The following is a 124,223-nucleotide window of genomic DNA, read 5'->3' on the forward strand; positions in this document are numbered from 1 at the left end:
CGTTTGTTGACACTTTTTGTAAAAAGATTTCATGTGTCTCAGAGTCTGTGCTAAAACAGCAAGTGTTTTGGGCTGTGTGCATTACTGTCTGGTATGTGACAGGAGAAACAAGATATAAGTTTAAGACTTTATGTCTGATATTGCATAGTAATACAGTAAGGAAACTGTAAAAATTTGTTGTTATATTTGCAACACTTTGAGCTTAGTAGAAATTGACTTGTTGACATTAGAAATCTCTTAAGAATACAGATCTTCTGCAACATAACAAGCAAACGTTGTTTAGAATTTTTAAATCGTGCAGACAGCTTATGCATTTATAAATTACATCCATTGATGATGTACCTTGCACCATCCCTAATGATTAATACTGTTTGGTTAACATTACCCTTTTAATGTAATATTACAAGATGAAGGTTATCAAACATTCACTTTGCAAGTATGTAGAAGAACATTGCCTGTTGTCAATGGTGTCTTTATATGGACATTTCATGCTAGGTTTGAAATCTAAATGTAAACTTAGTCAAGCACTTCAGGACTAGTTGCTTTTATTTCATACATGAAACATACTCCCTTTCTCCAAGAGAACCATTCAAAACCTTGAGCCTGATACAGACCATGGTGGGTTCTCAATTCCTAACAGATTTCTATTTGTTTCTCCCTATTAGCAATTTAATGCCAGAAGACTTAATATAGACAACAACTATCAAGTCAAGATCATAAGCTTGGATTATATACAGAATTTTAACAGGGATTTTCATACAACATTTGCATTTAGCAGAAATGGAATCCACATTACAATAGATGCTCTTTATGGCAAAGCTTTGTAAAAATACACTTAACATTTCTGTGTTAAGACTTCTTCTCATCACAGGCTCAGGTCCACTGTCTTGGCCCCTTGTCTCCCTTCAAGCTGGAAGCTGATGTTGTCTTGAAATGATGTGCAGAGGATCCCAAGCTGATTTGTGTCTGAAACTAGGCAGACAAATTTAATTTGGTATTTGGAGTTTTAATAAAAAGCCCTTCTATAAACTCACAGAAATTAGTTTTGGTTTAGTATAAAATGGAGTCTGTAAATTAAAAGAAAGGAAGTATAGTAATTATTATATGTGACAAATCAGACATAAGAATAGGAGAAAAACTAATGGAAAGCTATTTTGATAGACACCCTTTCTAATTACTAATTGTTTTTTAAAAGATGCATAAAATTCCATTGCATTCAAGCTAATAAGAGCTTAATTTATCTAATTAAATTTGCCCTTTAACTGTGCTAAACTAATGAGCCTTGGTTCCATTCTTATGTTCCTCTTTTTGACAGTATATGTATATTTTAGAGTCAAGATCCTGTTAATTATCTGTTTACTTAGCTCTTTCTGGGTTTCATATGCCACATACCAGCATGATATCCAAATGCCAGTTAGCTTTTGAGGATATTTGTGAGCATAATGAGTATACGAAGCCAAATTTAGGTCTGCAAGGCATTTGATACCACAGTTCCAAAAAGGCAGGTTTCTTCTCAACAGGACTGCTGGTAGTGGTATGGCTTGCATTTTTCCTCTGGGATGCCTTGAGTTGTAAATGCATTTGTATTATAGTCTTTCTTTAATGTTTTATGATTGTCATCTACTCAGTCTTCACTCTCATCACTCTGAGTGCAATGGCAGTATTGTCAAAACATATGCTCACCCTGTCTTTAAATTAAAACTGCCCTGTAGACAGACACTGAGTCTATTACAAAGAAGGACCATCATATCTTCTAAATTTTTCAGCCTCTTGTGTTATGCTTGTGATGCAGTCTAACACCATGCTTTCAGGTAAACTTTCACTTAGCCCACAGAACTCACTTATCTATCACCTAAGTGTTACAAGATCCAAGGTGACAACATTGACAAGCCTTGACAACACTGACAAGCCTTACAAAAGATGGTCCTCGAAGTACACAGGCTTGGTTTCTCATGGAATACACCTGATTCTTCCCTTAGCCCGCTCCTCCCTATTCTCCAGAAACTATTGCTCACTCTGATCACCTGCACATCTCAAAGCCACAGCTTATGTAATTATCCATTGCGGCATTTACTATGGCTTCATTTATTGCAATGGTTGCAGCTGGCCTGCATGTAGATAACTTCCAGTGGTTATTGCCAGCTTGGGAGATGGACAGACTTAAGAATGCTGCCTGATTTTCACAAATCTGAATTTTGCAGAGCTTAGATTTCTGGAAGGCATGCACTTTAACCCAGTGATTATTGATCAATGACATTAATGAGACATTTTGTATTGAATCATTGAAAAATTCATACTACACATTGAATCTGTAAAAGGTGCCTCCCTTTCCACTCTAAACAAGAAGAGGCATCAACAATGAATCTAAACTTGAAGACTCTCTTTAGCTGGAAAATTAAATATGAAGATTTGGAAATGCCAGTTTCACAAGGGTCCTTGCATCTTTTCTGCACTGTGAAGAAAACATTATGTGGAAAAACACGCAATTAAAAATGTATTGCAGCATACAAACACAACTAACTCAATATGACTATTTCCTATACACTTATACAAGTATAATTCATGTCTTATGAGTTCAAGGCTTACACCTACCTATTGCTATGGAAGGTATAGCACAAACTACCACAGAAGAAAGCAAAATAAGATTGTTAGCCCAGATGGGAAAATGGAATCCTACTGCCATGTCCTTAGGGTAAATGAGGAGAATCCAGCCTCCACCAATTTTTTCTTTTTGGGGGAAGAAGGGAACTTTTGCTCCAACAATTGGACCCCAGAAAGGAGAAGAAGACAAGGTGTTGAGGACATACATGGTAATGTGGCCTGGATCTTCTTGTCACTTGCCCCCGCAAGCTGAGCAGAATGCTTGCTGCTGCTTCTCCTGCTGATGTTGTGGTGTCAGCAGGGGCCCAGCTCATCGGAAAATCTGGGCTCAGCTCTCCTGAGGCACAGGAACAAGTGAAGGGGAGTGGTGACTAATACACATTTTATAAATCAGCTAAACCTGAACAGAATTTCCTGGGACCATAAAGAAAAAAGAAGAAGGTAACTCTCCAATCTGAGGCAATTCTTCCTCAGGGTTAAATGCTGAAGACCTGCTGCAAATAACAGAGATCTGTGACTTTCTAAAAACATTTCAGGAATCTTTTGAAACCTGAATATATGGTCCAGTAACATCTTGGAACATAATAAGCAGTTTTCTGAAAGCGTTTTTTTTCTTAAAATTGTTCATCTTTGTTATGTAATAATGGCAATATAAATGACAACATAATATATGATAATTTTCATAATTTCTGATACAAAGCATTCAAGAGATCTACAGCATGTTAAAGGCTAGAGACTGTGCCATTTATTTCACACCACTGTTGTAGAGGGCAGGGTGGAATAGCACTTATATAAGAAGAAATCTAGAGAAATTGTGGGTTTGGCAGAGCCTGATATCTCCTAGGTTGTACTGTGAAGTCAGTTTGAGTCATACAGTTCATCACTGCAATACTTGACCAGTGAATACCAGTCTGTCAGGTTCCCTGTGTAGCGTCAGCAGATCAGTAGTTAACGCAGGCCAGAATACTGTCTTGAGGACCTTAATTTGTCCATCAAGTTAAGTTATCTGGAAACTTGAGTTCTCCTGGGTTGGGAATCTCATAATGAGGCCCAGTACAGCATGTCAGTCAAAGAGGGTTGTACGGTGTTAAAGTAAAATTGCAAGACGGGCCTGGGCCTATCAGTGACTAGGCCAGGGCCTACACAGTTGCCTAGTCATTTGCCTGCAGCCCCAACAAGTTCCAAATTAACATATTAGCCTGAAAATATGCATATCCTTGTGTGGCAGCACTGTGTAAATAGAGAGTTCTCTGCTATGTAAAGAAGAGCATCTGAAGTGGTAGTCCAGCGTATTAAAGCTGAGACAGAAGAGAGCTCTGGTCTCGCCGACATCCTGGGTGATTCAGCCACTGTGGATGTAACAGAAGACTGGCCAGCAACTACTTACCATTTTCAGAATTGTTGCAGTTTAGAAGCAAATCTGGGCATGAGGACTGGCTCATTTGTGATCCTGTATATCTCTTCTAGGCAACCACAGTTTTTTTACTCTTCTCAGAACATATATTTAGTCTCTTACTAGATGAACACCTTTCAGAAATCAGATATTGGGAAAAGAGATAACTAAAAATGTTTTAAATTCAGGTTTATACAAACATTTAAAAGTTCAGAACCATCAGCAATTCTGAAAATGAAGCTGCTTGTTCTGTTGTTTTCGCTATGCACATAGAATTTTTTTGACTGGTTTTATAAATCTGGGTCTAATAGGAATTTTATGGACATCACAGATAGATGTGAATGACTCCTAATTAGTTGATATTAATAATACTTCTATCAGAGTTTCTTGCTTAAAAAAATTCAGATCATGTTTGTACATGAAGTAAAGTCCAAAATAGTTACCAGAAATATTGATTTTTAATGACAAAGTCCAGTTTTGTTTGGGTTGAGATGATTCAACAAGCTCTATATGAAATTACAGATAGTTTTGTACCTCTTGTCAAAAAACATTTTACTTAAATGGTTTGCTTAAAAACGGTTTTCAAGCTGTGTGGTCGTTTCTTTTGAAGGTAACTTTCTTGCTACCAGTAACACTCCACTAATCATCATAATTTCAGAGTGTGGTCGTTGATCATTTAATATCCAGCTCTTCTAACTCTTGTCTTGACCTAATTTTTTGTCTTTCAACCTTGATTGACCTTGTGTGATGTGAGGAAACTGATGACAGCAATGAAAATGTAACCGCTCGGAGAAAGGCAGCAAGAATAATCACATTTACATGAGATGTTCAGCCTCAAAGATGAAGCAGAGGAGATCTTTTCGAATGGTGATCCATTCAGAAAGATCAGCTGTTGTGTGACAGCCATACTGTCCCTGCTTATTTAAACAGGGTGCATTTCTTAAGTCTTTGCATGAGTGTCACACAACAGCTGATTAACCTCAATAGATTGCTTTTTATGGGAAAAATTGCTTTGCTATCTGTCAAACTGTAGCATTTTTCAAGAACATGACCTTAATGGGTCCCGCTAATGGGATCCTGCCAGGGTAGGCTCTATCTGGTAGCCTTATCAGTTTGTGGCTGCTCTGGAAATCCAGGTATTGGGTCACCATAAAAAATGTCACCATTGTAAAACAAACTGTAATGGGATCGATATTGTTGACTGTTGATTTTCCTCACTCATTCTTCTATTAATCTAGAAGGGAGGCCTTGAAGCTGGCTACATGTTAAGGTGGATAACCAGTCAGATTCTTAGGTATTTGCATGTAGSTGACAATATTTGATCAGGATCATAATAAAATGATTCAGAATTTTTTACAAACATGTATTATCTGATCTTCATTTAACCACACTCCCTGTTAGTAAAGTCATCTCTCTCTACCTGATTCCTGGATCTTCCACTAGTGATTTACTCATCTATCCAAGACCTCTCTTATCCTTAGAATATGACTGAAAAGATTTGAGGATCCTATTTAAGAATTGCATTTTTGAAGGGCTGGTTAGTATATTGTACAGATGAGATCTTAAATAGGAACTATTGCAAGTACAGTTATGTGTATAGATATAGATGTATGTGTGTGTACGTATATACACACATAGAGGCATGAGCCATTCCGAAATGATTGCATAAAACAGTTAAAAATAGTATTCTGGGCTTAATATCATGTAAAACCTTGAATAACTTACTAATTAGATATTATTCACACTGCAGTACCAATTTTCATTGCAGACTTCCTTCCAAAACATGTCTGATAAGGATAATTATTATAGTAATGATAACCAAGCTGTAAACACTGCATGATGAGGTATGAATAATAGAGTGCGCAATATAAAATTATTTGTTGCCGATTAGAGTTTTTCTTTCTGTTTGTAGGACTTACTGAAAAGAATCTTTCAAATGAGATCAGAGCCAGGTTTAGGCTTCTCAGCGTTCAGGTAAAATAGAACTGATGAGAATGAAAAGTAGTTTCTTTCCCTCTTTCCTCTCACCTGTCATTCCCTGGAATATAAGACACCTTCCTCTTGCTGGGATTTATAAGGTTCTCTCACAGTTAGTGCTTTCCAAAGCCGCCACCTTTTTCTCTGTGCGAGCTTTCCCAACCCGCTTCCCATAAAATTACCCCTACTTTTATACTGTCCTGGACTGCCAGCAGAATGGGATGGGGAAAAATGAAAGATTTACCTTTTGTATATCTCAATATACCCTTCAGAAAAGACACTAACATTTACAGAATTCTTCCTTTTCTGTGGGAGGCTAGATATCTTGGCTTCTCAAGAAAAAAATTGTTCATTATGTTTTTCACTTTCCTGTCTCCGCAATGCCAACTCACAGTCTTGCATTCATATTGTTTGGAAAGTCATTGAAATTATTCATTTAAAAGTGCTTCTCTTTCTTTCTTTCTTTCAAACTTTTTAGAACTGACTTGTCAGTCTGTGAGTTTTCTAACCTGGCCTTCACGTCTGGTGATGCTCTTGATTAACTGACTCTCTAGCTAGAAAAATTTTCATTCTTTGCCTTGATAAAACTTTACCGTGATTGACCTTGTACCATATGCTATCTAGTACATTTTGCACTAGAAATTGTTTGAGAACTTTTGAATTAAACATGCAAATCACACTGTTTTCCCAAGCCTGCAGAGTAGCAACAGATCAGGCTTTGGGTCAGACCTGAAGGAATTATTAAATATCCTGAGATTTAAGAACCTTAAGCAGCGATCACCACATGGCCAAAGTGTTCTACAGTTAGTAGGAATTCTTTAGTACATTGGCATTCCTTAARAACACACAAGGCAGGCTGAAGGGTTCCTGATTTATGATATCTAAAAAGGAAAGGGGCATACCTGAACAGAAAAGTTTTAAGGTAGTGAGTTGAGTAAGCTAGTCCGAAGACTAGTTAGTTCAGATCTCATTTTGAAAGCTAAGATTTTAAATAGCTAAATTGGAACGTCATGTCAGCCTGCAATAGGCATAAATGAAAGTGTTTGTTAGAGACCTGAATTTTGACCTTTTGTAGGGACAGATTTTAAAATATAGCCTTGTTTTTGAGGACACCTCTGATCAGGAGGAAGAGAATCTTTCTCCTAAAGCTGAAGTCAACACAGGCATTATGATTTTATTTACACAATAAAAAGGTTTGGTCTCTATGTCTAGAAAAACAAGTTACGCTTTTTTTGTATTTGCCAAATCTTCCTTTGAGAAAGAACGTTCCATTAATGAGATTCACTCCTGCTATCCAAGTCAGATAAGGTGATTAGTACCAGCCTTAGATATGCTCCTTCTGTTTTCTAAGTCACTTTTCCCTTGGATCTTTGGAAGTAGGCTTGGCATCTGCATACAAATCTCCATATTCTCCTGTATGCTTAGGATTTGTCTTACCTTTTTACTCTTGAATACAATAATTACAGCTAACGCATTTTATTTGTAGTTGCGGTTCTTCTGTGTGTATGTGCATGTGAATATAAAACATAACTCTAAATAATAGATTCAGCTTCAAAAAAGTGTTATCTTTTTTGGCCAGAATAAATGTGTCCACTTTTCAAGCCTTTAGGAAGGAGCAAAGTCTATCATGCAAAGGATTTAAAAGTACCTAAGGGAAAATAGTTTCTAGATAAGGAGCTAGTTTTTCTATTTCTAAATATAGCTTCTATAGTTTCTAAAATATATAAGGGAAGTAATTTCTATATAGAACACATCAGACTTTTCCCATTTATTGAGTTCCCTAAGTGAGTAAGTGCTGAAGCTAAAGTACAGAGAAGATGATAGATTAAAACTGATTTAAACTTGACTATAAAAACTTTGGGGCAGCGAGAGCATTTTCCCATTTGTTTCACAGCCACTAGGGCAATGGAGAGCGCTCAGCTGCACACAGCCCAGGATGGCACTGCATATGAATAATGAATAACAGGCATACATTTCAGCCGAAGATCCTCCTTCCAGCTCTTCATCAGAACCAGCTTGCCAAGCTTCCGAGCTCAATGCAAGATTAATTTGTTTCACCTGGCTTTTAACAGGGTGTTTTAAGCAAAGCTTTTCAGTTCATTTTGTTTGCCAGATTCAGATGCAGTATCATACCTTTTGCATTACTGTTCCACCTGGATTTTCTCAGCCTAAATAGCTACTGAATTTATGATATCTGAGGATGTTTAAAAATGGAAAGATACTGCATCAGTTGACACTGCATAAATGAGCAGATACCTTACAAAGAACTTGGGATAGCTTACAAATGATGGAACCAAGATTAAAAGGCATTTTATGACCAATAACTTTGAAATTATTCCATACAGTACATTTTTTATTCTTTTGTACAGTTTTGTTTTAAATTGCCAGCCTGGGGGAAAGTCATCGTCTCCCTTGTGGGACTGGACTGCAGGCAAAGAGATGGCCTTATCAGTACAATTCTCCTCATATTCAGTTCAGTTAATCTCCTCCTTTTCTGTTTAATTTCATTCCATTAGTCTTCCCTGTGGTAGAAGGCTCTCCATGTAAGCAGCTAATGGACACATATCCTGTTGTATTCTTGAAAGCCCCAACCTTGTGATGTGAGAGTAGCATATTAGTATCTCAATGCGAAAAAGCTATGGTGAGAGCTGGGATGTTGACTATCCCATTTCTCCTTCTCGATAGCCAATTATCATGCCTGAATTAGGGATTTAGGAGTACTCCAGGCACTGGGGGCAGGAGCAGGCCTTGATGACATGAGGGAGAACTTGAGGTATTCCAGGTTGGCAAAAGATGTGCTGAGCTACTGTGTGGAAATGAAAATAATGATAGAGGACACAGATCCTAGAAAACCAGGCGTTACTAGTTCTGAGGCAAAAGTTGTTCATAATTACATGTGGACATCCTGTGTTTTTCTGTGGAGCTACAAAACTTCAGCTCATCCCATGACTGTGGTACATGGACTGCTGGTAAAATGCAGATCATCTTGGGGTGAAATGTGGCAGAATCTGGGGATGACTAGGTCCCTCATAGGCAGGCTGAGCTCAGAGCCAGCTCCATGTGCATTATTACTGCTTACCTTGAAGCAGACTGGAAGCTTGTTCTCAGCTTCTGTAAGTACTTGTGGAAAAACAGATCTGGGGACTGACTCTTACCTCTAGTCACTAATATACTTGCAAACAGGTGGGTTGTTTTCAGGTCCTGTTCCCTGCAAATGTCTGCAGTGCCAGACTACCACAGGTGGCATCAGCTCTCCCCATGTTGTGTTGATATTGAGGTGGTCATTAAGCAAGCTACTTTTGCTTAATGCTGTCTGGGGACAAGCATCTTAAGCAAGTTTCCTGATGCTAATGCCTTGGGAATACTAATAGTAGGAGTGCTAGTGGTTGGCAGGCCGTGTGGGTACAAAGAAGTACCTCACCACCACAGACAGCTCTTTCAGACATGTTCTTTACACCTGCTATGAGAGAAGGCAGAGAAGTGAACTATCTGAGGCACAAATTCAATCCGGTCTTAGTGAGATTACGATACTGTTTGCTTTGTTTATACTTTTCTACCACAGGAGCTCTATTTTCCATGCTGCTGTTTTTATCTGATGGAGTTCATCTGAGAATCATGGTGGACTTGTGTGTGAGGTGGAGAAAGAAAGGAACTGCAAAATAGTTGTTCCAAATACGTCCTCTGTTTTACCTAGGATCTAAAGATTTTCAGCAAAAAAGAAGAATGTAGAGAAAGTCTAGGATAAGTTTGATCATGATTTAAAAATCCAGCTTTCTTGTTTCATGGTGATAGGGTTGCTTTTTTACCTATCTGCTGAGAAAGCCAACACTTACTTAGTCATGAACTGGAGAGAGTGCTTATAGTTTTACATTATGCAGCTGCATTAAGACATAACCTACATACTTTGCTTCTGCATAGCATAAATATTCTGGAAAGGGTGCAAATCAGAACCTATCAGAAGTTTGGAGACTTTTAGATACAACGGAAAGCTTAATGTAAGGTTTGAGAAAAGTTCTAAGATCTGAGTGGAGCTGTGTATAGATTCAGTCATGGACCACTCATTATGATTAAAAGTGGTATACTTCTTTTCCTTGTTTTGACTTCCTAGAAGAAGACAATTCACAGGAATTCTGTTTCTGGAATGCTGTTAGAATATGCCTCAATGAGATTCTAGAAAACTTAGCTAAAAATGGTTAGATGCTCAGTTCCTGTTGTGCTTCCTCATATGCATGGATTGCCAGAAAGGAATTTTCTCTCTAGGCATGTTTGGCAGACATATTTGCTTATGTGTATTTGATGAAGTAGAAACTCCTTGGTTTCAAACTGAGCCTTTGCTACTGAAGAGTATCTGTAATGCACACAGTGAAATTAAGGACATAAATTTGAGAAGAAAGGAAAAGAACAAATACTGAAGTCTGTTCTAGAAGAAAATATTTGGAAGTCTTACAGCAAATCTAATACAGTTGTGATTTTTTCTGTTGTATTTGTGAAACTGTATAATGCTGTTTGTGCAGAATTCTTGCTTTCTCCTTTTGGTTGTGAGCATAACAGATCTCAGTTTATTTGAGAAAAGAAAAGATAGCTTAGTCTCAACTGAATGCACTCTCCAAGTGCCTGCAGCACTTTTCTTTGCAGTTTATGGGCAGCTAAAGTAAAACATCTTTTGTAGGAACTACTTGTTACCACCAGCTTCACCAAATGTTTACATGTGCTGTTCTTTAGCATATGAGTAACCTCAACCTTGCTGAGTCAAAGGATCACACACATACTTAGCTCAACATGTGTTAAGCACTAAATGAATTGGGGCCTAAAGTATTAGCAGTATGTTACTGGTATTGTGACACTGCATTACAATTTTTAAGGTCTGTATTAAGTCATTTAAACTAACATAAACTGCGCACGTCAAGAATAAATAACATGGTTTTTCTTTCACACTTTACAGAACGAGGCTCAAAAGGACATCTTGATCTCACAGAGTTAATAGGAGTTCCTCTCCCTCCTTCTGTCTACTTTATCACTGGCTATGGAGGGTTTCCAGCTTACAGCTTTGGTCCAGATGCTAACATCGGCCGATTGACAAGTGCTATAATACCACAGTCTTTCTACAGAGATTTCTCTATTGTAGTTACAGTGAAACCAAACAGTGATTGTGGAGGAGTGCTATTTGCAATAACAGATGCCTTCCAGAAAACTATTTACCTGGGAATGAGACTTTCACCGGTTGATGACACCACCCAGAGAATAATTATGTACTACACAGAGCCTGGTTCCCATATTTCCCGAGAGGCTGCTTCATTTAAAGTGCCAGTGATGACTAACAGGTGGAACAGGTTTACAGTGACTGTTCAGGGAAATGATGTTGCTTTGTTCATGGACTGTGAAGAATATCAGAGGGTTCAGTTTCAGAGATCAGCTCGAGCCTTGGTGTTTGAATCTGGCTCTGGTATATTTGTTGGTAATGCAGGAGCCACAGGACTGGAAAAATTCACAGTAAGTACTGTCTGATATATTTGCATGTCTCAGTGTTGTACATACGTACTCTCTATCCAAGAAATCCTACTTGCAATGCTTAAATCCCAAATTAGGTTACAAATTATATAATTTATATTTTCCATACCAGACTGGTGTTCAGGCAGTGCAGATATATAAAAATTGTGATTTAAAATGCAGATGTTCCTAGGACCTCAGAAGTTTATTAATGGTTTGGCTATAGACCTCAATGCTCAGTCTAAGTAAAGGGAAATTCAAAGTAAATATATCATATAATTTTATATGCCCTTCATCTGGAGGGCTGATTTCAGGGTATCAGTTTGTTTAACTTTTGAGAATAGCACCTTAGTACAAAGTCAATATTTTAAACTCTTATTAGCTAGGTTATTCCACACTGAACATTAGGAAGAGAATGATATTATGAGTTATATGCAAATCAGCCCAAGGAAGTACATCAGAGATAAAGGGAGTTGGAAGATGAAGCTATGTCTATAATTTATATATTACTTGAAGCTTATCAGGTGCTCTAGAAAAATAGAATAGACCTAACCATTACTACAAGGCTCCCAAGCCTTTTGAGCTTGAGTGAAATCATCCTCCTGCTGGATCTAGCCTGGAATTTTCAGCTATTGAGCAAAAGCTGCCAAAGTGCAAGATTTTGGCAAGTTGCCAAACTGAAATGGAAATGTCACACTTTTTCTCTTGTTTTTGCATCTCCTCTGTACTTCAAAACTTGTGCAGTAGTTTGAGAGATTAATATCTCTTCCCTTAAATTAGTAAAGCAGCAGTACAAATCTGAGCAGATCTTTTACTTTAGAAAAAGAGGATGTTCTTTCCAAAGCTCAGGTGTATTGGCAGGTTGTGAGCTCTGGTAAGCAATAAGGATAATGTACTTGCATCTTTTATCTGACTGTTCTAAGCACCAGAGATATATTGATTAGCAGAAAACAAGTTGTGGAAAGAGACAGGTAGAAAAAACTGCCTGCTAGTGCTACCTTTCTTAGACAGATAGGATGAGTGGACTATTGGGAAAGCTTGATTAGTAAGTAGGAATGAGAAATATTCAACAAAATCAGAGCATTTTGGTGCTCCACCTGGAAAATATATGTGTGATAATTATCAGTGGTGATTTCAGCAACCGAATCTGTAAATACGGTGACTGAAATGCACAGTGGATTACAACATAAGCATTTCCACTGAAACAGGCAGTTCTGGGCACTATATGGAGTACATAAATTTGAGCCATTATCCTGTAAATGTTTCAGTACCATTAATTGTGACATGTATTCTAGGTTATTTCTTCTGGCATCATATGTTGCAGTTGCTTCTGGGTAGAAAAACTGAACTGTTGATTCTTCCTCAAGTTCTATCTGTATGACAAGAACTGCTTACTCCGGATGCCCAAAACAGAAACAATTCACAGCAGATTGTGCAAATGACCAGATTATGAATGGATATGAATACTGTGAAAATGAAACATCACTTTCAAAAAACTGAAGTCTCTAATCATTCCTCCTTTCATATGTAATTTGTCAGGGAATCGTTCAATTATTTTGGCATCATTCAATATCTGAACTGCCCATTACTGAGTTTTGAGGGAAATAGGATGGTTCAGATCACTGAGCTGTTATCTCAGATTGTCTGAAAACTCAGGGAACACCGCTGCATGAGTTTCATGGTCTTTGAAGTTACAGAAATTAGAGGATAGTTAGTTGAAAAGAGCATCTCAGATTTTGTTCTCTTCTGAAGTATTCTAGAAGCCACCAGAAATACTGCCTCAAAAATATTCCCTTGCTTATAATTTCCCAATACTTCTAGGGCAGGGAGGGAGGACAGCTGCAGAGAGGAAACAGTGAGCCAGAAAGCCAGGCACAGCAGCATATACAAATGGTAGCTACTCCTATGCTGGAGTTCGCATTTTTTGTGGCATTAAGCAACAGCAACAAAGCACAATACTCTTCTGATCTCATAAGCTGTTACAGTTTTCCTTACCAAGACACAGGGGTTTTTTGTATCTCTCAGGGAGCAAATCTTCTATGTACCTGTGACAGTACTCAGCAGATCGAACACAACCAAACTATCTTTGGACAATGTAAAGGGTTCTAGCTCCTGGGAGAGAAGTCACTGGATTGAGAAGTATTCTGCATCTGTCTAGAGACGCAGACTCAAACCTCATGTAAATCCATCAGTTTCTTCAAGCTCTTCTTTTCAGAAAGTGCAGCAGCAAAAACAAAATATAGAGAGTCATCAAAACAGGAAGATGCAGGTCATATGTGTTAAGTAATATGGCTGTTGATTTGAATACATATCTTTTTGTCCTATGTGTGTATCATGCCTAACCCCAGGGGACCAAGGTTTGTAATTAGGGGCTACATGCAGTTTTATCCATGTAGTAAGTCTACAAATGCTACAAACATCAGAAGAGAGGCTATTTTAGTAGTAGAGACCATAACGGGCAAAGGGACGTCAAGAACAGAAGCATGAAGACAGATCCTAAGGAGCAGAGAGAAAAGGTTTCTGTGGTAATTTTGACCAGCTTCACTGGAAGTTCTGTTCATTTGCTATGAAATGCTTTTATTTTCTCCTGAAATGAAATGGAAAATCTTCAGATTTGTTTTGGAAGGTGAAGATGGCAGTAAAATTCTTATTTTGCTGTAAACAGGAGATCTGAGACTCGGGTAGGCCTTGGAGGAGAGGTTGGGGATAGTTAGGGCAAAAGGAGCTGCAGAGGTGGAGACTGCTTCGACCTTGGGTAGAGCTGAGCTGATGACATGTATGGATGAACAGTGTTGCAGATGACAGTAAGTAGATAGACAGTGAAGAATTGCAAAGATGATAGTATTTTGAGGTCTAGGGTGAGATACATGAAGTGGACAATGTAGAGAAATGGAAAGTACCTAGCGGGGGAGCAAGTCATTTGATACTAGGCCTCTTCCCTGAAAGAAAACTTTTATCAAACAGTCAAGGTAACAGTCACCAATTTGACAGCATATGTGACTAACAGTCACAAAAACCTGATGACATGAGAAGCTAGATGAGTTGCAAAAAACTATTTAGAAGAGCTCTTTAGGGTACACTGCAAAAAAAAGGTGAGTTACGTGATAGGATGAGGGCTAGGCTGTGAGTTGCAGTGTTATATAGTTAGGCTTGAAATTTAACATAAGTAAAACAAATTATCTGAGCTTGATAAGGTCTGATATGCAATCCTTCAAATAGCAGGAGCACAGAAATGAATTGGCTATTTGCTGTGAGGTTTTTATGATATAATTTCAATCATTGATTCTTAAAGTAATGCATATTTACATGCCTAAATAAGTGATAAGTGATACTAAGAAGTGAAGGATGGAAAGTCCTTATTTTTAGAAACCCCATACTCCATAAACTCCAGTTTACTAACACCTGAGGGCTATGTTTCATATCACTATAATCATTTTTACATGTTCATTTAATGCTTGCACAATTCATTGTACACACAGTTTACATATCTCATAAATTCTTTTTTTGAAGAAAAAAATAGAGTATTCATGGCATTGCATAATACAAAGCTAAATTCAAGTTTAAACTCCTAACACATTTTCCATTCCTTGTAAAAAATCAGCAACCATATATTTTTGAGAGAGAATTTTCCATGCTTACCTTCAGGCTGAATGAACCTTGGATATGAACATTTTGAGCAAATGTGTCACTTACTAGTAGTTCCCTCCCATCCTTTGTCTCCATTTTTAGGGGTTTTCATATGCCATCTTTGGAGTTATATTGCACTTCTTAACTAGAAGGACCAGACTGCTTTATAGACTCTAGGACAGAAACCAGCACTAGATCCTTCTGATGGGTCACTATGGATACAGAGGATGTAGCCAATCTCGTTAAGCAGACATTTCCCTTCCCATTCCCATTTCATCCTTTATCATCTGAGAGATTCACAGTACCAAAAGGAAGGATGGGATTGGCAAGCAGACAAAAGGAACGTAGTTATGCTTCCATTAAAAAATGCAGTGTGTCCCTAGGTGAGTTTCCTATACCTTAAATTCAATCTGTACACTCATACAAAAGTATTCTTGCTTCCGTACATCACTGGTGCTCATGAAACTCATTGTAGTATATGGCAGATTTGCCAGTTTCAAAGTTTTCTACATTTTGCAAAACCAAAACATAAAAACATATTTACATTATAAAAATGGGCTTATTGTTATAAAATTTCATGCTTCAGATAATTTCCGAAGCAAGTCAGACCAAAGTTGTTGGTTTTTTCTTCATACATGCTACTTAGAATATTACTTCCTTGACCTGCTTTTGTTGTTTCATGTAGGGCTCTATTCAACATCTGACAATCAAATCTGACCTAAGGGCTACTGAAGACCAATGTGAAGATGATGATCCTTATGTGAGTATTCTCACACACTTCTTTATCTGTTCTCAGTGCCTGTATACCAGAGATTTCAAAACCACTTGCCATAGGACATTTTCAGAAAGGCTAAATGTAGTATTTCTTCCTGAGAATATCCTGCAATACTTTATATGTGGGTGGAAATCTCTTTTTTTTTTCCTTTGACTACACAGTCCCTAAAACTGTGATTTTCAAAGAGCATCTTTTTCTTTTGTCTATAACACCTTTGACTATATGAACTATGACATTCATTTTTCTAAAGAGTCATCTTCGTGAAATGCTTTAGTACTGAAATAAGTTAACATCATGATGAGACTGAGGTGTCACTGACTGAAGAAAAATGATAACTAAGTCCTATCTGCATTAAAGTAGCCAGTTCTTTGGAGAATATACTTTTTTTTTCTCTGGACTTCCGTGAACTTGTTATCATAATTTGTTTTTGCATAGGCTTCAGGAGACATGAGCGGCAATGGCAGCATTCAAGAACATGAARGTATTCCTGAGACACAAGAAGTGCTTGCACATTCTCATCTTCCCATAAGGGTAAATTTATTTGATTTATTCAGCCTTATCCTGGTTTAACAGTAATAACTTTTTAGACAGTGAAATCTGGATTCTGTCATTAGTTTTTCATATGGTAACTTCTGAAGGCACCTATGGGAACGTCATGCACCCATCCAAGGAAGAATTTGACTCCAGAAAATCCAGTTTAAGGCAAGATTGCACAGAGCAGTTCATTGGCATGGTGTTCTAGTGGTAATCCAAATGTGGAGAGTAACTCAATGTCGTGCTTTTTTCCAGATGCTTGAAATCTCCAGGATTCTTATACTTCTACAACAGATGTGGCTAAAATAGTCTGCTGAAGACATTGCTTTTCTAAATAAATGGAGGGTAACAATATTAGAATGATTGACAGTTGTCAGCAGCCAGTGCTGTGGAAAGACTATAAGAACAGGGCAAGAATGCAAACATGATACTTCCCCAGAATATTCTTTAAGTCTGCAGTGATTTCCATCTCAGGAAAGGCCTGATACAGGAGTGTGTTGGTTTGTGTTTAGTGAACCTCAGCTGAGTTTTCCTCCTTGAATTTCTTGGTTTGTTTTTTCGACCCATGGGAATTTTAGCATCCCCATTGTCCTGCCACAGAGCTCTTTAGCTTAATTAATGACATACTTTGTGAAGGACTTGGGCCTTTTGCTTGCCCTCCTGAACCTGCTAATTGCAGCTTTAATTTGGTGGTTCCTCTACTAGAAGACAAAGTGAACAGTTGTTCCTTACTCACTATAACATTTATGATTTTAGAGATTTCAATCATATTTTGTCCCCTTTCCCTTTTTGTGCCAGGTTGAAATGTCCCTGTCTATTCAGTTATTCCTCATAACGAAGCTTCACATGTAGGCTGTATCAAGTATGTCTCTCTTATTCTCACTGATTCCTTTAGAGAAAAGTAGGATGGTTCATGAAAAATGGCTTCTTTTTACAGAAAAACATACTGACATTTCCCCAATATAGCACATACCTCAGCTATTTCATTGTTGAGTTCCTTTACAACTACTGGGCGAATACCATCTGGTCATGATGATTTGTTGCCATTCATTTAGTTTGTTTCCTAACCTGTTCTTACAAAGACTACAGTTTTAGAAATATCCTCAGCTGAGTCTCCCATGAATATCCTTTTGCAGGGCATTCCTTTAGCTCTTCCATCATCAACATGAATGCAAAATTTCATTTATTTTTTCTGCTATGGTTTAATCTTCTCTGAGCACTCCTTTTACAGCTTGATTGTTTGTTGACTTGGCTTCCTTCTCCTGATGTATTTGAGAAGATATTTATTATTTATTTTTATGGCTTTCACAAATAGTTGCTTAAACTCTTTTTTTGGCCTGCCTTATTATCCTTGTCACAGAATCACAGAAACACAAAATAGTTGAGGTTGAAAGGGACCTCTGTCTTGTCCTGAGCAGCTGACCGCTGCTCAAAGCAGGGCCAGCTAGAGCAGGCTGCTCAGGGCCTTGTCAGGGCCAGTCAGGTTTTGAATATCTCCAAGGATGGAGACTCCACAACCTCTCTGGACAACCTGTTCCAATGTTCAATCAACCTCACAATAAAAAACTTTTTTCTGATGTTGAAGTAGAATTTTCTGTATTCCAGTTTGTGCCCATTGCCTCTTCCCTTTCACTGAATACCACTGAGAAAAGTTTGGTTCTTTGTGCTTTACTCCCTCCCACTGTGTTTTTATACACATTGATAAGATCACACAGAGCCTTCTCTTCTCAAGGCTAAACAGTCTCAGTTCTCTCAGCCCCTCTGCATAAGTCAGATGCTTCAATTCCTTAATGATCTTAGTGGCCCTTCACTGGATTTTCTCCACTGCGTCCATGTCTGTCTTGTACTGGGGAGCCCAGAACTGAACAGAAGAGAAGAATCATCTCCATCACCCTGCTGGTAACACTCTTAATGCAGCCCAGGATGCTGTCGGCCTTCTTTGCAGCAAGGACACATTGCTGGCTCATCCTCCAATTGTTGTTCACTGGGTTCCTTTTCTGTAAAGCTGCTTTCCAGCCAGTTGGCTCCCAACATATACTGGTACATGGGGTTATTCCTCCCCAGTGCAGGACTTGCATTTTCCTTTGCTGAACTTCAGGAGACTCTTGTCTGTCCATTTCTGCAGCTTATTGAGGCTCCTCTGAATGGAAGCACAACCATCTGGTGTATCAACCACTCGTATCATCTGTAAAATTTAGTTCTTTAGGCATCACTTTAAGTTTCCTTTTCCATTATTCTGTAATGCTTTGTTTAATTTATTTTAATTTCTCCACAAATTATTCTCCATTCTTACTTGTTTTAATATTGTGGGGGTTTTTTGTTCATATATTTTTAAGATTGTGAGGGAAACTCAACCAGGCTTTAAGTAGACAGATATTTTTCTCTGAAATTCTGCAGCAGTATGTTAATAAAGCAAATATGTATCTCTGGGAGTTTATCACGCTTAAGCAACAAGAAAGAAAGAAAGAAGACTCTCCATAGTTCTTTTTCATTTTACAAACACTCTTTTGTTAGTGGCTTGTCATTTTATTGGCATGTGTACAAACAATGAATAATCTGTGTGCGGTCCTAATTACCATTACAGTGACTCTTTGTATGAGCTAAACACACCATGGTTTATCTTGCATAGGTTTCTGAGCCAAATAATCATAAGCCGGGAAGGTTGATAAATGATCATTTTCTTCAAAATGTAAGAACTTCAAGTGAAAATATTTCCTTGGATGGCACAGCTATTGTTTCTAAAATATCTGAGGACTTCAAAAAGCCATACTAGTGTGTCAATAAATATGTAGGCTTTATGTTTCTTTTAGCAACATGTTTAATGCTTATGCCAAATATGAAATGTCTAAATGACAATGACTCGTAGGATTTGTATGCCTTCCACTGTAACTATCCATGGTGATTTAATGGCCCTATTCTTTAGAAATTTTAAACAAGAGACAGAGAAATGAATGACAACTTAATAATCAATACAGTCATTTACAGATGTTTCTGAGAAAGTTTATATTCACATTCTACTCTGAAAAACTGCTGAACAAACTCTCTAAATCAGCACTTCAAAGCAAACTGTGTTGCTGAGCTGGAATGAAACCAGTCAAAGGTCATACTTGAAAATATAACTTCTGAATAAAGAAGCTTGTCAATGTGAATGGTGTATATTCTGATTTGTATAATTCTGTTAAACTGTGAGGTAGGAATGGTTAGAATTCTTTGGCTTATTTCAGAATATTTCCATTTCATGGACCTTACATAACTTTTATCTCAGTGAATCAGCAAAAAAGACTTTATTTATCACTTGTAGAAGACATGTTTCTTCATGAAGACCTTTTTTTGTGGATTCTCTGCTAACTGGTTATTCAGCCAAAAACTGTCCTTGGCAGGCTTCATTTATAGGGATCTTCAGAAAAAAAATAGCTTGTACCACTCTGGATGTTGGAAAGGCACTAAAAGGCAGTGCCAGAAAAGGAAAGTAAGGAAACAACTGTTTTCATTATTAGTTCATTAGTCTTCAAGGACATTTCATGTTGGAATACTGGGCTCACAGGCTTTCTTCACACAGGACCAATACTATCCACTTTGTTTCTTTAAGCTTACATCTTTATGAACTAATAATCATAGAATAAGATCATAGGATCACAGGATAATTCAGTTTGGAAGGCATCTCAGGAGGTTATCTAGTCAAACTTCCTGCTCTCCCAGAAGCCTTCTCTTCTCCAAACTGAACAAGATCCTGAAGAAACAGGATCCAGACTGAACTATGGCATGTTTCTTTCTATTATCATTTCAAATAAAGTGACTAAGAGCCTAGTGCTTGCTGCATCCAGATTAGAGCTCTCTTCTGTTACAGAGGGCTTTCTGTGAATTTTGAACCTTACTTGAGGGGGCAGAATCCTCAGCATCTAACTCAGGGTATGTCTGGATCCTAAGAGTTGATAAAGAACTCTAGACTACGAGGAGATGAACTAGGTGACCCAGAATTTATTTTCCTTATCACCAGAGGCCAAAAAATCTGCTAGAGAGGAAGCAGTATCTGTGAATTTTCTGGAGTAAAGTTTTGGGATGAGCCAAACAGCAGGAGAGGACTTTGAGTCTGGTTTTATGTACAGAGGCAAGAATAACCTTTGTATAACTCTGCTTTTATGTAGTTCTTCTGGGTTCAGTCCCCTTGCAGGAGCTAGATTGCAACTGGTTGTCCCCTCTGTAGTGTCCTCCTACTCATTAAGATGTACAGATGGGAAAGCAAAAGTGCTTAGTGCTTCTCAGAGCTTTACTGACTCCAGACCAGATGCACATAAACACATTAGCTTGGCAAGGAAGAGTGCCATGGAATTTATGCAGTCCACATGCAGTGAGAAGGTTTAATTTTCTATAGGTCAGGAAATGGCACTGAAATGCATACCTGTAATCTCCTACGCCATTCCCCCATTTCCCTTGTGCACAAGGAGTGCCTGTAAAGAAAGCGAGGATTCACACTCCATCCTTCTTTTACTCAGCACACCCTTCCAACAGCATTTGCTGAGGTTTATCACTAATCTTTCTGTATGGTTATTAGCTGCCACTTCTTTTTTCCACTGATATGTCTTCATGTCTAAATTGACTTGAATTATTTGAATAGATTTCATGTTTCCTTTCAATTGGTTCACTACAATCCATACAATCCATATGTACTTTTCTCATTATCCTAACTCTAATAATTCCATCAGGCAGGCAATCATTATTACCAGGCACATATTCTTATGGGTGTAGTGTGAGTTTTTTGCTTTTTCTACTATTTTTAAGGTGTTTTACAAAGTAAATATATCTATTTTTCTCATTGTTTTCTAGTGCAGAAAGTTAGATTTGTTGATGATAATTATTAATATTATATTTCTTTTCCTATTATATAGCTTCATTTTTACTTCTCAAAAGGAAGAGTTTAAATCTTTGTCCTCCTGTTGCTTTATTTATCTTCCCAGTGTGGTAAAAACAACAGAGTGCTTTATAGACTGTATAACTGAGCACATTCTGAATTCTATGAATTATTTTCTGGTGTTCATTTGAAGTATTGGTTATATTGCATCAGAAGAGGGAAGTCATTAAACATTGTATTTAAAGGGAAAAGTCTGTCCTTTCTCAAAGAAGTGAGACGCAGTCTTATTAAAGTCTTTTTAGACGCAGACCCCCTGTAATACATGACACAATACTGCAAGTTTACTGTAATTCAGACAAACTGGCTGCATAAAAAGCATATTCCTACACAAAATGTCAGGAGCAAGGTATGTAGTTTTAAGGGAACTAAGAGAAGAGGAAACATTCTTTTGTTTCTTTCTCAGAAGGAGTAAATAAACATGCACTCCAGTGAAATTACTTTTGTCTGCTGCAGTTGGAATCAGATCTGGCCCACAGTGGAAAAGATTTCTACTGCTCAGGAAGCTGGATGACAGACTTTTCCTCTCACCATTATTGATTCCTTTATTCAGCATACCACTGGTTCATTTAGAAGCATATGATAATCTTCATTGATTTGAGTGGAACCAAGGCATATGTGTGCCTACTGTCTAGAATTATCTATCCTCAAATTTCCCCTTCAAAGAGACCTAAAGCATATTTTCAATATATTTCTTAATAACAACAGGTACTTGACACTCTTCCTCAATTATAAGGATACAAAACCAGTGGGATAAAGTTATGCCAATGTTACCTTTCTTCCTTTTGCTGATATGTGTAGCCTACTATTTTAAAAAGTCCTGTTATGCCATTTTGCACTTCTTATCCTGGTTCAAGACTGGGATGCTTGGCCCATTAAATCTGCTCCAGGTTACCATGGCATCACAAATCACATCTAAATCTGAAGTAATTGGCAAGTTGAGGTCTGCATGAGGTAATTACCTCACTGCACAAAGCCAGCACCTCTCCAGGCCTCTAGCAGTAGGAAGTAGGCTCGTTACCTTCCTGCATATGGCTGATAACAGGTTTTTGCAATGGCCTCCCTAGGCAACATGCAGCCCACATGAGGAAGGGTGGATGCTAGCCAGCTCCAGGCTCTTAGACCTGCAGTGATACCTTTATGTTCCTTATGCTTTTCTCCCTCTCCATGGGTTTGCCATGTGTCTGGAGCAACTGAGTTTGAAAGCACTATGCTAGCTTTTCACAACAGCTTGCCTTTGACGTTTATGCGTATTTAATATTGACAGAGTATGGGACTCCATGTGACCAAATTAGTGTGACATCTGCTGCTAGGCAGAAACTAGATGTATATTGCTAATAAAGACAAAAAAAAGGAAATAGAAAGTGAAATAAGAGGAACTTAATTAAAAACTTGCAAATGCAAGAGTACATATATATATATATAGGACATTAGTAAATTTCAATTTTATTGCTAGAAGACAGCTAATGTTTCAAAGAGCAACATAAGAGCAACGACAGATACTTGCAAGGTGTTACGTTGGAGAGATCTGGCCTTCTGGTTTACTTCATAAATGTAGTATTTCTGATTACTATGCTTTGAGGAAGGTAAAAAGTCTGTTGATTCATGCTTTAAAACATGTGATAAACCTTTTCTCTAAATAGTTCTCTGGGATTTTACATTTTTTAGCCTGAAGATACTTCAGCTGAGCCAGTGGAAGCCCCCCCAACCATATTCTCTCATTTGGAAGAAAACGATTTCTCAGGACATCACATATCAGAAGAAACCACTGAACCAGCTAAAATTAAAGAACAAGGCACTGCCTCTTTTGGGGGGTGTGGGGGAGTCCTTTTATGTTCTCTAGGTCACGGTCTATAGTTTTCCTGTATATGAGAAGCCCCTGTAATATTCCTGGTGCTGCCAGGAATTGAAAACCCTATTATTTTTGGCATCCTAAGTGTTAGAAGAGAATTGGCATGTCAAACATTTGGTCTTTCAAACTAGTAGATTGTAATCTGTAATTTGTTAATAGCAACAAAGGTAAGTGGTGGAAACTATAGCCACCCTTCAGCTCATCTCTTCCACCTGTCATTTTTTATTCAATAGAGATGTTTATCTCAGCCATTGTTATTTAACATGCAAAGGATAGGTTTATCCTTCCATAGTATGGAAGTTTTAATCATGGAACTGTGGTTTATATTTTAAAACAAGAAAAAAAGGATAAAACAAATAAATTTAAAAGTTCTCCTTTTTGGGAAGTTTTCTTACAGTAATAATGTCATAATAATGCAGACAAGTTTACCTGCCATGCTGCTGCAGTGATACTCTAAAGCACTCCAGAAATATGCGGGTGTTAGGCAAAGGGAAGGAAAGTAGAAAAATTCCTTTTCTTTCTGCTAAAATCAGTGGGAAGCATGGCATTTCTTAGGAAGTACCTCTGTAAATAGGCTACTGGCTCTAAAGCATTATGGCCCCTTTAAAAGGAATTTAACATGGGTATTTAATTTGAATATATGAATATATCACAGTAATGTTCTCTGCAAAGGATTTGAATCTGCCTACTACACATGGGATATTTTGCATACAAGTGTAGGCAACAAAGTGAAAAACTTAGGATATAGCCCATTGAGGAATCCCAGTCCTCCACTGGTAAGATGTTTTTTTTGCACTCTTAGAGAGATAAGACTAAACCTAGTTACCTTAATAAGGTCAAAGAGAGTGTACCTATTTAAGTTTCATATGTATTTCAAATAGTGCCTGCTGTACATATCTGTCATGTATAACATTATGTAGGTGAAATATAGGCAAACAATAGATAAGAGGCTGAGGCAAAGATGATGCAATACAGTCTCTTCATTTTGTCTGTCCTTAAAATAAGTATTTGTTTTGTAATTTTATTCTGTTTTCTTTTTTTTCTTTCCTTTTAAATCTTCAGAGTTATGAAATGACTGATATTAATCCCTAGAATGTTTCTCTCTCTGTATTTTGGTCAAAACTAAGTATTATCTTTCTTTTTTCATACTGCTCGCAGCATTATGCTCTGATAAATATATTTGAATGCATGTTATTTTATTCTGTCTCTCATTAATAAGGGATTTTTTGTTTAGATTCAGCTGTCACAGAAGCTGGACAAGGCAACAGTAAATCTACCTCTGTCACACAGGAAACCTTAAGAGAAAATGTTGACTCTGGTGTTACTGTTTTGCCAGGAGAGAGGAGAGAGAAGGTCTGTACAATGGGTTTATCATTTGCCTTCTCATTTTTTCCCAGGAACAGGAAAATGTATGAACTTTAAAGTGCTTTTCTGAGTTGGTGCCTTTATCTAGTCTAACCTAGCAGCATGCCAGCACAGAAGTTACTTCTTGCGTTCTTGAGATTTCCTCTCATGACATGAGATTGAAACACACACACGCTATGCAGAAGTTTGGATGTACAACCATTTCTGCCACTGAGATTGGCTTGAGATTTTTGAATGGCAAAACGAATTTGTTCTCTGAGTTTTCCACCACTTTTATTTTGCATTAAAGAATACAAGGAGGAAAGAAAATAACCAGCATAAGTTCTCATCACAAAAGCCCACACTTTTTCTTCCCTAAAGCCAGTCATCCTGATGTAACTCCTAGTAATTGCCTTACAGTCCTTAATGTCCTGCTTTATTCTCAATATGCTATTCTTTAGCATATAAACAGATTTAAAATGGCATCTTCTCAAGTGTTCAACCTAGTGCTTCTGTATGAAACAGTAAGTGCTTTTTTGATTGCTTCTTTATCRTGTGAAAACAAACAGAAAAGTGATACCAATATGCACTGAACTCTGGAGGAATCCATGTCTAAAATGTGTATCACTGCGTTGTCTTTTGAATGCCCCCAACTAATCTGAAAATCTGTAGTTCATGCAGATGACCCCCTTATAACACCAGCCTTACCTGAAGGGCCATCCTTGTCAACTTCAGACCCCAAAACAAGAGGTTGATCCTACAGTCCCCGTCTGGGCAAGGCAATGATTGGGTGGGTGGCACAGGGAAATTGTCTGGGACTTCTAGTTATTTCTTTAAGAAGATGGTGTGTGCTAGCTCCTGATAGCTGCGTATCACAGAATCACAGAATCACTGAGGTTGGAAGGGACCTCTGGAGATCATCCAGTCCAACCCCCCTGCTCAGCAGGGTCACCTAGAGCACATTGCACAGGATTGCATCCAGGCGCGTTTTGAATATCTCCAGAGAAGGAGACTCCACCACCTCTCTGGGCAACCTGTTCCAGTGCTCTGTCACCCTCACAGTGAAAAAGTTTTTCCTCATGTTAAGATGGAAGTGTCTGTGTTTCAGTTTGTGCCCATTGCCTCGCGTCCTGTCGCTCAGCACCACTGAAAAGAGTCTGGTCCCATCCTCTCGACACCCTCCCTTCASATACTTGTACACATTGATAAGATCTCCTCTCAGCCTTCTCTTCTCCAAGCTAAACAGGCCAAGCTCTCTCAGCCTTTCCTCATAAGAGAGATGCTCCAGTCCCCTAATCATCTTTGTGGCCCTTCGCTGGACTTGCTCCAGTAGTGCCACATCCCTCTTGTACTGGGGAGCCCAGAACTGGACACAGTACTCCAGATGTGGCCTCACCAGGGCTGAGTAGAGGGGGAGAATCACCTCCCTCTACCTGCTGGCAACACTCTTCCTGATGCACCCCAGGATACCATTGGCCTTCTTGGCCACAAGGGCACATTGCTGCCTCATACTTAACTTGGTGTCCACCAGCACTCCCAGGTCCTTCTCCGCAGAGCTGCTTTCCAGCAGGTCAACCCCCAACCTGTACTGGTGACTGGTATGTTAATACCTGGAGATGAAAAATTCATAGAAAGTAACTGTCAGCTTTCCTGACAGTCAAAGTAAAACAATAGTTTGACTAACAAAATATTAATACTGTACAATCTTTTCACCCCAGTAGGCTTTATAAAGGACCAAATGTGAAGCAAGTCAGTAGAGTCCTTTGGGATCCTTGTATTACTCATGTCCTGATCAGAGCAATCACATGAATGAATGCTGTTTACAGCTGTACCTAGCTTCTTCAGAAGCTGCCAGTACATTTTTTAAAAGTATTCTAGAAGAGGGGATATTGGGAAGGCTTTCAGCTGCCAGAGGTGCCTTGATCTAAGTGTCCAAGTAAAAATGTCTTTCAGGATCCCTCCTGAGAGAAAAAGAGATGCTATAAAGTGTGTGTGCCAGTATCAGTTGGGCTGGACATTATTGAACTGAAGAGACACTAACAAACATGTGCTGTAATTTAACTGGCAATTAAATTCTGCCAGGACCAGAAATAATTATGAATTCCATGCAAAATTGAGAATAATCACACTTTTTCAAAATTATTCTTTGTCAAACCAGATATAAAATCAGATTCTCCTTTTGGTTAGAATCCTTTGGGCCTGGCTCCTAGCAAGACATGGAAATTAAAAATAAATGCAAGGTTCAATACTGTCTCTACTCTGAGGTTCACATGGTGCTAAGAAAAATGGTAGCCTTTTTGAACTCCTAAATAGAGAGACTGCTCCAGCCTACATGACTGCTAGTACCGGAACCCCCAAATTGGGTTTTTCAAACCCCAGTATGGCCATGCCATATGTAACAAAGGTTCTGGTGTGATGCTGAGCTTTGAAAGATACTGTACTTATTGAACTTGTAAAGTAATATGTAACCTGATTTTCCTATGATTCTGCAAGTTAAAATTATATGCCCTTGGCCTGGAGCCCTGTAAGTTGGAAGGGGTACTTCAGGCTCAAGCTACTCAAATGCTTGCCAGACTTCTGTGTTGACATATTACAAAAGAATCATCTAGCATTAACCTTGTTGTTAGTCAACATTCCTGATCCCACATCCACTGCATTTTTTTCTGACCAGAAAATAAATAATGTCCTTTCTTTGTGAGTCTTACCCCCAAGGTCCATTCTTCATATTGTTTGAAATGGCGGTAGGTTACCACTGGTTCTGTCTGCCAGAAAACATACAGCCTCACGAATGATAGAACTGTTACTCTAAAGTTATACATTATGTATTTTATTCCAATGTTTATTATTGCTTCTTATAGTATCTTCCACTGTTTCTGTGTTTATTGTGGCAAATTATAACAAATGATGAAACATTAGATTAAGAATAGGAGCTGAGATACAAGAGGCTTTAGTATTTTCTGAAGGACTTCCTCTAATATTTTCATGTCAGTATTACATTTCTTTAAAGTAGCAGTTTTAATGCTAGGATGCAGTATTTTTCTCACAACCTATTGTTTCAGTTTGGAGCTATTTATCATATATAAAAATCCAGTCTTGATTTAAGTAGTGTGACACAAAGAGTTTCTTAAATCTATTGTGACAGGTAGTTTTGCCAGACGTAGTCGTCTGTACAAGTTGTTCTAGAACTTATTCCAATTTCTTCATCCTTTTCATTACATAGACACTCAAGATGGCTGTACAACATGCTAATGAACAATCTTCTATAAAATTCAAAAAAACCCTGTTTACTGTGATAAAAACTTGCCTCTGTGAGTGCATAGCAGAAGTGGCCCCATCTCCTGGAGTACCAGTTGTACCAGTTCTTCACTCTAACAGTTACACAACTTGTAATCCAATTAATATGGGCCACAGTGATTTGGCACAGCATTTTTTCTGCATTATGTAGAACTCAAAGGCCCCTAAGCAAAAGTCACTAAAGTCAAATCAATAGCGTTGCTCTTATCAACCACATATAACAAAGAAAATTCTGACTTGTTTGTCAGACAAAACCAGTTTTCTAACAAAAATTTGTTGATTTAGCATTCATTGTGTGTTCATTCTTCGGTTTTGTACTGATGACATCCTATATCAACCATCCTGCGATCTCACCCAAGTTATGATCTTACCCACAACTTAGTTAATTAGGTTCTCACCTAACCTTTTTCCTTTTTTATCTCTGGTCTTTGGGAATTTTCCTGGTAACAAAACTCAGCACTGGTGATTCACAAAACTCTTTAAAAAATCAGTTAACAACTTATTTGCTGAAAGCTGTCATCCTGCTAGCTTTAAAGTGTTTGAATAATTACTATATTACATCCCTCCTAGTTACATTAGCTACTGATGGAACAGAGATTATCTCATTGCTGTCAAAAAAGTGAATAAATCCTGGCGCTTTTTTCAAAGTACAGAACAAAAATTGATCAAATGTTATGTCTGTTCACCATTGGAAGAGTTTAGTTTGTTTCTGTGAGATTATTCCTTTTATAGTTCTTACTCTTTGCTGGCCAAATATTGATAAGGGATGCTTAGCAATTTTTTGCTCTTGCTTATTGCCCATTTTTACTCTTTGCTATCAGTTTTCTCATTTTATCTTCTGTCACTTTCCCTTTTAGCCAAATTGGATATGTAACCCTCTCTTTTAACCAAGTTGGATATGTAACCTTCTTTTGCTAGAGTTGTAGCTCTTAGGGGAATCTGATAAAGCATTCTTAAACATCTCTTTTAATCTTCACAGTTTTCTCCCATACAGACTGAGTTTGAGAAATTATTCTTATTCAGATGTAGTTATATCCATTATTGATTGACACTGCATTCTATTTGTACAAATATGAAATTAGATTGTACTCATTTGCATCTAGGTAACTATCTCTCTTTCTTTTCAGCTCGGTGAGCAATTTATTACTTGCCAGAAAGATCTCTAATACAGACTGCCTTTGTTGAATGCAATATATTGTTTGTATGGTGCCTAACAGGGTTGTGAATTTGCTAGAGAATAGGGGTTCCAGGAAAAAAAAAAGAAAAAAGAAAATGAAAAATAGGAAAAGTAATGTAATATATTTTCTATATTTTGCTTACTCAGGACCAGAAAGGTCAGAAAGGAGAGAATGGGCCCACAGGGCCTCCAGGAGGGCCAGGAGTAGAAGAGATGCAGAAAAAAGATCAAGGACCTCCTGGAGCTACAGGAAAACCTGGCCAAGATGGTCAGCCTGTGAGTATTGTCTGATGAGTCAACATTTCAAGTTCTCCAGCCCTTACCACTTGGACAAATAGAGGAACACAGAGTCATAAAATCATGTTATTGGAAGGGAACTCTAGATGTCTCCATTTCAACTTCCCATTCAAAGAAGGACTATCCTCAACACTAGATCAGGTTAGCCATGGTTTTGTCTAACCATTTTGTCCAGTTTTGTCTTGAAAATTTTCTTAAAACAGAAATTCCGCAAACCCTCTGGGCAACCTGTTGCATTGCTGTACCACCCTCCTAGTGGTCACGTTCAAACATGTTCAGAGCTCCCTACCCTTAGTGGCGTCTGGTTGTCCAGAATGTTTTATACTTCCTGTCCTTCTTGATCAAGAATACAAGATATATCCAATTAAACAGAGGTGCAAAACAGACCACATCACTGTAACATAATATTTGTTCCCAGTTCTACTCAATTTGTTCCCAATTTTCTCACAGCTTGATACATCAAGCTACAGTTAATTGCTTTTTTCTCCTGTTTCTTCTTTGTAATAATGTTTTGTTTACATTTCTAACAAAAATGTTTTATTTTAGGGCATTCCTGGCAAAAGTGGGTTACCAGTAAGTACCTTTTATAAATATTTTGGTTAACTGAAGAAAAAAAAAAACAATATCTTTTATCAGAGACTCAGCTAAGTTTAAGCTTAAGCAGTCAAGTGCTTTCTCCAGGTGCTTTCTTGGAAGGTAGCGCTGGTGCTGTAGTTAACAGAGCCCATCTGTTAACTCCCTCAGGCTGCCAAGTGAGGGGCACCCAGAATTATAAGAGAAATTTATGGTCTCCCATTTGCAAAGAAAATAAGAGGCATGACCTATCATAAGCAGCTCTACAATGAGTCCAGCACTGGCGGGGAAGGTGGGGGGTTTTTTGCAAAGAGAAACTGCAAAAAGAAGTCACACTCAGACTTCTTCCAGAGCAAAGAACTGCTTCATTGCCCCTCAATAAGGGCATACTCCCATGTTGCCTGATTCTAACATCAGCCGATATTAACTTTCCACATGATCCTCTCTCTCTCCTCAATTCTTGTGCAGAAACTACCCCATCTGTACATTCCCAATTACCTCTACCCATCTGATTCTTTGTTTCCATACTGGAAAAGCAACCTTTACTTACCTGCTGCTGTCACTTTTTGCATCTTTCCCCCTCCCTAAGACCTTCCCATCCAGAGGCTGTCATCATTAGCAGGTCTGCTCTTCCTTTTGCATACCTCCATGCACCACTGCTGCAAACTTCCTGTCCCTTCCTACTCCCTGCAAGTGAGCCTCAAATGAAACTAGTATGTTTTAAAATATTCAAAAAATAAATCAATGGTCAGGGGATTCATTATTAATTCAGCTCATGCATGAATGCTATCTGCACACACTGATGTACTCAGAGAAATTTAGCTGTTTTTACAAATACTTAGCCTAAACTCCGGGTATGTATCATCATTCAGTCTTAGGACAAGAGATTTACATTTTCTTTATTAAGAGAAGTCTGACTACATGCAAGCAGAACATTTTCAAACCAAACAATGAGAAAATGTCTTATAGAAAATTCTTCAAATGTACGAAGGTGTTCAGGCCAAAACAATTATTTTTTCTGCTAGGAAAATAAAGGAAGGAACAGTACTTCAAAGTAACCTGTGGGTATGTTTGTTTTGTCTCTATAGTTCTTTATAAAGCAAACAATGCTATTTCCTGTCATAGAAATTTTGTCATATCTTGTGAAATCAACTATTGTCCAGCATTTTTTATAGATACTGTTTTGTTGATGAGCAGTTGAGGTCCAGTCTTGCATATACCTGTGCCACTTTACTATCAGATTGATGAGGCTTCACTGAACAATGAAATTAGCACACACTAGGTTTATACTTGGACATGTCTGAAATCACTACTTTGCTATAAACTTGATACCAGTAACTACCCAAGAAAAAAATAATAAGGGGAAAAAAAAGTTTCAAGTATTACAGATGCATTTTTATGCATAATAAGTTTGTATAGCCAATCTTTAAAATGAGCACAATAGTAAGATTTGAGCAGCGGAGTCCATAGTCAGAGCTGTCCTGATTCCCAAAATGCCATTGGATAAAATAAATCTGAGATTCACTTGTCTTCTGAGTCTTTTTCAGTGTTCTAATTCAATTCATAAATAGCACCACTTTATAATAGCACTGACTTTAAAGTTGGTAGCCGTTTTCTAGCCTGTGATCAAGACTGTCTAGGAAGAGTATATGCGTATTATGTATAGATAAGATGAACATATATAGAAAGGTTATTTGGGACTAATTTGACTACTGGAGCTTAGAACAGAAAATGGGACCGAATGTTACATAATACCAAGCATCCCATGTCAAGTGCATGTCCTCAGGAAGCATCCGACTCAGTAGGAACCAAATGTATTCAGGTAGGTCAGGGCAAGAAGAATTTCAGAAGAAGCTGGGAACACGCTAATTTCAGTAGCATGATTTGCTGCACTCGGGGCAGCAGTTTGCAGTAGTATGTTACCAGTATATCTTACTGTTCTCTTCTCTGTTGTCTATCATCACTCCAGTATGAAATTAAAAATAGAGTTCTTCCAAATGTCCATTTTCTCATAGTTTGAAAGTTATTAGGGAAGAGGCAGAATTCTAGCTTGAAATCTTCCTGCTGTTAGCAAATTTAGCAACTGTGGAATAAATGAGGACTTTCTTGCCTCTTAGATATATAAATGGCTAAGAGAGAATTTGAAAAGGGCTTTTCACAGAGAGTTGTCACTGTTTGTTCTAAGGGAATATAGTTTTCAAAATACTTGTCATCAGTGCTGGTGGTCCACCCAGTTGGCATCCTATCAAATCTAAACACAGCCTGCCAAGTGTTTCCATCCACATCCCCCAARCAGGCTTCACTGCTGCTTCGATGTGGGAAGAGTAGATGTGGTCAGAAACACATTTTGTGCACTGCCAGCTGCTTAGAGCTGTAAGCTGCTGCTCTTACTTCCGTGTCTCCTCCCATTGCATCTAAGCAAGTGCTTAAAATCTAGCACCACTACATCCAGCATCTATTACTAAATGCGCGGTCTGTCTGACCTATGAAAAAGATGGTGTCTAATTTAAAAATATATTTTCTTTTAGGGAAAAAAAGGACTTCAGGGGTTGCCAGGGATGAAAGGAAAAGCAGGCCTAAAAGGAGAAAAGGTATGTGTCCTGTTAGTTTCCAATGATCAGTCAGATACCATTTATGCTTGGCCATGCCTTAATTTGGTACACTCAGAGGAAAAAAAAAAAATCAATAAATAATAGGGTATCACAGGAAGAATTTAAACATCCTGCTGTTCACCCATGCATCTGCATAAAGGCCAGTTGTAACAGAACCATAAGGATATTTCAAGAAAATGGAAAACTTAGGCAGTAGAAAAAGCTGGGCTTTCAGAGAAGAGCTGTTAAATATATTTAACACTTAATAAAGAAAAGCCAATAGTTATGTATAATTGTGCAACTTACTTCACTGGCTAAGTGATTTAACAGCAGCCTTACACTCATACTAATCTCATGAAATGAACACAGTTGAAATATGAGGTAAAATGAAATCTGAGATAACAACTTGTATCTATTCCGAGCTAAGTGAGCTATAATAGGTTAATCTATCATTAAAGCATGCGTGCCACAAAAAACTGGCATTCAGCCAGTTAGCTCAAGGGCCAGATTAATCATTTGTTTCAACTGGTTACCAAAGCAATTCATAAATTCACAAAGCATAACCCTTATAAAGCTCATGTACTCAATTCAAAAGAGGCCAGAATCATTTAGAAGGTAAAATTCATCTCCAGTATATGACAGGTCATTGGGCTGCATGAAGAACTACTATAGCCCCTCTGACAGAGGCTTAATTTTCCCTATAGTATTTGTCAATCACACAGTGAAAGAGCAGAAAAAAATGGCCTAAATTTCATTTCACAGTTAGCTTCCCGAATTTATAGGAAATCTGCTTTGGTCACACTTGTAAACTTCAGTCATTTTCAGGACACTTGGTACCAACATTAATAATTCATGCTAGTATGCTCAGCATGAAGCCAGACCGCTTTTAGTTAGAACAAAACAAACATGAGTCAGTTTCAAGATAGGGATGTTTACATTTCTTCTACTTATGAGCAAAGGGCAAAAACAGCAGAAGTGTTGTTTTGCAATTGCYTCAGCTTCAACTATTGTTAGGCAACCATTATGTCCTCCAGAAACAAGTGCTACATCTACACTGACAAATAAAACCAGCCTAGGGACTGACTGGATTGCTGATACTGTTTTCTTGCTAGCATGCTCCCTGACAGCATTTTGGCCCATGTCAGCTAGACCTCTCCCAGACTATGCCTGGGCATGGTTCAGGGATACCATGGGTCAGTGACTGTTCCCAACATGCCGCAAGATGACACTGGGCATAGTTTGTCTCTGTCCATACTATGTGCTCCTCCAATGCTATCCCAGTAGGCTTTTTACTTTCCAACACTGATCATGTTGATGGGCAGCAGTGTGGTTCTCATGTTATTTCATGTTCACTGCACCAAAAGAACCTCACACAAAGTATTAGCTTTGAAAACATAGGGTTGAAAGGAAGTCTAGGGCCAAGTGTTACGTACTGTGAACAAAGCCAGTCTGTTCCAGCTGACCTCAGGACCAAAGAATGGTCCCTAGCCTTGTTTAGCAGAATAGACATAATTAAGGACAATATTTTGGCAGGAGAAGAGGCAGTTTATCCCTAGTGAGCTGACATAGATCTGGGAGCAAAAGATTCCTGTAGTCAATTCCTGATTATATATATGGCTACTTTAGTCAAGGCGTCTTAAACTTTATCTTCCATTTTTTAAACTGGACTAATACTTTCAAGGGATACTTCAAAGTGGTACTGTGAAAATAATTTAGTGAATGTGTGCAAAGCACTGTTTTACAAGTGTTAAAAATCCTAGTGATACGTTGAAAAACACTAAGGAACACTGACAGCTTCATCTGCTGAGCTTTTTCTTGGGTGTATTTTAGCTAGATCCGGTTCCTGCAGCAGAAAGTGGGAAGGAGAAGAAAACACTGCTCTGGTCCTCTTTTACATATGTGGGATAATTTTTTAATTTTAAGTTGTCCGGAAAATCATTTCATGATCCCAATCAGTGTGACTTCCTGAGGTCTGTTATGTTGGCAAGGTGAGCAAAAAATAAATAATTGATCTATACACAAAAAATATTCACACCAGCTATGTTCTCTGAAGACAGCCAGAATGTTTTCAGTATAATAATATTTATAATTTGAGGAATAGTAGCAGGATCCACCTGCCTATTTCTGGCTCTTCTCATTGAGGATGGAAARCTGGGAATGAATATAGTGCCACATCCAGTGGAAGGTGGGGAGCTGGCTATCCTTGGTTGGTTGTCATTTTTTTCACTGTAGTCTTTGTTCAGTGCAAGATACAGCCATGAGATGCTCCTTGGAAATGCATATAATTAGGGCTTTCTAGATATGGCTGTGATCCCAATGTGAAAACTGGGAATTTTTTCTTCCTTATAATACATGCAAAGCAGGAGAAACTGCACAAAAACAATCACAAAACCCTAACAGGAGCTAATGGAACGATCACTGAAGAAAGCAAAGGCTCTATTAAAGCAAATAAACATCACCTGTAAAAGAACATGCTGACAGACAGTGAAAATAACCCCAGATTAATTAAACACACTCCCTGTGAATATGACTGAAGTATCACTATAGGAACCATTTGACAAAGCCACAGGGAACAAAGAAATGAATGAATACATTTATCTAATGAATTCTCAAACACAAAGAGCCCTCTGACCAAGAGGCAGGTGAAATTCTGTGTTTCCTGCTTTGTGACTGAATATATTAATTTAGAGAATGGAATTAAAATGCTCATATGAGTGGAAAGAGATGTAATCCCAGATAACAGATTGGCAGGACTGAGGGTAAAGCATAGATCTCTAGAGGCTGGTAAACAGAGTCAGTAACTTTTCTGTGGCTTCCACCCCCTCAAGAAAGTTCAGTGTCAGCCAGGCTGGTTTCCCTCCTCCTGCTGCGAGCTGGGAGGCAAATCACCTCTTGCAGCTCTGCAGGCTCCAGATGGATAAGCAGAAATGCCTGCTATGTACAAGCAGTGGTGGAGTGAAAGCTGAACTTCCAACTCCTGAAGGCTAAAGAAGCTCCAGTATACGAGCAAAGAGTTACTAGCTCCTCCCTTCTCTATAAACATACATCTGCCCTGAAACCAGGAATGCCATGTAAGCAGACTATCCAAAATTCACACTGAGAAACTCCTCACAGCTGTGAACCGGAGTTATTGAATGCCAAAGTCAAGAAATGTGAGACAGCTAGGGAGGGAGAGGTGGGCGCTATATCTACCTCTCTTGGCATTCCATCTGTCCGAGGTACCATGTAAAAAGCAAGTGGAATCTTTCACTTTTAGATGCATACACAGCATTAAAAAAATGAAATGAAATGAGGGCCAATCATTCAATGAAAACAACATGCACATCCAGCAAGCATGGCATTTTATATTATTCACATTGGTCCTCTAGGTATTTATGATATCATTGGCCTTGTGTTTTGGGGATGCAGAGACACATCCATCTTCCAAAAGGGTCTAAACACAAAGGCCAAGTCTGGCTTAGTGAATTCTCCGGAAAAAAAGACATGGATCGTTGAGAATGAAAAGGTGCATTATAAAAGGCTTTCAACTTAGGACTCCAAATGTTGAGTCACAACCTCAGCTCTTGAGCTGAGTGAGGTAAAGTTGGAGTTGAGCAGAAATTTTGATACAATTCCTAAATATCTTAAGCAGAAGCACTTTGAACAGACCTCAAGGTGAGAGGTACTCTAAGCAATGCCAGAGAAGAAGAGACTGTAGTAATTATGAGAAAAAATGACAATCCTGAATCGGTACTTTTATTGTCTTGGCAGTAGATAAAGGTCAACACATAGAAAAATAATCATTAAATGTTGGTTTTGGAAAAAGTATGACAGGAGCAATAACATGAAGAAAGGTATCTATTAAATACCACTGTGTGACCACTCTTTCCATTTATTTATTTATTTATTTATTTTTGGCATATAATGTATGCTGAAAATGTGTGATACATAGTAAAATGTAGTTCTGGCAAGAAATATGTAATGTCTAATGCTTTTGATGCAGCCTGAATGCTTGTATATTCATTAGAGACGTTAGAAAGGAAAAAGTTCTTTCTTTGACAATGCAGAAGTCATTTTTCTTAGGAGCTTGTCTTAAAAACGAACAGCTTTARCTCTGTTCATAGCATCTAAGCAGACACTTTTGTTGCTTCTTGTGTCTACAGCTCCACAGAGATTGCAGCTAATTCTGAAAAACCCTGCTATGGAGGAACAATAAGCTGACATGATCAAACCCTTGCTGATTCATATTCATTCCTGTTTTAGGGTGATCCTGGTGAGGGATTTCCAGGACTCCCTGGACTACCAGGACCCCCAGGACCATTTGCTCCTTCTGGAGGATTTGTGAGTGTTAGGGGGTCTTTGTCAAAATTTTGGCTTGCCACAAAGGAAGATAAAGCTAAATAAGTTTTGACTGGGAAGGTAGCCTGCTTGCCACAGAGATCACCACATTCTCTAAAACATTCAGGCAGAAACATAAATAAATGTCTAGCTTAAGTGTGTGCATACTCTAATCTGCGTAGATACAAGTATTCACATTTTTAAAAGCAAGTATGTGTGCTTGCTCTCCTGTGCAAAAGCAAGAGTACATGGGAGAACAAGAGAAAAAAAATTCATCAAAAAGACATTATAAAACTGAATTATTCATTTCTTCCCCATTCTGAATATGAAAATGGTTTGACAGTCACTTAGGTTTTCTGTCATTAAATACTTCAACACATACCAATGTGATAAAAGTGTTCATATTTTGCATGCTCAATATTCCGAAAATGTAAAAGAAAATGTTTCAGATGCATCTCTCCTCTGTACATGGTCTTTTCCCACTGTTTCCACAAGGAGACGTATGTATGCAGCCAGAGAAAAAGCTTCATCTAGATTTTCAATTCAAGTTGCTGGAGCTGATTTTACAGATAGATATGGTTTCCACTGACACCAGTGGAAGTCCTGTGGTGGATTTTAAAATAAAACTATTTGTCACACTAAGTGTTCTGAGTATTTCACAACATAGTCTGTAGCATATTCCAGGGAACAAAACTGATGCTATACTGGGGTCTGCTGAATTATTTCTATCTGTTTCTATAGCACAAAATAGAGTAATATTGCTATGAAGAGCTGCTTAAATATACCTCCACTGATAGTGAATTCAAGAGACCAACGAGGCAGCTGCAGATCACCAGGACATGATGCTCCCGCCATACCTCTTTTCACACTCTATGGCCACTTCAGTAAATGCAGTGCTGAGCACCTGGTCCTGCACCACTTTTTTCTTTTTTTATTGTCTGTGATAGTAACCTTCGAAGCCTTTTATTCTGGGGTGAAGTGAAAGAAGTCTCAGTGCAACCAGGAAATGCATTGGTGACTCCTGAGCTTTTGAAACTACAGATGATTCAGATACTAGCTCTCTGTATACTTTGAGCTGTAGTTTATAAAGCATACGCAGCTATGAAACTCATCAGGGATTTGCAATGGGAAGCATCTGTAATTAATTTCCTTTTGTATGAATTGACATTATTTCATTTTAAATGTGGTAGAATTCACACATGTAGAAAAGTAGTATTTCACCTGCCAAGAATTGTTTGTTGGACATCTTGGTTTATTCCTTTTAATTTTTAAATTATGAGTTCTATAACATTTTTATAGCGCTTTTAAGTTCTGCAATTTAAAAAATGGATAGCTGGATTTCATTTCACTTTCCTTTATATTACTCAGACCAATCATGGCAAATTTTCCATGAAAATGATTTTTTTTAGAGTCTTAAAAATACTTTTGCATCATCCATGCTGACTATACTTTACACTATATGTTCCATATGTTTCTGTATATGTTCCATCATACAGAAAGATGGCTTGAATCTAAGCTGAAGAAGTTTGAGTCCATGAAATTGCCTTATAGATGAGTACAGCCAGACTGTGATGCAAAACCAAAAAGTGTTTTTCTAATTAAGTATTTTAGAAAATGCTTTAGTATATTATTTTCCCTTTTTAAAATCTCTCTTCAGATCTCAGCTGTAGGAGTGTCATAATTTGGTTTTTGAACTAGGGAGCACATTGAAGGAAATAATGCGGAATGAAGAAAACAAGTTGTTAGGTACACATTTTAGGACATCCTTAATGGTGATAGGTATCTTTCTAAAGTTAAAATCTGTCTGGAATATTGCTTAGTCTTCAGTCCACTTCCACAGTCACAATGACACCTACATCCTGCAGAATTACTGTCACTGCACTGGTAAAGCATCTGCAGGTAAATATGGAGCTCAGTATCTACACAATAAACTCATGTGAAACTCACCGAAAATCTGACTGAAATGCTTTTGTTGTCTTTGGACCCACAAAACAGTAGTTGAAATTCAAAGGTATAATTTATTTCACTAGCAACATTCTGCTGCAAGGATGCTGACCATAATGTTATTTGCAGTCATTGATGAGAGATGTTTTCATCTGTTGTCTTTGGAAGCAGTATTTTAAAATTAAATTCTCCAAATTTCAGAGTATACTGGAACCTGAAGAATCAGGTTCTGGAGACCTTGATGGAGAGACTGAGATTTTAAGAGTAAGTATATATTGATATTTTTTTCTCATTAGCATAATGAGGAACTTTATTTTACTCATCCAGGTTGTAAAAGGTCCACTTTCATTGACAGTGATATTATTTCACAATGCAAATCATGTCATTTTATTGAACACGCTTAATTCACAGCATTCAGATATTCTTTGCAGGGAACTGTTGGGGTTTCATTCCAAGATCTGAAAAAATGAATTGAGCTATGATATGAAGGAAGACAAAGAAAGCCAAAGAGAAAAGTCCAGTAGAAGTACATCTTTTTCTCCCAGCTCTCTGCCACAACTGCAGTGTATTAGGGAAAGGCCTAAATACATGTAGGGTGTGAGAAAGGAGAGGACAACAAAGAAATAATGCCAAGAGGACTTTTCTAAAGGAGTAGATGCTTTTAACCTGATTCTGAGAAGGCAGTAAAGATGAGAGAGATGGGAATGATAGTATTCATTGCTTATTTTAATTTGGAGAACCTGTTCTTAAAAAAAAATATGCATGCCTATATGAAATACTTCACACTGTACCTTCCACTGTTGATCCATTTTGATGGCCATTTGCACTTTTTTGTATCCTTGCCTTTGTGAAGAAATGTAACATTGTCACATCAAGGCTGGATAGCAGAGAGAAATGCTCTGATTCAGCAAAAGTTATTACAGCTTTGATGCACGTTCCTACGTGAATTACTGTGTATCATCAGACTTCTGATGTCAGGAAGGAGTGTTCATCCCAGGTAAAACCTGAGCCTCAGGCTACTGAGACACTTGGCTACAGGTTAAGCTAGGACAGCCAAAGCAGTTGCTGCCTTGGATGTTTACTTCATCCTTCTCCTGGAGATGGCCACCTCAGCTTCAGAAAGAACTTGTATAGCTTCTGCATCAGCTAAACCACTTAATTTTACAGCCATGGCATTCAGGAAATTCAGCATCAATTTCAGTTCATTTCAGTAGGCCGTGCTGTAAAATGCAGCAGTTAGAGCTGATTCACAAGCTGTTCAACTGTGTTTGGGATCAGCAGGCTCCAGGAACAGGGCAGTAGAAGTAGGAGGATAGGCACTGCTTTAACATTGTAGCTTAATTTGTCACTCTTAGCATTATGTGTCAACATCCTCAAGTAAGCTTTATTTTATGGATTGAAATGGTGCATTGGTCTTGTGCTTCCTTTGCAGAAGGATGGCATATTTTGAGAGCCAGTACTTGGATGAGCAGGGCTCTGGATTAAAAATGGAACATCTGCCTTGTTTTTCTGTTTCTGCTTCTTAGCAGCTGAGGGGCAAAGGAAACATTTGGAGGTGGGAGGGTTCTACTTAGTTTTTGCTGGACTATTTTTTCAGAGGAGAGACTGTATTTCCTTATATGTATCCTGCGCAGAACAATGCAGGATGCCTTTCCTGAGCAAGATGACATCAATTAACTAGAACTTGCTGCCAGATACACTTTGGAATTACTTTGTATATTTTGTCTTGTTTTTGAGCCACTTCAGCCACTTATTATCTGTAGACAACCAACCAGACAAAGCTTTGCCTAGTTCCTATTGAAAATCCAAATAGTAAACTATGAAATATCTGTTTCTGATCATTGTCAAATGAGTTGCAAATAACATGGTTTTCTGTCTAGAGAACCAGTCAGAAATATAATGATGAAGGGAAATATTACAGTTATGGAGAACTGTTAGAAAAATGAGAAGCCAAGTGGCAGAAGATGAAGAAACTTAAATGTGAAGGCTTTTACTGATCCCTCTGGACAGACTGAGAGACAATCTTTCATACAATCTWTGGGACAGAACCTTTCCATGCTTTAATTAGAGCCTGTTTCATCCATAATGAAACTTCCTGAGAAGTGAAATCCCTGAATGCCTCTTTCCTAAACTATGAAGTCCAGAATGCTATATTCGGGAGCCTCCATTCTGCAACACATTTCAGTGATATTCTTCATTCTCCCAAATTGATTTCTGCCTCAAGACTTCTTTCCTGTCTCTTCTTTCTGCCAAAGTGCTGACTACCTTATTCCCAAGGCCCTTCAGAAGGGAATTGTCATGTGTTGAAAGCTAGTTAACTTGCCAAAATTAGGAGACTCTTTAGATGCCCTATATAGTTAAAGGACAGAGGTAGCTAGCATAGGTGCTGGGAGCAGCTGCCTAGAGAAGGCTCTGTTAACGTACTGAAAATCCAAGATGATCAGCTTCCTAGCAGAATCCTGCAGATAAGACTAGGGCAGAATTAGAGAGTTACTTGCCTTGCAGGCCCATGCCCCTAAATTTCAAAATGTCCATGATGTTTGCCTGCCAATACAAGGGATCAGTGTTATGGATGGGCCTGCACTTGAGAGAGGAATTTTGCAAACATACTATTTCTCACAAAATAATGCATTTCATTCATTCTGTTCAATTTAAATAGATCTGCTTATGGCCATACAGACAGATCTTTGGAGCAGAGGCCATTTTTATAGCACCAAGCATAGTCAGGTCCTGACCATGAATACAGCTTCTCAGTGCTACAGCAATAGCATGGAGAAGCCCTTGGAAATCAGTGGGGAAATCTGGAAATCTGTGGTCCCTTGATTTCATTTTGGTTAAATTTATTAACACTATGTGGTCACTGGAATATCTCTACAGTCTTTACTGGATCACAGAAAGCAGACAATTTTTCGATTTTTAACTTCCTTCCATTGTGTGCTATGAGGAGGAGCAATTTAGAGAGCAAGCATAGAGGAGGTCAGCATGACCCTATGTAAGGAGTGTATCTGTGAAACCAGAACTGGTTCTGAATGAAGCAGAAGAGAGATAGTGGCCCAAGCTGAGAGTTTTATGCATCTGAAAATTCTCTGTGAGCTTTATCTGTTCCATGTATGCTAAGCAAATGAACTTGACCAGGAGAGAACTAAAAGGCTTTATAACAGTAACAGCTTTCTAACAATACTATTGATTTATCCAGGGTCTTCCTGGGCCACCAGGCCCTCCAGGATTGCCTGGTCTTCCAGGAAAACCAGCACCTGATTCAAACATAGGACCTCCTGGGTCACCAGGGGAAGATGGAGCTTCTGGAGAACCAGGCCCTGAAGTGAGTATCCACTTGCGCACAAAGATTAATGTTGTTCCAGCAAGAAATGCTAAGGCTTACAGTCTGTATAATTCTTAACAATATTGCAGAATATTGTTAATTGTAGAGTTTGGATTTTATGCTGATTTTTTTGCAGATTTTTCTGGAAAATAAAAAAATTTATGTCTAGTTTTCTCTATCAATAGCACATTACTCCACAGCAAGGTGAAGATTAGGCAGAGAAATACTGGTGAATCTGGACCAGAATGAATAAAAGCTAAGGATGGTTTTACCAACACTGAATAAAGCTAAGGATTTTTTTTCATGTGATGTTTTCAGGAAAATGAAGTTGGCTAAATCACTTTCATAATCTGAAGGCAATTTATAGCACAAATTGAATTTTCCTCCTTCAGCATTGTCTTCCTACCTTGTCTTCAGTTAGGCAGAAACACTTAATCCTGTGGACATACATAGTCCTACTGTAAAAAGTGTTGCTAAAAGTTTGAATTTTTTGTATTTATTGATAAACTCCCAGTCAAGTGCCTCTCAATGAAGAAAAACAGTTTTTCGCACTGATCAGCTCTATGAGCCCTCTCTGGATCTTATAGCAAAAATCATTCTTTCAGCCCCTATCAACCATTTGCCAGTAGCAGACATTCTGAGGACTAGATTTGATCTATATATTCATATTAGCATCAAAGCAGGTCACTCTTGCTGCAGCTGACAAAGTGTAATTAACACATATTAGAGAAGTGTAGTGGTGACACCTATTAAAGAGTAGATCTCACTGCATCTCAGTTGTGTCAAATTTTGGGGGATAACCAAGTGAGAGGATAATACCAAACACAAAAAAGGTGAATACTGTAACTTTAAACTTCTAAGTGTCTGGCCTTCAAGGTGGAACCCAATATCCTTGGGCAGAGAGAAATTAGACACCTGAAAATCTTTAAAATGAGATCCAAGGACCACTTACATGGGAAGCCTGTAAAAAACAAGAGCTGAGGATGTAATTAGCCCTGAATTAGCCAATAAGGAAACACTGAGAGTAGTTTGAGTTGTTTGTATGATATCTCACTTAGAGCTATAGGGAGGTCCTTTCATCCAGTACCTCCAAGCCCTATCCTGACAGCTAGCCCTTTTCTGTAAGAAGATGGGTCTCACAGTCTCAGGCTACAAGGGAGTATGAACATCACTAATTGTTGTTGACCCAGGCTTTAGGCCCTTCCAAGATGAAGTGTCCACTGAATAGGGGCTGGAAATGCAGTTTTGGACTTTGAAGTCTCAAGAGGTATGTTCTGAGAATAAACTGTATCCCTACTAATCTGTCTAAATTAAATCTATGATTGATAGAGTATAGAGGATGTAGCAGTACATGGATTATTATGTTGCTGAACTACACACAGTTTGAATGTTTGCTAAAATGTATGCTCAAATGCTTTGGCTGTGTTTAGAGTATTTGTTCAGTTATTCACTGAAATGCCCTTTTAGTTTACGATTTTACAGGTGATTTAGGAGGCAATTAGTGATTCTGGAATTGTAATGAGATGTTTCACTAAGGTCAAACAAGTTGGTCCTATAAAAGTAGAATCAAAAAGCAATATTTTTGCTCCAAGCTCTTTACAGACATGTTTCAGGAAAGAAGGCCTTCTTTGCTTGCGTAAAGGAACTTTGACACCAGGGTTAACAGTTACGATCCAGATCTTTAGAAATGTGCCATTGACTTAAATTTGAAGAAAAATATCCAACATGTTTTAAATTAGTGTAGTGTAAACACGGTCCCTTCTTTTGTTAACCCTTTGCTTTCTAAAAATTATCAATGAATTTTTAAATTCTTTTATGCAGCTAACTGCAGCAAGATTATGTTTCTGATGGTTTGTTCTGAGTGCTCTTTGCAGAGTTAGCCTCTGATCTAGCAACAAGATCCACCAGGACATATTTGTCCTGCAGTTTCTGTAGCATAGACCAGGTCTTGCAGCCACCAGGTAAGTTTGAAAGTAATCCCTAATGCTTGGGTAGCAGTGTGGAGCTCAATGCCTGCCAGTTGCAAAACCAACAGCAAGGCTGGCCTGCACTGAACCTCATGCTGCCGTGACAATAGTGCTAGCAATACCTGTACAAGCTGTATTAGTACACTCCTGATACCTCCTGCAGGGAAGATCCTTAAGAATGCCTGGAACTCCAGTGGTTTTGATCACATTCACCATGTCTAAACTGTAGGGCCTGGGAACAATTCTGTGGTTTGGATAGGTGACCTTGTCATATCCTGACAGCATAATAGGATAGGACCCAGTTATTTTCCATCTCCTTTCCACCTCCATCCTCCTGTACCCTGGTTTCCTTGGAAGAAAAGCCAGATGCCTGGAAGGGAAGAAATCTCTGGGCTAGAGGTTGTGGGGCACAGGACAAAAGGTTGTACCAAGAGCACACCTGCCCTACTAGTAAGAAAACCACCATTAACAACCTGAGGGCTATGACAGCAGGAAACCATTTTTCTATTCCTTTCTGTTCTTAATTACTTTAATTAAGAAATGAAGGCCTGAAAAGCCTCTGGTATAATTGAAAAGAGCTCCAGAAGGACTGACTAAATGACAGCAGCTCTCCAGTGTTGCTTGGGGTGGCCACACTCCTAGCATGCCCTCCGCAGGCCTTGCTCATCCTGCAGTACACATGGTCTATTAGCCCTTCCCAGATGTTTTCTGCAGTGATTGCAAAGATGAAATGTTTCCCTGCACTAGTCAAGTTTTTGGAGCTCCTTTACTATATGCCAGGCCCTATCTCGCTGGTAGAGAAGGGAGATGAGGAGCTCATCTGTGGTCTGAGCACAGCCTAGGCCAGCACTGGATGGGTTGCTGTCTTCATTACAGAACTTAACTCCAGTCCACAGGTTGCTTGCTTGCTTTATTTATTTGTTTGTTTATTGTCAGGTTATTATTCCCCCGAAATCATAAGCTTGGCTGAGAACCTATGAGACTGAGATCAGGCTAGGTCCTTTTTATTTGTTGTTTAACCTGTGAAATTTATTATCTTCTTCAATCACATTTTCATGTTTGTGGGCTTGTTTGTTTGTTACAGTAACGAAAAGAGTTAGCATCTTGTTATTTCTGTTGAAAGCTGAGATTCTCACCTGACTCTGGGGAGCACACCAGATGTCACTAGATTTCCAAGAATGTTTCAAGATTACAGCATTCTGGGGGAATAGTAAGGAACTTGTTCAAATGCTTTCTTAAGATGCACTACTAATTGCCATAAATATTTCGCACTAACTGCTGTAAATATTTCACACTAAAAGAACAGCAAGTGCTAAAAAACACAGTACTGCAGTGACTTAGATAGATACTTAATTGTGCCAATTGTCTTATTTCAAGCATGAGCAAAAGACCTTACAGAATGTAACTAGGAAAAAGGCACTTTTATACATTAATGCAGTGTCTGGCCTGTCTTTCCTTACTTTAGCTTCCAAAAAATTAATTAAGTTTACATTGTATTTGAATTGATTTAAAGGTAAGCTATTTCTAGCAGAATTTGTCTGACACTGAATGACTGGCTTAACTTAAAAACAGTCAAATCATCTTACAGCTGGAAGAGTATCAAGCATTGTAAAAAATTCTGGAGTGACCTTTCCTGACAGTGCCTCTTTTTGGCCACATTTCTCAGAACCATAGTATGCTCGGAAAATAAGTAAAGGTTTCTGTTCATTTCTCTAATACAGCTCAGTGCTATTTCCTGGTGTTCACATATTTAAAACTGATAATCAATTTTCAATAAAATAAGGTGCTTAGCACCTTAATGCTTACTGTCAGAAACAGTCCGCATATGACCATATGACTAAAATATGCCTATATTTTCCCATAAAAGAGAATATTATTTGTTATTTAGATAAAGATTCTGAGAAATTACAAAGACATGTCTGGAATCAATAACAGGAAAGAAAAAAAGTGAAGATGTGCAAAAAAAGAAAGCAGTAAGCACATTTAGCCAGTCAACTCAGGTCCTGTACATGAGATACAGTGATAAAATTCAACCTCTCTTCTACCTGTTCTCTGTCTATGCAATCATGACAAAATACAGTATGAAAATGGGTTCAGACACACAGAAAATATTTCTTATATTTTAATAACAAAAACAATCAGCTTTTCTATCACGTATGGTGCATCCGAAGGGCAAAAATAGTAAAAAAAGTGAGGACAGCAGTGAAAATGAGGCCTTTGTGACCATTCTGAAAATACCAGAGAAAAAGATTGTTTTACTCTCTCCTTCTACAACCCATTTATTTACCCCTCCAAAACAGACCAATAAATAAATTGATAAATGATTCTCAGAGGCCAGACTGCACATCTGTAAATTTAATTAAAGGCTTAAAAGGCCCAATTTTTAAAATGTAAAGCATGCAAATATGTATGTAACTCTTCCCTTTCTCGCATATCTTGTTACTGTGGGTTGGACTCCAGTAACTGTATTCACTGACTTGTTGACCCTCCAAAGCCAGTTCTTTCCCTGTCTGGCTATTCACTCAACCATGTACTCAGTCATGGGAACAGCAAAGGAAATTAGATGCAGAGCTGAATACACGTTTTTAAAGGAAAAATTAGAGAGAAGCATTAGATGGAAAACTGGGGCCACTTTCTGACTTTGTCAGTACAACTTGTTCTCAGCTCTCTCTCATCTGGCATTGGTGTTGCAAAGGGACGGATGGCTGAGGTGCATGTGGAGTCCAGCCACACACATGTAGTACAGTGTTGTCAAAACCTGCTGCTATTGTTTTATAATAATTTTACTTTAGTATTATATGATAATTTGATATTATTTTATATTTAAATATATTTAAATAATGTTTTGGTACAAAGCCAAACTCTCAGAAAACAAGAAATACTAATGTTAAAATTTAATGGTGTTAGCTGCTATGCATTAGAATACAGTCTTTCATATTGTTATATCATTAGTTGATCCAAAATACTCAGCTGCATGTGCTGGGAGGAGGGCTATTGAACAGCACCTGCTTTAGACTTGCTATCATTCACAGGGTCCTCAAGGTCCTCCTGGTCTTGATGGAATGGTTGGCCCACCAGGACCGAAGGGAGATAAGGTAAGTTAAACATTGATGTTGCTCCAATCCAGTGGGAAATCTTTGTCAGCTCTAGGCTGAAAAAAGCCTGGATAGTTGTCCTTGCAATACAATGTTGGCTGGCTTAGTAATTTTTTTTAATTGAATCCAGTTGCTAATGGCATATTAGAACATACCCCAAAAGGCATATTGAGCAACTCAGAATTCTCTGATGGGTGTAATCTTGTTTTCTGCAGCATGCAATGTTCAAAATGCAGTATGAGCTATTTCAGTATGATTTGCCAATAAAAAGCCAGTCATATTTGGATTCATACAGGTGAGTCTGTAGCAAAAGAGAACTTCATTCTTTGTCCAGACTGGCACAAACTTAGGGGTTATTCTCTACTGAAAACTCTTTCTGTGGTGCATGTGTATAAGGGTTACTGGAATAACTTAAGTTTTGATGTTGTGATCTGTTCCCTGCGTTTCATCCTGACTTATATAAGAGCAGGCCTGCTGACCACTGACACAGCAAGTTTTGTGCACTTAACTGCTGACTGCTGAAGTGCTGCTGCCCCCAGACAAGTTATTCCACCTCCCACACTTGTGGTAGCTCCAGCCTTCATTTCACCCCTTGGTGAGAAGTTCCAGCATGCTAACTTGGCAGCAAAGTAGTTAGTGGGTTAGTTTTCTGTTGACTTGCTGCACTGAATGGCTTCATGGAAGACTGGGTGAGCACCACAGCCACCACAAGGGGAGGAGTGGGAAAATGCAAATTGTATCAGGAGATGACAACATCCAGCAGATAGATTTTCTTATGCTGCCATGGAACCAAAAACTACATATTGGAATATTTGATATTCTTTTTGTATACTCCCAAATTATTGCATCCATTTTTTGGCACCCCACTTCGAGAAAAATGTGGAGAAGAAGGACACAGGCCAGCAGAGAGCTACTGAGATGGTCAGAGGCCTAGACTGCATGACCTGTGAGGAGAGACTGAAGGAGCTGGACCTGTTCAGTCTAGCAAAAAGGAGGCCAAGGGTGCTCTAATAGCTGCCTACAACTCTTTGAAGGGCAATTGCAAAGATGATGAAGGCAAACTGTTCCTGGTAGTGCCAGATGATACAGCAAGGAGCAATTGTCACAAACTGCAGCTTGACAGGTTCTGGCTAGACATCAAGAGAAACTTGTCTGCTAGGACGTTAGTGCAGTGCTGGCGCAGGTTGTCCAGAGAGGTTCTGGACTCTTCATCCTCGGAGGTTTTCAAGACTTGGCTAGACATGCCATGGATGACCTGGCCTGGTGCTGGTGATTGTTCCACTTCTAGGGGTAGGTTGGATTAGATGGCTTCCAAAGGTCCTTACCAATTCTGTTTCTATGATTTTATGCCTTCCAAAGATAACTGACTGCAGGAAAATTTCATTCTCCAGTAAGCTTCTAGACCAAGCTTGATGCGCAAGAACTTGAAAGCGCACTCCCAAGTGCACATCAAAAACTCACATTTTATAAGGCGAATAAAAAATCAACTCCTAGACAGCAGGAATATTGATGTATTTATTTATTTTTAAATCTCAAGATTTTTTTTTAATACTGCCTCTGCAGACTGAAAGATCTGAATCGTGATTTTGAAAGACTGAGGTTGGCAGAGCTGAAGAACACATAGGAATTAGCAGGTATCCAGAAAATGCCAGTATGTAGAGTTGAACAATGTTAAAAAGCAGGCAACTGAAACTTGTGCCCATCATTATCAGTGGTTTGAGTTTTATGTGGAGGAGTCTAAGAAGAACAGAAGTCTAACTGAAGTAATCTGAACTTTAAACTCAGATTATAGGAAGAGATTTTAGTGTGGAAAGGGAAGTAATTGGAATAAAATCTTAATTTTCAAAGAGGGCGCAATCCACCAAAGAAGGACTAAAGCTCAGTTGTCTTTTCTCACTGAGCTTGTTTTTTCTGCATTGCGTATATTTGATAAAATTAATTAAAAGTGAAGCACTATGTATTTGCGCTTGCTCAATACAATCTCCAGCACCTCGGAATTATAGGATTTTTCCATTTCTACTATTCATCTTTCCTGAAAACCTTGTTTTAATGTATATTGCAATATCTAATTTTAATTATTATTCCCAGCTAGCACAGAGAGGACTATAGGAAGAACCTTCAGAATGCACTGAAGAGTGGCACGTAAAATCAATTTGTGCCTTGGAGTGCAATTGTTTGTGGTTTTTTGCCATTGCTTTTGGAAGAAATCACTGTTACTGTTTTACCACTGTTTGGTGCTTATTCATTTTGCTCAGCTTCTATCATAGCCCATGAGGACTTTTTCATATAAGTTCAGAGGCATGAAGATGTGACCCACAACGCTTAATTCTGTGTGCTCCAGACATTTAAAATTTGCAGCAATAATTGAAATATGAGATTACTTCCTGTTTTCATACCACACCAGAGGTATTCATTTGCTGTTATAACTCCTGAATTACAAATTTCTATTTTTTAACTAAGAAGTCTAGTGTTCTATGGATATTTTAATTAAGAAAAAATACTATGACTTTGTTTTTGTTGCCTGACTAATGTTCTTACTGTAAATAATTAGGATTGGTTTTCTTTTACAGGGTGATCAAGGTCTTCCTGGTTCTGTTGGTCCAAAGGTAAAGAAAAAAACAGTGTTTTTATGGGAGAGCAGTATCACTCCAATATAGCGTGTTACTTATAATTTACCATTGGAAAGGGCTGAGAAGTCTAGAAGATTATTATTGTGCAACGTAGTGAAGTCAGCAAACCTGACTTGTCAGTTCACCAAAACACATATCTGCATCTACTTAGGCACGCCCAGTTTAACAATAGACTGACCTTTCTCTTTAGGGAGATATTGGAATCACTGGATCAATAGGCCCCAAAGGAGAAGCAGGTGCTGATGGGCTTCTGGGGAAACCTGGACCACCAGGACCACCTGGACCACCTGGACCTCCTGGACCCCTGGATCCAAGCTACGGTTTGGGATTTGAGGTATTTTTCTATTATGGGGTTTGTTGTAACTATGTATCTACTTCCTTCAGAGAATGGGTAATGTAATTATCTGTGTATCTCATAACTATCACAGATACTGATCACAGACAGATTAATTTGCTCCAGACTGAAATTTGTCTGTGAATAGCCTACAATTCCTTTTCCCATGGGCATTTGGACATATAATTGGCCATGCTTAGACCATGTAAGTGATGGATTTCTTCAAGCAATTTTCATGAAACTATTCAGTAATACCAGTTTTCAGGTGCTATTAGTGATGCTCATATCATTTGCTAAAATCAAATGTTCAAAGCTACTACCGTACTACAAGGAAAAGCTTCTTTGAAACCATTTCATTTTTTCATGTAAATAATTTAGAGCAGAGATCTAAATATACACTGACACCTGCCACTATTCATTAAAATTGAACTGCAGGTTCTGCTTAAGCTACTACTTTCCCATGCTGTCATTTTTGAGGCCATAAGTTTAGTTTAGGCATGTCACTTATGTAAGGTAGAACTACACAGTCAGGTTTTAGATATTTATGACCTCATGGTCTGTTCGATTCAGCAGAAGAAAAATCCATTAAAAAAAAAGAATTCCAGATGCTTCATTTTACTTCTGAAAGTAATACCTTCATCACTTTCAAATATGAGGTCTGGTCACCTCAAGCTGAGTTTTACATGTCATTTGAGAACTGCTCATTTAGATGATCTTTCTGGAGCAGAAAGCAACTGTGCAGTACAGAAAGTCAAAGGGAGCACACTCAGGTTCAACAAGAGCTTCTGCATTTGACATTTTTGTCAAATGATTGCCTGCATGACATTCACATATGACTCTTCCCCTTTTATCTTTTTCCATGCATTTTTGTTTTCTAATTTAGCTGTTTGACTCAGGAGAATCTTTCCAGAGGTTTCTTTTTTTTTTTTTTTTTTTTTTTTTCATAGGATATAATTTAAGTTTGCACAGAAACTAAGGGCAGTTTCATCAGAGGAGTAAGCAATGTTTGATCAAAACTACTGTCCATGTATAGAATTGAAGTGGTAAACTGGTGGTGGTTGAAAAATGCCACTTTACTTGCACATAAGTACACGTGTTTCTCCCAGTATCAACACTACCCCTTTTATATTTCTCTTTGGTTTACTACAGAAACACTTCAAGTACTCCAAGTACAGAGCTGACCACTGATGTTTGTTTGGAGACATACTGCAATATCTGATATCTGACTAAATAGTACTGTACACTACTAATTAATAATCTCACTGACATCAGTGGATTTCAATGGACAAAAAACCTCTCAGGCAGCTCACAAGTTCTTAGTTTCCACCACTGCAATTGTTAGGAAGGAACAGCATCAAATATAAGTGTACAAACAGTCCATTGCATTAACTTACACACGCTGTAAAAGCTGGTACAGAGTCTCCCCCGAATCAGTACCTACTTGGCTCGGAATGGGGTCAGGACTGCTGGGAAGCTTCATCTTCATCCTAGGCCTGATATGAGTTAGACCTGTGATTGTTTCTCTGTCTTATATCCATCTGCTGTGTCCTTTGAGGACCCAGGTATGCATTAGGTGTTACTCCACCCGGCCCCATTCACACTATTTGAGGAGAAGCCACCTTTGCCTCATTGCATTGACAAAGAAATGCCCTGCAATTGGGTGGTTACGGCAAAACTCTGCCATTTCTGATGCCTAAGCCTCAGAGAATGAAGTTATCAGAAGAGGAGGAGATGAAAAAAATGGGAGTCCTCACTTTGATGGACACAAATACAGAAGGATCCCAGCTCTAACTCCAGGAACAACTAGCTTCATCTAAGCTTCATCCTGTCCAAGCAGCATTGGCATGGCTGTCATTTTCTTGAAAGGAATTATACTATTAATAGACTTGCTAGTTCTAGCTGAACTTTTGGATGCCCACCCCTGCCATCTGTTAAGGCAGCACTGTGGTCTGCCAGTTCATTAAGGCTACACTACCTTTTGGTTGCCAGTCTGTTTATTGCTGTAAAGCTGTCTCTGAAAAAAATTCCTGTTAGCACTTGTTAGCATCTGTGATCAGTTATGTGCAAAAACCAAATGGCTTTGGGGAAAGAAAGAGACTGCATTTCCTGGCACTTATGCTTGCCAAAAGAACATTCTGAGTTGCAGAAGGTACCTGGTTTACCTATTAAAAACATGCAGATGTCAAAAATGATGGCATGTTGTATAAAGCAGGCATCAAACACTCTCTTTAAGGGAAAAATGTTGGCAGAGACAGACCAATTAAAGCACAATGGAGGCAAGGGAAGGAAGGACCCAGAAACACAGCTTGCAATTTACCCTAAGGAGTAAGTGTTTAGTTGAACAGGCCAAGCACACAATCTCAACAGATCTTCTGTTGATACTTGACCTGCTGAAAATCAATGGAGGAACTAAATGAAAGGCTGAGTAACAATCACTCTCAGGTGAAATTACACGGAAGGGCTTGATCCAATCTAATGACTAGTTGTTCCCTGCCCCAGCCCCCAAAAGGGAGGTCCTGATCCCAACTCTGCACTGCTGCTTCCCTTTTGCTTGTGATTGTGGGGTTGGTGGAGGAGGGAAAAGAATGATACCTCTCCTTTTCACTGGATCAGTTGATATCTTCCATAACTTCAGCATTAGGCTGTCATTTCATAGCAGTGTAAGCTGATCTAAGTGGTCTTCCCACCCTTTTCCTTACACTGTCACTGGTGTACATCAGCCCCTTGGTGATTTGAGCCATTTCAAAACACTAACAAAGCAGAAAGCCAAGTATGCAAAGAGTATGGGTCCTCTAACCACGGTAAGCTGAAACAACAGCTTGCTGTCACTTAGAGGTGGAGATTCGACTTCCTTCCCCATGTTCCTCCTCCCATCTGCAGCCATTCGTGGCGTGTGCCTGCCGATCCCATGCACTAGAGGCCAGTGTTTCATCAACCCTTCCACGAGCCAATTTAACTTGCTAAAATGGTGGAAAACTCTCCCCACTCCAAAAAAATTGCTCATTTTCTGCCATTTTAGTGAGTTAAAGTCACTCACGGTGAAATCAGAGGATTCAACATGTGGCAGAGCTGGTGAAAATGGAGACTGTATGGCTGTGAGCAGGAAAGAGGAGTGAAGAAAGAGCAAGATTTCCCCTTTTCAGAAGAAGTAAACCATTAGGTCATTTAAAACTGCAGCTGAAGACAAGTGAATCATTTCCTGCTAGCATAGATCATCAAAATGGCTTAAAGCACAGTCTGTCAAGCCCTGGAATAAGCATAATGCAAGGAATAGGAACATGTGGCTGGGGTGGGGGATGAGGATAAAATAGTGAATTATGGCAGTCTGCAGCTTTATTATTTTGGCTACTTCAGAACTGCCACCTCATGACTCTGCACTGACTTTGGAGCAAGTCAGAACAATTAGAGCTGGAAGCAGGTTGCCAGTTTCTCTATTGTCTCCTTCAAAACCCCTAGAAAATATGGGTACTTCCCTCAAAAAGACATCTTCTATTTCAGAGAGATCTTTTTTAAGTCAGCAGAGGGCCACCATGAGGGTCAGGGAGCTGAAACACATAACCTATGAGGAAAGGCTGAGGAAACTCAGCTTGCTTATTCTGGAGCAGCCTTCCAATACCTAAAAGGATGTTATCAAGAAGACACAGCCAAGATCTTTACAGTGGTGCACAGAGTGATGAGAGACAGTCAAGCTTGAGAACAAATGCTTAGAGAGGTTGCAGAAATCCGTTCTTGGAGGTTTCCAAGACCCAAGTAGACAATGCCCTGAGCAACCAGATGGGAAGTCAGTGTTGACCCTGCTTTGATCAGAAGGTGGGACTAGACAGCCTGCTGAGGTTGCCTTCCAATCTAACTAATTCCATGATTTTGTGACAGAACAGTTCTTTCAGCTCGTGCTCATTTCAGCCCACTGCACTCCAGGCAGGAGTTCAGCATTCAGCCGTAAGAGTTAGGAAGGACCTTTATTTTTGAATGATGATTCAAATTTAAATTGCCTGCAGGCTTTCCCTGCCTTAAATCAGTTATGTAACCATTAATAGTCGTGACGGTATTTTTGTAACAAGGTGGTAAAGAAGCACTTACAGAAAAATACCACTACAGTATGCTTAAACACGGTGCATACTTAAAACTGTGATACTGTCTCACTTCTGTCTGATGCTCTCCAGTCTGAAGTACCACAAAAATGCTGTCAAAGTGGCAAGTCTCTAAAGACCAGAGGTTCTTACACTGTATGAAAGATCAACATACTCTTATTTCATTTGACTATAGCTTATCTCCAGAATGCCACACATTGATCAAAAAGAGGTTACTGAGAAAACTTAAAAATATGTGTTCACTGTTTATCCAGCTTTTACAGTACTCTAGAAAACAGAGAGGGTGAAAAAAAAAAAAAGAGAGAGAAATACTTAATTTGGTGTAATTTTTTTCTCTTCCACTAGGACATGGAAGGATCAGGGAGTATTGGCTTGTTAGGTGAATCCAGAACTCCCGGAACAAGAGGGCCAAAGGTTAGAGGGAGTTTTGGGGGAGAAGAGTTTTTTTCTTTTCAAAAACAAGATTGTCCTTCTCTGCTTTTTGGAAACCTGTATCCACAGTCAGCGATAGATCTGGAGTGAATGCATGGGATTTAGTTGCTACAGAATCACATTGCAATAAGGGTGTCCTCCAAATAAGCTGAATGATATTTTTCTCGTTTCTGGTGGGCTGAACATTTTTAGATAATTGACTTTCTGCTCTGGTATGTTTTTCAGAGATTATAGGATGAAATGGCATTTCCTTGTATGGTCTTGTTCTCTATTCCTTGTTTTTATCCCTGATAGAAGCCCTTATTGCTTCTTTCAACTGTTTTTCAATTTATGGAAAATAAATAGAAACTAAGACCTAAAACATTCTAATGCTGATAAATCCAAGTGTACCCACACATAAACTAATCTGTTCAGTTTTCAGAATACAATAGGCAAAATTGGAGACATTTTAGTGAGCATGCATAAAGGATTGGAGTTGTAGTGTGAATTCTGTCTAATTGTTGAACAGATCTAGAATTCTTATATAGAGAATAATAAAAAAATATAAGTTTGGGGTTTTTTTATTATTTTCATAATTGAACATCAAAGTTGAAAGAATTGAAAGACACCACACTTAAAGAGAAAGGTAAGAAAAAAGTTGTGCAATAAACAATTAAACTAGGGAACTCACTGCCATAGGATATTAATGATGTCAAGATTTCAGCAAGATTCTAAGAGAAATTGGACATCTATAACAATAATAAAACATCATCTTTTGCATTACAAAGGCTACACTTTGTCAATTAATATTTTATATTTATGCTTCCTAATGTAAGCCAAGTTGTGACTGATTCCCCGTGGGTAGACACTGGACATGGTGTCTTTATGCTTATATTGAAAAATCTATCCCTCACTACTGACAGAAAAAAAAAGAGAAATGAAAACTAGTAGATGGGGAAAAACAAAACTAACTGATATTTTCTTTCTCAGTGGCTTTGACAGCTCAGTAGGTACGCTGTTTCATAAACATTTCACCAATAAAAATAGCATACTCTAGCAAGCATCTCCTTCAAATATATAATCAAATCCTTCCAGCTTTTTCCCACTTAGCAACTATGAATTTGCATTACGTGAAAGTAAACCAAGAATTAATGTGGTACCATTGATTTAAAGTCTTTTAAAAAGCCCTTTCCAATTTTAACTGATGAATTGCATATAGTGATAAACTGAAGTGAATAGTTATAGTTTGACCATCAAATGTTCATAGTCTGAAACATCATTTAGACTAAAAAAATTTTCCCAGTTATATGGAAACAGTTTCCCAGGAGAAGGGATGTTTTTTCTTTCATTGCCTTCTCTCAGGAGATTTTTGTCACTGTGGGCAACTTTAAAACACCAAGGGTCACATGCCTCCTGTGGGGAATACATTGTCTCAGTATGTTACCAGATCATTTGGTTTTATCTTGGTCTCTACCAGTAACACCAAAACTGCAGCATGTGTTGCCTTCTGCAAAGCAAACAATTATCCAGCATTCGTATTCCCAGAGCTGTCCAAATTGCTCCAGCGTGATGCTCACGAGTCCTGCCCCTGCACTCATTCCAGCAGAAATCAGCAGAGCTTTGAAAGAATGAGTCTTGTTGCCCAAGTCTGGAGAGAGTGCTGCTGAAAAGGATCTTGGGGTTATAGTAGACGCCAGACTGAATACGAACCAACAGACCACTGTCAGTGCAAATAAGGCAAATCAGGTACTGGAGTACACCCGGAAGAGCATGGACAGCAGATACAGAGATGTTAGTATCCCCCTCTTATTCAGTGCTAGCGAGGCTGCATTTGAAATACTACATCCAGTTTCTGACAACCCACTTCAAGAAAAATGTGGAGAAGAAGGACACAGGCCAGCAGAGAGCTACTGAGATGGTCAGAGGCCTAGACTGCATGACCTGTGAGGAGAGACTGAAGGAGCTGGACCTGTTCAGTCTAGCAAAAAGGAGGCCAAGGGTGCTCTAATAGCTGCCTACAACTCTTTGAAGGGCAATTGCAAAGATGATGAAGGCAAACTGTTCCTGGTAGTGCCAGATGATACAGCAAGGAGCAATTGTCACAAACTGCAGCTTGACAGGTTCTGGCTAAACATCAAGAGAAACTTGCTCACTCAGAGGAATATTCACAATTTAAAAAAAAAGAGAGAGAGAGAGATGTCCAAAATCAAGTCTAAAGTTGACCTTTCTGACCTGTCTAAATGACAGCCTTAATCTCAGTTTTGCTTTTATAACAGGCATTGTTTCCAAGTCTCTCTGCTATAAATACCAAAAAATGCCTTCTAGCAGCTGAGCAAAATGCTGGAATTTTATTTTCCTATTACCACTTAGTTACTCTGCAATGTCTGGGTCACTAAAGATACAGAAGAATTTGCCTCTCATCACAAAAATGATTTTTGGTACTTGCTGGTACTGCAGAAAGCATTATGAGCCACTTACACCCTGTGAAAACTCTAGAGGCTCCTGATTGTGCTAGAGGGAAAATGGAGTATCTGCTTCTAAGGGAGCTGTAATTAAAAGCAGCTGCTAGGAAATCAACTACAGTTATTTGTGCTATATTTGCATCTGTTTAATTTTTTTAATGGGATGGCAGTTTCCCCCAAAAACACATAATAAGAGCTTTGATTACTGTTTTGTGTAATTAATAGTGATATAAATAAAGCAATTAGGATTTGATGGATAAAAACTTATTTCAATCTTTTATGAGAAAGTGCTCTGAAACAGAAATATCAAATGTATTTTTTCTGTAAGATCAGCTATCATTTCCAGGATTTCTATTCCCTTTCTCCCAAAGATCAGTGATGAAACAGGGGCTGTGCATATGTTTTGTTGGTATTGGTTTGTCAGTGTCTTGTCTTCATATGCAAGATGAAGATGACTTGACAACTTTGTTGAATTTTCTTTTCCATTCTACCTTCTAAAAAGATCGATAATGGTACAGTTCATTTTGACATCAAAGAGTCATAATTGGACTGTATCATTGATCTCACCATATGGAGAGAAGAGGATAGTTTGCAATCCCCAATCTTTGTTTCAAGCTACTTTTAAACCTGGAAAGAAAATATAGTGTTGCCTCCAAACTAGTAACATGTCTTCATTTTAGCCAAGGAAACAAAGAATTCAAAAAACCGTAAGCACTTGAAAGTAACGCCTTGCAACAAAAGCACTTGGATCTTTCATTTTAATCTTGTCATTACATACTATTACCTATTTTAAGAAAATTTTAGAAATAAAGCTATCTTTCTAAGAGCAAAATCTTTAGATCTTTGCATGATAATATAGAGCAAGTCACTATTTATTAGAACAACAAATCTGAAACAATGTTTACATTTTATTACTCTGTTGATACTACTGATGGCAGACATTGTGCTTGTAACAGCTGTGGGTTTTAATTTGTTTTTTTCTAAAAAACATTATTATGAAATTCCATTAAATTCCAGTAAATTCAGTGYGGTTTTATAGGGTTCTGCAGGAAGACACGGACAACATGGACCATTTGGACCAAAGGTACCCTATATAACAAAGAGCATTTGAGAGCTAGCGTATTTTGCTTTGGCATAGATTTTTGATTTCTATATTCCCAGCATTTGCCTTAATAAAACAGCTTGTTGGTTAACATTCATATATTGGCCAAGTACAGACAAATTTTGTTCTCTTCTGCACGGGGTATGCAATGTTATTTTATATTACTGGAATGCAATAGTATATAACTGTACATTACTGGATTGGGTATGAATAGAATTATTTCACATTTACACTAGAACAGCGGGGAGCTCTTCCAAGGAGTCTGCTGTAACATGGTACTTTCATTTCACTTTTTAGGGAGTTTGGCAGTTTCTCTTTATCCCTCATTTGTACAACATCATTGTGGTTTCCAAGAGGTTATATGTGTGCAATTGAAAGAGAAAGCTCTAGAAAATGGCCTTCTGGGGTGATTGTAGAAGGCTCTAGAAAAAGGTCCTAGAAGATTATAGGGGAAAAAAAGTGAATTGTCGTAACTTTTTTGCCTTGATTTTGATTTGAGCTCAGCTGTAACTGAATTTCTCCACTTTCAAGATGCTATTGGTTAAGTAACCCTGAACTAGTTCAGGCCAGAAACATATGCTGAAAAAAGGGAGAGATGAAAAAAAAAGAAATAAAAAGGCAGAATCCCAGAATGGGGCTGTAGCCAGAAAGAGGCTGTTTCTGTTCCTTTGTAAAGCCTAAATTCTGCTCAAGTTAATAATACAGCATGGCAACACCCTTTCAGCACCTTAAATCTCCTGTGTGGAGTTTAAGAAGCTCTAAATCTTCATTGTCCTGGGAAATGAGAGTAATGTTGAGGTAGCAGGAGATGGAAAATGTTGGGGCCCCCATCCTCTCTTCCTTAAATCAATATCCAAACACACACAGCGCAGAGTCACTGGCTACCCAGAAAGCAGAATATTGCCAACAATAGCTGCAAGTATCTTTCCTCCCTAGAAGAGCAGCAATTAGAGATCCGAACAGCCCCTGATGTCTAGGGTCTGCAGAGTTTAGYAAAAAGGCCCTCTACTGGGTAGCCCCTCCTGTTAATGCTGGAGGATATGAACAGGTGTAGTTTCTGTGCTAAAAATACATTTCCTGTTAAAAACTTATTCTCTTCCCTTAAATAGAAATTATGTTTTTAGAATATTGTGGAATTTTTTCCCCACAAAGAGTTCAGAAAGGAGGTAGCGTTCTGGATTTAGGGATTGGACTGGAACTGAAAAGAAAGTTATCAACCTTTGGCCAAGAGACTTCACCACAACCTATACTTACCTTTTGGTTGACAAATCTTGAGTCATTCATCCCCAAAATCATGGAGACAGAGAAAGGAGCTGATTGTTGCCTGACATCTTACAAAGCCAGGTACACTACAGCAAAATTAATATAAAGTGGCTATAATACACTCTCATTCTCATGGGGGTGAATTTTACACCCACTTTTCATGGTTATAATTGACTTCACTAGGCAACAGTGGCAAAATACAACAGCCACCCACTTTCAAAAAGCAAGAGCTCATGCATCACATGTTTACAGTTTAAGGTACAGTTAAACTATGTTTCATATATTCTTCATCCTTCAAACATCCCAGACTAGCAAAGCTGTCAGAGCAATCTTGTTGTGACCAAAGTTTGATCTGTTTCCTAACCAATAAATATAGATCCAAATTCTGCTTTCACATTTATTATTATGGAAAGATTTTTTTTCTTAAAAAATACATAATATACAGTCTTCCTGCATTCATGAACATAAACACTCCTAAAAGACAAAACTGAGAAAGGCTCCTCAGCGAGTGCAAATGTAACATTTTATGCAATGTTCCTGACTTCTTGCGACTTTATTGCTGTTTGTAGTCTCTATCTCAGTTGAACTCAGCTAAATTACATATTCCCTGTCTGTAATGAAATCAAGGAATTCTGCCCGCTCAGAGCCAGAGCACTGCAGAACTGGTCCCACAGGTGGAGCAGTGCAGTATTCGACAAATTGCTCGTGGTACAATACAGTGCCTGGGTAGGTGAGGAGGATGGGGCAGTGGGGAAGGGGCTTATTTACCTGTATCAAAAGAAGATGGTGAGTCACTTGTGGAAGTAAAGATCACTGTGGCTTTGGGAGATCTGGGGAACAGGTATACTCCCATGAGCAGATTTTGGCCAACGAAAAAGAAGGTTCAGGCGTGTGGCTTTGTGCATGCTCAGCAAAAGCAACATGTAGCGACCAGAAACTCTAAGATGCTGTTGGCAATTGGAGGTTAAACTCCCAGAACCAAATCACAAAAGTATGCTGAGCATCACTTTACAGAAAATATGCCCTGTTTTTGACTAATTATTTTGCCCTATTCGGTCTTTTAATTTTCAGGGAAAGTAACATACATGTTTAGAATATGTGTAATTACAGCTCACTTTGATACTTGAGCCCTACTGTGTCTCTGTTTCAGGGAGAAAGAGGCAACATTGGACCACCAGGTTCAAAGGTGGGAAACTCATTTAACTTGATCTAAAACTTCAATAAGTTCTTTCCTCCTCTTAGTTTCCTTTCTTCTTTTTATGCACTCAGGTGATAATGAACATTTCTAGCACTGTCAGAATATTAAATCCCAGAGAGATTTCTCTGGAAAAAGAGAACCACTTCTGAGTTGAATTGTGATTATCAATAGCCAGTGTAACCTGTTGCTTAAGACTTCTGTTTAAAATACAATTAAAATTACATTTAAAATCCAGTTCCTCAAATGTGTGATACCATGGTGTTTTTGGAGGCCATTTTCATTTTCAGCAAAATTGAAATGAAAATTAACAAAATTTTTATAAAAAACATCAAGTTCCACATGCCAATTCATCCTCATTCTCATGGTGTATAGCTTATACCCCTCACCCAAGCACTCCCCCCATGACTCACCTTTGCGGTACAAGAGCAGATACATGCGGTGCCATGCAGAGTCCTTAGGAGACATCCATGACCCCAGTTTGGTGTTTGGCACACAGGCCGCTGTTGTGGCCTATTTCTGTGCTAGAACTTGCCCACCATGCTGCAGCCACCTATCCCATACATGACCATGCAGGAGGCACAGGGTTAGTGGTTGGAAGGACCCTCTTGAGGTCATCTAGTCCAATATCACACTTAAAGTATGAGATCACCAACACTAGATCAGGTCAGCAATGTTTTTTTGCTCACTAGTCTTAAATACCTCCAAGGCAGCTCCACAGGCTTTCTGGGTATCCTGTTCTGGAGCTTCACTATCCTGCTAGGGAAGACAGTTTCCCTAATGTCCAGCCTGTATCTCTAAAGCTGTAATTTGTCCTAGCTGTCTAACTCCTTCCACATGCCAGCTGTGCCTGTGGTGTGTGCAAGCTAGACTTGCCGCTCTGAATCAGTACAGCTGCTAGCCATGAAACCCCTTCAGCATGGAAACCAGTGCATTTACCCTGGTTAACACAGTGTTAGTGCTGGAGCCAGGTCCTTGCTCTCCATTCTTCCTCATCAGCATCCCTATATAGCCTGGCTTGGGCTCCTTCTGGAACCACCCAATGCCAAATCTCCTGCCTGACTTCATGTGGCTTTTGCCACCCCTGGCTAACTTGGGTGCCTGGTGGAGGCATAAGCCAGCAGAGGGTGGTGCCAGGGCAAATAAATAAAAGTAAAATAAAATAAAATAAAATAAAATAAAATAAAATAAAATAAAATACTTCTCTTGCATTTGGGCCAGCATTGAAATCAAAAGTTGCTGTGTGAAACAAGTGATCACGAATTGACCCTTCTGCAAGCTGAATATTTACAAGAGCATTGTCATAGTCTTCTAACAGCATCTGCCTGTTTATTTTTTTAAAAAACAACAACAACAATATAGCAGGACTCTGCTTGCCATAAATTCCATCTGCTGTACTTATTTTGAGTGTTACCATTTCACAGAGATAATTGTCAGCATGATGATTAAATCTGATGCATGGATGCATTGGACAGTTGTTTTAAAGTCTTCTTTTTAATCTGAGGTTATAGATTATTTTTTTACTTGAGTTACTATTTTTGCAACTGCTTTGTTCTGTGGTCTGTGTTGCAGTAATTATTACTGCTGATGTGACAGACGCATTTCAAAAGCATGCATATATTGTGAGTGGAGCGACTACAGTGTTATTTAAAAATAATCCAGATCTTTAATCCTCAGATAGAAAACCTTATGATAGTCCTCTTGATAGGTATAATTTTCTAAAAGCACTGAAGAGACTGAAGTTTGAAGTCCCATTTTTACAAGTCACTCAGGTGCCCAAATCCCATTAGCTTTCAGAGACACCCTTTATGCTGCAGTTGTCTATAAAATGAAAATTAAAATGCTTCTAAAATTACACTTTATCTTAATAAACGTCATGTTTATTCCTGAGCCACATGTTTTGCTGATTACAGACAAAAATAGGAATAACAGAGAAAATCCATTCTTAATGACAGAGACGCTTTTTATCTTGGTGGTTCTGTAGTCAGGCAAAAGAAGAGAGAAGATTTTGATTCTTATGAACTAGGTTAATGCGAATTTCCTCCATCACACCAAAAATGCAGCAGAGAAGGCCGTTTGACTTAGGATGCCTTAAAGCTCTGTTGTATTCCTGTAGAGTATTAGTGAATTCCCAGTGGTTTTACTGGGTCAGATCCATCCATCTCAGTTTCCTGTCTCCAACAATGGCCAAAAGCAGATGCTTAGATACAATTTGACCTTAGAAAAGGGCAAGTTTTACATTATAGTTGCCCTGAGTACCCTCCCAGGCTTCAACAGTTTGTGACTCAGGGACCTCCTCAGCCAGAAAAGGGTTTCTGTATTAGAAATATTCCATAGATGTCTTTGGCCTGAACTTGATGTCTCCCCTGGAGTTCATGCAAGCTTTTACCATCTGTGACATCTTGTGGCAAGGTGTTCAATCAGCTTAGATACGCTTTGCATGAACCTCTCTCCGTCTATTTTCATCTGATGCTCACTAGTTCTTGTATTAGAAGAAGTCAAGTATTTAGGAATTCGGTATTGAAGTTATGGACATACTATAAGTATATACAATGGCATAGCAATGTCCTCTATTCTTTTCTTCCTGTTCTTTTCCTAATAATCCCTAGCATCCACTTTATCCTTTTGACAGCTACTGAGCTGACTTTTTCAGGGAATTGTCTATGTCTATTATATTTTCGTGATACTATATTCTGTAAGAGCCCAAAAATATTTTCTTGAAGCAGAACAAAATACAAGAAGCAAAACAGCCCTCTCCTAAAAACAAAAGCCCAAATAAACAAACAGAAAAAAAAAAAAAAAAGAAAAAAGAAAACACACACACAAGGCTGATCTGGTACCTGGAAGAATCATTAAGCTATTCTGTGTCATTTCTTTCGTGCTTTCATACAACGCAAAAGAAAACTCTTGCAAAAATGTACTTCACTGTTTATCAATGCTTTAAGACTTAGTTGTCTTCTTTTATCCATTTTTCTGTAGGCCAACTGCATTATCATTACTGTGTTGTGATGTTTTTTCCCATAGGATAGAATCAGATTTTCAATAATAATGTAAGTTCTGTATTAAACTACAGCAGGGGTTATCAAGCTTTTTGCCCCATATGCAGTCTCTCCAAATATGTTCCATGCTTCTCCCCCTGCTTCCTCCAGTTAGATCATCACTTAAATGAAGGGTGGAAATAACCCAGAAAATGTATCTTAGGAGAAAGCAACAGAATTCACCCCTTTTGAACAGAGTTGGGAGCAGTGGAGAAGAATGATTGAAGCTGTATTAAAAAAGATCTGCTCTAAAGAGGGGAAATCAGAAGGAGGAGTGAAGACAGTTGATGACTAATGCGAGCCACTGATCATAACTCAGCTGAGCTCTCCACAAACATGCCCCATAGTCCCCTCGGATACATCCTGTGTCCCTCTAAGAGTGGTATAGTCCCGCTTTTATGAGACCAAATACAATTTTGAGTGGATAATAGTATGTTTGTTGTGGCAGGGAATACCAGGTACAGATGGAAGACGAGGCTTTCCTGGCATCGCTGGGCGTCCTGGAAACGTGGTGAGTTGGGCTGTTGTGCTCTGCAATCACTTAACAGACTGGCTCCCAAACCCATGTCTCAAGGATCATCAGCAACCCTCATAGCACCTGCTATTAGTCTTTGGAGAACTGGGCCTGGGTTTGTCCTACCTAACCTGGAGCAGTTTCCTGAGGCACCAGACATAGGAGCAGAGTCTCCCTTGCCTGCCTCACTAGCCAAGAGTGGTGTAGGCCTCTCCAGAGACTGATTCAAACTTTCAATGCTCCTTTTGTTTTTAATTATTCAGAAATAAGCTCTGCTTTTAATTAGAGGGAAGCCAACAGGCTTGTAGGTGATTTTAATGTATTTCTCCTGCTCAGGAACCCTGGGGACCAAGGGTGTGCTTTAGCCAGAACATCCTGCTGCTCCTTCCCTGCCACCTTGCTTGCTCCAGCTGCGCTCTCTGCACCCCCAGCAGAGCGGACCATACTGAGGGGCTGATCAAGCTTAGGTATAACCTGCCTCAAAAATGGTTGTTTAGATCACCTCTGTTCCTTTGCCCAGCCCACTGAGCAATCCCAGACACAACCAGGGTAGTTAATACTGATGCAGGAAGCAGCAGCCAGGCATAGCTGATTTCAGTGCATTGAAGGAGCTTGCTGAGTTAATCCCTGACTAACAAAATGTTGTGTGCTGATCTGTTCCTTGTCATTTGTGAGGTCTGTCAAAGGTAGTGGCACATATTTTCAAACATCAAATCCTCAGAGGGTCTGAGATGAAACCAGCTGAACCTTTCTGCGGTTTGATGGAGCTGGGGATCATTCCATGCCAGCATTTTAATTCGTGTATTTTGTAAAGCTAGAGAATGCCATTTTCACAATTTTTCCTTTTAAATCAGTTATGTTCATTCTTATTGTTGCATGCAGGGTCCAAAAGGGGAGAAGGGTGACCCAGGACCTCAGGTGAGATTGAATGGATTTCATTCTTGTTGAGAAACCTACTTGAAATGTAGTGTTTAGTAAACCGGCTTTCCATCTGTAATGCTCTTGAAATAGGGTGAACCAGGACAGGATGGGACCAGTATTGTGGGACCACCTGGACCACCAGGACCACCAGGACCAGTCACAGCAATACCTGAGGTAAGTATGCTTGTCGAGAATCAAAGTTCTTATAACTCAGCTTGAATTGAAGAGGGCACAAGCAATTAGCTAAGTGGAAATTCTGGTGTTGATATTCAAGTCAAAAATCCACTCCTCAAAACAAAAAATCTCAGTATGTCTCTAAATCAAATGGGTATATTTTGAGAAGATGAAGTAGGAAGGAAAATGGGTAAAGAACTTACTAGAATCATGGGGTGATATTGAGAGCCTCTCTTGAACTCTGCACTTGATTCTGCAGGATTTATGAAAGTTAAATAAAAATCAGCCAAGAAATACAAAACTAGGAACAAAACAAGGCACCTGAGACACACCAGTATGTAGGAGGGAGATGCAGCCCCCTTGTGTTCTCTGATGGGTATCCACTGTACAAACAAGAGCATTGACTCTGTTGTGGAAGCAATAACTGGAAGCGTCAAAGGGTAATATGCTCAATGTTCATACAAACTACGTCATATCCTTTAGCTGCATGTATATTTTAGTCACATTTGCTTTGTGTACATCAGCCTTTGCAAAAGCAATACTAGTTAGCATTAACGAAGCCAAGAAATTAGGAGGAACCCCGTCTCAAACTGACAACAAAAATCTTTGGTAATTGGCTTGATATGACATTGAGAACTGGAGAAGGTGTGAGTGGCCACAGGAAATTCTTCATGTTTGAGAGCTGGGGATGCCTAAACCACTCAGATTCCTCCATAATACTGCATATAACTACAGTTAGAAATGACTTCTGATTACAAAGAGTGAAAATACCAGGCTGAGAAATCTGCATTAGGGGTAGCTGGGCACAGGCATTGTCAGAAAGCTGACTTGTGCATTACATTTTCTGTTGACTAAAGCAACAAGGCTTCTGCTGAGGCGTCCACTTGTGATAGCAAATATAGCACAACTTGACATCCCATAGCCCATATAATCAGTCCCAAAGGAATTTGTTTGGTTTCTTCTTAGCTTGTCATGTAGAATTGTCATCTTAAATGTGGCTCTAAGATCTTGGATGAACAGAAGTATAGAATCATAGAAATGTTGGCTGGAAGGGACCTTTGAAGCTCATTTAGTTCAAACTCCTGCTCAAAGTGGGACTGTTACTAGCGCTGCACTTTGTCATATTTCTGTTGGAATTTCTGGCAATTTCCTCAATGGTCTTGAGAGGAAAAGGTGGCCAAGTGACAGAGATGTGGTATAAAACTTATGTTCTTTCTCCCAATGCTGACACAGTATGACTGTGGGACATTAGCACTTACCAGTCACTAAACAGTTCTGTTTATAGTAATAATGAACCCGAATGTTGTTCCTTAGTTCGTTAATATTTGAAAAACACTGTGAGATCCTCAGCAGGAGGACAACATGTATAAAAAATGTGAAAAGATTATTGAAGCTGACATAGCTGGAGACTGCATGGCTTCTCCCTACTTGTCATGATAGTCACAGTGCACACATGTTAAACTAATGTGTAACTATGTCTGAAGGACCCTAATGCGTGTCCTCTGGATTGTCCAGAACTTCTGAAAGAACCAGGCTCACTTTGTGTTACAACAATGTGCAGAGCCCAGCAGAAGCTGCATTACATCAGGTGCATTACAAACCAATGCAGAAACCCATTTCCTTCTCTAAATACGTTGGAGTTTAAGAAGTAGGCTATCTTATGAAGTAAGGTGCATCTATATTTGGCTTTATGTACATTCGTAGCAGACAGGTATTGTGTAGGGATACAGCAAGTGCCATCTGTCCTTGTATGCTTCAAAACCTATCCATTGTCAATCAGATGATTTCTCTGAGGACTTGGCAAGAGGGATTTGGAAGCGGTTGATTAAATATGCGTGTGCATGTGTGTGTGCGTTTGTGAATATACATGAAATTGAGTTCTACCTACCTCACAAATGTTTGTAAAAGAACATAACCTTTGCTCATTATATATTTTCTGAGATAAAAGATTAAATTATTCAAATACATTTTGTTGATTCAGTCCCTCAGAAAAAACAGCTCCTTAGTTAGCATCAGTTGTGGGAAAGAACCACTGTGAGCAGACCTATCAACTGCAAATAGAAGAAAAAATGCCAGTCCTGACTGTTGTAATGTGGATTTTGGCTTGACCTGGATGAAGAGGTCAGAGATCAACTACCATTTAAGTGATCCACAAGGCAGTCAGGGAGATCATTCCCCAGATCAGGGTCTATTAGTTCACTCACACAATCATTATCTTGTTAAAGACAACAATACTTCCTGGGCTCTGGAAGTCCAATGGACTGATCTATCAGAGTCAGAAGGAAATTTTCTTGCTAAGGTCTGAGAGGCTACCACTAAACAGATTTTCTGTTGCTTCACCACAATTCAACAAATTAAAGAGCTGGTGCAGTTCCAGTGTTGTTGCAATATTAAGGTCTGATCTGGGCACTTGTGACTTAGAGCCAGGCCTCATCAGTAACTGTCAAAGAGAAGGCTGATTGAATTCCACTGAAAATGGACTTTGATTTCCCCTCATTTAACATGATCCCTATGTGCGCTAAGGAAATTTGATTCCTGCAGACATGGGATATATGGCAGTAGCCACTTCTGACACTGGAAAAAGAWAAGATAAAATAAGATAAAATATATCTGAGGTTTGCAATGGAGCCTAGCCTTTTCCAGGCTTCTGCAGTACCTGTTGACAATTGTTTGTTTCAGAAGCTTGCAGCCATTTCTGTCTCCTGTAGTTCCTCTTGTTATCAATCTGAAAGTCTGCTCTGAACTGTCCTGTGTACAAAAAGGTCTCTCAGTTTGCTTTTGTTTGATATCCCAAAGTGATTAAACCAATATTCCTTATCCTACATTGGTTATTTTGCTCTTTTGTAGCCTAATCTGGTATTTTGAGCATTTTCATGCATGTAATCAYGATAACTAGTAAACCACATTAGTTGTTTCTGGGCTTTTACCACATCACATTAGTTGGGTACTGTATAGAAATAATTTTGAATAGAGAAAGTTTATTAGATTTAAATTAAAAAAAAAGAGCAATTAATTATCTCTGGTTGCCATTTTCATCCATAGTTTAAGTGCAAAAAGTAAATGAAGAAAAGTCCTGAAGAAAGACTAATCTCTGGGATATAATGCAAATACCAAGAGATTTTGTGTTACCCATGTTCTTTCTGCAATTATAATAGTGCATATTCACGCCCCTTGGATAGGAAGCTGAAGGTGTGCTTAGAATCCACCTAGACAGTCGTACTAGAAAATATTGTTTCTTCATCTCTGTAACAATGAAGAAAATATGAAAAACAAAGTCCTTACTGTGTAGTCAGCACTTTCTGAACTAATGTGCTGTGTCAAAAAGTTACATTGCTGGTTTGTTGCTATTAAAGCTTCCAAAAAGGAAGGTAAATAACTACATACCTGGAGCAGGCTGGAAAGGCCATGATCTTTTTTCTAAACATAATTCTTGTACCATACATTTTCATATATTCTTCAGTACGGTATATGCTTTACTGACTCTCAGCCACAGTTTCTATTGCAGCTAAACTCTATTCATAAAATATACAAAGTGCCTGGTCTGAAGCTCAACAAAGCCTTTGGGATTCTTTCCACTGACTTCAATACAGTTTGAATTGGGCCTAGAAATAATGAATACTGAGTAATTCCATACTGAAAAGACTGTTTAAACCCAGGGCTCCTGGAATTCTGCCACCAGTTATAGATAAAGCAGAACAATTGCAGCAGCAGGATTCTTTTATTACTGTCATTAAAGTAATAGCCCACATCCTACATCCTGCTCCCTCTCTGGGACATGTAGGGCCTGGAATGTATTGGAACAAGAGGTATTTTGCTACCCAGGAGCAATGCAGTGGAGAGCTCACGCAGACTGGGTGATGGAGTGCTGATAGCAGGGCTTAAACTGTTTTTCAATTGCTTCAGTGACAGTTTTCCAGAGTTATTTGTAGCACACGAGGACAGGGAGTAGGTAGCAGCACCTCGTAAAGGGTAACAACTTTCAGCTGCATGAATCATGAAGCCAATGGGACCTCAAAATACAGAAAGTTGACCACATGCTGCCATGCTTCAGATGCCATGGGTAAGAAAAGATAAGATATGATGTGACCGAGCAGGTCTGTCCTCTGTTGTGTCCTTCTTCACATTCCAGATTAGAAAACTACCATTCAGACACTTATAAGAAAATTGGAAGGGACCTTGGGGATCATTTGATCAAACCTCCTGCTCAAAGCAGGGATAGCTTCAAAGCTAATTCCTGAGTACTGCATTCCTGACAGGTGTTACAAAGGATTGTGATCTGATAGATCAGGACATGCTTACATGCAGAGGAGACATGCAGATTTCACAGTACCTTGGTGGCAACATGCTTATTCATGTACTGCCTGGCACCCCCTGGCACCTGCAGGCAAACCCTGACCTCGTGAAAGTCAGGAGGAGATTTTTGTTATGTTTAATGGGAACATACTGCTGTACACAAAACCTGAAACTGAAATGGATAGAGTGGCTTGTCTGCTAAACAAGTGGACTAGTTCAAGGCTCTATTGGGATTCAGTGCATATTTCTGAATCCAAAACAGGGTTAGATTAACACACAATAAATGAAACTGTTGGGTGAAAGAGATGAAACAAATGACAAAAACTGAGTAAGGATCTCTTTTCACTTACAACATTTATGTGGAGCAAGCACTTATATATCATCCTGAATTGTAATGTATGACTGCTTAAACCTATTTAAACCAGAAAGCAAGCTCTCTGAAACCAAAATGAAAGAGGAAAGAAGCCTAATCACAACATCAGGACAAGAAGCTGATCAGGAGCAGCCAACATGGATTTCCCAAGGGCAGGTCATTCCTGAATGACCTGATTCCTTGTCTATGGACAAGGAATGGCCACTGCATGTTGTATACCTCAGTTTTAGCAAGGTTTTTGACACAGTCTCCCACAGTCTCGTTATCACCAATTGGAAGAGCTATGGGTTGCATAAGTGGATAATAAAGGTGGGTGGAAAATTCACTGATGAACTCAAAGATTTGTGATCAGTGATGTAAAATCCAGCTGGCAGCTGGTAACTATTGACATTTCTCAGAGATCAATACTGGGACCAATACTGCTTAATGTCTTCATTAATTACCTGGATGATAGGATGGAGAGCACTCTAAGCAAGTTTGCAGTCACCAAACTTGTGACATGGTCAATACTCTGGAGGACAGTGCTGCTATTCAGAGGGACCTGGCACACTGGAGAAATGAATTGACAGGAACCTCTTGAAGTTCAAAAAGACCAAGTTCAAGGTCTTGCACTGGGGATGGAATAACCCCATGCAACAATACAGGCTATTGGCAGATTGTCTAGGAAGCAGCTCTGCAGAAAAGGATCTGGTGGTCATGGTGGACAGAAGTTAGCAGTGTGCCCCTGCAGTGAAGAAGGCCAGTCACATCCTGGCTGTATTAGCAAGATGGTAGCCAGCAGGTCCAGGGAGGTGATCATTACCCTCTATTCAACATTTGTGAGACTGCATCTGGAGTACTATGTCTACTTCGGGGCTCCCCAGTACAAGAAAGATACTGACATACTGGAGCAAGTCCAGCAGAGAGTCACCAAGATGGTCAGATGGCTGGAGCACATGATGTACAAGGAAAGGCTGAGAGAAGTGGCTCTGTTCAGCCTGGAGAAGAGGGGGCTAAGGGGAGACCTTATTGCTGTCTACAACTACTTGATCAGAAGACAAAGAAAAGATGGAGCTAGACTCTTCTTGGAGATGCACAGCAATAGGATGAGAGGCAACAGACGCAAGCTGGAACATAGGGAATTCCAAATAGATCCAGGCATACCTCGGAGATATTGCTGGTTTGGATCCAGACCCCCCCAATAAAGCAAATATCACAATAAAGCTAGTTACATGAATTTTTTGGTTTTCCAGTGCATATAAAAGTTCTGTTTACACTATACTGTAGTCTATTAAGTGTGCAGTAGCATTATGTCTAAAAAACAATGTACATACCTTAATTAAAAAATACTTTATTGCTAAAAAATGCTAAACATCATCTGAGCCTTCAGCGAGTCATAGTCTTTTTGCTGATGGAGGGTCTTGCCTCCGTGTTGATGGCTGCTGACTGATCAGGATGGTGGTTGCTGAAGGCTGGGGTGGCTGTGGCAATTTCTTAGAATAAGACAGCAATGAGGTTTGCCACATCGATTGACTCTTCCTTTCATGAAGGRTTTCTCTGTAGCATGCGATGCTGTTTGATAGCATTTTACCCACAACAGAACTTCTTTCAAAACTGGAGTCAATCCTCTCAAACCCTGCCGTTGCTTTATCAACTAAGTTTATGTAATATCCAGAATTGTTTGTTGTCATTTCAACAATGTTCACAGCATCTTCACCAGGAGTAGATTCCATCTCAAGAAACCATTTTCTTTGCTCATCCATAAGAAGCCACTCCTCATCCGTTCAAGTTTTATCATGAGATTGCAGCAGTCCAGTCACATCTTCAGGCTCCACTTCTAATTCTACTTCTCTTACTGTCAGTTCTAGTTCTCTTGCTGTCAGCCTGTCCTTTGAAGCTTTGAAGCCAGGCATAGACTTCTCCTCTCTAGCTATGAAAGTCCTAGATGGCATCTTCTTCCAATACAAGGCTGTTTCGTCTACATTGAAAATCTGTTGTTTAGTGTAGCCACCTTCATCAATTGTCCTAGCTAGATCTTCTGGATAGCTTGCTGCAGCATCAGCACTTGCTGCTTCACCTTCCACTTTTTTGTTATGGAGATGGCTTCTTTCCTTAAACCTCATGAACCAACCTCTGCTAGCTTCAAACTTTACTTCTGCAGCTCCCTCGCCTCTCTCAGTCCTCATAGAATTGAAGAGAGTTAGGACCTTGCTCTGGATGAGGCTTTGGCTTAAGGGAATGTTGTGGCTGGTTGGATCTTCTATTTGGACCACTAAAACTTTCTGCATATCAGCAATAAGGCTGTTTCGCTTCCTTATCGTTCATGTGTTCCCTGGAGTAGCACTTTTAATTTCCTTCAAGACCTTTTCCTTTGCATTCACAGCTTGGCTAGCTGTTGGGCGCAAGAGGCCTAGCTTTTGGCCTGTCTCAGCTTTCGACTTGCCTTCCTCACTAAGCTTCATCATTTCTAGCTTTTGATTTCAAGTGAGAGATGTGCGACTCTTCCTTTCACTTGGACACTTAGAGGCCATTGTAGGGTTATTAACCGGCCTAATTTCAATATTGTTGTGTCGCAGGGAAAATGGAGGCCTGAGGAGAGGGAGAGAGATGGGGGAATGGCCGGTCGGTGGAGCACTCAGAACACACACAACATTTATCGATTTAAGTTCACCATCTTATGTGGGAGCGGTTCGTGGCATCCCAAAACAATTCCAACAGTAACATCAAAGATCACTGACCACAGATCACCATAACAGATATAATAATAATGAAAAAATCTGAAATATTGCGAGAATTACCAAAATGTGACACAGAGACACGAAGTGAGCACATGCTGTTGGAAAAATGGTGTCAATAGCCTTGCTCGATGCAGGGTTGCCACAGACCTTCAATTTGTAAAAAACACAATATCTGCAAAGTGCAATAAAGCGAAGTGCAATAAAACAAGGTATGCCTGTATAAGCAAAAATGTTTTTAGCCTGAGGGTGGTCAAATACTGCAACCAGTTGCCCAAAAAGGATGTGGCATCTCTATCCTTGGAGGTGTTCAAGACTCACTGGACAAGTACCTGAGCAACCTGATCTAATTAGACCTGCTTTGAGCAGGGTGTTGCACTAGGTGATCTCTGGAGGTCCCTGCCAACCTATGATCACAAGCTGTAGAGACCTCCAAATTAGTGCTGAGCTTACTAATTCCAGGCTCTGTTCAACCTTTCTGAGACTCAGAGCTGATTAGCTTAGGTGCTGCACCGCATTCAAGTGTATATACTGTTTGGGGGATCTAAGCTAGTTTCTTTGATTGCTCTGTATTGCATTGAACAGGCAGAGCAGCTTGCTCAGAGTTAACTTAGGAATCACTATATGGCACAGCACTGTGTGATACAGACATGTCCAGAATATAATCATAACTTTGAATCTACAAGGTGTGTACGGTCAGACCGTTTCACCATCTCAGAATGCCACTGATGTACTGGAGTCTAAAATTTTTATTTTGATCTCTATCTTATGATGATGTCATGTCATAACATTTTGTTTTAGGGTTTTCAAACCTCCCCCCAGTTCTGGGTTTTATGAGGTTGAGTTCATGAAAGTTTTTAAAGCATTCTGAGATCTTTACATATAAAGTGTAACACAAGTGCTAGGTTCAGTTATTCCAGTTGCATAACAAAAATTAAAAGTAGAGAGCATTCTCTGTTGCCTCATTTGTGTTTCTTCTACCCGTAGTTATAATGGGATGCTTTAATTGTGTGTGCATTTCCAAAAATGTATGTCTATTCCAGATAACCAATTTAGCATTCGAAATAATCTGTTCCTTATCCACTTTTTAAGCTACTACTGAATGATACAGATGGAATTTTTAATTCCACTGGAATTAAAGGATTGCTTGGGCCTCCGGTGAGTATATGCTGCTTTATTAAATGTTCAGATTTGCTCTGTCTTCAATGTCTCCTTTTGAGTACCATCTACAGCTCAGTTTCATCTGCCTCAGAAATGTGTGTGTTACTCCTGCTAACTTCAGCAAGAAGCTGTGCAGGAGTACAACAGCACAGAACTGAATCCTGTATGGATACATTAATTTTCATATATTCGTATTGAAGAAAGCAATCGGGGAGAAACTGGCTTAGCTCTGAATCTGAACTATGTGTTCAGAATGACAGAAATGTGGAACTGATGCAAAAATAGGGACTCAGATTTACATAGTATTTCTTCCATTTTTTTCTCTTCTTGTTTTTCAAGTCATGAAATGTTGAAATAAAGGTTTTTTTCACTTCTACTTGAGTCTGCGATTAGGAATGCTAAGCTCCAGTATATGAGTTTTGTCTCATAGCCAGTAGAGTTGTGGATGTAAAGCTGGAAATCTCATGGGAGAACCACAGATGTGAAATTTCAGGCTCTGTTTTGCAGCCAGGAGTATATCACAGTTCAGTCAGATATTTGAAATTCTGAATGCTTCCTGGTACTGATTTCAAATTCCTAGGGCTAGATCCACAGAGAAGCCTTCCTTTTTTGTGCTGTGGAGTCTATGCAAAGTTAGAGCAGAACTGGCCTGAAAAACATCAATACATTGCACTTTGCAAAATTTTATTCTCTAAAGCTAAGCATCATGCTTCACAACCAGTTTAATTTGTGTTGTTTGTGTGTTTTATTTTATCTGCTTTCATGCTTGGTTTGTATACTAGGTAAAATCACAAACAAGGTGAGCCCAGTTCTCCTCCTCACATTCAATTCCTGTCAAAACAAGGAAAACCAGAATGTGTGTACCTGATAACAGAATTTGATTCTACATAGCCACAGTGAAAAAAGATTCATATTATTGATATAACTGCCCCAAAATAAATATTTTTTGAATCTGTTAGTGAACTGAGGAGAAGGGCATTAGCTCCAATAATAGCTTTCAATCCTGTGTCTGTGTGCCTGTTAGCCCAACACACCTCTTTTTCCCTTTTCACATGGCAAGAGGACACTATTATAGTGGCTGCATCCAGCTCTGCTTACGGTAAAACAGCTTTCTTAGAGGAGCATTTTGCTATGTTTCCTAAAGACCTGATTCTCCTAGGCCCTGGACATAATAGGATGCGAAGATAAGTCCTCTTGTGTGAGCTCTCTTACTGCAGGTAGTTGCCAACCAAACCTTAGATGACAGGTGTCCAAAATGATGTAGATGAGTGGGTTCATAAGCCCAGCCAAAATGCAGTGGTTTGTAACAGTGATTACAGTTAGTCCCAAAAGAAAGAAGTAGGTCCTGTAACTTAAAGTGCAGTTGCAATGGAAACTTTGCATCTTTAGGAACCTGCATCTCTGAGCACTCCCTAGTCAGGAAGGAGGAGCAGTCTCATAGTGATTCATATAATATGTATCCAGGTTAAACTAGAGCTAAGGGGACTCTCTGTGGATATCACAGTTGGGCAGTCTTAAACATGCCCAGTGCAAATCCAGACCTGTGTTTCTACTCACAATCTAGTGGACACTATTTTGTGATCCACAGATAATCAGTAGCTCAGTGGCAAAGGCCAAGGGAGGGCTACTGTGTTCCCTGTGATGGACACTGGAAAAGACTCAAGGGAGACTGAATTATGGTTGCTTTTGATATGTGGAAGATGTCACCTTTCTTCTGCTTTTCCTGGATCTCTGTCCCTTCAGTTTTGGAAAGTAAACTCTATTGTCCCGGAAAAAGTTATAAGATCAGGATACTGTGGAGTGTTTGCAACCTACCACTGGCTGAAAGAAATTCTTCTTCCAGTTTCAGATCAATTAATATTCGCAAGTTAGGAGGTATGTGTAAACTGCACTCTCTGTTTTGCAAGTCCATAATATGTGTTTGTATGGGGGTGGTTTTTTGCATTTCGCAGGGGCCAGATGGCAAGCCAGGTCTACCAGGATTTCCTGTAAGTATTATGTTCCTGGGATTTAAATACATATTCTTGAATATACTTTAATATTTTAACATTTATGTAGTACAGAATTTATACAAATTCTAATAAACTCTCATATGGGAGAACATAGGTCTTTATGCAGTCAACAGGATATTATGGTTGTAGTAGAAATGAACTCTGTGTTAAGACCCTTCTGCAGTTTAGATGCAGGCATATGATCTCAGGATCCTTTCTCTATTGCCTAACTGAGAAGAAAGCTGGGAAAGCTGACAAATGATGTTGACAAAATGCTGGCAAATTGCCCAAAGTTCTACAGAAGGTTGTTTACTGAGTCCTGGGTATTGTGGACTGCACTGAAAGCCAAAAGGGGGGGRAAAAAAACTTAAAAAAATTCTTTTTAGTTAAAAATGAGCTGGTGAGATTTAGAAAGTGATTCAATGAATTGTATAATCTCTCCGTCATTAACAGAATTTCTACAGACATGAAAATACCATTCTTGTCTTTACCTCAGTCCTTTTCTCTAGCTGTTTACTGATATAGAAATCATGCAGACTTGAATTTGATTCTTGATGGGTGAAATTCTGACCTGAGCCAAATGTTTTCTCCCCATAAGATATAGAAATGATCATTTTTTCATACATATAATCTATATTTCAGATAAAAATATTTTTAAAGTAGTGTTCCTTAAAAATGTACCTTCAGAAATTCTGAAAATCAGTCTGGCTGAATGGAGTGAGAGAGAATAGAGTAGGGAGGAAAGACAGAATTTTAGGCTGAATTTCCACTTTTATTAATGTTTGCTTGTTTCCATTTGTGAATGTGTGTATCTTCTACATTGGTGAAAAACACCAGGGGGTTAGTTTTGTTGTTTTTAACACATTCTCCCTATCTGATATTTGTTTTAGGGAATAAAGACAGCAATTTGGTTTTATAAAAATGCTTAGATTACAAACAGAGTGATTTAAAGTTCAAGATTTCCAGTTATTTAAAATTACATTTAGTAAAATGGCCCAGCTCCATATTCTCAGCAGATCTCACCATAGATTTATTTATGTATTCATTTTTACCTAGGGCCCACGGGGACCAAAGGGAGATACTGGCTTACCTGGACCACAAGGACCTAAAGGACAACAGGTAAGAGAAAATGAGTAGGGAAAAGTACAAGCTGCAAAATGTGGTAGGTAACAAATATCTGGTGACATTACGTGTTTTATGATTTTAATTTTGTTAGGGACCAGGCTGTTAATAAGTTTATGTAAAAAATTTACTAAGTGGAAATTGAAGCAATGCTGAACAAAATACCTTGATATATTACTGAGCGCTAACGTTCTGTCCCCGGCACTGAAATTCTGCAATGCAGTATGTACTTATCGGAATAAGTTTGCATAAACATTAAACATGAGGTGACCTTTTCTTGTAAACTGATCATCTGTGCTAACAGCCTGGGATCCTAACTAAAAGGCCAAATATATAAGGATGATCTTTTCCTCCTCCTGCCTTAGCACAAAGGGCTTTGCCTACAGAAGCGTATCATTGTGTTTCTGTTCCCAAAGAAAGTGTAAGATGTGGGCAACTCCTTCCTCTGGATTCTTTCTGTTATTTCTACACAATTGGGTTTACATTGTAGCACTGCTGAGATATGACTGAGGACTGACTCTACTGTTTTGTAAATATCCCAGTTGTTGTTCTGTTCTTCTCCCCTTCTCCTCCACCTGCAGGAAGCAGGGGAGAAGGACAAGTTATTACAATCTTGGGGATAAGAAAAACAAAAACACTTTCCTCTTATTCTTTGTGTTTGTAAGTAGCTGACCTCACTTTCTCACAGCTAGTATGAAGGTTTGGGAATGGTTAATTACGGTTTGAAATGAGATTGTAGATGAACAGCATCTTCAGTGCTTAGGAGGAAACATTCCAGGCCACAAATACCAGTCCCCTTTTGGCACAGGGATTCCTGTTGTTTTACCCAGTGCCTAAAATCATCAAGCTCAACCTTAAAACCAGTAAATGGTTTTTTGGTGTGGTTTGGGGGGGTTTGTTTGCTTTTTTTTTTTCCGACGGGGAGTCTGTATAGCTGGAGCTGATCTGTACGATGGGAGTTCAGAAGGCGAGATGTGACACAATTGCGCCAAACTTCTACGGTCCCCACTGGAAGCAACTCAAAACTCTGAAGGCATTATATTATACACCCACCAATGACATGGTGATTCTCAGGCTGATTATGAGGCACGAACACCAAATTGATGATCTCAGGAAGCACAATGAAGCTGCATAGACCCCTAGGAGTATTCCCCTTCAAGGATCATGACAGGCTTCTATTGCAGCCTTGGGTCCATAAAGCCTCACAGAAGACAAAGTCAGTGAAGCCAACTTCAGGTAAACTCCAAAGCGTGCCTTAAATATGCAGAAGATGAAGCACAAGGGAAGTGCTCTAAGTCAGGCTATCAGTGCAATTGTTAGTTTCAAAACAGATATTTTCCATTAGAGATCTTGGGAGAGCTATTGTACCAAGCTTCTCAGATTGCCTGAGTTAGGAAGAGGAAAGTTACAGGTGAGGTCTAGAATTGGAACAATTTGTTTGAACTGGGGAATGAAAATTCATGGTTGTGGTGCCATTATTGAATGGAATTACACCTTGAAGAAATGAAGCTCAGAGGTTCATAATGCTGGGAAGTAACCTTCTGTAAAGGTAAGGAGGCTGCATCATGCTCCAACTATTTGGAGAGAAAGACCCATGCTTTCCTGATAGTCTGGTTCTTTCTAGTTAGTGTTCTATCAAGATTTTTCATTTCCAATGGGGCTTCCTGACCAGTATCTAAGCTGATGGTCTACAGGAAGATGCCAACAGCTTGTCTGCCTTTGGCAGAGGTTTCTTTTGGACCCAGCATATGTTTCATGGGGTTTGTCTCATGTATGTGAGAGCAGCTGAAAGTCAACCCTACTCACACTGATTTCACATTATAGTGTTTTTGTCTGACTAAGCTGTCACACTTCAAACAGCAATATTGCTGCTTTAACTTTTCCTGCTTCATTGACAGCTGCTTTGTAAACACTGTAAAATACTTTGATAATTGCAGGGTGAAAAGGGAGAACCAGGAGTTCTCATTGCTGCTGATGGATCTTTAACTGAATTATTAGGAAGAAAAGGGCAGAAGGTGAGCTAACACTGCTTTGTGTTCCTCCACAATGTTTAATGGCCTTGTTGCCAGCCACCTCTGCTAGATATTGCAGAAGTTCTCTGTGTCATCTGTGTGTTTGTCTGTCCCCAATAGGGTGAAGCTGGAGTGGTAGGACAGGTGGGACCAATGGTAAGACATTTCCAAAATTTAGTGGATTCTTTTCTGATTTTGTTTGGTTTTACAGATATTACTAAATGTAAAGATAGTTTGTTTTAGCTTTTCGTATTTATAAGCAGGGATGGAATTATCATGCTTAAGGAATATTCATGTTTAAGGATGGTCAATGTCCTTTAGAAAAAAATGTGGTTGTTACATATGTGGTGTTGTAAACTACTTACTTGATTCAGGATTTAAATTCAGGTAGTACAATTGTATCCTTTTTAACTCCACAGTGAAATATCTTCAAAGCTAGAAACTTACATGACTTATGAGGCGATTCTGAGTGAACTGGCAGAAAGAAGGCTTGGGGGGGGGGGCGCCTCTAATTGCTGTCTTCTACTACCTGAAATACAGCTTCATACAGTTCAGCATATAGGCAAGCTCATTTAGAGGAAGTCCTTGCCAACACTGGTATCAGTGATAATGGTGCAGGAGAATTTGGCACACAGAGCCTGTCTCAAGATTTTGTCCAGCCAGTTCCTCTTCCTGCTCAGACCATTGTGCTGAACTGTCCAACTACAATGCAGGTTCATTGTAACGATCTATTTTTCAAGTTAGTGAAAGCACATGAGCATTTTCTCACCAAAGGAATCTGTGACGATAGCCAGAAGTGTGTGGATTATGTAAGCCAGAAAAACCTAATGAATTACCCCCAAAAACTTAAGATTATAAAAGGTAACAGGCCACTGCCAGTTCACTAAAAACAGATGACATTGAGATAATGTACCTTAGTAGTTCCCACAGTTCATTTTCAGGGAACCCTAGAATGGTGGTAAGACTAGTTTTGTGAGTATTTAAGTGATATTCAGAGCACTGGGCCTCTGCTTTTCATCTTTGCAGTGATGAAACAGTCCATACTGTCACTCAGAATGTAATCTTCACTGCTTCCCCTAAGAACTAAAAGGCAAGAAGAACCTATTTGCCAAAGAAGTCTCGATTCAGACTTCCAAGTATCTATTCATAGTACTGTGAGAGGGTTGTGAAGTGCTGTTTTCATCCCTCATAGCCAGAAAAGAGAACAGAGACCTGGTGGCAGCTGCTTTTGCTCTCCCTGCTATGCAAGATTTGAGACAGGAGAGAACATGAAATCTTGTCCTGATACACAGGCAAACTTATAAGTGAATAGCTGAGTCAGTGAATTTTTTTCTTAGTTATTTCACCTCAGCTTCCAATCTAGATCTTTCCATGATAACAGGCATACAGTCTGATCAAAACTCTGTGTTGTCCATCACCCAGTCTCCTTGTTCCTTGAGGAAAACTCAGATCCTGAGATTCTTAGTGCAGAATTCTTCAGTTTGATCAATGCTGCTGATGGCCATGATTCATTTTAGTATTGTCCCATAGTAAAAACCCCTTTGCAGTTGGTGGGCATCCTGTGCAGCAATAATGTGCAGACTGCAGAGTGCTTGGTCAGAGCCTCTGGAATATAACTTACTATAGCTTCAATGTCAGTGGTTCTGTTCCACTTTACACAAGTTAAAGCTCTGGTCCAAGATCAGCTTTGACATAACTGGGAACTCTGATTGCTCCTCTCTGCCACTGGAGGTAGAATGAGCTCATAGACCAGCTTCCAAAATTTGGAAAAAAAAAAGCCCCATTTCCCTTCCTTTTTGAAACTTCAGCTGGACAGAAGCACAGTAGTTTGGACCACAAGGGATTAAGTACAGAGAAGTAGCTGACTGGCAGATGAGAGCTGCAGCAACCAGGGAGAGTCTCAGGAGGTGAGTACTGTCAATAGCAAATGCAGAAGGGCCAGACTGAATCCAGCCTCCTGCTACAGGGAAATGAGAATCCCGTGTTCTTTTACACTGTTTGCTGGAAGGGGAGCAGGACATTCGGAGGTACTGAGTAGGAGCCCTTAGTAAAAACCATGGCATCAGTCTGTCGCAGTTGACTCTCTTGACTCCTTTGCTGTTGTAAATGAAGTTTCCTTTTCTGATAAGCAGTCTTCTGTGGTTTCCTTGCTTCCCTCTTTCACTTCTAGCTGTGGCTGCTGGCACGTGTCTTGTGTAGTTGCTAACATTTGTCAGGGAAGGGCTGGATTTTTGACACAGGAAATAGTGAAGGTGGCTCCAGAACAGCACAATCAGAGGCTTCTCTTTAGTTAAGCTAATAAACAAAAAAAACTGTTTCTAGTCATCTTGGTTGCTAAGTAAGGCTCAGATTTCCATATTCTTTAAGGGCTCAAATATGAGAAAGTAAAACAGAAAAATGCCTCACACATTTTGGGTTTCTTTTTTCTAACTCCATCTTTGTATTTGGTGGTGAGGAAAAGTGGGTTGACTCATTTTGAAAACCTAGGGGTGCAATACTGAAGCTTATATCTGTTAGAGTCCACCAGTGATCTAATGTCTGCTTTAAACACAGACATTAACATTGATCATATGGGCAGAAGTTAATTTCAAACAGGAAATGAAATAAAAGTTTGATAAAGGTACTACTATCTTGGAATGGTTTCAAATGTCATTAGTCAGAAGTGCTTTAAATTTTGGTGGTGGTGGTGGTGTTGTGAACATTATTTTCACAAGTTATTCCTGAATTTCATATCTAATGCAGTCATCAGCTTTGGTATGATAAAAATATACACGGCAGTGCTAGTGAACAATATTCAATTTAAGGTTATATAATCTTTAATTTTACCTCTCCTGTGGAATTCATTCTGGAATGCACCTTGGCTTTTTTATCAATGACAGCTGCTAATTGCAAAGTACTACAGCAATTAATCCATCGATTTCAGTTTGATGCATAAATCATTGAATACATTTTCCATGAATGTAGATCATTTTTCAATTAAATGATATTACATAAAGTAAAGGACAAATACTTGCCAGTTTGGGATAAAAGGATTTGGTAAATGACAACTCTATCGGTTTGGCAATGGCTCAATTCAGAAAATGGATTGGTGAGAGACTGGTATTTAAATCTAGACGGTATTCCTTCATTAAGATTCTGTTATCAGATGAGATGCAAAATTCTGAGTATGCAAAAGATTCCCTGGGATCTTTCTAGCTCTTAACTTGTCCATGCTTCCTATATGCCTTGAGCTAAGAGATAACAGGGCAACAGCACTGGACTCTGAATAAGATGACTCAGTTCTGCCACAGGCTTGCTGAGTTATCCCATGCAAATCATGCTTCTCTTTATTGGCTTTATTGGTTAATTTTGTAAAGCGTACTGAAATCTGTGGATAGAAAACCCAAAAATATATAGGTATTCAGTGTTAGTATACTGAGGGACACTATTCTGGTGTCCTTCATTTTTGCTTGGCTGACCCTATTTACACCTTCCTATGAAGCTACCTAAATCCCCTGTATCCTCAAATCGTGGAAAGACAGTTCAGAGGGAGTGGGTGCTCATTCCCCCGTTCTGCAACAGCAACAGCAGATGAAAAGATCCTGTTCTCATTGTCCCAGCCCATGGAGATGAGCATGAGTTGTTTTAGGGGGTTTCTTGCATAGTATTTACACAGAACTCTACAGATTGGTGGGCTTAGCTGTAGTGATGTCCAGTGACTTCTCAGCAGTGATTTAATCAGAAACAAGAAAAAACTGCCAAGTGAAATAACTGTGAGTTCAGGTTCGTGCTGTGCACTATTCATAGCTGGGAACCAAACAGTTCTTCTGGTCCTTCCCAGACAGGCCCCAGAGGTGCCAGTAGCAGCAAGGCTTCAGTGTAGCTGTGGAGAGCACTTTTTTGAAAAGAATCTTTGCTGTCAGCACCATCCTGTGTGAAGGTGGTTGTAGCTCCTCAACCAAAATATGTACTTCAAGTAGTTGAGGCAAACTGAAAAGAGAAAAATGGGTCAGAAAGTATATTGACACTGTTCCCAATACTGCTGCTGATACACTTAAGTAGGAAGAAAAATGAGGGGAACAAGGACTTGTTGTCTTGGAGCCAAGCAGAGCAATAGCAGAAAGGATTTATGTATCTAGAGCATTTCCATGGATCCTAAACTTGTCAAATTTTGCAGATCACGGCTTTTCTTTCCTGCATTTCTTCTTTTTGTCTTTCCTCACTGTCTGTTTTCACCTAATTACTTCTGATTTGATTTATTTCATTCTTCCTTTTTTGTTTAATTCATCTTCTATTCCTTTTTAGTCTCCACATTCCTAATTAATCAAGAGGATTGACTGACAAGATGAGGATTTCCTCTTGTTTTTCAATTATTTGCTAGTCACCCTTTGAAGTAGCAGTCATGATGCCAACAAAAGTTAGTGACTTAAAGTGACATGCCCGAATTGTGGTAGGCAGTAAAATTGCCAGTCTTTTTTCCATCAGCAAAGGTCTGCATTAACCACCATATTGCAGATAACAATAGAAGGTTTGTTACAATAAACACACTAAAAGTACTGTAATTTCTCAGGATTAAACATATAAATTGTCACCTGTGAGAGGTATCTACATGAGATCTGTAGACAGAAAGACTATTTAACCCAGAATTGTTTTAGGTATTTGAAGTACCATTTTCAGATTTTATGCATCCCACACACATGTAGTCTTCACCTTCTGTCTTCTATGCATATGTGGAATCACTGCTGAAGTTAAAACATAAGAGTCATAACATCAAAGGAGGGGTATCCCTCAGCATTTCACCAGGCTGAAAAAAATGAAAATGAAACCAGAAAGGTTGACACATATATAAAGAAATTGTCTAGACTCTGGTGGTTTTGTTGAGTCTCAGGAAGCTGACAGCAGGATGAAAGTTTGTGGTTTTCCTCAGGTTTACTGCTTTGCATTGACTCGCTGGCTGTCTAGAGATTACATGCTTGTAAATACCGAACCATGGATCACCCATAGTCCTGGACTACTTTTCCTGAGGGGCCTGCTTGCCCCTTTTTTCTATAGTCACTTGTATCAGTCGGTGTGGTCTGATGGGTCACTCTTGTGTAAAGAAGGACCTGCTCTGCTTCAACTATTAGCCCCGTAAATCCACATACCAAGGTTGGCAGGAGTTACGTAGTCATTTGGTGATATATAAAGTCTTAGATTGGTGCACAGACATTTTCCCAGAGGCTCTGACACAAAAATATTTAGAAAAAACATATAAGCCAAAAGCAGATAAACAAAGCATACACCTATTTAGCACCACTAAGAGAGACTGCCATTTTTCTATTGATTGATACATTTAACTTTCCTTTATACTTCAATGCCTGGCAACTCCGTTTTGAATTTTACACCCTATAAATGGCTGAGAATTCAGACTTCATTTCAGAGGACCAATCTTTTTCCAAGCCAGAGTTCATTTTTGTATACATACCTCTCAGTTTCTGAGATCCCTTAGATAGTGAATAGACAGGACATTATGTGCATTGTCTGCAGACCATCGCGGATTGAACTATAATGCAAATGTGACTATGACTATGATATCCTTTCTAAATAATTGAACATATGTCACAGTTTTGTTCCATTTAAAATTTATTCTGTTTTATTCTTTTTCTCCATAATCACACTTTCTTTTCTCTCCAGGGACCAATAGGACCTGCTGGACCCAAAGGAGAGCTTGGTTTCCCAGGATGCCCAGTATGTATTAAGCTCTCTGAAATGGAATAAAGATAGAACAGTCTGCTTCTGAACTCATATTAAACTTTCTACTTATTTCAGGGCCGCCCAGGACTGAATGGACTGAAAGGTGTGAAAGGTGAACAAGGCAAAGCATTATATGTAAGTTTTTCTTATGTATTGCAATTAATTGAAAAAATGTTGTTAAAATCTTAAATCAAATGAGATTTATATGAATCCCTTTAAAATGATGACTGGACTAAAATAGCTGAAAAGATCTAGAAATAATGATATGCTTCTGTTATTTTTCCTATTTAATAACAGTCACTGAAAAGTCAAAATCTGGGTCCCTCTGGACAGTTCTTACAGTTGTATCAGCCCCCAGGTGTGAAAGTTGTATGTGTGATTCACTGTCACCATAGATTCAAATAGGCAAAGCATCCGAGATTGCCAATTCTTTCTATTTTTCTAGAAGTTCCTAATGCAAGTTGTCAGTATGACCCCTCACACAGCTCATGGGAGTTCATATCATGTGCTAACTATTTAGCATAGGTACCAAGAGCACTTGAGCATATCTTTAATGTGGCATCACCTACCCTACTAACAAGTAGGTAATTGTCAACACCTACTATCTGCTTTAGCTGTAGCGTTGTATCCAGAATAATAACTACTGCCTAGTGCTTGGAAGATGATAGAACTTGCATGCCCACCTACATCCTGTAATTGTGGAATGAAAAGTGTTAAAACAAGATCCTGGTTCGGCAACTCTGTTCTTATGAACAGCATTCATACAAATAATCTCATGGCAAACAGTAAGAATGGACTACTCAACAATAAGCATAATGCTTAGCATAAACAGTAAATTTAAGAATAGCATATTTTTTACTTGGCAGAGTAATTTGTGCGGCTGTTCTGATGTCACGGGGAGATCTGTGCTAGAAAAATTAGTACCTATACCACAGCAGCAGCCAATAATATTTTATCTGCATCAGAAAGAGGCTGAAAAAAAGACAAGGGACTTTTACTGTGTTATCACAGAAACCATAAGAAAGCAAGGATCAGATAGGCATCAGGAAAGATTATTAAGTCAATCTCACTGTATTTCAATAGAACACTTTTTGTGAATGAATTCCACTGTATGAGTCCTCTGGTTTTTCTTTGTTTAAAAAAAAAAGCAAACAGCATCGAAAGTGTGAAACATAAGTGTGGCGTGTATCTGGACAATAAATTTGAGTGAGATGATATTGCTTTCTCTGACTAATAGGAAGACTGAGAATTGACTTGGTAAGTATCTTGGTACCTTCAAAGAAAGGAAAGACTAGGTATTAAAGGGTTGTTCACACTGCTAGAGAAAGGTTTAACTAAAATTTTAGGTACTGGGAGGTGAAACTAGACAAATCGGACAAATTCTAATTGGATGGAAAAAAAAAAGAAAAGGTGATTAGCCACTGGGAGAAAATACCAAAGGAATAAGTATATTTTACATTTCTTGATATCTTCAGATTGAATCAAGGTACCTTTTCTGGACTATCTATCTGCTTTAACCAAACACAAATTATGAGTACAAGCGTAACTAGATGAAGGTTGGGAGATTAAAACAAACAAATAAACAAAACAGGTTACATGTTCTAGTAGTCCTTTCTGGAGTGATAAGGGAAGATAAAATCTAATAGAATTCTAAAAGTATGAAGTTGTTGATAGATGAGACGATGTGTGCCATCTCACAGAAGATGGCCTCAATGTAGAGTAGCATGTCTTGGCCACGTGGCCAGKATTTTAAAGGCCACAATAAAGAATCAGCATAGCTTTTGTGGGGGGCAGTCATGCCTTCGCTGTAGTGGATTTCCTTGAAGCTGCCAATTAGCATGTAGTTATCTGCTTGACACTTGAAAGTGTATGAATCTCAGCAGTCTTGAGAATCCCAAAACAGTCTTGGAGACCAAATAGGGTTTTCCTTATGATGATATGGTTGGGAGAGCTAGTGGTTTTAATTTAGATTCAGTTTTTATTGGTTTGGGGTTTGGAATTTGGGTTATTTTTTCCTGAAAATAACAAACTTAGACCACTTTGTTCCCCACAGAGTGCTTTAGGTTAAATATGAAAATTCACCTTGCAGCTTAGCTTGGTCTTGCAAGTAAATGTTCAGCTTCCCCCCAGGCCATTTAATATAAAACTCCACGATTAAATTGAGCCCTCTGGGCCCCCTGTCCTTCTTTCCCTAGGTTCGATTGTATTGCATGTGAAAGGATCTAATGTCTTCCTTACTTAACTTTCTCTTACCAGGGCCCCCCTGGCTTGCCTGGGCCCCCAGGACCCCCTGGACCTCCAGGACGTATAGTTCATATCAAAGGAGTAAGTATGACTAGGACTCAGTTGCTGGTCTGTCACTGTAGCAGAAATATGCAGCTCTTGAAATGGTTTGCAAAGTGAATCCTCAAAAGTTGTTTCAGGCAATACAGTTTACAGTGGTTTACCTTGCTTGTGTGCATGGGGAAAAATCTTTTAAACAGAGCCACTGTGGTGTAAGAGTTTTGCCCCACACATGCAGACTGGGACCTGCTGATGGAACCATAAGAGTTCTCTATCAACAAGCTGAAGTTGCTGTTCAGGATGCTGACTTCAACTTCCAGGCCTTGTCCTGACATTTCTTTTAGATCTATTTGCTGTGTTATCTACTGTATTATTGCCTATGATCATTAAATTCATTTCCCTTCCTATTTTCAATAGACAGTTTTCCCAATCTCTCCCAGACCTCATTGCAAAATGCCAGTAAGTCACACACACAATCTGCTCTTAGCAAAATGCATGGCCTCGACAATACATAACCACAGTAGCTATGCAGCTTTCCCCCTCCCTGCCTTCTGCTTTGCACCAGTTATAAGATGTATTTTACCCAGCCTTCAAGATAACAGATTTCCAAGTGTTAAGATATTCAGAAATGAGCCACACGCAAAATGTGTAACAGAATTACAAACATTGGAACCTTTTGCATAACGCGCTTTGATTATTTGGTTGCCCTAACTCTTTTAATACCTTGTCAAGCCCCATGTTTCCATAGTGTAAGATTTGCTCTTGGGAGCTGAATGCTTGTACGTACATGTACACACATTTTTCATATGTATATATAAATAATGTCTCCATGTAGTTGTGTCTATGGCTGTTTTCAATTTCCCTGTCTAAGGGGACATAAGACTTCTTATCTATTTCAATGTGGCACAGAACATTGAGTAGCAAAGACTCTTTTCCTTATTTGACCCTCAAATGCAATAGATCTATTCATATATAAACCTTCATTATCTCGTGAAAGCCAGCAGGTGAAGTTCTGCCCTTGCTTTCCAAAGTGAATGGCAAAGCCCCCATTGCCTTCAAAAGACCCATAATCTTGTTTAACGTATCACAGAAATTACATTCTACAATGAACTGTGAACAGGGTTCAGTCATGGTAGAACTTTCCCTACAGCAATATTGTAATGTTAAGCCATGGACTAGGTATTTGGAAAGGATTTGTCTTTGACAGCCACAGTCCTTCCCTGAACAGTGTGATGGGCAGTATGGCTGCTCTACTTTTCCACCCTATGGTAATTTTTCATTTCAACAGTTTTGGCCTACCACTTTCAGGCATCATCTTCCTAACTCTTTGAATTCCTCCCTTAAATTTTCCCATTACCCCTATATAACGTTCTTATATGTTTTTYCCCCCCCCACAAAAGTTCCTATGGACTAGTCAACTTCACCTGGTCAGTTCTTTGAAACCCAATTGTACAAGGCCCTAAGCAACCTGCTCTAGCTGACCCTGTTTTAAGCGGGGGGTTGAGCTAGATGACTTCCAGAGGTCCCTTCCAACCTCAACTATCTATGATTCTCTGTGGAATGATTCAAATGATAGAGGCCTATTTTAAGTGATTTTCAGATAACAAAAAAGGTTGCCTTTCAAGAAGGGTAAAATCAGTGAATAACATAACTTTTATGTGCAGAAATAATAGAAACCTGTAGTTATAAATACCTCTTCATGCATCTGAGTATGCTAGATAGCTTTGTCCTACTTTTGTGAATAATTTCCTAAACCTATCCAAGTTTATAGATAAGAAGTCTGCTGTACATGCCTACATAAATGAATATCCCTAAGAACTACAGACTGAACCCCACAAGTTTTCCTCATGTGAACTGAACTTCTGAAGTTAATGGAGCTATCCATGTGAGTAAAGACTTCTAAGAGTTAATACTATAGGATTAGTCAGATACAGCGGCTGTATGTTGGATTTTTTTTAGCATGTTTGCTGCAATTTATAGGAATAGTACTAGTTGGTACTAAGATCTGTCCATTCCAGAGCACTCTGCCACATTTTAACTCCTGCACTGCCCATATTTTGAAGACAGAGAGTAGAGGTAAGTAGCATGCCCATCATTACAGGAGAATGGAGTCAGAATAGGATAGAATAGAATTAGAATAGAATAATTTCTGCCTCCCAGTTTTGATCCCAATGCATATGGAGCATAGGATCATTAGACAGTAGGCATAATTATGATCTGATGAAAAAATTACGAACAGTCTGTTATCTTACAATCAAAAATCAAATCCTGCTGTCAAATGCAGTGACATAAATTCAGAATCATTCTTGGAGAATAAGATGAGTTTTCTGAAGTTTCACTAGCATAACTGAGAGCAGGATTTGCTAATGCTTCAAAAATGCATGTTGTTACCCTCCTGCTGAAAGCATGTTGCATGTTGAAGAGAGCACAATACTGAAAAAGGCTTCATCAGCTAATATTCAGACCTCATCAAACTGGAGATAATCGCAGACCATTGTTATAATATTTACTGTGATAGCATGCAAATGTTCCATGCTTTCCACTATGCACTTGAATCAGTTAATGTGTATGGATAATTTTTAAATAATTTCTCTTTGTCTGTAGGTGAACACTCCTTACCCAGGAAATCAAGAAGCTCTTAATATCCAAGGTGAATAATTCTTTTCTTGAAGCTTGCCTTAAATAAGCTCTTCGTGTTGTGAGCAAAACATATTGCTTTGTCTTGGCTAGCGTGTGACTGATTGTATGAGAAAATCATAGGTGGTCTCACTCCTTTTTCTGGTGAACCTCAGATCATATGTTGCTGCAGTCTCAGCATGTAAGCCAAAGAACACGTGAACTTCTAAGGCTAAAACATATAAATTTAGCAGTGCAACACAGGCTCTGCATGTCTAATTTTAGGAGTTTTCTGTCAGAGTGCACAAGTGGCATTGAGGAGTAGGTGTCACAAACTGCTGCGTTGAGTCTTTACTTCTCTGCTCTGGCAGTGCTTTTCCAATGCAAGTTCTAAAGTCTACCTGATATTACATCCCATTAACCAACCAAGTGGTCTCATTCCTCAGATGTTTGACTCATGGTGTCAGAAAAACTTCCCTTCTCTGACTGACTGATGCCAAAAATTTAGCTTGTGATCAGAGCTCCCATCCCATTGCTTGACAGTAAATTATCACAGGCAGGGTTAACACATACTGACTGCTGGAGCCCCAGAGAAGATTGCTCAGGGAAAGAACAAGCTGCTAACAGTCCTTGCTCTGAGGTGGACTTTGAATTTTCTGGGGATACAGAAGAAATGTTCTGCATCCCTTCATTTACTAGGAAGCTGAGGCCTGTTGAAGAGAAAGTGCAGAGAGAAGCAGTCTTGAAACTTCTGTTGTAACACAGGGCTCTGAAAGTGAAGTTCTTTCATTCTCCTGTACTTGTGGCACTTCTGCAAAACTAGAAGAAAGAAAAATGCTGTAAATATTTTTGTCCCTAAAAATGTTCAATAGGCAGAGAATGAGCCTGGAAGACTGCTGCAGAAAGCTAATGGAAAGGCTTCCTTACCAATGAAGTTTTTACTGGGGATGCACAGCAAGAAGATTCCACTGGAAAAGCAATGCCAGGTCACAGAGCAGGGACGTGGTACCCAAGCAAGCTGGAGATTGTTTCTGTACTTGTCTGGTGAAATTCACACCTGCAGTGAGAAGAGGTTAGAGAAGAGAGCGTGCACTTAGCAATCCACCGACTCCCAGCATAAGTCACAACTGAACATCAGGGCTGTAGCTATCATGGGCAGAAAACTGTTAAAATGACTTCAGGAGATGTGTCCTGTCATTGTCCTTGTCATTGTACTTCAGCATACTTCCTGCCTATTGCTCAGAATAGGACCAGCTCACCTTACACTTGAGGAGGCATTTCTACACGAAGAAAGTGGCTATAAAATGTTACTGTGTCAGGATGATGGGTTTTTTTACATGAATTTTGCAAAGGTATTAGCAATTACTCAGGCAGAAAGAAGAGATAAATCAGACCTAAGAAATCTAATCATTTTACCTAAATATTTTATAGGGTAAAGTTACCGTGAAAATTGAACAATACCTGGAAAAAATAGAAGGTTTATCCAGATTTATTTTGGTACAGTTCTACCCTCAGCTCATCTAGAAGGAAAATTATGCTAAAAGTGTTTCTATTCTCAGAGAATATTTTCTTCATTGTTAATACATTTATGATATGAAGGAACAACAAAAGACCACAGTTTTTGGCATTCACAGATGCAGTTATCATTTACTGGTTTGCGTCTGAGCCTGGAGATACTAGAGGATGTGGTATCAAAGGCAGAGGTGTAACCCAAGAACTGACAAACGTATCAACAAGGCAGTTAGCTCACACTCTCTTTTTGCTTTGTTCAGAAGGCCCTAGATTAGATGGCTAAGGAAGGGAGAGTGAAAGACTGACTTGCAAGAGAGACCTTGTTACAGAGGTTATGGCTGATAAAGAAACAAAGACCATCAGCCGAAGAGAGAACACAGGCAGGCAGCCATTAAATGTTCATGAGGAGAGTGAGCAAAGGGTATGAAGTGTGGAGCCATATGCACCCACATGTGAAATATCGGCTCTTACTTTCTGTAGTTTGGTTGTCATTGCAGGCGTCTCTGTTGTTTGCAAATTCTCATGAATTTTGCTTCCCTGTGATGTTTTTATGGCAGGTGCTAAAGGAAACAGAGATTCCTGGGGAGTGCACAGTTCAGCAGACACGAAAGGAGAAAAAGGAGACACAGGTGCTCCAGGACCACCAGGTATTCTGAATATGACATGTCAGTAACATCCTGTGATAGTCCCATTCCAGGCAGGAGGTTGGACTAGATAATCTTCAGAAGTCCACTTCACCCAACTTTTTAATATTCTATGCTTTATTTGTCATAAATATGAAAAGTATGTGTGGGCTAAATATATCAAATTACTGGTGCTAGGAGCATCATAATAGAAGCTGCACTAAGCATTTACTTTTCTGTATCAAAAGTTGATATACGTGGCTAATTTTTATATATTTAAAAAATAATTCCAGTAAAAAGCATCTGTTTGAAAAGATTGCTATTACAATTCACAATTTTTTCCTTTTTAAAATAATTTTTGAAAGCTCAGATATTGAGATAAGGCTTTTCCCAATGCCAGTAATTCTTCAAAATAGAAGGAGCAGTATATCAAATTCATATTCCTATACTATATTTATAATCATTGTCCTCTTATGTGTTTATAATAAATTTAAAACTACATCTACATGGATATTTCTGTCTTTGTTCCAAACACACAGTTTTGTTGACTAAAGATGATATTTATTATCTTTGAGAGGACATCTGTTTGTTCTCATAAAAGCTATTTTCTTGTTTTATTAATTTTTATTCTGATCAATACCCAGTGCCACAAAATACATGGCAGTGCTTCCCAGACATGAATAAACTTGTAAAAAGAAGGGGAAAAAAAGGAAACAAAAAATAGGAAAATTTCCTCTTCTGTGTGTATCTACCATGAACACACACTTGTTCATTCCCAGGCTTTGTATTTAATGTAATTCAAAGTCCCACAAGTATTTTTGCCTATACCTGATGATTACAAACCAAGAGGATGATGCTTAAGACCTTGTTGTAGAACTGCAGCTAGTGATAAGGACAGTGAAAACAACACCAAAATTCTGGTTAAACTGTCACATACCTACCTTGAAAAAAGAATTCACTTTTGTCATAAAACAACAGAGATCCATTCATTTGTCTGCCAACAGAATCCAATGAGATCAACTAGCTTCAATATTTTGCAAAGCTAAAACATATAAACTATGGCCAATTCTGTTGCTGCTCTAAAAAATATTCCAATTTAGTTCCCACTCATCAATGTAGTTGCCAAAATATTTTTATATTTTTATACAACTCAACTGACTAGATCTTACAGATACCCACATGACCTTTGACACTGGAAATTCACAAGCCAGAACTTGCAAGGTGGTGGAACATGATGGAAGTATAGTATGTTTTCAAAGCCTTCTCTGGAAGACAGGCAGCTGAAGCTCCTTCCCCTACAGTATCTGCTAAGCCCCAGAAATCAGAAAAGTTTTCTGAACTGTGCTATTTGTCCACTTAGAAAGCAAGTGCATTTCTTTTTCCTTCTCCTGAAACATCTCTGCTCTAACTTCACACAATGGCTCCGTTAAATTGATACTAGTCAAAAAGATGAAGCCAACACAGAAAGCATGGGTAAATGGCAGGCCATGCTTTATTTAGACACTATGTGTTTAGACAGGCATGAGAGATATCTAGAGCGTAGATGCACTGTTCCAGCCATACATACTATGCTCCAACACAGCCCCAGTGCTTCTGTCTGGAAGAATAGAGTCTGGGTGCTTGTAAGAAACCATGTTTAGAAAAAAAGGAGGAGACCTCACTGTATCACAGTCTTGGACCCAGTTCCCTAAGACTGAAGATCTACTAATCTAAACTGCAGTATTTATTGCAGTGTGCTGACTCTTGACCATAATCAACCCCCTTGCTTCCTGTGGGTCATTCCCCACATGGCCATACGAGTACCTGACATTCTGGACAGGTTGTCACACTCATCCACATCCACCCTTTGGGCTACTTGTTTGTCCTGAGATCTTGTTTTCTGTAGGAGGGAGCTTGACCCATCTATCTGTGAATCCTGAAAGAAATGGAACTACAGAAAGAGCAGTTAAGGGCTTCCCACTGGGCAAGCATTAATTCCTGGCATAACCGGGTTCTGTTGCTCTGGGGCTGAATTCATCCTCAGGTCAGATCCTAGATCTGAAGACAGTGTAGCTTTCTGTTTTATGAAAGAAAGGGCACGAAAGTTACGTGACTTCAAGATCATTGTGAAGATGGGATTTACTATTGATCATGCAGGTGCAAAGTGCTGTTAGTCTGTTTCAGCAGCATCTGAAAATAAACCAAAAAGAAATGTCTGGTCTGTCAGCAGAGACCACACCACAAACCACATTGTGTGTTAGGATCCCTAAAAGTCCTGCCAAAAATTGCCTACCAGCTCTCCACTGAATGCCTAGAGAAGAGAACTGGACTAGGTTTGCCCCTTGAGAAGTCTTGTTCAAACCTAATCAGAACACATTTGAAGCAAACACATCTGGCTGTTATAAGCAGCTGTAAAAAGGTCTTTTTCCAAGTGTATGCCAAACAAAGAATATTTGAAGGCTTTTTAAACTTTTTGTGCTGGCTTGACAGCTTTCGTGGACCACTATTAGCAGACAACGCAACCCAGCTGCTATAATCATTGATGCCAGTACTGGTTTTTGTTGCAGAAAAACAGCAATGAAAAGTTATTCTATGATCAGCAGAATGGCAGTAACCCTAGTTCTTTCTCTTGTCAGCAAAAGAGATAGCACAACTGTATTTAATTCAGAATTGTACAGGTACTGCTTGACCACCCCACTGCTGTCAAAGCACATGGAATGCTTTTCTTTTATCTTGGTTTCCATCAAAGGGGTTAATTTGGATTCACTCTCTATCCAGCTGCCATTTTCCAAAAAAATAGGAACTTTTCATCTTTGATACTTCCTTGCTTTCAAATTTGACTAAAATTCACAAACATGTTCAAAACGTATTAAGGTGGAGGAGTGACAGACAAGATAGAACATTTAAGCCTTGTTTCATTAGGAAACTGAACTAAAAATATCTGTTAGCTTTAAAGGTTAATGTTATTATTGTAAATCATTTTCCTTTAAACTCCTAAAACAGTAATATCCAAAGCAGTGCTTTTAAGATGGAAATTACAGATAATTATTCTACTAAAATAATTTTCTTCATTTTTCAGGTCCACCTCTGCCTCCATCATATTTCAGCCACTTTATTAATAGCATAAAGGTAATTATATCCCATTTGTGTTTGAGTTCTATCAAGCTTTTTTAAAGTATGTTTTACTATACACTAGGCAGAAAACTCTACAGTAGGGTGAAGCATAAAAAGCCAGATATCTGCACCAGCGATTACATATTATATTAATTTCCTAAATTTCAGCTGGATAAACAAGTTTATTAGAAGTATAGGAAATGTAGATGTCAGTAAATATATAAAGATTACTTTTGAAAATACTTTATTACTTTATTACTGAGGCTTTTTGCCCTCCCAGTGGTGTAAAAATGAATCATAACTCACTGTTACCTAACATAAATTGGTATAAGTTGTCTACCGTAAGTTAATGCTTTTGCTTCCATGCCAGCTCTGGTAAGAGACATCCATTTGCTAAATGGGTGCTAGAAAAATTTAGCAGGAATTAACATATGAAAAATATTCACTTATGCATAGTACTATTTATCTTTTCAGCACAGTGAATAAAATAGGTTAAAGTGATGGAAGCTACTTTTATGCTTCCCCATACTTGTTTCCTGGAGTGTCTTATAAGAAAGGCTCTCCATGCCTTGATGTGTTTGGTCTCTCTCTATTCCACTGTTCTCCTGTTTGCTTTAAGTGACAAAACTCAGTACCAATGGAATATTATTTTAAATGTTTTAACTGAAAAAGGCTGTTATTGCTCTTGAATAATGCAAGATCTGAAAAAAATTGAATCAATTTATCATTCAATGATACCACCAAAAGTAGTGTTCTATAAGGATACCATTAATTTCCTTGAAAGACTCATAGTTCCATCTTGTTTTCAGATTTTGTTTTTACTTGGCTGAGTGCACCTAAGTTATTTCTATGACATAGTGTGTGTCATCCATGCATGGCAGATATGATGTGGCTTCTTTGATCTCATAGAGCAGTGTCTGTAGCTTTAAAGTTTTAGCTACAAAGAGCCAATTTTACATCTAGTCCTTCAGCTCTCCAAAATGACATGTCATACAGAAAGCTTGATAGTCCTGTTTACTGGGAAACCAACATGAAAAAAAAACTCAGAGGAAGAGCTATACATAGCCACTTCTATTCCCTTTCTGCAGCTACCTGCCATTCTTGCTTTGCCCTTTGCTGCTTCTATTCACAAGTTTATTTCTCAGAAGGGTATACTAAAGTAAATGACAAAAGTCAAAGGAAGAAAAACAGCCGAAAAACTGAAAGAAATAATGTGAGGCAAAACCTGCTATTGCTGTGGCTCATTTTGCACAAGGAGATAATGAACTAGTCTTTCAAGGCTTCTTCTTATCTGTCACTTTATTCCCCAAACAAGTTGATAATTATCTTTGTAAGAGAGGAGAAGAGAAGCAGTCCAAAGTATCTGCAATGTTGTGTGGTGCCTCTTCTGTTGTCCTGGTACACACCCCCGCTCTGTTCTCTAGGGTGATCTTCACTTTGCTACATACCTTTCCAAGTCTGTCAAATTCATCTCAGTCTTGCTTTGCTTTCTCCATGATGCCAGGGAAAAACAGCAAGTGTTTTTTATGCTTCCTCTGACTTGCACTCTCTTTGCCTCCAACTACAGCACAGAACACAGTTTTGCTGGGTGGAAGGTCAGGAAACAGCAATAGAGCCAATTTCCTCTGCCTCATTTTCTTCCCCAAACCTCCACCCTGACAAATCCTGGTATCTTCAATAGAGGATTCCATATCACTGAAGAAGGGAGTGATGTCAAAAAGCATATAGTAAGCTGATGCTACTCTTTCTTAAGCTGAGATCTTTCATGTAGCTTTAAAAGATCAGTGCATAGGGTTATGATCTTGCTTCAGCTGAATGTTTTAAAATGCCTTCTCTTCAAAGGGTGAAAAAGGAGACAATGGAGACCCTGGTGTAAAAGGAGAAAAAGGAGAACCAAATGGAGGTTTTTTTCTGACAGGACCTCCTGGACCACCTGGAAGATCAGGATCAGTTGTAAGTCATGCAAGCTGTATAATAGGAATAATTGTGGGCACACATTGTTTTAACTTAGAAAGCACTAAATAGAGACAAACAACAAGATGATGCTAAGAACTATATATAAACTCGTATGCTAACAATTAGATTAGTAAGGGAAAGAGAGAGTTGCATTAGGCATAGACACAGACACTTCAGTATTGTGTATGGAATTAATTTTCCATGAAAAATTGATGCAATGTTATGCTAGCTGCTCAGCTGCCTAACACAACTACATCAGAAAGTAGGTGCATGCTATTAATAGCATTACAAATCAAGGCAGAACATATGACTTGTGATGCTACTCCTTATGTCCTCATAAAGGCCAAAATAGGCTATACAAAATGAAACAGAGGCTGTCTTAAAAAAATATTGGCCACCTAAGTAATTCGTTTTATTTTATGTTCTAGTGATGCAAAAACATGTATGAAAAGTCCAGTGCGTACCAATCTGGACTATTCCTTTAAAATTTAGCCACTGTTTACTTTGCAGAGTGGTTTAATCTCCTGGTGGTTGCCACCACATTTGCTTTGGAATCAGATCTGCTGCCACTTCGCAAACTAGTTAATCCCTGGGATCTGACAACTAATGCATGCATCGCCATACTGTATTACTACGTTCTGTGCCAAGGAGCATCAATAGTGTGCCACAGTTAAGGACAAAGTTTTAGGTTAGCAATACTATCTTCAAAATCTTCCTGATCCTATTTCACATTGCTGAGAACCATCTCCCTATTTAGAAACTGTTCCACTGACAAGAAGAAGGAGTTGGAGGGCACAGCTCAATCCATCAAACAGAGACTAAGCTCTCCTAATCCAGTAACCAAAAACTTTCCATATATGCAGGCCAGTCTGAGCACAGGGAGCATAAGCCCTCTTGATTTAGGCTGACAATGACCTGTTACATCATTGCTAAACTGGAAACTTAGAGATGGAGCCTTTTTATCCTGGAAGACAAGCAGCTGAGGGCATCATGGATATAAGCATTGATCAGGGGAGAGAGAAGACAACATTCAGCATGAGATATACGATCTGCACAGAGACATGGGTTTTTTTAATTTTCCACCATGGTCCTTCAGGCAAACTCAAGACCTTATAAGCACATCTAAGTGAGTAGCACAGCACTCACTTTGCACAAACAAAGCAAAGATTCAGGAGTTTGAGAGCACTGCAGAGTGTTTGCTGGACATTAGCTACTTGGGAATAGGTGCAAGAATTTTCAGAAAGCTTTCTGAAACTTATACTCTTGAATTTAGTTTAGTATATGGGCATATTTTTCATTTTCCATTAATATTCATGGCTCCTTGAAAAAAATCACCTGTGGACTCATATCTAAATAGGGATGCGGTAGTCCGCCTTCAGAAAATGTTGTCCCCAAAGATTAAGGTCCTGCAGCAGTGAAATTAATACATTCAAAGAAATTTTTTTTTTGTTACTGATAGGGACCAAAAGGGGATTCAGTTGTTGGACCCAGAGGACCTCCTGGATTACCTGGCCTACCTGGCTTACCAGGTTTTGGAAAAACTGGACCTCCTGGCCCACCTGGCCCACCAGGACCTCCAGGACCCCCCGCAATATATGGCTCAGGTGAGAAGGTGTGATTCTGCCTTTCACTGTACATATGAGCGCATAGACATACTTACATCTCCCCTTCACCTCTCTTCACATACCTGTTCTTCCAGCTACCCTTTCACTTTTCACACTTAAATCAGATCGTTTCCTTCTCTTCTACACACTCTAGAATTCTTTCCTGGGCGTGTGGATTGGAAACAAGAGCATAAAAAGACAGCAGTTGCAATCAGGTTTCATTGACTAGTGCCAAGGGAGCACTACTGCAGGAAAATCTTATATAAGCTGTGATTGGGAAGTCTGCGTAACAGAGGAAGGCTGCCTTTGTGAAATCTATCAAACTGAGCAGTTAGCAAAATCTGGGAAAATTTTAACGTGGCAACAAGAAGCTCTTCCCTGATATAAGGGCAGTACTCACACCAGAGTTGAGGTCTAGCTGCAAGAGAACTGCCTCTGAGAAAGTAGTTGTTATGCTAATGTTGAATACAAACAAAACTGTTTTGAGGTTGGTTATCGGACCTTTCATGATTTTTAGTTTACTGGATTAGAAAAGGAGCAAAATATGCCACAGATGGTCACATTTGAGGGAGGAGCTTTATAACCAAGGCGGTGCTGGAGTTTCCAATGGATTATTTCAAACTTGCATCAAAGGAAATACATTAATCAAGTGTCACAGTTCAAGACAGTTTCCCTTTTGACTCCCCTTGGGTCACAGGTTTGCTAGTGACAGACATCTTACTGTTATATGCCCAGACCTTGGACCAGGTTCTGGTAGATGGGGTCTTGTGTGCCTCTGAGACTACTTAGCAAGTTTACCCGAGTGAGAGACTGATTCTTCCCTCTGGGAGCTGAGACCAGAAAGGGAATCCAGTGAGCCAAAACCAGTCTTCCAGACCAAAGCATTCCTTAATCTGAAGAAAGCTGAAGGAAGATAGCATACTGACAGCAAGGGTGCTGTTAACAGTATAAAGAGACTATAAAGCAGATCCGTCTTGCCTAAAGTTTGGGTTGGCCTAGCTAATCCAAATCTCTATTTGTGAGAACTAATGATCAGTGTGCTTCTCTACAGTACCTGTTCTTCCCATGTGCTGGTTTTGGGAGCAACACTTTAGGAATTTTCTCATATAATTTATATCAAGCACTTCTGAATATTAGCTAAGAGACTCAATCAGACAGAACAAATTATTATTAGTATTCCATCCTTCTACTTTTGCTTGTCCACTCTGCCATTAGCCTTCGTCATCCTCCTGCACATTTTCCCCTTTGCTTTATAAGAAGCTTCTCTGAGCAGCACTGATAGATGTCCATTTTACTAAATGTTATGAACACTGATGTTAATTTATTTCCTATCTTCAAGGTACCTAGTCATCTCTGTTAAAGCTCTCACTTACTGTAATATGGAGCTCACATACTGTAATGTGGGGGAAAGAGGAACAGCTTATCTGCAAATAAATAGTGGGGCTTAAATAACCCCAACAGCCTGCAAGCTGTTGATCTTTACCTCCCATGTAACAGGTAAAAGAATAAGTTTCATCACTGCTTTTAAAAAAAACCTTAAAGTACATTTTCTGTAGTTCTTTTGAACAAAGCTATTCAGAATTTGAGTTTGTAAGGACCACGGTCATTATGAGTTTACACTGCTCCTAGAAACCAACATCAAATATTTTCTTTAGGTTTACTTTCTCTCGAAAAAGACTTACAACATGTATTGTACACTTGTTTTGTTTTAGCAGCTGCAGTTCCTGGGCCACCAGGTCCTCCAGGAGAGCCAGGGTCACCTGTGACCAGGAATCTGGTAAGATAACAAACTATGGAAGTTTGCCTTTGAAAACTTTGCTCCAAAGCTTATGGTGGCTGTTGATAGCACTGCTTGAGAAAAGGTTGAGTTCCTGAATTTTTATTTATTAGAATGTTTTCTGTTTTTCTGAACATCGTAATTTTTTCAGAAGGGAAACCATACAGCTGGGAAGAGTGAATGAAGAAGTCTGTCTATTATCTTGTTAGTAACAGCCTATTCAACAAATGCAAAGTAAGACTGATGGGATGTTAAAGCAATGGAAAGGTGTGCATATTGCATGTTCAAAGCAATGTCTCTGAAAGAGTGTGGCAACTTAGTATGATGAGATACTAGAACAGTTATTCTGAATACTCTGTTTCCATGGAAGAAACACTTTATATTACTAGATTAAAACCCAGTAAGTCAGATAACTTACTTCTAAGAAAAAACTGTAGCTTTTCCTAAGAAATCTAAAAATCTGTAAAGCCTCAAATTGCTGTGCCAGAGAGTACATATAACTGGAATTGTTCCTTTTTATTACTGGGTCACTTAAATCAGAGTTGTACCCCAGATGTTCATCCTGTAGAAAAGATACCCAAGACTTCTGTCCTGTTAATTTCCAGATCAAATATTCTCAGTTTATGGGGGAAAAAAAAGGATAACAAGTTTGCAGTGGAGTTTCATTGCCATTTTTTAATTTATTCATATTCTTATGTTATGATAGAAGAGCAAATTCTCTGTACATCTTGGCAATCATTTAAAAATGCACTAATAAACAAGGAGACTTTCAGATCACCCACATTATATAAAATGGCCTGACATGAATGCAAGCATAAGTTACTTTTGATGCCTTCCCATCATATTGCCATATCTCTGCTGACTGCCTTTACCCACAGAAATTCAGCTGACAGATGTTACAGACCAGAGGAGAAACTGATGAACAAAGACTGATGCCCCAAGGTAGAGGACTGTGGTTACAGCTTGGGAGATACTTTCTTAGGTAGGACATCCCAGGCCACTTAGGTCAAAACAAACATTTTAAAATCAATCTGCAAAACTATAGCAGGGTCTGCACGGGTTATAAAGCATCAATAGACTTCTCTGACACTATCAAGAAATGAAAAAGAGATGAGATTCAAGTGTCAAGAAATGATGATCTCAAGGAATTTGCCACTGATTTTGTGCTACCTGCAATTTTCATATAGACTGTAGAAGTAACTCCTCTTAGAGAGCTCTGTGTTCTAATCTTCAGAGGACAAAGATGTAGGTAATAGGTACAATAGCCACATCTGACAGACATCAGTTTCAGCTTACTGACCATCTGTAAAAGAAAAATTGAAAAGTACTTGCTGCATAAACTACAGGCACATGGAAACATAACAAAAGGGATGGAATAAAATACCCTTAAAGAAAAGAGCAAAATTATCTTTTCCACCAATTCCACTTCTTCCAACAATGAACATATCTTCAGTCTTCCATGGATTTCTTCATCAACCAAATAGCAAATCTAGAGTTTTAAAATGAAAAGACTCTCTGCTAAAGACAACTTTTACATTTACTTAGGTACTGGGCATATATGATGGGCAGCTCACTGAGTCCAAATAATTTCGTAACATTTATTTAGTCTTTATTCAACAGGTGACATTTTTGAATATTAAACATTTTGCTGTAATCCCTTGATTTTAAAGAGGTTCTGTTCTAAAATACCATCCGGACTAATCCTGCCACAAGTTTTCAGCTTGCCTAAAAGGTATTTCCTCATCTGAATTCAGTATGTTATTCGTGCTATTTTTCATTTGGATACCTGACTTGAAGTTATATGCTGTGAAAATCAATGGACTAAAATATCTGAACTAATCAAATTAACAAGATTCTTTATGTGAGAGAGCACCTGGAATGTATTGAGCTCTGCCTAGGGGTGGATGAAGAGCAAGTTGAGAGCTTATGGGGAAGGATTAAAGGGCAGGCTAGCATGGGTGACACTGTTGTGGGTGTTTACTACAGGCCACCTGATCAGGAAGAGGAAGTTGATGAGGCCTTCCACAGACAGCTGGAAGTAGCCTCACAATCACAGGCCCTGGTTCTTGTGGGGGACTTCAACCACCCTGATATCTGCTGGAAAGACAACACAACTAGGCACAAACAGTCCCAGAGGTTCCTGCAGAGCATTGATGACAACTTCTTGACACAGGTGGTGGAGGAGCCAACAAGGAGAGGTGTGCTGCTGGACCTTGTACTAACAAACAAAGAAGGACTGGTGGAAGATGTGAAGGTCGGGGGCAGCCTTGTCTGCAGTGACCATGAGATGGTGGAGTTCAGGATCCTGCGAGGAGGCAGCAGGGCACTAAGTAGGATCGCAACCCTGGATTTCAGGAGAGCAAACTTTGGCCTCTTCAGGGACCTACTTGGAGGAATTCCATGGGTTAGGGCCCTAGAAGGAAGGGGGGTCCAAGAGAGCTGCTTAATATTCAAGCATCACTTCCTCCAAGTTCAAGAGCGGTGCATCCCTATCAGCAAGAACTCAAGCAAAGGAGGCAGGAGACCTGCATGGATGAGCAAGGAGCTCCTGGCAAAACTCAAACAGAAGGAGGAAGAATACAGAATGTGGAAAGGGGGACAGGCCACTTGGGAGGAATATAGGAACGTTGTCAGAGTATGCAGAGATGCGACGAGGAAGGCCAAGACCCATTTGGCATTAAATCTGGCAAGGGATGTCAAGGACAGCAAGAAGGGCTTCTTCAAATACATCAGTAGCAAGAGGAAGACTAGGGAAAGCGTGGGCGCGCTACTGAATGGGGTGGGTGCCCTGGTGACGAAGGATGCAGAGAAGGCAGAGTTACTGAATGCCTTCTTTGCTTCAGTCTTTACTGCTAAGGCCAGCCCTCAGGAATCCCAGACCCTGGAGGCAAGAGAGAAAGTCTGGAGAAAGGAAGACTTTCCCTTGGTGGAGGAGGATCGGGTTAGAGATCACTTAAGCAAGTTTGATACCCATAAATCCATGGGCCCCGATGGGATGCACCCACGAGTGCTGAGGGAGCTGGTGGACATTATTGCTAAGCCACTCTCCATCTTTGAAAGGTTATGGAGAACAGGAGAGGTGCCTGAAGACTGGAAGAAAGCCAATGTCACCCCAGTCTTCAAAAAGGGCAAGAAGGAGGACCCAGGGAACTACAGGCCAGTCAGCCTCACTTCCATCCCTGGAAAGGTGATGGAGCAGCTCATCCTGGAGGCCATCTCCAAGCATATGGAGGAAAAGAAGGTGATCAGGAGTAGTCAGCATGGCTTCACCAAGGGGAAATCATGCTTAACCAACCTGATAGCCTTCTATGATGGAAGGACTGCCTGGGTAGATGAGGGGAGAGCAGTGGATGTTGTCTAACTTGACTTCAGCAAGGCTTTCGACACTGTCTCCTATAACATCCTCATAGGTGAGCTCAGGAAGTGTGGGTTAGATGAGTGGACAGTGAGGTGGATTGAGAACTGGCTGAACGGCAGGGCTCAGAGGGTTGTGATCAGTGGTGCAGTCTAGTTGGAGGCCTGTAGCTAGCGGTGTCCCCCAGGGGTCAGTACTGGGTCCAGTCTTGTTCAACTTCTTCATCAATGACCTGGATGAAGGCACAGAGTGCACCCTCAGCAAGTTTGCTGATGATCCAAAACTGGGAGGAGTGGCTGATACACCAGAGGGCTGTGCTGCCATTCAGAGAGACCTGGACAGGCTGGAGAGGTGGGCGGAGAGSAACCTCMTGAAGTTCAACAAAGGCAAGTGCAGGGTCCTGCACCGAGGGAGGAATAACCCCATGCACCAGTACAGGTTGGGGGTAGATCTGCTGGAAAGCAGCTCTGCCGAGAAGGACCTGGGAGTGCTGGTGGACAACAAGTTAAGCATGAGGCAGCAGTGTGCCCTTGTGGCCAAGAAGGCCAGTGGTATCCTGGGGTGCATTGGGAAGAGTGTTGCCCTCTACTCAGCCCTGGTGAGGCCACATCTGGAGTACTGTGTCCAGTTCTGGGCTCCCCAGTACAAGAGAGACATGGAGCTACTAGAGCAAGGCCAGCGGAGGGCTACAAAGATGATTAGGGGACTGGAGCATCTCTCTTATGAGGAAAGGCTGAGAGAGCTGGGCCTGTTTTAGCACGGAGAAGAGAAGACAGAGGGGAGATCTTATCAATGTATACAAATATCTGAAGGGAGGGTGTCAAGAGGATGAGGCCAGACTCTTTTCAGTGGTGCCCAGCGACAGGACGTGAGGCAACGGGCACAAACTGAAACACAGACAGTTCCGGCTGAACATGAGAAAAAACTTCTTCACTGTGAGGGTGACAGCGCACTGGAACAGGTTGCCCAGAGAGGTTGTGGAGTCTCCTTCTCTGGAGATTTTCAAAACCCGCCTGGACGCAATCCTGTGCAACATGCTCTAGGTGACCCCGCTTGAGCAGGGGGGGTTGGACTTAGACAATCTCTGGGAGTCCCTTCCAGCCTCAACCATTCTGTGATTCTGTGATTCTGTGATCACAACAACAGTAAGGAAAACATAACAACAGAGACAAATGTATCTAGAATTGCGTGTGATATTTATAGGCTATGCCCAGCCTTATCAAGTCTCTCCTGAACTCTCCCATTTTGACCCAGTGTACTAAACTTTAGAGATGTAATCTTCTCACTCTGTGCAGAATTAACTCTTGGTGAAGTTATAGCAAAATCAACAGAATCATGATGCTGTTATGCCAAAGTAGCAAGAACTTTATGTTCTAAAAGCTTTCTGTATGAAATAAGGTAAAACTGACTTTATGAGCATTTCCTGCACAAGGAGCTTTGATGTTTCTAAACTTACTCAAATAAGACTTAAATTTAACATGCGAAATGTTCTCTGTGTTTGGTGCTGTCACACAGGGTTTTGCTTTTGTTTTGTCACTTGACAGGTTACAACATTCCGCAATGTCGAGGGTATGTTGGAAAAGGTTCATTTAGTAGCAGAAGGTACACTGATCTATCTGAGTGAAACCAGTGAAGTTTTTATCCGTGTTCGAAACGGATGGAGAAAATTGCAGGTACTATTGCACTGTTTCCCAATCCTTTTCAGTTCCCTTACTCAAAATGGAGTTGTTGCAGATGTTTGTAAAGGGGTGGGGAAGTATGGGTGCAAAGATTTTTTTTTTTAGTTCAGAAGCTGCTAATGATATGGTTTTGTTTGCTTTTCATTTTCTGTTTTTTCAGCTTGGTGAATTAATTCCTATCCCTGCTGACAGCCTTCCACCTCCAGCCATATCAAGTCATGTATGTACAAAATATTGGACTGTGAAAAGCTTATCCTTGGTGTGCAAAAACTGAGGAAACATTGGGCAGAACTGCAGGATCGTTTCTGCACAATATGATTTCTGTTGAGGCTTGTCAGTTCAGCATAAGTATCCTACCACTACATAAGCTTTCAAATTGGTTCATACTGGCCAGCCATTAGTCTATAACCATTAACTTCTGAGACTCTGAATACTACAGAGACAAAGCAGGATCTCTAAAGCTGTTTACAAAAAAAAAAAAAAAAAAAAAATCAGAATTCTGTTTTGTGACACTGAAGTCAGCATATCAAGCCCTGGTCCCTTTCAAGGAAACTCAGTAAAGAGCTTCTGAAAAGCAGGTTTTCTTAAAAAGATTATAGTCCTGTATTCCTGCATTCAGGGTACATAATTGTCATCCGTATGTAGCTTATCCCACAGCGTGCTGAGGTCTATTCTAAAGCCTCATTTTTTTAATCTATACCTGCCTCCATTCTGCAGGTTATTGTACAAAGCTGTATGTGAACACGCTGCCTGTCCCCCAAAATCCCAGGAGGATGAAAAACAAAAAGTGGAGAAGGGAATAGAGAACAGTCTTTGTGGCAGGTTAATTGATCTGACTGTGTAGTGCTGAGGTAATGAAAGGCAAGAGAGTGCTAGGAAGGAGTGGGGGAGAAGGGAGATGGCCAGAGAAAGCCTGGTGACAAAGAAATAGAACAAAGTTAAAGGAGGTCAGAGAGAAAGGCACTTAGCACACTGGGAAGATGTCTAGACCTCAGGTTGTAGGAAATTGTCTGCAGCCTCCAGCTGACATCATGTGAGTTTCCAGACTGGTACAGTCACTGCCTTATTACTCATACTTCCCATGAGTACAGAAGAAAACTTTGCTGTTCTTGAAACAGCTATCAAGCTCATCAACCCTCTGGTCTCTACAATCAACTTACTTAAGAGGGGGAATTACTGAGGCCTTCAGAAATCTTCCTACCCACCACATTTTCTGTTTCTACATCCTCCTTACGCTTTCAGTTTTAATTTTTCTGAACCAGTTTTCTGCATCTGCCAGGCCAATTCCATGCAGGACTCCCAACATGTTCTGACATGGACGCTAACTGTGCAATGCTTAGACTCAGGTTTAGTAAAGCAACTCTGTCCAGCACAGTATTTAAACATATATTAAAGTGATTTTCTAAATTAATGATCGGTAGAAAAAGCATGCGGCTGTACAGTTTTGGTTTATTCTTCAGAGGCAGGAGAGTTTCAGATTCTCTAATATTCAATGCTTGTTTTATTTAGAAAACTGCTGACTGTCTAAAATTCTGATTTGAGTAAAGGATTAAACATATATGTTTGTGTGTGTTAAAATAACAGGGATTTCAGTCTCTTCYGGCATTGAGTCCAATTTCAAATATGAATAATGGAAAACCAGCAGTAAGTATGAGAACTGTATCCCAACTTCATAGCTGTGTTTTGAAACATTGTATTTTTGCATTATGAGAGAGTTTTGTAATACCTCCTCTTTAAATTCACAGAATTTACTTTGGAAATTTTCAAATACACTGGTTTAGACAGCTTGAACAGAATTTTGAACATTTTCATCCAGAACTACTGTGGTCATCCTCACCCTTTTCCTATCTCACTCAAAAAAATCCCCAAATCCTGATTTCTAAGTTAGGAATACTTATTTACTTAGTCATTTTAACAAAAATGTAAAAAACTAAGTTGTGTTATTATTAAATCAATAAAATATTAGAATCTTTTCTGTCTTCATGATGCTGATTGTTTTTAAASAGACATTTTAGAGTCTAAGCCATAATTTAAAATACTTTAAAATATTTAGATAAAGAAAGCAAGATAACCAAGTTACATCTTAAAAAAAAAAAGTGGATTAGTTCCTGCATTTATATTGTTTGACTCAGGCATGTTACTCCTGCTACTTGATAACAGTAAATTTTTAAATGGTATATGGTCACATCTTGCTATTTATTTCCATGCTTGTAAGAGTGGGGATTTTGTTTGCGTGATAACTCCAAGAAAGCTGTTTAAAAAACCTTAGCTTTTTTTTTTAAATGGAAGTTTTATTTTTTAGGAGTATATAATTTTCATGGTTTTCTGACCGTTCAAAGATAAATGTGTAATTCTGCTGTCAGCTGGATAACTTTAAGAAATGTGATGTTATGGCAACAAATGACACTTTACACCTGGTATGGAATGTACTAGCTATTGTGCTCAGGGATTTTTATAATTTATTTCAAAGACATTTTCCTCATGTTATAAATTTTAAAAATTGGTGATATCTCTTCTCTTTTTTCCAGCTGCATCTGGTGGCTTTAAACTTGCCATTAGTTGGTGACATGCGAGCAGATTTTCAGTGTTTTCAACAGGCGCAGCTAGCAGGTTTGACGTCTACCTATAGAGCCTTTCTTTCATCACATTTGCAAGATCTGGCCACAGTTGTGAGAAAAACAGACAGATACAATTTACCAATAGTCAATCTTAAGGTAAAAATGAGTGCTTATTACTTTTTTTATTCAGATAGACAGTAGATGCCCTGAAATCTTGGAAAACAGCAAAAGCAGAAGTTTCGGTCCAAACTGCACTTTACGAAGAAGTTTTGCTTTATATTTTCAAGTCAGGGTCCCGAAAGAAATGTAATGTTGAAGTAGAAAGTCGCAGACTGTCTCACATTTCATTTGTATTGTCTACAACTACTTTTTTCAATACCCTAAGACTAATGGTAGAAATAAAGCTATGAGAATGGCTTACTTAAAGCAGACTGCTGACATAGCAACAGTGCGATGTTCAGCCTTCTGGAAATTTTTCTATTAGCAAGGAAACTGCATCTTCATTTGTCAAAGATGGATATTATCTTCTACTTTCTAGTATGACCACAGAGTTTAGTACACTAAAATGCCTATTTTTCCTCATTTTTAAAGATAATGGCAAATTCTGTGCTTAGTACTGATACTGTATTTACACCAATGAAACTGAGAGTTTTTGCAAGAGTCTAGAACATGAGTCATCTTGTGGATTCACACAAACAGACACACTCTAAAATTGAGTAAAACAAACCACGTCTCAGTAGTATTGGCTGGCTCCCAGCACAAACAGCCAAAGAAATCTACAGGAATCACATGTGATTCTTGGAGCTCACTGAATGGATTCTACTCTGAAGTGCAGGCAAATACAGATGCTTGGAGGAAAACCGGTAAAAACAAAGTTGTTCCAACTTTTACTGGTAAAACTCAAAAGCAATTTGAGAGGTACCCTGACACAAAGCTTTTGATATTTGCAGCACTTGTCATAAAACTGTGACCTCATCACAATTTGTATTTTCATTACAAACTACTTTTATATTTTCTCTTTAGCTAGAGTAGTTCTAAGCAAATCTTCAAATAACCATGTGGACAGTTAGGAGGAGGAGGAAGGCAGTGGAAATACTGAAAATAATGTATCAAGCTGAAGATCTGAGCTGAAGTCAATGGAGCAGAGACATAACTGTGAATGGAAAGGCCAGAAGCAAAGATGTAGGTTTAAGAGCTATTAGCACAGACATGATAGATGAGATGAGTTTGTTCAGGAGCATTGGGTGGAGACTGGGATGTGGAAGCTGGAATCTGAAGTGTTTTTAAGTGCAGATAAGATTTTAGATTTATAGAATTCTTCTATAAAAGTCAGGTATGACATGTGGATTTCAGATTCATTTTGTTTGTAAAAGTGGCTTTGAAATTTCAACAGGGAGAAACACTTTTCAGTAACTGGGAATCAATATTTAATGGGAACGGTGGACAATTCAACTCTCATGTTCCAATATACTCATTTGATGGGAGAAATGTCATGACAGATCCATCTTGGTGAGTTTACATTACCATTTGCAAGTTTTACATGACATTTATTTTTACCTGATAGTATAAATGACAACAGCTTGGGCCACTAGAAAGGTCACAAAGACTTCTCCCTTCTCTTATGCCTTCTTTCTCCTCCATTTCTGTTAGCTTACAATTGGGATATCAGGTTGTGTTCTCCTTTTCTCCCTTGCCTTTTGCTTCAAGCAGAAGGAAAGGAGAAATAATTTTTTATATGGTATGAATTGAGCAAAATCACTACACATATAGGCATACAGTTTAATAACACAAAAAAGAGACATTTTTCAGGGAATAACCTCTTAACATTACTTTTCAGGCCTCAAAAAGTAATATGGCATGGTTCAACTGCAAACGGGATCCGACTGGTTAGCAACTACTGCGAAGCCTGGCATACAGCTGATATAGCAGTTATGGGACAAGCATCACCGCTGAAGACAGGGAAACTTCTTGATCAGAAGGCATATAGCTGTAGTAATCAGTTTATCGTTCTCTGCATTGAAAACAGTTTCATATCTGATACCCAAGGAAAATAATTTACCTGTTGCACACAAGAATATTCCATTTTATGACAGAAAAAGCTGACACTGAAATTTAATTTGTAATGATGTAAATACTCTATTTTTTGTAATTGCACATTTCAAGAAAATATAACCAAAGAAAACATACCTCAACACAAACAGTATTCCAGTTGGGTGGAACATCTAGTGTGTGTGAGGCTGACTTAAAGCTCTTCCTTCCACTTGAACTCCACAGGGGGTAGCAGATTTGCCAACAATTAACTCACAGCCCCTTGTCTTTCTGGCTGAGCTGATGATCACTTAAGGGCACTGGTCAAGGGTAGTCTATGAGGAATATCCCATAGCCTGTCTTCTGAACAGTCCAGCTCAGCAAAGCTGCTGCTTCTTCACAGTCGAGAAGCTGCATGCTCTTCCCTCAGTTATGAGGGATGAATTTCACATCCCTGTCTCCCCTCTTTTCGCTTGCCTAGATTTTGAATACCCAAGGCACTATTCTTATATATAAACGTACGCATATTAACCCTGAGTGAATAATGATAGGCTGTCAAATCTGACAAAGCTGGAATTTTCAAAAGAGCTTTAACAACATAGGGCTCACCTCCTTTGTATTTCAGCGGAAGCTGAGTACCTAACTCCCGAAAGCTTGCACAGATTGCAGCCTAAGTGCTTACATATGACTTTAGCGGCTTGATTTCTTATTTCCACTTTCTCTTTGTAGATTCTTCACATAGGGCTTTATGTAGGAGGAGTGAATTTCACCTAGACAAAATCTGGTCCTTGTTTTGGTGCTATTCTCATCAGAAAACCTGAAGCACTGTTAATAGAAAACATCCTGTTTTACTGGCAGAACTGTGCAAAGTAAATGCAGACAAAAGAACCATCTGACCTTTATTTATTCCATTGCATACTAGAGGAAGTCATTTCCTGTTGTGACAGACACTGCTGAACGAAAGATGCCTGTCATGGTTTCTTTAAAATAGATTTTAGACATTGTTATCCCATTAAGTTATATGTAAAGTGACTTTCCTTTTTGTGAATTTACCCTTCAGGTGTTCACATAATGAAAGAGTTGTTAATATAAACTAACAGCAGTAGTGACAGGAATGATCAGTAAACGCTAATATTCTTCATAAACTGTATCACTGTAGTATTTTGTCTCTTGTTTGTATTTTCCTGGTGTATACATTAAGCAAGGTATTTACTTATATTTTAACAGGCAGTAACTATGAAAGTCAATATTCATTTACCACCAAACAGAATATTAAATTACTAGATAGCTGCTTTCAAAATAAAAAAAACCCAGCCAGATCACATTTATTATACTAAACTGATTTAATTATTATATAACATAATAATGTGAAATCCAGGTTTATTTTTTCAATTTAATATAAAAGCACATTTCCCAGGGTCAGCTGAATCATATCTTTTCTTGGAAAATTCAAGATCTCATTATTAAAACATGTTAATGAGGCCAAGCCAATTTATATTACATTTAAACTGTACGCATAACAATTCACTGCACTCATTTATAGTCTGTTCCCACAAAATGCTGAGCACTCTTGTGAAATACAGAATTCCTTTAGTTTCCACAGTTGAAAGAGTTGTATATGAAGGGCAGGTTTTCACTGTGAGTCACAGAAAGTTCAAGGACAACAAAGTGTTTACGCTCTTCTGGCAGAAGCCATCCACCTTAATTGCTGGCAGACCCTCAATCCCTCAAAGGCAGGGATAACTCGCATTTATGCTTGCACCTAGTAATTACAGTCAGTTCTTGCTCTTTCACTCTTGAGCTAGAGCCAGCAGTCACTGCGAGCTGGCTATTTCCCTGCCTAGAGTTGTAGCGACAAGGGAGAGAATGAGAGATGTGATCACACAGAAGAGCTGTAGGGGAGAGGGGAGGGAACTAAAAATACATGCAGTTTTTAGGAGATACTGGTCTAGCATTTAGGCTGGGCCCAGCAAAAATATGTGCAGAATTCTGTTTGTACAGATCATTTCACAGCGCTAACTTCTCTCTGTATCCTGGATAGCTGCTAGAGCTTGGCAGGGAACTGAAATGGTTAATAGCAACCATGGGATCTTAAGGAAGTCTTAATGATTACTTCCCACCTCTGCTATTAATCAACAGGCTATAGGAATCTATTGTACAGCCTTCAACTTAACACAGAGCATTAACCATGCATCACCTGTGCTGCCACAGTGCTGGGTATACTTACTGTGCTAACATATACCACAGCGAAGGAGCTACCTGATCCCAGAATGACATGAGAGATCTGTTAGTAAGCTGAGGATTGCCTGTAGAAAAAAACATCTTCTGTCATTTTAACTAGAGCCAGAGAGGCCCTTTATACTCCCTGATGTAACCCCAGAGAAACAGTAACGTTTGTCAAGAATATGACAGACAAATTTAGTCCAGTATTTTACAAGAAATTAGCCTTCCCTGTCAAGGCAGAATATTTTTGCAGTTGGACCTGATGCTAACACAAAAGGTCAGGTGCACCCAAGGAAGAACATTTGCTAATTCATGTAAGAAACTGTGTGTAAGGCAAATGAATCACCAATACTAGCATCAGAGCAAGGCTGTTGTAAAGAATAACTGCAATAGAAGTCAATGTAAAATGAAGGAGTGAAATCAGAGTATCAGTCAAATAAAATCCTTCTTTCTTTAAGAGAAAGCCTTTGGTTGATAACATCCATCTATTTTGAAGCTTTGATGCACTTTAAAAGAAAGAAGCTAATATACTGCAAATACAGAGGTGAAAATGTTATAAACCATCAGAACTCCAGGGCCTGGTTGATGAATGCTGCATTGGTTTGAATAAAGGGTTTCTTGAAATAAACATAGCAGACTCATTTCAGCTACTGAAATGGGTATTTCTAGAAATCAGACTGGTAGATTTGTTATTATATAAATTGTGGGTGTAAGCTAAACCAAGAGAGGCCTGGTTTAAATCAAGAGGAATCCATGGTGGGATTTGCACTTCTTCACAAGAATAAATTCTCCATTAAAAATAATTAAAATTTAATTTTAATTAAGCTGGTGCTTAAACTGAAGAAAAAAATTCCCACTAACATTTAGGAAAAGTTAATAACCAGCTGAAAAGGGTTATCAAATCATTACCAGAGAGATTCTTTTTTTTATCATGGATACTTTGGGAATGATGCAAAATGCAGGAATACATAGTTGCATACTCACTACAGATTTTTTTCTAATCTAAAAAGATTCTTTATTATCAGGGTAAATTGAAGGATAAGACTTTGACTGTACAACACCAGATTGAACTTAGTTAGAATCAGTCCACATTCTTCAGCTGAAACAACACTCTATTGCAACATTTCATTGGTTTGCATCAGATTTGCCAACTACATTCAGTGAAAAGAAAGCAACAAGAGACATTAACTTTGCCATTTTCAGGAGAGATGCTTTGAGTCAAGCAACATTTTTATTCCATTTTATTTACTTTTTAATAATCAGAAGAAGACTCCTCACTAACAAATGAAAAACTATTTTGTTTTCATTGTACTTTTTCACCTTTTCAAGGACCATTCTGTTAGGAAAGTGCTAATACTGTAGCAGACCCTCCCCCAAAATAAAAAATGAGTTATCTGCACTGTTTTATGCAGCCAGAATATAACTTCTGCCGGCAGGGCACATGTGTACTTACAAATCGTTAACTCTATAATGTTTAAGAAGCAGTTCAGTACAATCAATAATGTAACATCTGTCTGAATTGATTGACTGCCTCCAAAGCACCTTGTGGTGTCACGCAAAGATTTTTAGAATCATCTTTTGACTTGAAACAGCAAGAGTTTATTTTTTTTTCTTTTTGATTCCCAGTGTGTCTCTCCAAATTGCTTAAAAGTTGGTGTAAGAGAATATAATTTTCAGCCTGATTAAGAAAATGGAGGGAAGGTGTATTGGGAGAAAGGGCAGGAGTGTGCATGCATGCACACATAAATGCAAGCACACTCATCTCCAAATAACTTTTTTTGACCTCGCTACCTCAAACTCAGTGGCCAAGTTGGTCTTTAACTGCCTCATCAGCTTCTTTGACCTCATGCACACAGGCAAGTGTTATATCAGGATGGATGAACTTCTGACAACCAATGTACAAACCAGGGCCCAGCAAAAAAAGCGGCTTCTCCTCAACTCACTTTTCTACAGTTCCATTTTTCATGAGAGCCAGCATTCCTCCACAGAGTCTGCTTTGCACTGAACTGTGAGTATAAGCAGTAGATTGTAGGCACCCTACAAACCTGTCCTGATCCATTGATATATGAGAGGTATGTAGCCAGGATGCCTTTTGTCCTGTTCAGTTTAAGGATCTTTCCTTTGGGATGTTGCAAAACATGACATGCTTTCATTGATCACTGCTCCACCTAGGTGAACTAAAATGAGATGAGCGCTTCTCCTCACATTGCTATTCTAAGCAAACCAAAGCTGTGAGTTTATGCACTGCAGCATATACACCTCTAAGGACAGACAACAACACTAGCCTTGGTGCAGTCAAGGAGTGGCCAGCCTTGCAGAGCTCTACAACCAGATGAAAGAAAAAAGAATGACTTTCAACATGTTCAGGAGCTTAACTCAGTCATTTTCTGTTCTTGATCTCAAACATCCTGGATTCAGAAGTTGCCCATATCAGGAAGATATGGCCCTTTTGACATCCTGTATTCACAGGTCAGTGTCTTTCAAACATGCTCTGAGACTGTTTGCCTCCCTTGTTGTGATGTCCAAGGTCACAGCCACCTCTGTACAGAAGCTAATTGGCTAACAGGTTGTAAGATTATGCTAAAATTTGCTATGGCAGAGCTGATCTGAGTAATTAAAGCATACACCACTGACAAAGCTTGAGCATTGGGGGGTCATCTGCAAATGTTTTCACCACTGAGGCTGCAGAATACCCATCCTGACCCCCATTTGCACCCAACTGTAGCTTCCAAAAATAATGCTGCATTCAAATGAGCAGATGTAAGACTGCTATTTGTGTAAAGGGTTCAGATCCACCCAAAGCTGATGCCGTGCATTAATTCACATGAATTAGAAATGGATATGCAGACTGTTACTCAAAAGTAGAAAAATTGCTTAACCAGAGTTCATTGCGATGCATAGATCCAATATGTATTCACCTCCTATCTCTCTCTCCTTCTTTCCTGTAGCTTGGTATTGTATTAGAAGGGTAACATAATCAAGACTAGAAGGGGTCAGAAGATCTCAGAAGATAATCTAGTCCAATTCCCTGCGCAAAGCAAAGCTAAGCTAGCTTCAAGGTTAGATCTTCTCTGAATGCAGGTAGACGAACTGAAGGTGCAACAATGGGCTCAGATGTCTATGCCCCTGTTTTCTGAAGGCCAGAAGCTGAGATCTGTGCACGTGCCATGACTGCTGTTAGGGCAGAAGAGTATCTAGCTGGTGGACAGAGGTACTCGTGATGTATGTCAGAATGCATTTGTGGGCTGAGCCTCTCAAAATATATTTCCTGTAGAAAAGCCTCTATTCTTACAAAGAAACAGTGAGGCAGAGAAGCAAGAGAAGTTAGTCACATCTAATCCAGTCATCTCCTAATGTCCACATTTTTTTCCTGGAAAAAATGTGGGGTCAACCCCCACAACCTAGCTATTATTGAGGTGGTGATATATGAGAGACTAGTGCAAGGCTTAGGCACACATCAGCATTTTAAACTTCTGTTCTCAGTTTGAGTGCCACATAATGATAGATAATAAGCCACTCATCCTGTCAAAGTCACTTAACCCCAATATGTGTCTTAAAAAAAACCAATTGCTCACAAACAGGAGAAAAGGTCAGGAATGCTGATGAATAGACTAGAGGGTTATAGCCTAACCTTCTAGCCTAGAGGGAATAACCTAGAATATAATAGTCATTTAGAGCTGCATCCTCTTTTCCTGGTACACTCAGCAGGATTCAAGGTGGTGAGAGAGAAAAGTAAGAGGAGTCAAAAGGATTGGGGTGAAGGAAGAATAAAGCACTGAAATTGTGGTGAAATCTATGAATGAGAAATTAGAGGGAAAAAGCAAATGATCACCTCTGCATAGGATCTGTAAAAGCAACTCTGAAGGCAATAAACAGGCTAGTCTACAGGTTGGAGCTGTAGAAGGAACAGTGTGAATTCAGAGGAAATGTTTGTGAAAAAAGTAGCCAAGATAAATCTAAGAGATGTCAAACACAGTGATGAAAAAGGCTTTGGGCATCCATGTCCAAACTTAATGATCCTCTAATTCCCCCTCAGCCAAAGGTAGATATCCGTAGGCAACTATGACACTTCGGACACGTAAAAAGCAAAAAAAAAGAATCCACAAAAAAAAGAATCCACAAAAATTGAAATAGCTCCTATAGACTCAAAAAATCACTCCCAGTATCCTTAATCTTGTAATGTAAGGTCTGCGAGCACAAATCCCTTCAGCATTAAACCTACATTTCCCACATTAACCACTAGATAATAGGTTAAAAGGTAGCCGCACCCAGCTGTAGTTTTGCAGAAAAGTACTGATTCCACATAGAAACTTGACTATAGAGAGTGAAAAGGTTTGAGCATCCCTGGTGGTGCCCTGCTCACAAGACTTTCTGTTAAGTTTTTTTTTTTTTAGGTATGTATCTCTTTGTACATTCTACGGGAAGCTAAAAGCACCCAAAAGTGAAAAACTACAGTGATAAAACTTGAGCTGCATAAGTCTAAAATAGTAAGTTACTTCTAAACTACTGAAACCTATTCTAATTGAAAGGCAGAGCCAGTTAAGAAGAGCAGCAATTTTTTTTCCATCCAAAATTATGACCTTCTGGAACAGTTAGTCTAATCCATGTTGCAAGAGAAGCCTAAACTTGTTTTAGCCCCAAGTAAAATACAGAGGCTGAGAACAGTAAGGAGTTACCTACTTCACTAAATCTGGGAGAACTAGTGAGCCTCTTTTTTTGTTATCAGTAATGCCCACTAACAGCTGTGACTTTGCCATCCAAGCAACTCAGGAGTATACAGAGAAGTAAGCACAGTACTAAGTTAGAACAGCATAGACCAGGACAGGAATCTGCTGAGACCCAGTTATGCCTCTACAGGTTTTGGTAGCAATGTTCAAGTGTGCACTGTGTCTCAGACCCAAGTGGTTTATGGTGGTTTCCTTTTCACAAATTCTTCCTCATTCTGTACACAGAAAAGCAATGTCCAAAGAATAAGTTAGGATTTTTTTTACCAAGGATAAYGCTGCCTGGGGAACCCCAGCTTCATCTGTTAACAAATGCTGCAGTGACTAAAGCAGGGGGTGGCCAAAGAGAAAGCATGATCTTGTGTTTATGGTGCCCAAAGGAACTGGATTATGTCCCTGATTCATTCACGGAAGAAGATCTCCATAGAAATTAATCCACCTCAGAAAAAGTTACAAGTAGTGTGGAGAAGATCAGCACGTCACTCCATGAGAGTTAAAGCTAACCTAAATCAAGTCAACCTCAGATATGATCTCCTTTGTGTACCACATCCCCTTTCTCCCTTGTGCCCACCCTGGTTATTATGCATCCCACAGAGAGCACACCGTATCAAAAACAAACTCTGCGAAATAAAACCCATTTGATCCCTGCTGATTTATCTCCTTGATCTGGCTCCTGCGTGATGAGACATGGGCCAGTGCCAGCCCAGTGACATGGGAAGGCAGAATGACACAGCCATGGGTGCAGAAAACAGAACTACAGTCATGCTTGCTTGCATTGCTGAGGTACCGCACCATAATGTACAGGCCACTGAACTGTGGGAATAAAGCAAATTCTTGAACAGCTGATCACTAAGTGGGCGTTACTCATTTCGTGCACTGAATAAGGCAGGGATATTGTACACATTAAAATTTTTTAAAAGTACTAAAATGTGTAGATCCAAGTGGAAACGGGACATGGATAATCTCAGTTTTGGCATAGCTCAACTTTTGAGGGCTTTACTTTGCAGCTTTGAACATTTCTTTTTCATAACTTTTTGTGTATGTATAATTTATGACATTCTTTGTGCACCTAAATATAATTCCTTATATCTCCAAGACATCCTAGAAATGCTAAGAAGTGTTTTTTCTCAGACAGGCTAACAGAGAAAACCAATTTTGGTGTGTTTGTAGGCCAAACCATTTTTGAGAGCTGATTCAATTAGAAACTGAAACCATATACAAAATACACTACAGATAGCCTTCAAAACACCATATATACACTGCTTTTTGTCTGACCCTTAACAATGTTCTAAGAAAAACAGTACCCTGGGACAAGAAAAAAACATTCAGCATCTCAAGAACATCTGTTCTTCTGGAAAATAAGAACATGATACACTGGACTTTTAATCACTTCATTTCAAACAGAACTACAAAATGCGTAATCTTCTCTATAAATTAAACTGTCATGGAAAGATACTCAGAGACACTCTACCATTAATATTTTGCCATAGTGAACACTGAAAATTTACTCCTACTCTTCCTTTTCTGTCCTGTAATATATGTTAGCTATGACAAAATTCATCCCAAAGCTAGTCAGGCTGAAAATATCACACACTCCCTCTCCTTGTCAATGAAGTTTTTTCCCTTCCCATCTTCTATTCTTCGTTAGATCCTATATATATATTCTTACTAACATTATCTCCAATATTTTGTTGGCAGATGAATCCAGTGCCATGCTGGATATTTTCCTGACATTCGTTTTAAATGCTAGTTCTTTCCTTAATTTTATCCTAGCTTTAAGGTAGGAAATGATCCACTTCTCATGATTTTTCAGCTATGGCCACCTTTAAACACCACTGACAACAGACAGTTTGGTAGGGTGAGTGCCACGAAAGCACTTTCAGCACTATTACTGCAGAAATCCTAGGAAATGTAGGTTATGTAGAACCTTACTCTGATCAGATGCAAGACTGAGATCAAGTTTGACCAAATAGTGTCTCTTTAATGTGAGTATCTGCTAGTGGCTCCTCTTGATTGTGGGAACAGGAAATACTTATGATGGTAGTGGCATGAAATTTAAACATCCTCTCAGATTTTAACAGGAATATTTATTTCTTAGCATCAGCCTCCTCTGGCATTTCCTGTTTTGTGGCTCATGATGGACTCCACATAGTTTAACAGCAGTTAACATTCAGTAACAAACATACAAAAAAAAATAAGTTAACAGATTTGATACACCCTGATACACCCTACTGCTTTTAGACACAGTTCTTCATGAATTGTCACAGGAACAAATCACTACAGTACAGCAGTATTTAGTGTTTCATAATCTATAAAAGCTAGTCCTGCTCAGAGACCAGAGATGAATTCTCACCTTCCAAAGTCTAGTACTACTATCAGCTTTTGCTGACAGTCAACCTGTACTGAGTTGCTACATGCCACAGAAGCAAGATGGTTCCCAGAAAGAACAGCTATTTTGTCCTGAGTACCCAAAAAGGGACAGGGAATTAGTGGTACAAATCCACCAGGAGTGTTATCTTCTGGTACAGGTATCAGCTTACCAAAAATATATCATCAAAGAAGCGAAGAGCAACAAATCAAACATTATACTGGATCAAAATGCTAGAGGACGGCAATCAGCAGCAGCAGTTACCACTGAAATGGTGAGACACATCTGTCTACTAACACTCATGTGATAGACACATTTTCAGCTTGAGGACATACCATTTTTGAGACTCATTTTCTGCTCACATCATGTGCCTTGCCTTTCAGTGTTAATAAGCTAAGACACCAGTCCTATACTGAGCTCCAATCTGGCAGATCTGCATTCCTCACAGGTGTGCAGAGAAGCTGCATGTAGTATAAAAGGATTTTTTTTTTTCCTAATCTTACTTCTTGCACCGTCACCCATATCTAACCTATCAACCTATCTAACCTATCAACCTATCTAACCTATCAACCTATCTAACCTATCATCATCAGGGCTGGCTGGAATGAAGTAGGCTGGAGATTTGTATGTTGCCCCCCAGAAAGTAGGACACAATTAATTTTGCTCAAGGAATACAAAACTATTTGTGAAAAAGGAGAATGCTTGGTGTCCAGATTATGGCATCTAATCCAGTAGGAAAAGACCTGGCTATAGCAAGGACGGCTGAGTATATAGATTTGGTATGGTTAGCTGAATAATCAGCATCCAGAAATTAATATTCTAGGTTCTACTCACAACTACGCTTAAAGTGACATAAGGTGACTTCCTAATTCTGTGGATTACCAAAAGGGATTTGTGAACCGTACAGAAATATTTGCAAAAATGAGTAATGGAGGGCAAAACTAGAACCCCACGTCTGTTGGCTCCTAATTTAAAAGATAGGTGAAAAGGCCTTTTTCCCATATAATATATATTAGAGACATTTTACCAGATGCAAGCAAGCAAAAAAACAAGCAGCAGGAAAGCTGTATGACACTTGCTAGGTCTGTGACTGTGCTGGGCTGTTGTAGTGCAGAGTTTTTTAAATGAAAACAGAAACAACTCACAACTTCAGGAGAAATTTGGAGCTTTATTTGTGAGTCAATGGCTATCTTTACATACTGGGAAATGGTGAAAAGTTTTTGGACAACATTCATATTAGACTCAATACTGGGGGAAATGATTAAATGGCAGAAAAATGGCTACCAGCAATCCTTTATGAGGACTTCTCATCAAAAAGACCTTTTTCTCCCCAGCCTGAGCTCACTCATTTTAATTATATGCTGCAAAACCCACCTACTTTCATGGATATTTGAGGAGAGTATTGCCTGAGGAACTTGGCAATGGAGGTTGTCACTGGCAGAAAAAATGGTTATGAAGGGCATGATATAAATGGCATATTTTTTAGATTTGACAGTAGGAATCTTAAGTGTGGATTAAAAAAAAACACATTTGAAACAGTCTACGAAGACTTAAACTGTATATCAATAGGAGGTCATTCCTGATTGCCATCTCTCATTTTTTCTCACGTTAATATTAGCAACTGACACTCTTACATGCTGTCATAGTTAATACTTCATACTGTCTGAAAGCAGGATAGCAAGCTTTTAAAAGCAGTATTGCTGCAGGTATAATGATAGTTGAGACAATGTTCAGGTCAGAATTGAAGTAACATTGGGAAGAAAGGCAAAATGGTGCAGTAATTTATTAACCCTCAAAGATAAAAAGCAATTTAACACATTATTTAGAAAGAAAGAATTCATGTCAGGAAATAACAATTGATATATCACCAGACATTCACAAGAATGCACGCTATCACGCAATCATTAGTCTTTTGCACCAGACACATCCATAGACAAGAATATTTCCATACCAAACCCACGGGAGATAAATACTTGCTTAGTCTAGTCTTGGACACTCAGTAACAGGTCAACAACCTGACTTAGAAAGCTAAGACTCAACTTGGAAAAACGCCTGAGGGGAGAAAGCAAGAAAATGGAGAGTTACTGTCTACCAAAGAAACATTCTGGACTCTATAATAAGAACGTTATGTTTGTTGTGTGTGGATATTGTAGTTGTTACTGGCTTTAAAAGAAAAACAAAACAAAAAAATCATTTACCAGGGCCATTATTTAAAAATGGTGGTTCCACGGTGCAGATGAATGGTAATATAAATCATATTTCAATATAAGAAACAGTTTAGTACATCCTTACCAAGAACTCAAGTTCTTGTTCTTATTTGCAGGCAGCAAATTATGTTCAGAAGTCCCATACTAACTCCATAATAATCCAATCTAGAAAAGAGAACAGCATTATCACTTGAAGCTAGAAGAATAACCAAGGACTTCAGCTCTGTGGAGAAGGACCTGGGAGTGCTGGTGGACAACAAGTTAAGCATGAGCCAGCAATGTGCCCTTGTGGCCAACAAGGCCAATGGTATCCTGGGGTGCATCAGGAAGAGTGTTGCCAGCAGGTCGAGGGAGGTGATCCTCCCCCTCTATTCAGCCCTGATGAGGCCACATCTGGAGTACTGTGTCCAGTTCTGGGCTCCCCAGTACAAGAGAGACATGGAGCTACTAGAGCAAGGCCAGCGGAGGGCTACAAAGATGATTAGGGGACTGGAGCATCTCTCTTATGAGGAAAGGCTGAGAGAGCTGGGCCTGTTTTAGCACGGAGAAGAGAAGACAGAGGGGAGATCTTATCAATATATACAAATATCTGAAGGGAGGGTGTCAAGAGGATGAGGCCAGACTCTTTTCAGTGGTGCCCAGCGACAGGACGCGAGGCAACGGGCACAAACTGAAACACAGACAGTTCCGGCTGAACATGAGAAAAAACTTCACTGTGAGGGTGACAGCGCACTGGAACAGGTTGCCCAGAGAGGTTGTGGAGTCTCCTTCTCTGGAGATTTTCAAAACCCGCCTGTGCAATCCTGTGCAACATGCTCTAGGTGACTCCGCTTGAGCAGGGGGGGTTGGACTTAGACAATCTCTGGGAGTCCCTTCCAGCCTCAACCATTCTGTGATTCTGTGTGATTCTGTGACTGAAAAGATCTCAAAAATATATATTCTTGGAAAAGAGTTATAAACTCAACTGCTCAAGAACTGGTAAAGAACAAACAATTTCTACCATTGATTTCTACCATCTCTCTTTTTACTGATTAATTTGTCATCTTATTCAGACAGGGGTTTAGTCTGCTTTGCTTTCTTTTAATTTTCATTCCTGAGTAAGTACATACTCCGTTACTTGATTTACAGAACAATTAAGAAAAACAATATATCACATGCATACTGATGAAACCTCAACTCGGATCAGAACGTGCTCTCTTGTGAAGGCTTTGTACCTGTGCTAAACAACAGAAGCAACAAAACGCCTATTTAGAACACTCTACAGAAAATTGCCATCTATCTGGCTTGGACTGCTGAAAGTACAGCACCTTTAGGAGTGAATTCTAGCTAGAGTTTGCAAACAAACAGGTGAAAACTCATAGAAAACACTACCAAGAGAGACTACAGAAAGAAGATTTTGAAACTCCCAGACAGAACCTGAACTGTGATTGAAGGCTGATGTTCACACAAGTAATGTACAACACAACAAGCACTGAAGAATGAGAGTGGGTGGGGAATATGCAGCAAGACAAGAAGAGCTGTGGTGAAACAGGCAATTCTTCCAACACCCTACAGAAGAAAGTATCCCCTCCCATACCTGCTCTGTAGGGCTATTAAATCAGTGTCAAGAGTTAGTCATGGCTGAGAATCTGTTATTTTCTAACCCCCTCCCTTTTTTTTTACTGTAGGTTTAAACTTAACTAAACGATGTGTTAGTTTAATGACAGAGTGACAGAAGCTTTATTAAAAAACTGACTTTTTTTTAAGGATGACTGATATTTAATCCAAGCTCAGGAGCTGGAATTTAGAGCCCCAGACCTAATGCTCTAGGGTCTTAGCAGCTTACCACCACAATATGTTTCTTGCTCAAAGAAATTTTTTTGTCTCCATTTAACGAATCCTACTTCTATAAGAGAAGAACTCAAGCTTGTCAAACCCACAGGGTGCCCAGCTCCTAGTGGATACAGAGAGATCTAGAATAGGAAAAGTTTGTGCTCTGTGCACTGCTAAAGAAACATTACATTTTGGTGAGTTATACACCTTCTTCTCACCCCACTGAAGTTCTGAAGTCTAAATGGAGTCCAACCTGAAACTTAGGTTTCAATGCAGGAAAAAACAGACCTTTGTTGAAAAACAGAGAACAGCTGAATTATATAAATTAAATAAATTGCAAGTGTACCATCAACTTGGCGTGGGAAGAAATAGAGCTCAAGCAATTAAAAACTGTACTCACATGGGAAAATAAACTATCCTTTCTTGATTAGAAGCAAGCTACTTTAATGTATCTATGCTTCACTGTAGTCGGAGGTGAGAAACTCATGCAATTTCAGGGTTGCTATAGCAATATAAAGCCTTCAAACAGACAATGACGTACAGTTCACAGTCATTTCCAGACCCCGTTGATGTCAGCCTATTCGTTCCTGTTACCCCTCCCTAACCTAACTGGTCTTTTCAGTCACTTCAGTGTTTGGTAAACATGTCTTGGGCTATATGCTTCTCCTTCCCTGCTTTTAGCATAAATTAAAGCAGTAACCTACTACTGGCAGCATTGATAGTAAAAGCAAAACTCCTGAGCCTGACTTAACACAGGGGTTTCTGATATTACCAGTCTTTAATGAGTTACAATCAACACCATTTTCTTAAATCCATTTATATCTGATTTCAAATGAGGTTGAATGCTGTATGTGTAGGAAACAAGCTCTGAAGCTAATGGACTCTACAAGCTGGGATGAAAGATTATGTTTGAGAGGTTTAATAGCTGCAGAGCAAAACTGTCATTACAGCAATCTGCTTAACAGCAGACGAAGAACTTACAACACTATAATATATCCGCAAACCTATTAGCTGTAGAATAAGAAGCTTGTTAGCTGTAGCAACCAAACAGCTGCACAGTGAGGTGATGTATTGCTGGGCTGCCCAATTAGTACTTCTGAGATAGGAGTCTGGTGCATTTCACAGACTATAAACTCAAAGGAAAAGGATTTCATATGACTTAAGGTTTAATTGACCTTCTGTTAATGGAGATGATTAACTTGGTCTTGAATAATTATGA

At 39.1% G+C, this 124,223-nt stretch overlaps 1 protein-coding gene across 1 annotated transcript; it reads left to right on the top strand.

The window, feature by feature from the left end:
- The first annotated feature begins 10,888 nt into the window (after positions 1–10,888).
- Positions 10,889–110,495, top strand: LOC112977190 (collagen alpha-1(XV) chain-like). Its single transcript, XM_026089235.1, has 41 exons — positions 10,889–11,461; positions 15,771–15,845; positions 16,296–16,391; positions 22,969–23,095; positions 24,387–24,505; positions 29,115–29,243; positions 29,811–29,837; positions 32,366–32,428; positions 36,671–36,748; positions 38,891–38,953; positions 41,886–42,011; positions 47,011–47,073; positions 49,644–49,679; positions 49,894–50,037; positions 54,474–54,542; positions 58,041–58,085; positions 60,517–60,552; positions 64,048–64,110; positions 64,996–65,031; positions 65,125–65,208; positions 73,681–73,746; positions 75,702–75,737; positions 76,797–76,859; positions 78,800–78,877; positions 78,995–79,030; positions 84,527–84,580; positions 84,662–84,721; positions 86,843–86,911; positions 87,287–87,328; positions 89,474–89,519; positions 91,555–91,644; positions 94,679–94,728; positions 96,556–96,666; positions 98,129–98,273; positions 99,986–100,050; positions 104,950–105,078; positions 105,245–105,304; positions 106,669–106,728; positions 107,613–107,798; positions 109,036–109,151; positions 109,480–110,495. The coding sequence occupies exons 1-41, from the start codon at positions 10,889–10,891 to the stop codon at positions 109,694–109,696; spliced, it is 3,831 nt and encodes a 1,276-aa protein (XP_025945020.1). The 3' UTR covers positions 109,697–110,495.
- The last annotated feature ends 13,728 nt before the right edge of the window (positions 110,496–124,223 follow it).

Source organism: Apteryx rowi, unplaced genomic scaffold, assembly GCF_003343035.1.
Source record: "Apteryx rowi isolate R43461 unplaced genomic scaffold, aptRow1 scaffold_802, whole genome shotgun sequence".
NCBI lineage: Eukaryota > Metazoa > Chordata > Aves > Apterygiformes > Apterygidae > Apteryx > Apteryx rowi.